Source organism: Macaca thibetana, chromosome 14, assembly GCF_024542745.1.
Source record: "Macaca thibetana thibetana isolate TM-01 chromosome 14, ASM2454274v1, whole genome shotgun sequence".
NCBI lineage: Eukaryota > Metazoa > Chordata > Mammalia > Primates > Cercopithecidae > Macaca > Macaca thibetana.
Genome location: NC_065591.1, coordinates 61062501 through 61163747, shown reverse-complemented (window position 1 = coordinate 61163747; position 101247 = coordinate 61062501). Strand labels below are relative to the sequence as shown.

The following is a 101247-nucleotide window of genomic DNA, read 5'->3' as shown; positions in this document are numbered from 1 at the left end:
TCCGTGTCCCATAGCCTCCCTTCTAAGCCTTCCTTTACTGGAACATCTCAGGAAGTCCACACTGGAACTAGGATCACTGGTAGAGAGGAGTATTTAGTTTGAAAATGAAAATGCCCCGGTGTGTGATGTTCCCCTTCCCGAGTCCAGGTGATCTCATTGTTCAGTTCCCACCTATGAGTGAGAACATGCGGTGTATCATGGGGAGGGGGAGGGGGGAGGGACTGCATTGAGAGTTATACCTGATGTAAATGACGAGTTGATGGGTGCTGACGAGTTGATGGGTGCAGCACAGCAACATGGCACAAGTATACATATGTAATAAACCTGCATGTTATGCACATGTACCCTAGAACTTAAAGTATAATAATAATAAAAAATAAAAAAATAAAAATAAATAAAAAAAGAAAAAAAGAAAATGAAAATGCCTGAGGAGAAGGTAATGGGGAGCACTGTAGTGGGCAGCCTGTTATCACTTAATCCCATCATCAGTAACCCCATAGCCCCTCCACACTGTACCCCCCGGCTCTAAGTTTCATGAAGTCAGGTAGGGGGTTTTTACATTTTGTTCTTTATTGCCTCAGATTTACCAGAATATGGTGTATATAAGGAGTAACATTTAAAGAGACAGATATGAAGATATATAGCTATTAATCTAATTTTAATTGAATTGAATATCTTGATGTCACATTTCTGTTCTATTCTTGCTGTAAAGATAACTGCTGTGTCACATAGTTTAATTCAAATATTCTTCTGGCATTAGTAATAATTATCTGGCCATAATAATTATAATTAGTTATTATTAATAATAATTACAATCAATTAATAATAATTACAGTTATTATTAATGAGAATTAATATTACTAATTATTAATTAATAATACTTAGGTGGCATTAGTAATTATTATGTAATAATTACTCTCACATTGGCTCACTCCTGTAATCCTAGCACTTCAGGAGGCCGAGGGGGGTGGATCACTTGAGGTCAGGGGTTTGAGACCAGCCTGATTGACATGGTGAAACTTCATCTCTACTAAAAACACAAAAATTAGCTGGGTGTAATGGCGGATGCCTGTAATCCCAGCTACTCAGGAGGCTGAGGAAGGAGAATTGCGTGAATCCGGAAAGTGGAGGTTGAAGTGAGCTGAGATCGTGCCAGTACACTCCAGCCTGGGCAATAGAGTGAGATTCTGTCTCAGAAAAAAAAAAAAAGTAATAATTATGTAAATTTTTAAACAAATTTTAAACGATTTTTAAAAATATCCTCTCTGTTTTCTTCCTATTATTCAGACTCTAACCATATTTACTCTTACTTTGCTCCTTTTCTTGAGGAGAAAAATGTTAAACATCCATGGACTCAAAGGTGGAGATATTTCATGATTCCTCGTCAAGCAGGAAAGCAGGATACATAAGGTTTACAGAGAAAACACAGAGACCCAACAATAATTTATATTTTCTACAATTTAGAGCATAAGTTAGAATATGGAGCCTGCCAACATGCTCAAATCTGGTGACAAATTATGTGTGGTGCATTCAGGTTTCCTATTGGCCCAGGTTTTCTGGTATCTTGTCAGGACCTAATATTCCTACTGCTTTCTCTCAGCTGCAATTAATACTTCATGAGATAAATCAGAACAGGATGAAAGGTCAGTTCAGATGTTCAAAGGCAGAGGAGAAGAAAAGGATGGCTATGAGATCTATGGAAGTGCTGAGAAGGGAAGAAATAATGGACAGAGAAAAGGTCTCTGGATAAATGAATTCATTCACTTTGTCCATTGTGGTTGACACCTGGACTCCACTCTGTGCACTCCAAAAAAACACATTCACTCACTGAGCCCTCACTGCCCTACAAATGTCAACAAGATATTCGATTCAAACATGGAATATACCTAAAATTACATCTCTTGCTTATTTCTCTGCATTCATGCCTGTCTTAGTCAAGGTTCATCACAGCAATGGAATCACTAAACTATGAATTTATTTGGAAAGAGACTTGAGAAATGTCTCATGTGATTTTGGAAACTGGCAAATTCAAAGTCTGCAAGGTGGACCAAGAGACTCTGGATCCAAGAAGGAGTCAATGTTATTGCTCAAGCCTGAAGTTTGCCTGCTGGTAATATTCCCTCTTCTGGGGGAGAAGTCAGTTTTTTCTTCTCTTGAGGCTTTCAACTGATTGAATAAGGTCCTCATAGATATAAGTGAGTAGGAAAGAATTTATAGCCAGGATTAGCTTATTATTTTGTGAGCAACAATTAATACCAAAGTACCTATTATTTAAATAATAAACATTGATTTCTCAGTCATCCTACATGTGTATCATTGATTAAAGTATGAAGATGGCTATGCTCCATAGTGTCAGTCAGGGATCCACGTTATGGAAGCTCCATGAGCTGCCTTTTTCTTTTTTGGGGGTGTGTGTGTGTGTGGTGTGGTGTGTTGTGTTTGTTTTTTGTAGAGACAAGGTCTTACTATGTCACCCAGGCTGGAGTGCTATGGTGCAATGGTGCAATCTTGGCTCAATGCAACCTCTACCTCCTGGGCTCAAACCATCCTCCCATCTCAGTTTCCCCAGTAGCTGGGGCTACAGGTGCACATGACCACACCTAGCTTTTTTTTTTTTTTAATTTTTCTTAGAGATGGGATTTCACCATGTTGCCCAGGCTGGCGTTGAAGTCCTGGGCTCATGTGATCCACCCACCTGGGCCTCCCAGGGTGCTGGGATTACAGGCATGAGACATTATGGGCCTCCATCAGTTTTTTATGGCATTATCTGGCACATGCAGTTAAGCAAACAAGAATATGATAGACAACAGGGCACAGAAGTATGTGCATGACACATAACATGTTTCAGTGCTACTTTTTAATTGATTGTGTAAAAGTGACCAAATTTTTCTTAGGGAAGCAGGGAAAAGTGGAAAAATTGTGAAGGCATGAAAGTAACTCAGTGAATGATTATAATTAAACAGCATCATCCATTAACTTCCATGTCCTCACCTGCCTCCGTGGCTAGGTAACATGACACTGACACAGTTTTACCTCTATTATTCTCTGGAATCCATCCTCATCTGGCCTGTCTGGATTAGGAGCAGGAAGTGATAATTAACTGATGGACTTTTAAGATTTAATGACATTTTGAGACCATTTTTTTCAATGGGCTCACACTAAAGGTCCTTTTATTTATAAAAATAATTTTATTTTTACCATTCACAATGTCAGCTGCTAATACTCATCTTGTCAGTCCAAATTTGTAGAGCTTTATAACTGAGTATCTTCCTCATCAGACTGCATTTCAAGAAGCTAGGTCCCAAGTCTCTGGATCTTTATTTTCCTTGCTTAGGTCTTAAATAGAAGATAAATTTGATAATAATTTTAGAACTGCATTGGAATTCTAAGTGTTCAGGCAAGCTGTAGAATGTATAACTGTAATTCACATTCTTTTTATTCAAATATTTTTGCTTGAGGAAACCACACTAAGAACAAGGAAGTAGTGACTGAGTGCCTTGCCGGTACAGCAGATGCTAGAACATACTGCAACATTACTATTCCCCAGGGCTTATTGTTATGTAAGTTCCTATTCAGCTTCCTTTGTTTTCTTTCACTTCTGAGAACTTAACTTTCGTTTCTCACTCAGCTCCTGTGAGTGAATCTGGTCCACGCCTGCTCCTGCCCTGCCCTCACTCTTCTCTCCTGATTCAAGACTCCTCTACTTTGGACTGAAGGTGAGTGGGGCAATTTGTGGGAGCATAGAATGGGAGGCTTTGAGAAGAATAGGTTGATTGTGTCTGGCTGAGTTTAATTTGTGGTTCTGAAGCTGCTCTGCATAAACAAAAAGAGGCAGCTTATGAACTGTCTGCTGAAATGGCGGAGGAAGAAAGCATTGAGTCTGGGAAAGGGGTAACCTTTAAAGAAGAGAGGTTTGCAAAAGCAAAAAGTCTTGTTTGTTTCCTAGAGAGACCATTCATTTCTTCAATCTAGGTACCTCTATCATCTTCCTTGTTGGAAATAAAGCTCAGAATCTTAAGGGAGATGAGCACTCAAACAAAGGATTTCTCAGCAAAGCAATTTTACTTCTGCGTAGACGGGTGCTTCTTCTTGGCCAGTCACCATGAGAGCACACTAGAACAAAGGAGGAAGAAATTTTTTATTCCTGATGCAAATCTTGCCCCTGTGTCATTTCCCCATTGGCTGGAGTCAGCCACACAATCTAAACTAGACCCAGTTGGCTAAACATTTTAACTTTCTTTAGATAAGATGAGCACGTGAGGGAGAGTGGGGAGATGGGGAAGGGGTGTCTGCGATGAGCTAGAGAACTAATCTTCCAAAATAAGGAAAAGAATGTGAGTTGGTACTGATAACGCCTGCTACTGTGGCATGTCTGGGCATGTAGCAAAAGCAGAAAGGAAAGAAAAGAGAAGAAACGGGAAATGGGGGGCGGGAGGGGGCACTGTGAATTAAAGAATAAAGGATTGATCAGGCTATTTGAAGAGAAACCTTATCATATCCCACATTCCTATTCTGTCATTTTGATTTTTCCAGTTTGCCAACGTGGATCAGAATATTCTCTTATTCAGAGGCAGCAAATTCCTTCCTCCTTTCTCCCGAAGAAGCTTGTGCAATTAAGCTGTTTTCATTTTTCATAAAGCAACCTCATGATGAGGTTCAGCAGGGATGAGAGCCCTTATCTGGATCTGGGTATGAGGGGAAGGAGTCTTAGGTACTCATTCTTCAGGAGGAAGGCCCTTTTGAAGCATATCCTTTTACTTGCCTTCTGGTAACTTTTCGGATGCTGTCCATAGCTTTCCTGATGAATTAGCAGCCCTCTGGTTAGTCTGATGAGAGAGGTTGCGGAATGGTCAGACTGCTGCTCATCTCTGCAGCTCCGCTTTGGTCACTTGTCTCTGAAGGTCCAGCCACAGGGAACTTGTTCTTCTGGGAGCCCGCAGCTTACTCTTAGTTCTGTAGCACTCCACGAACCTTGGGTATCTGCTCCTGCTTTAGAAGTTGCTATTATTCTAGGTACACCTTTTCGTCATGAGTTCCCTCAACTCCCTACTCACTTTTTCCTTGCACAGAGTTAAGGCAAGGAGTTGGTAATTTCTCCTGAGTCTTATCTTGATCTTATCTCTGAGCATTTTGTACCTTGATGCCTGTGTCACCCATATTCTGATGCGTCCTTTTCTTTGTTTCATTTTTCAGAGGTCCAGGTAACTGTCTCCTTATGTGTCTGTGCTGTACATCTTGTCAAGGTCCATATCTAGTATTTATTAATTGTCTACTCAAATCTAGTACAGGGCCCAATAAATAAAACTGTACTATTAATTTTTAAAAAATATTTTTGACTAAATTCACAAAACAAAAGCATACAGCTAGAGTAAAAAAAAAAAAGAAAAGAAACTATTTGATATACAATAAACATTAAATACTGGGAAGAGATTGTACTCTGGACTAGGGAAAAGGAAGTAAACACGCAGTCAAATAAAGGAAGTAGGCTGGGCACGGTGGCTCAGGCCTGTAATCCCAGTACTTTGGGAGGCCGAGGTGGGTGGATCATGAGGTCAGGAAATCAAGACCGTCCTGACTAACATGGTGAAACCCCGTCTCTACTAAAAATACAAAGAATTAGCCGGGCTTGGTGGCGGGCGCCTGTAATCCCAGCTATTCGGGAGGCTGAGGCAGGAGAATGGCTTGAACCTGGGAGGTGGAGCTTGCAGTGAGCTGAGATGGTGCCACCGCACTCCAGCCTAGGTTACGGAGCGAGACTCCGGCTCAAAAAAAAAAAAAAAAAAAAAAAAAAAAAAAGGAAGCAAACCAGCAGTTTTAATGTAGCAAAAAGGTAGCAGTTACTACAGGATAAATGTAAAATCAACAAAGCAAAAGCAACAAACTAAAAGGGCTGCAATAGGATCTGGTATCTGCAGTGCTCTTGTCAAGGGCTTTGCAACTTTAAATATAGATTTCAAATTAGGTCTCACTGTGAGAAAATGATTTTGAGCAGAGTCTTCAATAAAATGATGGATTTAAGAACTGATGAACTAACTGTGAGAGAAAGAGATGAAACTGGAGTAGCTTTATGAAATTTGTCCTCTGTTACAAAATGACTTATCTGAAACATATTGACCAGAGAGTTAGAACTCTTGGAAAAAGGGTCATTAATGTAGGGAAAACTAAACCCTGGACATTTTAATGGGTCATGGAAAAAGGAACTCTGAGTTTAGACAAATAGGAAGTGGTAACAATGTTTCTAAGTTCTACAGGTTTCTGCATGCCAAGAACAGGAACTATTTTCTCCATTGGTAGTTCCTGACCCAAGAAACAGGGGAAATTTAAAAGATGTTCGCTAGGCCAGGCATGGTGGCTCGTGCCAATGCCTAGCCAAAAATGCCAGCACTTTGGGAAGCCGAGGCAAGAGGATCGCTTGAGCTCAGGAGTTTGAGACCAGCCTGGGCAACGTAGTGAGACCTTGTTTCAAAAAAGAAAAAAAAAAGGTATTGGTGGCTAAACTCCTTATAGCAGTTTTTCTCCTTATTGTATAGCCACTCTAATTTAATTTAATATTTATTTATTTATTTATTTATTGAGTCTTGCTCTGTCGCCAGGCTGGAGTGCAGTGGCGTGATCTCAGCTCACTGCAACCTCTGCCTCCCGGGTTCAAGCGATTCTCCTGCCTCAGCCTCCCAATTAGCTGGGACTACAGGCAACTGCCATCACACCTGACTAATTTTTGTATTTTTTTTTTTTTAGTAGATACAGGGTCTCACCATATTAGCCAGGCTGATCTCAAACTCCTGACCTCAGGTAATCTGCCTGCCTCAGCCTCCCAAAGTGCTGGGATTATAGGTTTGAGCTCCAGCGCCTGACCATTTTTTTTTTTTTTTTAATCTAAATTGTACACATACGGAAAGCTTCTGTGCAGGTAATCAGAGTATTCTGAAATAAGGAAGTTATGGACCTAGTTAGCCTTCACCGTGTCATAAAAACTCCTACATTTGTACCACCTTCAAAGGGGAGCATGCATTTTGTTTATGTGTCTATCTGTTTACCTGTCTTAGGTTGGAAGGGTTTCAATGGGGCTACATTTCTTCAATGTTAGAATAAAGAATGAATAAATCAAGAAAAATAAGCACTTGTATTAGTTTTCTAGAGCTGTCGTAGAAAAAGTACCAAAAGTGGTTGGCTTAAATAGCAGAAATATATTGCCTTACAATTCTGGAGACTAGTTATCCAAGATAAAATGTGTTGGCAGGGCTGGCTCCTTCTGAAGGCTATGAAGGAGGCATCTGCTCCATGCCTCTCTTCCAGCTTCTAATAGTTTCCTGGAAACCTTTAGCATTCCTTGGCTTATAGGTGCATCACCTTGATCTCTGCTTTCTTCTTCACCCTAGCATATTCCTTGTGTGTAAATGTCCCTTTTTAATAAGGATACAGTCATGTTGGATAAGGGTCTGTCCTAATGAGCACATGGTAACTAAATAGTATTTAAATATACTATCTGCAAATAAAAGGACATTCACACATTAGGATTCCAGCATCATTTGGGGAGAAACAGGACAGACCTTATCCCTCCGCTACATATTCTCAATATACTTGGCCTCCTTTATGGATAGAGACTTTTCTCCCATGACCAACAGATGTTTCTTTAAAAAGTATATTCATTGAATCTATGTCACGTGTGTGATCCTATAACTATTTTAGCCTCTTTTCGTCTTCCCTAAAGATATACACCTTTAGGTTCCTATCACCATCCTCGCCTTATGCCCAGGCCACGGTGAAATTTCAACATTTAAAACCACAGCATGCCCTAGAACTACATAGCTGGTCTGAATCTCTCCATTTCTATACCCCCATAGCACTGGGTATCAGTATAGCTGTTGTAACCTTTACCTTTGTTGTCTGTTTAAATCTGTGCAGTAGTGGAGAGAACTCTGAAGGAGGACCTTGGAGACAATACATTCACTCTTACTCTACCGATTAGATTAGAATGAGTGATCTTTGTAAGTTACTTAATTCTATTGACACACCTGAAGAAAGGGAGTATTCTTCTTTCTCAAGGGTTTTGTATGAAGAATAAAGAAGTCAAAATTATTTCCAAATTGTAACTGGTTATAAAATTCTTCATGATAAAGTTATTTTCTTATTGTGATGGTGGCGGTGGTGGTGGTTGCAGTGGTGTGTGGGTGTGTGTGTATGTCTTTGGGGAGTGAGTGTGAGGTCATGGGAGGACTTGCTATGGGTAGATGTGTTAGGATGTGAACTCTTCTTCACTGGAAACCATAATCATGGTCCCAAAGCTCAGCTATTGGGAAACTGCTAATTGATGGAAAGAAAAGATGAAAATCTGATTCAAAGGTCTAATCATCTATGGAGGGATAAGAAAGTTGTAGCTTTAAATATTCGTTCAACATTTTATTCCTGTATGTGATTCACTCTTCTATGTATAGAGGACATATCAGTGAACAAAAACAGTCCCATGTCTATGAATGGATTACTTTTCAGGAGGAAGAAGTAGACATTTAAAGAACAATCTTATATATTACATAGTAAAAATAAGAAGATAAATGTGCAGTGAGTGATATTACTGGTGGTTTTGCTATAAGTAAGTTATAGTATGTCCTTCTAAGAAGAGGACATCTAAGAGATTGAATTAAATTTAAGAATGACTCTTGCTAACATCAGGGGAAGGATCATTTTATGGAGAGAGAGGAGCAAGTGCAAAAGCCTTGAGGAGTCATAGATTTGATAGTTTAATTGAGGAGGTGTTTTTTACATGTGGAAAAAGCAGAGGAGATAAACCTTAACAGTATAAATAAAATAATTCAGATACCAAAGACCATATATTATGATTCTATTTTTATCAATTGATTAAAAACCCAAAGGATATTAGTGATTGTCTGGAGCTTGGGATCAGAATAGGAGTAACGGCATTAGGGTTTTTTGTTTTTTTTTTTCAGGTGGTAAAAATAATTTTAAATTGTGTTACAGTAACAGTCATATAGTTCCACAAATTTAGTAGAAATTATCACATTATACACTTAAAAATGAGAGTGTATGATGCTATGTAAATACAACTCAGTAGCTTAAAAATACACAAATATTAGTGAATCATGCAAATATTAGAGATACAATCACGTCATCCAGAGAGAAAAGCATGTGCGAAAGCCCAGGGGCAGCGGTGTGCTTAGTGCATTTAACATGGAAAATGTGTTTTGGGTTGGGGAACAAAAGGCAGGATAAATGATGGGTTACACGAACCTCTTGGTAGAAAAGCTTCAGTTTGTCCTCTCCAGTAGAAGAGAAAATAACAATAATTGCCTTGATGGGGTGAAATTTGTCCTGAGACAAAAATTAAGAATAAAGTGTTTCAAATTACTACAAAGTCCATTTTATTCTGTCATTGGTTTATTCTTCTTGCCTTTCTTTTCTCCTTTCTCTGTTAAATATTAATTTTTGGTCCTGTTCTAAATCTCTGTAAAAGCAGTATTCTTTCTATTCCCGCTTTTCTTACCCTGTCCCCTTCAACATTTCCAGCACTGCAGGATTTTCTGACCAAGAAGTTCAAGAGTCAAGACAGAAAGAAGCCAAGGGAGCAGTGCAATGGATTTCTCAGTAAAGGTAGACATAGAGAAGGAGGTGACCTGCCCCATCTGCCTGGAGCTCCTAACAGAACCTCTGAGCCTAGATTGTGGCCACAGCTTCTGCCAAGCCTGCATCACTGCAAAGATCAAGGAGTCAGTGACCATCTCAAGAGGAGAAAGCAACTGTCCTGTGTGTCAGAGCAGATTCCAGCCTGGGAAGCTCCGACCTAATCGGCATCTGGCCAACATAGTTGAGAGAGTCAAGGAGGTCAAGATGAGCCCACAGGAGGGGCAGAAGAGAGACATCTGTGAGCACCATGGAAAAAAACTCCAGATCTTCTGTAAGGAAGATGGAAAAGTCATTTGCTGGGTTTGTGAACTGTCTCAGGAACACCAAGGTCACCAAACATTCCGCATAAACGAGGTGGTCAAGGAATGTCAGGTAGGCTCCAAGGTAGAGGAAGAGAAAGCAGAGAGCAGAAATGGTACCTGATGTGAAATCTCCACGTTTTTTGTCCTGCTTTATTCCCCTTTTCACCATAGAACTGAGAGCCCTGTGATCTCTTTCCAAACTCTTTACTTAGTTTCTGAAGCCTGAAGGACAGTGCTGCACATTGCTTTTATTTAAAAGAGTACATTTTTTAGCAAGGAAAAGTTGAATGAATGGAGAATTGCTTTGTAAGATAAGCTTTAATTGCCACTCCGAGAAGAAAGGTGTTTTTGAGAACATGTCTTGTTAGATGTGGCAAAAGTGGCAATGAAAGGAAGTCTTTCCTTAATGCAGGGTCTGCTTTTTCTCTAGGAAAAGAATCAGGCTACTCTTGATAAGGGGATGGTAACTTCCATCATCCAGTAATAAAGAATACGTTCATCTCCTCAGATTTTCCCCCATGCCATAGGTTCTAATCACCAGCCTCACTGTTTCTGTAAACTAGTCCCTTCTGAGAGCCATCCGATTTCTTCCTTGCTATCCTCTATCCAGGTGCTGAGAAAACTCATAACTTTACTCTGGTATAATTTCTTTCTCACAGGAAAAGCTGCAGGCAGCCCTGCAGAAGCTGACAAAGGAGGATCAAGAAGCTGAGAAGCTGGAAGATGACGTCAGACAAGAGAGAACCGTCTGGAAGGCAGGAGGAGACACCTCCTAAGGGATAATTAGACAGGAATCTGGGCAGGACCTTGGGCTCTATCACAAGGAGACCACTTCCCCTTTGCTGTGCTAGAATTAACAATTATAGAAGTCATATGATTAGGTCTCATTTAATTCCTTCCCTGTTGGAGTTTGGGGGCTGGAGAGCAGACATATCATAAATCAACACAATATTTGGAAGTGAAGGCATGGAGGGAAATACCTGTGAAAATGCTTCCTGTGAATCCTGTGTTCCATTTGTGTCATCAAGTTTGAGGCTCCAATCCTTCCAGTAAACAACCTGAGGAAAGACCCAGGATTCCCTGTTTAGGTGGTTTGGGTAGGGGAATTTTTTTTTTTTTTTTAGACAAGAGTCTTGATTTGTCATCTAGGCTGGAGTGCAGTGGAGTGATCTCGGCTCACTGCAACCTCTGCCTTCCCAGTTCAAGCGATTCTCCTGCCTCAGCCTCCCAAGTAGCTGGGACTACAGGCACGTGCCACCATACCCGGCTAATTTTTTGTATTTTCAGTAGAGATGGGGTTTCACCATGCTAGCCAGGATGGTCTTGATCTCCTGACCTCGTGATCCGCCCACCTCTGCATCCCAAAGTGCTGGGATTACAGGCGTGAACCACTGTGCCCGACCAGGTAGAGGGATTTAAGAGAGAGAAAGGCAAGGTTGTTCAGGACAGGTGTCTATAATCCAAGCCTCACCCAAGCATCACATTTTGTCTCAGATTAGGCCTCAATAAAAGACTTGAGTGTATTGCTTTGGAAGGAGTTCCGGTTAAAAAATAGAAAAGCCTGGCTTCACCAGAAATTGTGTATTGGCTTTTGCCTCGTATTCTTTTTGAGAACTCCCTGAGGAAAACAGTTCTTATCCTGGCTCCCAGGCTCATACAAAGCAGACCTTCAACCAGCCAGACTGACTGCCTCTTTCTCTTCTCTTCTCATTCAAGAATTATATCCAGCTCGAGAGACAGAAGATTCTGAAAGGGTTCAATGAAATGAGAGTCATCTTGGACAGTGAGGAGCAGAGAGAGCTGCAAAAGCTGGAGGAAGGTGAGGTGAATGTGCTGGATAACCTGGCAGCAGCTAGAGACCAGCTGGTCCAGCAGAGGCAGGATGCCAGCAAGCTCATCTCAGATCTCCAGCGGAGGTTGAGGGGGTCATCAATAGAGATGCTGCAGGTAAGACTTGGGATGGAGCACCTACATATGAGATTAGGGGAAAAACACAGAGGCTGATTTTCCTTCCCTTCCCAGTCTCTAGGCTTTCTTCTGTGTGGTGACATTAAATGGTTCCTTTGGCCTGGCAGTGCCCCTTTTATGCCCATCATTTCAGGAGTCACAGAGATAATTAAGTGTATGAGTGGCAAGGGAAATTCCCTTTATTATTTACTTATGAGAGGCAGTGTAAAAATTTGAGCTTGGAGAGAAGATTCTTTGTACCATGAGCAAATTCGTTTTAGAACTTCCCCATCACATCAAAAACATTTCTCATGCCTGTTTACAGTCAATATCTGCTTCTACCTCCACCTCCTGGCAACCAATCTGTTTTCTGTCTGTATAGAATTGGCTTCTCTGGACATTTCAATATGAATTGAATTATACAACATGTAGTCTTTTGCATCTGGCATCTTTAATTTAGCTTAATATTTTGAGGTTTATTTATATTGCAGTATGTATCAGCATTTTGCTCTTTCTTACTGCTAATACTATTCCATTATCTGAATAAATCATGTTATGTTTGTGTATTCACCAGTTGGTGGCTATATGAATATTTTCCAGTTAGGGACTATTATGAATAATGCTACAGTAAACATTCACTTACATGTCCTCATACAAACATGTTTTCATTTATCTTGAGTAGATTTTAAGAGTGTTATATGTTAAGTTTATGTATAATTTTTAAGTTGTTGTACTATTTTCCAAAGTCGTTACTCATTCTATATGAGTAACAATATAAAAGCTTATAAAAAGTAATATAAAAAGTTTCTAGGTTCTTCACATCCTTTTTAATACTTGATATTTCCTTCTTTTTTTTTTTTTTTTTTTTTTTTTTTTTTTTTGTTTAGTTACAGCCTTTCTAGTGGGAATGTAATGGTATCTCAATGTAGTTTTAATTTGCTTTTTCCTAAAAACTAACACTGCTGAAAAGCTTATTATTTCCACATGTAGATTCTGTACATCTCTTTTTAGAGTTTATCCTATTTTTTATTTTTGGTGCTATTGTGATTTTTTCTATTTCAAATTTCAATTCTTCATTGCTGGCACATAGAAAAGAAATTGACTTTAGTGTTTTAATCATGTATATTGCAACCTTGCTATAATTACTTATTAGTCATAGAAGAGTTTTTTTTTAATGTCAATTCTTTGGCATTTTCTACATAGAGAATCATGTCATCTGAGAATAAAGTTAATTATTTCATACTTTGCAGTTTGTATAGTTTTCTTTTCTGTTTTTTTTGTTTGTTTGTTTTGTTTTGTTTTGTTTTTTGGGAGAAGGAGTCTTGCTCTGTTACCCAGGCTGGAGTGTAGTGGCATGATCTCAGCTCACTGCAACCTTCACCTCCTGGGTTCAAATAATTCCCCCTCCTTAACCTTCCAAGTAGCTGGGACTAGCGCACACTGCCACACCTGGCTAAATTTTTTTTTATATTTTAGTAAAGACAGGGATTCACTGTGTTGCCCAGGCTGGTCTCGAACTCTTGAGCTCAGGCAATCTACCTGCCTTGGCCTCCCAAAGTGCTAGGATTACAGGCATGAGCCACCACGCCCAGCCAGCAGTTTGTATAGTTTTCATGTGTCTTCACTTATTTTATTGCACTAACCAGGACTTCTAGTACAACGTTCAGTAGGCATGGAGAGAGGGGATATCCTTTCCTTTTTCCTGACCTCAGGAGGAAAGTACTCAGTCTCTCATTTCCTGATGTTAGCTATAGGAGTCGTTTTGTTTTTAAATTTGTAATGAAGTTGAGAAACTTCCTCTTTTTTTCTTTTTTTTTTGAGATGCAGTCTCATTCTCTCACCCGGGCTGGAGTGCAGTGGCACCATCTCAGCTCACTGCAAACTCCACCTCCCTGGCTCAAGCGATTCTCCTGCCTCAGCTGGGATTACAGGCCGCCCACCACCACGCCCGGTTAATTTTTGTATTTTTAGTAGATACTGGGTTTCGCCATATTGGGCAGGCTGGTTTCGAACTCCTGACCTCAGTCAGGTGCGACCGGCGGAGAAACTTCCTTTTTATTCCTAGTTTGCTGAGAGTTTTTATCATGAAGTGTGTGAATTTTGTCAAATAGCTTTTCTGCCTCAGTTGACATAATCATATGATTTTTCTTCTTTATTGATGTGGTAGATTACATAATCAATTTTCAAAGATTGAACCAGCTTGCATACATTGAATAAATCCCACTTACTTGTGGTGCACAATTTTTGTATATATTTTGTTGGATTTGTTTAACTAATGTACTGTTGATAATTTTTGCATCTGTGTTCATGAGAGATACTGGTTTCTGGTTTTCCTTTCTCATAATGTCTTTACTTGGCTTTGGATTAGGGTAATGTTGACCTCATAGAATGGGTTACAAAGTAGTCCATCTCCTTTTGTTTTCTGAACAAATTTGGGGAGAATTTTGATAATTTCCTTCTCCAACTTTTGGTAGAATTCATCAATTTACCAATAAAGCCAGCTAAGCCTATTTTTAAAGTGTTACTTAATATTTTGGAGTATTGCAGCTATCGGTTATTGATTACTAGTTAAATTCTATTGTCTAAGAAAACATTTTGTATGAGTTCAGTTGTTTACATTTGTTAAAGTGTATTTTGTGGTATAGAATGTGTTATAGCTTGGTTAATTTTCCGTGTGAGCTTGAGAAGAATAGATATTTGCCTATTAGATGGAATATTCTATGAATGCCATTTAGATCAGTTGATATATAGTGTGCTTTTCGGGTACAACTATAGCGGTAATCGTTTCCTGTGACTGCTGTAAGAAATTGTCACAAACTTTGTGACTTAAAACCACATACCAAAAAATTGTCTCATAGTTCTGAAAGCCCAGAGTCCGAAATCAGTGTACCAGCAACCACCAGAAGCTAGCTAATAGGGAAGCATGGAACGGATTACAGTAGGGACAAACGTTACCAATATCGTGAGTTTCGACCTAGATTCAAGAACTGTGACAGAATAAATCTCAGTTGTTTAAAAACCATACAGTTTGTGCTACTTTGTTACAGCAATCCCAGAAAATTAAAACACCTACCACTTTTGACTGTTTTCTATTTACTCTACTTGTTCTTTGCTTTTTTTCCCTTCCTCTCTTTTTCTGCCCTCTTTTACTTTTGACTACTTTGTATTATTCAATTGAGTATTTCATATTATTCAATTTTCTTTCCTCTCTTAGCTTATTAGTTATGTATTAGTAATATACATAACTAATATAGCTATATTAGTTATATATCATATACATTACTAATATACACAACATAATATTAGTTACATATAACTAATATGCATAAAGGTATATATAAATATAAAACATACATATATATTGAAGTATAAAAATATTAAAAAATAAACATTTTATAAATATATAAAAATATATTTTAAAAATATAAATAACACTATACATATATATATAAAGGCTTAGTGCTTGCCCTGGAGTTTGTAATACACATTTACAGCTAATCTAAGTCTACTTACAAATAACACTATACCCCTTCACATGTAGTGCAGGTACCTTAGAGCAGAGTATCCTCAATCTTGAGTAACATTGCTGTCATCCATTTCACTTATCCATAAGCTATAATCACCTGCTACATTGTTGATATTATTACTTTAAACCATTATCTTATATATTAGTTGAGAATAAGAAAAATGAAATATTTTATTTTACTTTTATTTCTTTTTCAGTGCTCTTTCTCTCTTTGTGAAGATCTGAATTTCAGACATACAATCTTTTCTTCCCCCAAACGTCTTTTAACATTTATGGCAAAGTATTTCTTCATTATTGCAGGACAAAATTTCTGAATATAAAATTCTTGAATCATGAGTTTTATTCTTTCAAAACTTTAATATTTATTCCACATGCTAAACTTTTACTAGTTTTAGTAGTTGTGTGTTTCTGTGTATATTCTTTGAGATCATTTACATACCTAATCATGCTATCTGTAAATAAATATAGTTAATTTTTAAATTTTCACTTTTATTTAAGATACAGGGAGTATATGTACAGGTTTGTTACATGCAAAATATTGTGTGATGCTGAGGGTTTGGGATACAGATCCCATCACCCAGGTAATGAGCATAGCACCCAATCAGTAGTTTTTCAGCTCACACACCCTTCCTCCCTCCCCTAGTGTAGCCTGCAGTGTCTATTATTTCCATATGTATGTCCATGTATGTTCAATATTTAGCTTCCACTTATAAGTGAGAACATGCAGTGCTTGATTTTCAGTTCCTGTGTTAATTTGCTTAGGATTATGGCCTCCTGCTGCATTGATGTTGCAAAGAACATGATTTTATTCTTTTTTACGGCTGTGTAGTATTCCATGGTGTATATGTACCACATTTTGTTTATCCAGTCTACCATTGATGGATACCTGGGTTGATTCCATGTCTTTGCAAGCAAAAACACAAAGCGTCCCATTAAAAACGGGCAAAATAATGAACAGACATTTATGAAAAGAAGACATACAGGCTGCCAACAAACATATGAAAAAATACTCATCATTGCTGATAACCAGAGGAATGCAAATCAAAATCACAGCAAAATACCATCTCACAACAGTCAGAATGGCTATTATAATAAAGTCAAAAATTAACAGAAGCTAGTGAGGCTACCGAGTAATGGGAGCATGTACTCTGTTGGTAGAAATGTAAATTATTTCAGCCATTGTAGAAAGCAGTCTGGAGATTTCTGAAAGAACTTAAAACAAAGCTACTGTTAGACCCAGCAATCCCACTACTGGTTATATACGCAAAGGAAAATAAATCATTTTACCCAACAAATATAGTTTTACTTCTCTTTCATGCTAGATGTCTTATTTCCTTTTATTTTTCCTTTTTTCTTTTTTATCTTTCTTTTTTGTTGTTATGTGTGTTTGTGTGTGTGTTTTTTTATTGCACTTGATAGAACTTCCACTACAATGTTGACCGTAGTGGTGAAACCACACACGCTAGTCTTTTTCTTGATTTTAGGAGGAAGTAATTCAGACTTTCACTATTAATTATGATATTAGCTGTATATTACTTATACATGTTTCTTATCAGTTTTGAGGATGTTCTCTTTTATTACCAGTTTGTTGAGAGGTTTTATCTGAATAGATGTTGATTTTCTTGTTGAATTGTAGGAGTCATTTACAGATTCTGGATATTAATACCTTATCAGACATATGATTTGTAACTATGCTTTCCCATTCTGTGGATTGGCTTTTCACTCTCTTCATAGTGTTTTTCATAACTTAAGAGTGATTTTTTTAAAGTTTAATTTTGGTAAAGGTCTGTTTGTTTATTTTTTTCTCACATTGGCTTTTCTTTTTATATCATAGCCAACAAATAGCTACCAAATCCAATGTCATGCAATTTTCCCTTTTTCTTCTAGGAGTTTTATAGGTTTAGGTCTTTGATTTATTTTTAGTTATAGTGGTTATATGGTATAAGTTACCTATTTTTAATGTTATTGTAGCCATTGTATTATACTGTGCCATTTTTTGGAAACAGTTTGGTAATAAGGGTGAAGAGGTGGCAGACAGCTGAGGAATGGACCATAGAGGACAACATTTGTTTGTCCAACCTCTATTCCTTTTGATTGTTTCTTTACAATAACTTTTGAGGAACCATCACTACCCTATCTCATTCCCTGTAGTTGGTTAAAGTAGACAAAATTAGTAGCATTAGGCATGTATGTTACTCAGTTCTGGTAAATCATTATAGCCAATTCTTATATTTTTACCAAGCTTACAGTTATTATTTTACGATATATACTTGACTCAATTGGGGTCAATAGTTTGCATGCCTTAGAATTTTACTGTCATGAGTAAAAAGAGAATTTGTCTTTTCTGATGGGTATCATATCAGGAATAATAATTTAAACCAAGAGAATCAAGCTGATGCCATAATTAATCTGAAAATAAGTCAATATAATAGGTATAAAATATAATTTTTAGAAGAAAAACCAGATTCTGATGGCAAGATTTTAGTTTAAAAACCCAGCTATGAGTAAAATTATACTTGACCCCTTGAATTTGTTTTTTAAAAATTTAAACCAGTTTTAGTTGGGTTTTGTCAGACATTATAACAACAAAAAAGCTAATACAGGCAGTGAAACTATTTCTGAGGGTGTGAAGTCAACTGGAGGTCAATTCTTTGTTGGTATAAAAGAGGTCAGATCAGACAGCAGAGAGACCAAATACATTGGCACATACTTGTTCAAAAAAATAAAGGAAATAAAGGTCATGGTGAGAAAGAAAAGACAGCTAAAAACAGTTAAAAATGGAAACTAGTCTAGGTTAATAAAATGTTGGAATCCAGGATAAAATTTTATAGTTTCTAAGATGATGACTAAGTGGATATTGATACTATTCTGGACAGTGGGGTGTAAATAGTTGGGAAATAGTAAGTTACATTTAAGACCTACGCAGTTACTTGCTCCTGTGGCTTGTTTCATACTGAAAAATGGATGAGATCACCTACAGTAGAGTTTAGTTGCATGTAGAGTGAGTACATGGAGGCCAGACAAACTTTTACTTGAGATGCTTGCTTGCTTTTACTCTCATGGCAACAGCACACTTCTTAAGGACTTTGATTATTAATTTTCATCATTGAACCCCTAAAGCCTGAAAAAATTTCTGGCAAACATATTTTGCCATTTTGTGTCTGTTGATGTATAAAATAAAAACACAATGAATTAATGAGGTTATCTCATTAAAATGTATAAAAATATTAGAATTTCTCCCTCTTTTTAAAATATATTCCTTCTTGAGATACTTGAAGCATCTTCCTAACTCCCTCATCTGAGTCCTCTGCAGTGGTCAGTCTGAATCTTATCTCCACACTTCGGCCCGTCTGTGACCATCTATTTATTCCCACCATATCCAGGGGTAGTAAGAGTGTGGGGAGGAAGGTGGATAAAACTTTGTAAGACAGGAGGGCTTATCACTCTTAAGCATTGCTAGACAAAATACAGGATGCTCAGTTTAAGTTTAATTTCAGATAAAAGAAACGTAATAGTTTTAGTACAAGAGTATCTTAAATATTGCAAGGGTCATATATATAAAACAAAAAAAGTATTGTTTATCCCAAATTCAAATTGAACTAGCCACTTTTATGTTCTAAATCTGGCAACCCTATCTTGACTTATGTTTTCTATCTTTTCCCCAGGATGTGATTGACGTCATGAAAAGGTATATGTGGAAGAGAGATATGGCCTCATTTGTCTGAAAAGAGAATTATAGTCCTGAAAGATATCTTCCTTCAATCAGAACAACATAAAAAATCACAAGGCTGGGAAACTGTATTAAATTGTCCCAAATTGCTAATCACAGATTAAAGTTTTCAACTGTAAGAAATTTAGGTGTTAGGAGGTCACAGAGTTAGGGCCAATGGAGGCCTTAGGAATAAGAGTTTGCAATATCAGAACCCCATGATTTCACTCACTTTATTCAAACCTTTGTCTCTGTTGTTTCCATATTGCATAGATGCCTGTCTTATTGCAGTGAGGGTCTGCCCTCTTTATATGCCAGACTCCAAATTTTCCAGAGACAGCGCCTTTATATTTATTTTCCTCACTGAGAATAAAATAAACAATAACTTTCTAGGTGGTGCTTTTTAGATTTCTAAAAAAAATATATTCGAGTCTTGAGGAATAGTGGCTTTGGTCCTGGTGCTAATATAACCTTTTCTTGTTCACATACTTTACTATCTTGTAGGAAAAAATAATATTCTTGTGTCTAAAATTGCCCACCTACTTGGCAGCATCAAAGTTTTTTTAAACACATGAAAATCAGACCACTATTAATTAATTTGGTCATCGTAATTTCTTCTCTCCCCAAAGAACTTGAAACCTCAGAGATTATTCTCTAGGTCTCATATTGGGATAACAGATTTTGGAAATCCTTTAGCTCTTCAATATAGGATTCCATTTTGATATCTCTCAAACACTCAGTAGACAGATTCTATGGCCTCTTTAATGACCACCTGTCTAGGAACCCACACCTCTGGCTTCTTCCTGGTGGACCCACTGAGATGGCAATGACTTTTCTAAATATTAAATAAGTTTCTTAGAGGCACAGAATATCTTTTAAAAGCATTATTGGCTGGGTGTGGTGGCTCACGCCTATAATCCTAGCACTTTGGGAGACCGAGGTGGGCCGATCACTTGAAGTCAGGAGTTCAAAACTAGCCTGGCCAACATGGTGAAACCCCGTCTCTACCAAAAGTACAAAAAAATTAGCTGGATATGGTGGCAGGCAACTGTAATCCCAGCTACTCAGGAGGGTGAGGCAGGAGAATCCCTTGAACCTGGGAGGCAGAGGTTGCAGTGAACCGAGGTTGCTCCACTATACTTCAGCCTAGATGACAGAGTAAGACTGTCTCCAAACAGAAGCAAACAAACAAACAAAAAGCATTATTATTTTATCCAATTTCATATTCATTTTTAAGAGGTCCAGCCTGGGTGACAGAGCGAGACTCCGTCTCAAAAAAAAAAAAAAAAAAAAGCATTATTATTTTATCTAATTTTATATTCATTTTTAAGAGGTAGAAAGCGTGGGGTTAATTATTACATTTTAAAAGTAAGAAAGTGAACATCTTTGAGTGAAGACCTTCCCAAGGTTACACAGAGGGGAAGTGGGCAGACAGGTAGACCTGAGCACAGTTCTCTGAGCTCCAGTGTCAGGTGTCTCCCCTCTACTGTCCTCAGGGAAGAGGGTCCAAGTGCATCAGTAAGTATGGTGAAAGGTGAGAGACAGTGATCTTGGATGGAGAGAAATAGGGCAAAGCTGTAAAGGTTATCAATTTTTGTTATCACTAGGAGTGAAAACTGGACACTGAAGAAGCCAAAACCTGTTTCCAAGAAACTGAAGAGTGTATTCAGAGCACCAGATCTCAGTAGGATGTTGCAAGTTCACAAAGGTAAGGGGATTCAGAGGAAGGCTGTGAGTGTGGATTTCTTAGTATCAGGGCTCAATAGGGAAGCAGGTGTTTTTTTTTAGGTAGGACATAGGAGAGGAGGTGGGCCAGAGAAGGAGGAAAATCCTATGCGGTAGATGTGGTCCTATCTTAGGGGGAATGGCCAGGTGTCTGATTCATCCTCTCATTCACCAGTACATAGAATGCCAGTATTCCCCTTTCCTTTCCCTACTCTGGGGAAGAGACAAGTGTCAGTACTTACTCATTTGCTTCTAACAACATCACTGAAACTTTTGTCATTTCAGAGCTGACAGATGTCCAGTGCTACTGGGGTAAGATATGGGGTTTTCAAATCACCTCCTTTCAGAATTGTGGTTACTATTAGAACCCATAATCTGAGTCTCATGTGTTCCTCCCCAAACATGCTTATACCCTGTAGTTCTTAAACGTCCTACTAACCTCTATCAGCACAAGTTCCATTTGATATCGACACAAGTTCCACTTTCAATATGTCTCTTCTCAATGCCATAAGACACACCTATCCCATATTCTTCACTTGACTCTGTAATTTTTTCTACAGTGGACGTGATGCTGAATCCAGACAGTGCCATTTCGAATGTTGCTGTTTCTGTGGATCAGAGACAAGTGGCAACTGTATGCACCTTCACATTTAATAATTCAAATCCACGTGATTTTTCTGCTTTTGGTGTCTTGGGCTGCCAATATTTCTCTTCGGGGAAATATTACTGGGAAGTAGATGTGTCTGGAAAGATTGCCTGGATCCTGGGCGTATACAGTAAAATAAGTAGTCCTAATAAAAGGAAGAGCTCTGGGTTTGTTTTTGATCCGAGTGTAAATTATGCAAATGTTTATTCCAAATACAGACCTCAATATGGCTACTGGGTTATAGGATTACAGAATACATGTGAATATAATGCTTTTGAGGACTCCTCCTCGGCTGATCCCAAGGTTTTGAGTCTCTTTATGGCTGTGCCTCCCTGCCGTGTTGGGGTTTTCCTAAACTATGAGGCAGGCATTGTCTCATTTTTCAATGTCACAAACCATGGAGCACTCATCTACAAGTTCTCTGGATGTCGCTTTTCTCAACCTGCTTATCCGTATTTCAATCCTTGGAACTGCCAAGTCCCCATGACCCTGTGCCAACCGAGCTCCTGAGTGTTCTCATTCCTTTACCTATTTCTGCATAGTAGCCCTTGTGCTGAGATTCAGATTCTGCACCTGAGTTCATCTCCACTGAGACCATCTCTTCCTTTCTTTCCCCTTCTTTTACTTAGAATGTCTTTGTATTCATTTGCTAGGGCTTCCAAAACAAAGCATCATAGACTGCTGATTTAAACTGTAATTGTATTGTTGTACTGTGGGCTGGAAATCCAAAATCTAGATTCCAGCAGAGTTGGTTCTTTCTGAAGTCTGCAAGGAAGGGCTTTGTTCCATGCCTCTCTCCTTGACTTGTAGACAACATCTTCTCCCTATGACTCTTCACATTGTCTGTATGTACATCTCTGTGCCCAAGTTTTCCCTTTTCATTAAGACACCAGTCATACTGGCTCAGGGCCCACCGCTAATGCCTTAATGAAATCATTTTAACATTATATTCTCCACAAAGACCTTATTTCCAAATAAGGTAATATTTGGAGGTATTGGGAATAAAAACTCCAACATATAAATTTGAGGAAGTCACAATTTAACTTGTAACAATCTTACCCTTTCTTGCAAGAGATGCTTGTACATTATTATTCCTAGTATCTTGGTTTCACTAGTAGTAAATAATATATATATTTTTTGTATTTGCAAGGGAAATACATCTAATCCCTCCTATAGAAAGAACAGTATTACTGTAATTCCTTTGCAATCTCTTTTCTTCCTCATTTACTCTGCCCCTTAAAAGATTGAGGAAAGAGAAACTTGTCAACTCATATCTAGCAAAGTACATAAGAATCCGTCACTAAATAATGTATCCTTGAGAATGTGTTGGTTTACCAGTGACACCCCATATTCATCACAAAATTAAAGCAAGAAGTCCGTAGTAATTTATTTACTAATAGTGGATTTTTAATGCTTAGAGTTTCTGAGGTCATTTTTATCTTTCCACTTACAAGCTCTATGATCTTAAATAGTTTACTTAATGCTTTTGGTGTATTTTCCTCAAATTAATATTGGTGTTCAAGACTGTATCTAATTCCTCTGATAACTTTGAGAAGCAAACTTTTATTAAATGTAAGGCACTTTTCTATGAATTTTAAATATAAAAATAAATATTGTTCTGATTATTACTGAAAAAATGTCAGCTATTTCAATGTCTTGGGAAACAATTTTTTGTTTTTGTTCTGTTTTCTTTTTGCTTCAATAAAACAATACTTGGCTCTACTGAAGTCTCATTCTTCAGTTTCCAAAATCTGGCTGCAGGGAATATGAGTTTCCATATGTCCAGTAAAGAAGGTCATGTCTAGGCTCAGCTGTCCTTGATAAGAGATGACCTTATGCTGTTCAGATGTTTTTCTCATAATGAAGCACTTGAGTGCACCATTGCATTTACCATCCTATGTACTTTTCTTCTTTTTTTTTCTTTTTTTTAAAGTCTTTTTTCAAACACAGGATGAGTAGTAGAACTACCTAGGATAGCAAAGACACAAAACATTCTTAAAGAAATATATTGTATTAGTCGGGGTTCTCCAGAGAAACAGAACAATAAGAGATACATATTTATGAGGAATTGGCTCACTTGATTATGGAGGCTAAGACTTCACATTATCTGACATTTGGAAGCCAGAGACCCACAAAGCTGGTGATATAAGTCAGTGTGGCTCTGAAGTCTTAAGAACCAGGGAGCTGATGGTATAAATGCCAGTAGAAAGGCAGAAAAAGATGAGGTGACATGTCTCAGTTCAAGCACTGAGGCAGGAAAAGAAGCAAATATCTTATTCCTCGACTCTTTCTCCTACTCAGGTCCTTCATGGATTAGATGATGTCCAGCAACTTGGGGGAAGGCAAGCTTTGGAGAGGCAGACATTACTGAGTCCAGCAATTCAGGTGCTAATCTTTTTCAGAAACACCCTTACAAATAAAACCAGACATACTCTTAAAAATAGAACCAGAAATAATGTTTAATCTGGACACTCCATGGCCAGTCAAATTAGCATGTAAAATTAACCATCAGGTATTCATTATAAATTAGGGCAGGTTATGCCAGTGTAGAGAATTCACCAGATTTGCAGGACTTTGAAGAAAGAGGAATAGTGTGAAAGTGCCTGGCTTGAGATTGATATGAACATGTATACACATTCATATATCTATACATACAGGTATAGATACATATAATATGTATAAATATATATACACATAAGAACTATCCAAGATAGTCTGTACAAATATCATAAAAAAGAGATTTTTCTTTTTTTTCTTTTTTCTTTTTTTTTCTGAGATGGAGTTTTGCTGTTGTTGCCCAGGCTGGAATGCAATGGGATGATCTCGGCTCACTAAAATGGCGCAATATCGACTCACTGCAACCTCTGCCTCCTGGGTTCAAGTGATTCTCCTCCCTCAGCCTCCCGAATAGCTGGGATTATAGGCACGTGCCACCATACCGGGCTAGTTTTTTTTTTGTATTTTTAGTAGAGATAGGGCTTCGCCATGTTGGCTAGGCTGGTCTCGAACTGCTGACCTCAGGTAATTCACATGCCTTGGCCTCCCAAAGTGCTGGGATTACAGGCGTGAGCTACCATGCCTGGCCAAGGATAAATTTATATAAAGGGGTTGAAGGAGTTGATAAACTGCTAGAGTTTTCCTGATGGTCTCAAAGATATTGAGTAGAAGAGGCAGGATTAATACCAGGCCTGTGTTACTAAGTACCTGTGCTCACTCCTCTGCACCACACCACCATGGAGAAGGCAGCAGCCGATTTCCCAGGAGATGAGGACAGAAGGGAGAGCCCAGGAAATACTGATCTGCAGGAGTTTTAAGAAAAATTTTAGGTGCCATCAAATGTAAATTGATATTCTGAATATATATAGTCATAAATGAGGAAGAAGGACATGGAAACACTTTATGACAAGTATGCTATTGCAGATGACATAAAGAAAACGTTCCCTCCCCTTGCTGTAGAGGATGAATATTATAATTGAATGGCTACAAACTTGCATTCTGAAAACAGTTGGAATTTTACATAATGATGACACAGCCACCTAGTGGCCCTTATAAGACCTACCTGGCAGTGATATTATGAGAATTAAATGGTAGTATATTTGTAATAACTTCTGCTATTTTATGGAACATATGCACTGACACAGAGTGGTATATATTATTTTTTTCTTGGATTCTTTTCTCTGACGTGAGATAAATAATTTTAAGAATGCATATTAATTTACTTTTGAAACAATTAACTCTGTTTTAAGAAATAGAATAATCTGAGTAAAGGATCACAGTCCTTAACATTTTCAATTCAATTATAAATAAATATTATATTATTGTACAGTATTTTACTCATGCACATAAAAGTTGCATTAGCTTTCTTTGCTGCATAAAAATAGGCTATTGCAAATTCAGTAGCAAGATAAATGTAAGATAACACTTGTTATCTTACAGTATCTGCAGATCAGAAGTCTAGACCCAGCTTAAATGGGGTCTCTCCTTCACAATCTCTCCATAATGAACTCACAGTGCCAGCTGGGATGAGTCTTCATGTGAAGGTCGGAGTAGGGAAGGGTCCATTTTCAAGCTAACTTAGGTTATTAGTAGAATTCAGTTCCTCGCTTGTGTAGGACCTAGGCCCTCTGATCCTGAAGACTGCCTGAAGTTTCTTGCTACATGAACCTCTTAATAGGTGGTTCACACTATGGTTGTTGCCTCTTCAAGGCCACAGGAGAAGGAGACTATTCCAGTGAGAAGGCCTCACATAATATAAGACAACCATGGTAGTAACATCCGATAACTTTTGCCACATACCATTGATTATAAGGAATTCAGAAATTTTGCCTACTCTAAAAGGGAAGAAATTGCATAAAGGCATAAGTATAAAGAGGTGGAAATTAGTGGGTGTCTGTTGGTTACAGAGGGGTTTGGAGAAAGCTAGTGAAACAGTTCTCTAGCCACTGCTTAGGGCCCTAAGGGAACAGGCAGTGGGCTTCTGCAAGCCATGTTAACTCTACTCAGGTCTCTGGCCCTGATAAATACCCTGTAGTGCAGCAAGTTGTTGCAACTTCAAAGGAAAGAAAAGGAAAGAAAAGGTGAGATCACTTTGCCCAGCAGCCCTAAAGAGACCTTAGAGACTTACTTAAATGCCCTCCAGAGGTAATCTTGCTATAGTTAGTAAGCAAGACTAGCACAGTATAGGGTGACTTATTACAGACCTCATTCTTCAGAGTGCCCTGACAGTGGCTGCTGCCTTGATAACAGCACACAAGCAGTACAGCAGCAGCCACATCCTTCTGGGGGGCAGCGCCAGAAAGCTTGTGGGAAGCCTGAGCTGAGCTCAAATCAGCTGTCTCTGTACGGTTCCCAGAAGTTCTGGCCATAAAACAGCCATCTGCCTGGACCATGCTCCACTCAGCTCTCTAATCCCTCCCTCTATCCCAGAAAACGTGTCTAAATCTTTATAGACAGCCTCTGTGACTCATCTAAGGTGCTTTCCCCCGCCTCTCTCGGTGGGTCTGGGGGTGAGTTAGAGGGCCCTGTTTTGCCCAGATTTCTCAGCTTTCAGAAATAAACAAAACTGGGACTTAAGGTGATGTTCCTCTTTTCCTAGGAGGTACCAGAGGCTCTATGCCAAGGTTAACGTTCAATAAACAGATAAAAGAAAATTGTACTTCTTGGACATTTTAGATACTGGTGCACAGTTGACTATGACCTGTGTGATCCCGAACACTAAGATGAGGGAAAAATAGATAATGTTTGCTGGTTTGGAGTCTGAGGCAACCACCACTGTTAAGAAAAAAATTTATGATACTTACTAAAGATGTACAGTAAGAAAGACTTTATTTAAAGAGTAGAAGAGATTGAACTCAACTGTAAATACAGCAAGTTCTCACTTAACATCACTGAGAGGTTTTTGGAAATGGTGACTTTAAGTGAAACAACATACAACAGATCCTCAATGTCATTTTGTTCAACTACGTTTTGTTCTAACATTGATGAAAAAAAGAAAATTGTTTTTTTTAGATGTCATTTCACTTAGACCTGCAGTTTCCAAGAACCTATAAACAACCTTAAGTGAGGGCTTACTGCACAATAAACCAAGGTGCAGAGTAGGGGATCAGTGGATAAAAAACTACTAAGAGGTAGGGTAATTTTTTGCTAAACTGACCTAATAGAATTTTTGCTGAAGGCAGGCCAGAGTGTTAAGATATCAAGGATGGTCAGACCAAGGGTGAGGAATTTTTGATAAACTGACTCAATAAGATTTTTTGTAAAACTGGATGATGCAGAGAAGAACACAAAAGATCAAAAGTCAGGGCCCAGTTGAGAAAAGATTTCAGAGGAGCCTGACAGGAGTATGGTTAAGAAGAGAATATTTGTCACCACCCAGATTTGCCCAAGCTTGATTATGGGTGGATATCTTCACGCCCCTGTAGCCTTTACTGCTCTGGCTCCTGCTGTTGAACGTATTATTGGTACTGGCTAATTGTCTATTTGCACCTCTGCTAGTCTTAACCCCTAAACCATAATGGGAATTGCCTCTGTTAGGTACATCATTTTAGCAGGGCATGTTGCAAGACTGTAAACCTACCCGACTATAGCCAGGTATAGCCTGAGCTATAGCTAACGATGTGATCGTTTTAGTAGGTCTTGGACTGGAATATAAAACGAGCTCCTTCAGTGGATATTTGGATAAAGCAAATTTGGATAAAATCAGTTCTCTTCCTAATAAATTTTATTACCCATGTAGATGCTCACTAGAGAGATCTCTACACTTGACAAAAAAAAAAAAAAAAAAAAGACAAAAACAAACAAACAAAAAAAAAAATCATCAACCAGCAGACCAGGCTTGTCAACCAAACATGGAGAATAAACTAAGTTTTTCTCCACTCCAGAATTAAAAAGCAAAAACTACATGATCATTTAAATAAATGCAAAAAAAGCTGTCAATAAAGTCTAACATTCCTTCATGATAAAAACCCTGAACAGATTTGGCATCAAAGAAACATATCTCAAAATAATAAGGGCCATCTATAGAAACCCCACAGCCAACATTATACTGAATGGGCAGAAGTCGGAAGCATTTCCTTTGAAAACTGGAACAAGATAAAGATGGCTATTTCAGGACTCCTATTTGACGTTAATACTGGAAGTCCTAGCCAGAGAAGTCAGACAAGACAAAGAAATAAAATGAATTCAAATAGGAAAAGAAGTCAAATTATCTTTCTTCACTGATGATGTGATTGCGTACTATGAAACCCTTAAGACTTGGCCAAAAGGCTACTGGAACTGACAAATAATTTTAGCAAGATTTCAGGATACAAAACCAATGTACAAAAATCAGTGACATTTCTATACGACAACAATATCCAGGTTGAGAGTCACATTAATAACACAATCCCATGTACAATAGCCACAAAGAAAATAAAATATCTTGGAATACAGCTAAGCAAAGAGGTGAAAGATGTCCACAAGGAGAGCTACAAAACATTGCTGATAGAAATCAGCAGATTTCAAGAGATGACACAAATAAATGGAAAAACATTCTATGCTCATGGATTGGAAGAATAATGTCATTGAAATTGCCACACTCCCTGAATAAATTTACAGATTTAACACTATTCCCATCAAACTACCAACATCTTTCTTCACAGAATAGCCAAAGAAATTCTAAGCAAAAAAAATAAAGTTGGAGGCATCACGTAATCTGACTTCTAACTATATAATAAGGCTGCAGTAACCAAAACAGCATGGTACTGGCACAAAAATGGATACATAGATCAATGGAACCAAATAGAAAACTCAGAAATAAAGCCACACACCAACAACCATCTGATCTTCAACAAAGGCTGACAGAAAAAACAAGTAATGAGAAAGAACTCCTTATTCAATAATGTGTTGGGATAACTGGCTAGCCATGTGCAGGAGAATGAAACTAGACACTTAACTTTTACCATATAAAAAATTAATTCAAGATGGATTAAAGGCTGGGTGCCATGGCTCTTGCTTATAATCCCAGCACTTTGGGAGGCTTAGGCAGGAGGATTGCTTGAGCCCAGGAGTTTCAGACCAGCCTGGGCAACATAACAAGACCCCATCTCTACAAAAAATTTAAAAATTAGTCAGAGTTGGTATCATGCACCTGTAGTCCAAGCTACTCGGGAAACTGAGGTAGGAGGATCACTCAAACCTGGGAGGTTGAGGCCGCAGGGAGCTGTAATTGTACCATTGAACTCTAGCCTGAGTGACAGAGAAAGACCCTGTCTCAAAAAAAGAGGAAATAAAGATTTAAATGTAAGATCTCAAACTATTAATATCCTAGAAGAAAACTAAAGAAATACCCTTGTTGACATCAGCGTTGGCAAAAAATTTTTGGCTAAGTCCCACAAAACAATTGTAACAAAACAAAAATTGACAAGTGGGACCTACAGAGCTTCTGCACAGCAAAAGAAACTGTCAATGGAGTAAGCAGGCAACCTGCAGAATGGGAGAAAATATTTGCAAACTATGCATCTGAGAAAGGTCTAGTACCCAAAATCCATAATGAATTTAAACAAATCAACAAGCAAAAAGCAAATAACCAAAATAAAAAGGGGCAAAAGACGTGCACAGATACTTCTCAAAATAATACATACAAGCAGCCAACAAGCATATGAAAAAATGCTCAATATCACTAATTATCGGAGAAATACATATCAAAACCACAATGAGATACCACCTCACAGTCATCTGAATGGCTATTCTTAAAAAGTCCAAAAGCAAAAAACAAAAACAAAAACAAAACAAAACAAAACAAAAACAAAAAAAGCCCCAGCAGATCTGACAAGGCTGCAGAGAAAGGAGAACATTTGTATGCTGTTGGTGGGAATGTAAATTAGTTCAGCCACTGTGGAAAGCAGCTTGGAGATTTCTCAAAGAATTTAAAACAGAGCTACCATTGGACCCAGCAATCCCATTACTGTGTATACACTCAAAAGGAAAATATATCATTATACCAAAAAGACACATGCATTCAAATGTTCATTGCTGTGCTATTTATAATAGCAGACATGTAATCAACCTAGGTACCTATCAATGGTAGATTAGATAAAGAAAATGTGGAATACTATGCAGCCATAAGAAATGATGATATCATGTCCTTTGCAGCAACATGAGCTGGATGCTATACTCCGAAGCAAATTAATGCAAGAACAGAAAACTAAATGCTGCATGTTCTTCCTTATAAGTGGGAGGCCAGCACTGAGCACACATTTACATAAATAAGGAAACAATAGACACTGTGGACTACTAGAGGGGGCAGGGAGCGGGGGAGATAGGAGCTGAAAAACTACCTGTTGGGTACTACACTCCCACCTGGGTGCAATATGCCAAGTAGCAAACCTGCATATGTGTCCCCTTTATCTAAAATAAATGTTTAATTAAAAAAAATTAGAGCAATAAGTGTGGAAAATATATTTTACAAATGATGAAACTATGCAGAATAATGTCCTCCAGTAGAAATTCTCATCTAAAACCCCAGAACCTGTGATTATGTTGGGTTACATGGCAAAAGAGAAACATCAGATGAAATTTAGATGAAAGTAATTGATAAACCTTACACTAATGTATAAACCAGAGATTATTCTGGTTGATTGGATGGCTCAGATACAATCATAAGAGTTTTTAAAAGCAGAAGAGGCCTGTAGTCCCAGCTACTCAGGAGGCTGAGGCAGGAGAATCACTTAAACCCTGGAGGTAGAGGTTGCAGCGAGCCGAGATCACACCACTGCACTCCAGCCTGGGCGACACAGCGAGACTCCATCACAAAAAAAAAAAAAAAAAAAAAAAAAAGCAGAAGAGGAAGTGGGAATGAGGAAGTCAGTGGAAAATATGACTTAAAATGTGGCAGAAATGTAGAAGTAACATTGCTGACTTTGAAGAAGAAAGAAAGGAGCTTCTAGAGGTTGGAAAAGCAAGGAATCAAATTTTCTTCTAGTGTTTTCCAAAAGACATACAGTTTTCCATACACCTTGCTTTTAGTCCAATGAGACTCATGCCAGACTCCTGAACTACAAAACTATAGTTCATGATACATTTGTGTCATTTTAAGCTGTGAAGTTTGTGGTAATTTTTTATAGTGAGTATAGGACGCTAATATATTCTGCTTCTAAAAACGGGAGGTATTTGTATGTTTTAAGAACATATGAACATTTTAATCCATTATTGAGGAAACCAAAAGAGGCTATATTAATGAGAAGATATATGATATTTAAAATATTTATACTATGAATATACAGTATTATAAACATATCGAATATTTCTATATTGACAAAAAGATTCAATGCAATCTAAAAGCTTGTGTGTGTGTGTGTGTGTGTGTGTGTGTGTGTGTGTGTGTGTTGCCAATTAAGAACTGCTTATGAAACTTTCTTGGCAATGCTAAGTACCAAGAATGGCTAAAAAATAAATAAAAATAAATAATTGGAGGGTTTACCTTCCAAAATCAAGTATATAGAAAATCTCAGTTGTATTTGTATAGTATTGGTGCAAGTTTACACAAATACACTAATTAAAGAATACTGAACATACAGAAAACTTCTTATGCTTTTGAAAATTCTATCTGAACTGACTGAGTTTGATTTGTCTTAGGCTGAATCCCCTAGGAATCTGATATCCACAGGTTACTACTGAAACCCCAAGATACATTCCATCTCAAGGGAAAATAGTTAATACGGTTAGTCCTATGCCTTTTGTGGGAATAGAAAATAGAGGGGCTCTGATAACCTATCATCTTCTGGGAACATGAGAAAATGCATAAATATTTTCATTTTACCCCTTAATAGAATTTTCATCAGCCTAAAGCTTTTACTTGCATCCTTCTAAATAGACACTTCCTACTAACCCTGTGAACCAGAAGAGAAGAGAGCCCAGTAAGTAGAAAACTGCCGGCAATTAACAAGAAGAAAAACCCTACACTGGCTCTTTGATTTTATAAAATAACAGAGACTTTACTTTAATCAATGTTCAAATAGAGGTTGTGTCCTAGAGGACATGGCCCTGGGAGAAATAGGTTTTTATGACACCAATGATTCTATAATAAGGAGATAAATAATGGTAAGAGAATATTGATTTCACGTGTAGACCAGCTAATGTGACCAGTGGTGCAAAAGGGAACTCAGAAGAAAAGAGGGACTGGGTGTTGTGGTGCATCCCTTTAATCCCAGCATTTTGGGAGGTTGAGGTGGGTGGATTGCACCAGCTCCGGAGTTTGAGACTAGCCTGGGCCACATGGTGAGACCTCGTCTCTAAAAAAATACAACAATTTTCTAGGCATAGTGATACATATCTGTAGCGCCAGCTACTCGGGAGGCTGAGATGGGAGGATCGCTTGAGCCTGGGAGACAGAGGCTGCAGTGAGCTAAAAGAGCTCTTTGGGTAGAAGAAATGAGATCAGAGTAGGATTTGACTGAACCAACAAACCTTAGTTTGGATGTTTTCTTTTGGCTTTCCTTCATAGTTTTAATAACTAGTTATTAATTTTTGTCACCTTTAAATGTATTCCCTGTAACCCCAGTGAAAGGTGCTTCCTGTCTGGAGGCAGTGAATCAGTGCTCCAAGAATCTGAGCTGCAAATTAGCATAAATTATAGAGACATTTTGGTTTTTTTCACAGTTTGTTTTAGTCTACTACTTTTTAGACCACAAGAGATCATGTGACCACCAATTTAGGGAGGACTTCATGAAGACTCCACTGCTATGTGTTATCCCCATAAGCTGCATGCCAGTAGGAGTTCAGTCTGAATCAGACCAGGAGATGTAACTTGGAACAGACTTTCATTCAGAGGATTGACTTTTGGCAGTGAGAGCTAGTCACATGTCTCCTAGGAAAATATAATACGCCCACTTCCGCTAATTAATGACTGTCAGGGACAAAATTAAGGGAGGGAAGCTCACCTATGTAAAGCTTTGACTAGGGACTTGGCAGATGTCACTAAATCCTACTTGGGTTGATCTACTCTTCCTTATGAAGAAGGCTACAGATCGTCACCAAACAATAATACAGAGCTGGCGTGATATTGCACAAAATCCACTCTTTCCTTAAAAGCTTTTTGAAGGACTTTGTAAATTTGTTGGGGAAGGTAAGACCCAAACCATGGCTTATGTTCTGGGGTGCCTCTCTAATGTTGCGGTTCCCGGTATCATGACCCTGATTCTCTTTCCTTTTCAAAAGTACTCTATAAAATAGGTCACACTAGCAAAGTTAAAACTCAAAGGGTGTTTTCAATGCAAAAGCTGCCTTCAAGAGTGGGCTCTGTTTAGTACAAAGCTGGAGATTCTCACAGATGAGGTCCAAGCACTGGCAAGCCAGAACTGAAAACACTGGGGTAAAACTTCTTTTATTATTCTTTATTTCATCTTTAGAAGGTATGAATCTGCTCTAATAGACTTTGCCTAGGACTAATTCCCTTGGTGTTTTCTGTTATGAAGGCATTGTCAGACTCATGGAGAGGTAAAGTGGTCTCCTTTACTAACATCAGAGATCCTCCAGAGTTTAGGACATTGACTTTGAAGTCATAAATTATGCTTTGAACTCACCGCTCTCTGCTTGAGTCAGAGTAATGTTGTTCACTTGTCCCTTGTGTTTTCTGATACATACATTTTCTCATATTAACGTTCCAGTAAACATGTGCTCTGAACCATATTTCAATCCCTCTGAAATGAAACTCTACCAAAACACACAGCATTGGAATCTGCCTTTTCTTTTTTCTTCCCTTTTTATTGATTTTTCTTTTGTTTTATGCACATTCTTCAGTTTATCAGACCCATTGTCTGAAACATGTTTGCTCTATAAAAGTCAATTGCTCCCCTTTTCTCAAAACTCATCGTCATCGTCATCCAGCTTGATATTTTAAATATTTTTATTATTCTCTCTCTCCCTTCCGTGTCTCCCTACTCCTTTTCCTTATACTTGTTTTTTTCCTGTCTTTAAAACCTGAATCTATCCTTAATAATCTGCATTGAAAAAGAAAACCGGTTAATTATGTTTAATCATATGAAATTGCTGACCTACAAAAATAAAACTATTTCATAGATTTATTAGTAAATATCTAAAGAAATGAGGTGGGTCATATGCCAAAGAGAAGGGCAAATGAAGGGTCTGAGGCCAAGAGAAGGGTTAGTTTTAGAGGTGCCAGCTCTTCCTGGGACAGGAGGTGCTTCAGTGTGGTTACACTGGATGTGACAGTTGCAGCCCCCAACAATGTTCCACACTGGCGGGGAACTGTAGGTTTCGTAGCCCATTCTGACAGTTGGTTTGTCCTGAGGGCTCAAGAACCAGTGGATCCCAGACTGAAGAGACCATGTATAACTTGAGTTGTTATAACCCCAGTTCCTTTATCTTTGTTGGAATACCTGGCCTGGAGAAGTTCCACATATGGATTGGGATTCCCTTTTGTGTCATCTATGTTGTGGCTGTTGTGGGCAATTGCATCCTTCTCTACCTCATTGCAGTTGAACACAGCCTTCATGAGCCCATGTTTTTCTTCCTCTCTATGCTGGCCACCACAGACCTCATCTTGTCCACTGCCACAGTGCCCAAACTGCTCAGTAACTTCTGGATTGGCTCCCAAGAAATAACCTTTTCTGGTTGTCTAACTCAGATGTTCTTCCTCCACTTCAGCTTTGTGGTGGACTCAGCCATCCTGCTGGCCATGGCATTTGATCGCTATGTGGCCATCTGCTTCCCCTTGAGATATACCACCATCCTGACTCCGCAAGTGATTATCAAGCTTATGGTGAGCATTGTTGTGAGAAGCTTCTCCATCATCCTACCAGATGTTTTTCTGCTAAAACGGTTACCCTTTTGCAGGACACATATCATCCCTCACACCTACTGTGAGCACATAGGTGTTGCTCAGCTTTCATCTGCAGACATCTCCATCAACATCTGGTATGGGTTTGCTGTACCTCTCATGACTGTCATCTCAGATGTGATCTTCATTGCTGTTTCCTATGCCTTCATCCTTTGTGCTGTATTCCAACTCTCATCCCAGGGTGCCCGCCAAAAAGCCCTCAGCACCTGTGGTTCCCATGTCTGTGTCATCCTCATGTTTTACACCCCTGCCTTCTTCTCCATCCTTGCTCATCGCTTTAGGCACAGTGTTCCTCAAAATGTGCTTATCCTGTTTGCCAACCTCTATGTGGCCATCCCTCCTGCTCTAAATCCTATTGTTTATGGAGTGAAGACAAAGCAGACACAGGACAAATTTATTCTCCTCTTCTCTTTGAAGAAGTCACAATGAGTGGACACTGAAGGAGAAATGTATGTAAAATTGATTTGGTGAAATTTTGTGTAACATAGGGCAGCATAAAGATAAAGCTGTAACTCTTATTAATTTGAAATTTCAACATTCTACCTATGTGCAAAGTATAGGCAAGAGGGAGAGGGGAGAGAGAAAAATCTTATAAACTTCTAGAAAATAAAGGACTTCTTTGGTTTAGTTTTTTTCACCACTTGTGTGAAGAAGCTGACGACGAATACAGTAGAGCACTAAAACTAAAGCTTATATCTTTCCTAATGCTAATCTTAGTATATTTGAAGGATGCATATTTTCTAACATGGAAATGCACCCCCGTGTTTCTCAGCTTATGAATTAAAGGTAAAGCCTCTTGCCTTCCCTTGTTAAGTAGTTATCAATCCTCTCTACTATAATTCTCAAACATATGGCTTCACACTTCTTTAGTCCAGATTCTATACATTATTAATGCTTCCTTCTGTGCCCTTTACTTTCTCCCCTTATCCATCTCTTATTACATAGAGTTGCTTATATTTTGTGTATTTAATTGTATGTTCCAAGAAAATTCCAACCTTGGTTTTTCATAACCCTAGACCTGTATTTTATAAGTATTTATATATTTAATTAAGAAAATAATTATGAGAGGGTAATATTAGTTAATTTGGTTTACAGATGAGGAAGCCAAAACATAAAGATTGCAGAAAGGTAATTAATAGATCTACAGGATCTAAATCCAGGTCTGAATGATTCCAGACTCTAAACTCCTTAGCCAATAACTTCCTGGGTATCTACTCACAAAAATGGTTTTCAAGCTTCTTAAACTTAATTTCTCCAAAATTTGCATAGAAATGTACTATCTTCCTCTCTCTAAAAAAAAATAAAAATAAAAATAAAAATAAAAATTAAAAAACTCTTTCTTTTCTGTCTTCCTAAATGACACTATCAAAAACAGAAATTTCCAAGCAAGAAATCTATCATTTATTCTTTATTTCTCCTAAATTACTCTCAAAGAAAATTAAGTCAACATTAGGTTTATGATTTGAGTCTGAGGTGGTTATAAGTTATTCCAGTGGATACATTCATAACATTCTTACCTTTATTATGGCTGTTGAGCTTGACTGGGCTCTAATCTATTATCTGTCTCTCCGAAAGTATTCCAAAATCCTTTTGAAGGGGTTCCAGTCTTGCTCCATCCAATCCACTTTCTCTATAAAAGCCAGAGTGATCATTTTACAATTCACATATGATTATGACACTTTGTACCTTGAAACTCTTCAATGGTTCCATTGTCCTCAGGGTCATGCATAAGTACTGTCCTTCCTTAGGGTCATTGTAGGGAATGCAAGACTTGAATGAAAAGAGCGACCTTCTGTAAAACTAACAGCTTTGCACTTTTTTACATTTATTTATATTTTATTTATGTTTATTTACACTTTATTTGCACTCCCCTGACTCTTAGAGAGAATAATTCCAGAAGTGATATTTTTCTTTTATGTTATCATATTCAGTGTCCTGTTTTTGTTTTTGTTTTGTTTTACATAAAATAAAACTTGGTGTGGGTGGAGAATGTGTTGGGTGGAGTTGGGTAGGATTTATTCAAGCTCCTGTTAGGAAACTATCCCAAGATAACAACACCTATTTCTTAAGATCTCCACTGCAAAAGAAGACATACATTGAATCAAGATGAACATATTAAATTACTTGAGAGGAAGAAGTAAAGAGTAAAATGGGTATTCTGAGATAAGATCCTGTGTGTATGTGAGTGTATGATATGTGTGTGTGTGTGGTATATGTTGATATTTTCTTTGCTTCTGTAATGCCCTGTAGCCAGAAAAGACACATGTAGAGGCTGCTTCATTTATACCACTATTAAAAATTGGCATATTTATTTGCTTATATATTTTTCTGCCCACAGCTATGTTATTGATGCAGAATTTTTCTCAGCCACTTTTGCCAGCTGGAGACCTCTGGATGGTGATGCCCCTGCCCAGGCCTCGCTCAGGCCAAGGTTTGCCGCAGAAGATGCCCCATATATTCAGTCTGCTGGGCCATTCCCGGCCTACACTCTGGTGCAAATCCCACAGTGGTTGTGACTGTGCACTCAGTCCCTGGCAGGAGAGGGTGGGTGAGCGAGAAAGTGTGGGGTCTGGCCAGCTGTTCTGAGTGCCAGCACAGTAGCAGGGTCTGTGCAGGGCTTGCAGCCAGACCAGGGACCAGGAGTGTCACAAGCCACTCTTGCGGTGGACTTTAGCATCCAGACAAAGGGAATGTGGTGGCAACTAGGCAAGGGTGTCCATGACCCTGAAGCCTCAGAGGGGATGTTATAGTGTGCTAATTAGCTCTTTTAGTACTGTTGTCTGCAGCCTGATGAATGGCAGCACTTTAACAGCTCTGTCAGCCCCTTACCTTGCTCCAGCCCATGACTCTGTGTCTAATTTGGCCCTGCTACTGCTTCCTGTTGCATGGGGTGGCTGCCCTCTGCCAGCAGAGGGCAGAGGGCCACAGTTCTTACAGCCTCCAATATACCTACATTCAGTGGGTTCCAAGTTTTTGTACCATGTCCAAGAAGAATGAGATCACACTGACAATAAATGGGTGAAGAGGTCAGGGAAGAATTTTACTGAGCAACAAAATAGCTCTCAGCAGAGCAGGGACATAAGGGTGGTCTCCCACCAGAAGTCACATGGTTTCTCTCTCTGTGTGGCTGGATCTGAGGCTTTTATGGGATCAGAATGGGCAGTGCATGCTGATTGGTTTGTGAGTATGCAGAAAAGGCTAAAACAAAAGCACCACTCAAAGGTGGGCACAACAGTGTAAAAAACTAATTAGGGAAGGGAAGGTATATGTAAAATAGGTGAAGGGTGAGAAAGTGTGCCATATGGAAAGAGAGGTTCTCAATCCAGTTGTGGACTTACCCAGGATTTTTAGCTTGGCTTTCAGGCTTTAAGCTGTCTTTGGTTTGAAGGTAGGGTTTCACCAGGGACCTGCCCCTGTCTGTCTAGGATTTGTCTGCCTCCTGCTGCCATCATTATGAGCTCCTCGAAGGCAGAAACTTAGTCTTAGGCACCTTCTTACACCCTGTCCAATGAAAATACCTGCCAAACCATGTGATTTCAGTATGTTTCATACATATTCAAACTACATCAGAAATGTATTCCTTCAAGCTGTCATCCTAACTTTTTCTTTCTTCCTTTTCTAGCCAGCTTAGATTCCAGAATGCATTGAGTCATTGTCTTATGTCCTAAACTTCCCTGTCTCTTCTACACACTCAGTTGAAAAAGTATTCCTAAAATCTTGATAAAGTTAGTTCTGTGTTTTGGAGAAGATGGCAAAAGTGACCACAAACTGTTACTACTGCAAGTGAATTACAATAGTACAGCTGTCATACTTGCCTGGTTTCAGCTTCTCAAATAAACCAAATGTTTCCTTGCTTATTCTCTTTACTATTCTTTGCTTGACAACTCATGTTTAGGCTTCAGTTAAAATTCCTTCCTCAGATATTCCTTCTTTAATCCTGCACACTAGATTAGTATCACTTGCATATGTTTTCATGACACAATGTAGTTTTTATTTTAGGACTATTCACAACTTGAATAAGGTGATAACTTATACTCTTAGTTTTTAGTGTTTATCCCTTTCATTAGGTCATTGAAGACCAGTTTAGTGTCCACCTTGTTTATCACTGTTTTCTCATCACCTGTAAAGTTTTAGCACATGTAAGTGCTCAATAAGTACTTGCTGAATAGATGGGTTGAAACAAATGAGTTTTAATTAATTCATGAAATCCCTATTTTCCATGGTAAGAATCTGCCTGAATTTGTAACTCAGCCTAATCAGAAAGATAATTCTGAAGAGTCAACGAGAAAGGTTTATTTTCTTCATAGAAAGTTGATAATTGTTATTTCACTTATTCCTTGATCCTTGTCTATAATCATTTCCAAGTAATTTTCTTTTTCACAGTTGTGGAAACTAGTTTTCAAAACAGTTAAGTATTTTGCTATAGCACAAGTGAAGGGATAAGGAAAACAAGGAAAAAATTCTAGATTTTTTGCCACTTGACTTGGAAATTAGATTCCTCGTTGGACTTATGGGAGGCTGTGTTTAGAGTTTTCCTAAGTACTCATGTTGGATCTATAATTTTTAGTCCTGTATGTAATTTACCCCATACCAATAGACTACTAATCTGTACTCTAAATAATGGATTAAAAACAAAGTTGATGTTGATTCAGCACTGAAGAAAGAGAATTACCAAGCAAGTCTGGCCATTGAGGGAAGTATCAGAAAAGGGAGGCCTCTGAATACCTGGGGGGATGGCAGCCTCAATGAGAAATATTTTCAGGATTTTGTCGTCTAAGGTTAGAGGGGGATTCCTTTTAATTCAACAGGCATTTGTTCATTACCCACTATGAAGTAATCTCTTCCAAGGATTGAGAAAATAAAACATTCCCTGCACAAGAAGTTTTAGGAGCGTTAGCCTAAGTCCAGGGACATGACAAACCCAATTCTTGCAAAGTTTCTTTATCAAGTTGCTGATCGAGCTAGATAAAAACCTTGCTGAGATTCAGTACGCTACTGTTGTGGCTCAGAACATGATAACCCAAAGTATGGTATCTTGGCACCTTGAGTGCTTTGAACTGAAGGAGATCGAGATTGGAAGGGCCTCCCAAGCAAGACGTCTTGTCTTACTTTCTTCCACCCTCTTTTCTCCTTCTCTCTTTCTCCCTCAAAGCAGGTCATGGAAACTAGACTTACTTACTTATTCCCCAAGGCATGTCATAGAAACTAGAACTCATCTCCCTCAAAGCAAGCCATAAAACCTAGAGAAGTCACTCTCTGATCTACCTCCACTGAAAATAGTCTATAGACCCATATTCCAGAGGGTCTTGCCCCATAACTGGAGTGAAGGAGGGAAAGGGCTTCTCTACACAGAGAAGCCAAGAAGAATCTGAACAAATAGATCTTGCTAAGTTCTCCTTAGTTTGTTACCATTAGATCATACCCTTTTAGTCCAATCACATTTCTACACAGCCCTCCATCTTTCTTTGAACCTAAGCATTAAAAAAAACCCTGGGTTTTGGGGTTTTTATATTTGATGTCTCCTGTGTCATGTAAAACTTTGATTAAATAAATTTATTATACTTTTGTTAATCAGTCTTTTGTCATAGGGGTGTTGGCCATGGACCTTGAATAGACGAGGAAAGGGTATAACAACTTTTTACCCTTACACTACTTTCTTAGATTCAAAAATTCCCAACTCACCACTAATAAGAGCAGAAGTATAGATTTTTAAGATGAGAAAGTGTTAATTTGGTTGAATCCTTGCTCATATCCTAGACTAACTTGGGGCCTTGGGACCTATAGATCCCCTGGCTCAGAGGCCCTCTGATCTAACCTGTCTCTAATCCCTGGAGAACATGAGGGGTGTACTTTTGTATGTCACTCCTGTAGGCTCTGTGTTAGTTCTTCCCTACTACAAGCATGATCCTATGTCTATCCCATTTGTTCTGTGTCTGTCCTTCCTGAGCCTGGGACTACTTCTCCTGTCCTTTGGTCTGTATATTGCCAGCTGTGCTTCCACACACCCTACTTTTTATCCTGCTTTTTGCAAAATACAGTTCCAGCACCAAGGCCTCCAAGGTATCAGTTGGTGGAGAATAGTGAGGAACTATTTGGTAGTGAAGCTGGTGGGGAGTAGAGCAGATGAGAAATAGATCTGGTGAAGAGGACAGAAGGAGTTGGGAAAAGGGTGGGCTCCAAAAAAAGGAAAGGCCAAGATTAAAACTTTGAATGTAGTTTTTAGATCCAACAGTTATTGTAAGAGACTACAGAAAAAGAGAAGTATCTACTTGGAGCTTCCTTCTGAGCCTCCCCCTCTGCTCTCTTCAAAATGGTTTCAAGTTGGCAGGGTGAGGTTGCTCACGCCTGTAATCCCAGCACTTTGGAAGGCTGAGGTGGGCGGATCATGAGGTCAGGAGTTCAAGACCAGCCTGGCTAAGATGGTGAAACCCCCCGTCTCTACTAAAAATACAAAAAAATTAGCCAGGCATGGTGGCGGGCACCTGTAATCCCAGCTACTCGGGAGGCTGAGGCAGAGAATTGCTTGAACCCAGGAGGCAGACATTGCAGTGAGCCAAGATCACGCCACTGCACTCTAGCCTGGGCGACAGAGTGAAACTCCGTCTCAAAAAAAAACAAAAACAAACAAACAATAAAAAAGCTATAATTGTTTAATAATAGATATACTTGTCCCATATAAGCAACCATTTAGAGGGAGGTAGTCTCTGACAAGTTTTTCTTTTTGTTTCATATATAGGTCTATTTAGGTTTTCTTATTATTCATAAATTATATTTGTTATTTTTAAGTTTCCTTAATATAACTAATTTTAATTCAATTGTTAAAACATTAAAATTGCTTTGTAAAATACCATCATTGTTAGAAAATATATTTTTCATTATTAGAAATTTTATTTTTGTCTTTTTATCTGAATTTTAATCATTGTATTTATGTAATTTACTTGTGACATTAGAGATTCAATTCCACTAATTACAATTGACACTTTTTTCTTTTTAAAACAATTGATTTCCATTTTTGGATATTTAGTATATTTATATTATTTATTATTAAATCAGTAATGTGATTAAGATTACAATTTTGCATCTTATGCAGCTTCTATTAATTTTTGAAGTAATGCCATTTAGTGTGATAATTCAGGCTTTTTTTCAGTCTATATTTACAGTTCTGCCTTTCTACCTAACTTAGCATTTGTTACTTATTTATTTACCTCAACATATTTTTTAAAAACCTTATCCTCATATAGCTCTCAGATAGATACTCTTTTTTAATACAATGTGAAAGTTTTCTTGTGATTTGATTTACATGTTTTTTTGATTCATGAGGAATTTTATGGTATTTAGCATAAACTATGGATCTAGCTACATTTTTTCTATAAACAATACTGAATTATTTCTATGCTATTTGTAGAATAATCCAGTACTTTTAAATTTTTATAATTTAATTTTGATTCTTTCAATTACTACAATATGATAAAAATTACAGCCAATTTTGGAGCTATATATTTTGCTCTTTGAGTATATTTATTCTTTTTTTCACACTTCACCTTCTTTAATGAACTTGTGGCTTTCATTTCTTTCTCTGATAATGTTAGGGTGCTATAACCTTTAATCATCTTCCAGCATTTCTTACTAAATGTTTACATGGACTCATTTTTTTTTTTGATTCTCTGTATTGAATCTGCTATTATAATCTAATGCTTCTTATTCACATTTTTAGAGTAATGACACTTTTATTATATATTTAAGATGTACAACATATTGTTTTCTCATATTTTTAGTTGGCACAATAATTGTATAATACTATTTATGAGTACAGAATAATAATATTCTGATACAATGTATAATGATGTAATCCGGGTGATTAGAGTATCTAGAACCTTAAATATTTAAAATTCACTTGTGTAGGAAACATTCAAAATCCTCTCTTCTAGCTTTTTGAACTGTACAATAAATTATTGTTAATATATTCACCCTACAGTGATGTAGGACTCTAGAATTTATTCCTTTTATCTAGCTGTAATTTTGTAACCGTTAACCAGTCTCTCCTTATCTTCCCCTTCCTTTATCTACCCTTCCCAGTTTCTGATAACCATAATTCTACTCTCTGCTTCTGTGAGCTCTTTGTGCTTAGCTGCCACATGTGGATGAGAACATGCAGGATTTACCTTTTTATGCCTGACTTATTTTACTTAACATAGTAATGTTCAGGTTCACCCATGTTGCCATAAATGACAAGATTTCATTTTTTTTATAATTGAATAGTATTTCATTGTACATACATACACAATTTTAAAAATCTTTGTTGTTAGGCACTTAGGTTGATTACCTATCTTGGCTATTATGAACAGTGCTGCAATAAACATGAGGGTGCAAATGTCTCTTCGATATACTGATTTCCTTTCCTTTGGATAAATACCCAGTAGTGAGATTACTCAATCATATGATAGTTCTATTTTTAGTTTTTTGAGGACCCTCCACAGTTTTCTATAATGGCTATATTAATTTACAGTCTTACCAACATCTTCACCAGCATTTGTTATTTTTGATTTTTTGATAATAGCCATTCGAACTAGGGTAAGATTATACCTCATTGTAGTTTTGATTTGCATGTCCCTTATGATTAATCATGTTGAGGATTTTTTTCATATACTTGTTGGCTTTTTTTTCTTTTTAATCTTTTTTTTTTTCTTTAGGTGGAGTCTCACTTTGTCACTCAGGCTGGAGTGCAATGAGGCGTTCTTGGTTCACTGCAACTGCCACCTCCTGGGTTCAAGTGATTCTTCTGCTTCAGTCTCCAGAGTAGCTGGAACTACAGGTGACTGCCACCACACTCAGCTAATTTTTTTTCATATTTAGTAGAGACAGGTTTCTACATGTTGGCCAGGCTTGTCTCAAACTCTCAAGTTCACTTGTCTTGACCTCAAGTGATCTGCCCACCTTGGCCTCTCAAAGTGCTGGCATTACAGGCATGAGCCACCGTATCAGGCCATATTGTTTTTTTTTGAAAGAAAAAAAGTACAATTATTTTATTTGCACTTGATATGATCTTAGGTTCAGAAGATTATAAGAAATTTACTAAAAGTTATTAGGAATAATAAATAAGTTCCGTACAGTAACAGGACACAAGGATACAAAGTCAATGTAAAAATCAATTGTATTGCTGAACACAAAAAATAAATAATAAAAATAGCCTTAAAAATTCTAGTTACAACAGCATCAAAAGCAAAATACTTAAGAATAACCTCAACAAAAGTGTCAACTTGAACACTGAAAATTCCAACATGAACTTGTGGCTTTCGTTTCTTTCTCTGATAGTGTTAGGGTGCTATAACCTGGCTAGTGTTAGAAACACCGGATATCATCCCTGAGACTCCCTTCTTTGACTTTGGTAACTTGGCATTCCTAGGGGAAAAAAGGAATTGCATTCTAGGCCTTTATATTATTAGAGGTGGGTTTTTTTTAAAAAAAATCTTAACCTGTTCTTTGTTCTTCAGACGTAATAAAGACCATGCAGTTTGTGTGTATGCCTCAGATTGCAATTCTTTCTTCTCAAATAAAATGTTACATTTAGAGATTCATTTCTACATTTCAATTTTGACTTTGGTGTATGTGGTGTCAGAAGTAGGATGCAGCTGGGTGTGGTGGCTCACACCTGTAATCCCAGCCATTTGGGAGGCTGAGGAGGAAGGATTGCTTGAGGATAGGAGTTCAAGACTAACCTGGGCAACATAGAGAGACACTTTCTCTGTAAATTTTTTTAAAAAGTTAGCTGGGTGTAATGGGACACACTTGCTGTTCTAGCTACTCACTGAGGTGGAAGGATCATTTGAGGCTAGGAGTTTGAGGGTACAGTGAGCAATGAGTGTTCCACTATACTCTAGCCTAAATTACAGAGTGAGACCCTGTCTCAAAACAAAAACAAAAACAAAAAACAAAAAAGTGGAAATTCAAAGCGAATTCAACTTCGGGAGAAACACTAGTCCCTGCAACTGTGGCATGAGATACACATGTTGGGCTCCACAATCTGCCTGTTCTACCCACAGAGAGTCTTGGACAGAACTTCCAAATTTGGTTTAAGTTATGTTTTATTTGGCATTTGTTTGGGGAGGGGTCTTGCCCTCTTTTGTTTGAAGAGAGATTGTTCCCCCACCTGTTTAGAAAATCACTTACTGGGGACTTGTTGATTATTTGTATATCTTCTTTTGAGAAATGTTTATTCAGATCTTTTGCCCATTTATACATGTTATTTATTATTTTACCATTAAGCTATTATTTTACCATTAAGTTGTTACCATTAAGCAGTTTTATTATTTTACCATTAAGTTGTTTTATTATTTTACCATTAAGTTGTTTGTGTATATTTTCCCTTGTCAGATGAATAATTTGCAAATAAATTTTCCCTTTTTACAAGTTGTTTCTTCCCTCTATTTTTGCTGTGCAGAAGCTTTTTAGTTTAATCAAGTCCCAGCTGTCTATGTTTCTTTCTGATACCTGTGCCTACAAAGGTACAGACTACAAAGTTTTACCCTTAAATTCTTTGCCTAAACCGGTATCCCAGAGCACTTCCCTTATATTTTCACCTAGTAGTTTTATAGCTTTGGGTCTTAATACATTTAAGTCTTTAATCCATTTTGAGTAGATTTATATACATGGTGAAAAATAGGGGTCAAGTTTTATTCTTCTGCATGTAGATATCCAGTTTTCCCAGTATCATTTATTGAAGAGGTGTTCTTTCTCCAGTGTATGTTCTTGGTACCTTTGTCACAAGTCAGTTGGCTGTAAATATGCATTTACCTCTGAGTTTTCTGTTTTGTTCAGTTTATGTGTGTCTTTACATGTGAGTTAAGATTCTTGTAGGCAGCACAGAGTTGAGTCTTTTTGTTGTTGTTATTGTTCATTCACCCAGTCACATCTGGGGAGATCCAGTGTAACTTCCCTCTCTGGGACGATGCAGTCACATGGAGTCTAGACAGCCGTCTATTCTAGGCTCTCCTGTAGCTAGGATTGCAGACATCTGTATTGTGATTTGCTGGGAATCTTTCACTTACCTTTTCGCTGCAATGGTTAGTCCCTCTTGTCTCTAAGCCTATCCTGGTTGACTGCTTTGCTTTCCCTTTTAAGGTGCCATCTTGAGTTCTGTGTCTCAGGGGTCTTTGTCCCTTTCTTGCTGATTATGGTACAGATTTTCCCTTTGATGCTCTCTTCAATGTGTGGTTATCTATTTTCTATTTTTTGGTCTTTCTTTGTGGATGGAGCCAGTGCTGGGCATAGTCAGCCATCTTGATACGTATTTATTCTTGAGTCAGCAATAAGCTATGTTATATATATTTTTAATTAATTTTATGTATTTATGCATTTAATAAATATATTTAAATTAATTATGCCATTTATCTTCAACACATAAAAGGGATGATCTTCTTCAATATCATTAAAAATACTTTCTTACATATTTTAACTTTTATTTAAATATATATGTATATGAAAATATATTCTAAAATTGTGTTACCAGTTAAATTTAAATTCTAGGTGGATTTTGATTAATGTTGCATTACATATATAATGTAATAAAATGACATATCAGTAATTATTAATATTTTAACAAATGCTCATTTTTTATTTCTGGGAATTTGTAATGTTTTTACTAATTTAATTTTTCCATTTCAACTTTTTTGTTTTGCTTTGTTTTTAAATTAAATTAAATTTAATTTAATTTCAAATTCAGAGATACATGTGGAGAATGTGCAGGTTTGTTACATATGTAAATGTGTGCCATGGTGGTTTGCTGCACTTATCAACCTATCACATAAGTGTTAAGTACCACATGGCTTAGCTATTTTCCTAATGCTACCACTCCTCTTACCCAACTCCCCAACAGGCTCCAGCGTGTGTTGTTCCTCTCCCTGTGTCCATATGTTCTCATTGTTCAGCTTCCACTTATAAGTGAGAACATGGGGTGTTTACTTTTCTGTTCCTGTGTTAGTTTGTTGAGGATAATGGTTTCCAACTCCATCCATGTCCCTGCAAAGGACATGATCTCACTCCTTTTTATGGCTACATAACATTCCATGGTGTATATGTACCACATTTTCTTTATGCAGTCTATCATCAATGGGCATTTGGGCTAATTCCTTGTCTTTGCTATTGTGAATAGTGCCGCAATGAACATATGAGTGCGTATATCTTTATAATAGAAGGATTAATCCCAGTAACAGGATTGCTGGGTCAAACGATATTTCTGGTTCTAGGTCTTTGAGGAATTCCACACAGTCTCTTACAATGGTTGAACTAATTTACATTCCCAACAACAATGTAAAAGCATTCCTATTTCTCCACAGCCTTGCCAGCATCTGTTGCTCCTTGACGTTTTAATAATCACTATTCTGACTGGCGTGAGATGGTATCTCATTGAGGTTTTGATTCGCATTTCTCCAGTGATCAGTGATGTTGAACTTTTTTTCATTTGTTTGTTGGTTGTATAAATGTCTTCTTTTGAGAAGTGTCTGTTCATGTCCTTTGTACACTTTTTAATGGAGTTGTTTTATTTATTTGTGGAAATTTGTTTAAGTTCCTTGTAGATTGTGACTATTAGACCTTTGTCCAATTGCAAAATTTTTCTCCCATTCTGTAGGTTATCTGTTCACTCTGATGATAGGTTCTTTTGTTGTGCAGAAGCTCTTTGGTTTAATTAGATCTCATTTATCAATTTTTGCTTTTGTTACAATTGCTTTTGATGTTTTTGTCATGAAATCTTTGCCTGTGCCTATGTCCTGCATGGTATTGGCTATATTTTCTTCTAGGGTTTTTATAGTTTTGGGTTTTACGTTTAAAGCTTTAATCCATCTTGGGTTAATTTCTGTGTTAGGTGTAAGGAAGTGGTCCAGTTTCAATTTTCTGCATATGGCCAGCCAGCTTTTCCAGCACCGTTATTAAATACAGAATTCTTTCCCCATTGCTTGTTCTTGTCAGGTTTCTTGAAGATCAGATGGTTGTAGATGTGTGGTCATATTTCTGAGATCTCTATTCTGTTCCATTGGTCTATGTGTCTGTTTTTGTACAAGTATCATGCTGTTTTTATTACTGTAGTCTTGTAGTATAGTTTGAAGTTGGATAGCCTGGTGCCTCTAGCTTTGTTCTTTTTGCTTAGGATTGTCTTAACTATATGGGCTCTTTTTTGGTTTTCTGTAAATTTTAAAGTAATGTTTTTCTAATTCTGTGAAGAATGTCAATGTAAATCTGTGAAGAATCTCCAAGTTTTTTAAACAAAAGCTTATTTTTTAAACAAATAAATTACCTATATATGAAGTTAAATGTTAAATTATATACTGTATATATTAAAGTTACAAAAAATTTAAACTCTCTCTAAAAATATCCTTAGAATAGTTGATGCATATTGTTCTAGGCCTTTAAATGCAAATAAAAACATAAACAACAAATCAACACTAATAACAAATACTAGCACTGTGCTAATTTGTCTCTTTTTATTTAACAAATATATTTTGGCATCTTTTGATTTCTATACACATAGGTTTACCTCATTCTTTTAAAAGGGTAAGTATTTTATTATAGAAATATACTGTAAATTTTAAAATCATTCCCCTATTAAAATTTAAATGGATGCCAACTTTTCAATTTTTATTATCCACATTATAATTTTACTCAAATTTTCTATTTCAAAGATTGCAGCAATGGCTATTTACATACCTTTCTATTTGCATAACTATCTTTGGAAGCATTTCTACGTTTGGAACTTCTGTGACAATGGATATATTCATTTTATATTTTGATATATATTGTCAAATTAAACTCTAAGAATATTTTATAGTAAACCCTTCTAAAATAGCTATAACAGTTCTTAATTCCTCAGACCTTTCACAGAATTAGAGAGTTGACAGTACGTAGGATAGAATTGGATATCATCAATGAGATCATTGATCTTTAAAAATATTTGCTAATCTGGTAAATAATATCCTTTATTCATGTTTTATATAGAATTTATTTAAGATATTTAGAATATTCTATATATGTACTAAATATTAGAATTTATTTTTATATAAATTGCAAAATTTATTTTTATATAAATTTATTTTATATAAATTTTTATATGGTTGTTTGTATTCATTGCCAATTTTTCTACTTGACTCAAGGGCTTCACCTAAGTGATTTGTAAGAATACTTTAAATATTAATGGAATCATACATTTTTTATTTGAATTAGTTTTTAATTATGATACTTTAAAAATGGGATTTATTGTCTCCTATTTAATTATTATCTCTGTGTAACAGTTATCCTTCCAATTTCCATTTCGACTTTTTTTTTTTTCCCCAGATATGTCTATATGTATATGTGATAGGGGACATGGGATGTGGGATAGCTTATGTACAATTTTGTGATACTGAATAGAATATCTTAGATCTGGTATGCTAAACCTTAATTGAGGTTTCTCTATGCATTGACCCCTTCTGTAATTGAATCCATTGGTAATGAAATGAACCTTATCTAGACTTTAGCACAGACAAAATCCACTGCTGCTGACTACCAGCTTTGCCATTTTGTTCTATCTGGAACTGACAGGCTTTCCACTTTCTGTTTCTCTTAATTTGGGATACACCCTATATCACATCTTTCCTTCTCCAGGAGAAATAATCTTGTACTTCTGAGGTCAGCTTTAATAGCAGGAAAATCACAAAAAGTACATCAGAAAATATTTTTAAAATATTCTTTTCATTATATGTATATAATTTTGTTTCCTTTATCAACTTTTAATTGCTCAAGCAAAATGAATGCATTTAAGTTAGAAAAAATATGCAGAGGTCTTGATGAGAATTGGTGGCATGTAGGATAGAGCAGTCATTGTAGGAGTAGCAATAAGTGGATGTAACATGAATATTTACTAATTGAATACTTACTTATAATACAATAATTATTTAGAAGATGAGGATGATGATTATGTGTGAGAAAGATTTAATTTAGGTAGCTTCAAGGTTTCTAGATTGAGAAATTGATTGTGTTGTACTGCCATTTGTTGAGTTGAAAACCATTGTAGGAGAAACGGTCTGGGGCAATAGAAAGACAAATGGGATAGTTTGGAACATACTGACTTGGATGCACCTGTAGCATTTCTAAGTAAAGATTACAAGCATAAGATAACTAATTTTTAAACTGAGAAGAGAGGAATTTTTTGTTTGTTTGTTTTGAGATGGAGTCTCGCTCTGTCACCCAGACTGGAGTGCAGTGGCGCGACCTCGGCTCACTGCAAGCTCCATCTCCGGGGTTCACGCCATTCTCTTGCCTCGGCCTTCCGAGTAGCTGGGACTACAGGCGCCTGCCACCATGCCCGGCTAATTTTTTGTATTTTTAGTAGAGACGGGGTTTCACCGTGTTCGCCAGGATGGTCTCGATCTCCTGACCTCGTGATCCGCCCGCCTCGGCCTCCCAAAGTGCTGGGATTACAGGCGTGAGCCACCGCGCCCGGCCAAGAGGAATTTTTTAAAAATTATACACTTCATAATCTTCAACATAGGGGCCACAGTTCAAACCATGACATTTGTGGAAATCTTCCAGGTACAGTTTTTCCGCCAAGAAAGCAGCAGGCATGGATGCGTGGATAGAGCACTGTGGAATTCCAACCCTCGAAGGACAGATAGAAAAAAAAAAAGAGTGAATCCTGAGGTTGGAGGAAAAGAGTCATCTATCATGCCATGAAATAGAAGAGTTTTGGAAGAAAGATTCAACTGTTTCTATGAAGTCTCAAAAAATGAATCATTAAACGGATTAAGCAGGGATAAGAATGCTATTGCACAACACTGCCAGGGGAGTGGGCTTCCCCTGCTGATATATGCCTTCTTTGTTGGATAAGAGGAGGTTTCTACCTTCTTTTCATGAGACAAATCTGACATAGTAAATTATTGGGGTCTGTCTTTTCTTGAAAATTTCTCCAACCTAGGGACGTCTGAAGGGGCAGATTAAACCACCTAAACCTTTTTATGGAGGAATGTTCTCCATTTCCTCTTTATGTTGGTGAGCTTTTCTGTAAGAGTAATGGCAACCCAGGCAGATGTTTTAGTGGTTGGGGGAGAAGCAAGGAAGTAAGGGACAGCGTTGTCTACTTAGGTTTTAGAAACTGAACCTGCTTTTGTTAAACCCCTTGTGATCCTCTAGAGTTGTTATTTCAGTTTCCCAGGAACAGGAGATTTCACAATGAATTTTGCTTCAAATCTCTTGACTAGTAACAATGTGTCTCTGCCTAATGTTATTTTATGCATATGTTTTCTTAGAAAACTTGCTGGGTTGCTGAGAGGTAGGCAAGACTGGTTTAAATTATAGGACATATTTCTGCGAAATATTGCAATAACATTTTTATTATGGCTTAAAATTATAACTGAAAATTTGACAGATCTTTATTGTAAAGAGAAGAGAAGAGGGATAAGTTGTCATTTCCTAGAACTGAAAGTGAGGGGATAATATTGGAGAAGGGTCTTTCCGATCAGAGGCAGATTTTTGTAGATCACAGTAACAATCAGCCATACAACTTTTGTTTTCAGTTCACGAGACACATCTAATTGATGACCATAATGACAACATTCAACTTGAGCAGCTTCAATCCAGGCCCATTCATCCTACTGGGGATTCCAGGGCTGGAGCAGTTTCACATCTGGATAGGGATTCCCTTCTTTATTACCTACCTTGTGGCACTTGCAGTCAATAGCGTCCTTCTCTACCTCATTTCTATGGAGCAGAGCCTCCATGAACCCATGTTCTTTTTCCTTTCCATGCTGGCTGCTACAGATCTCATGCTGTCTAATACATGTTTACCAAAAACATTCAGCATTTTCTGGCTGGGTCCTCAGGAAATCACCTTTCCTGGATGTCTTACTTAGATGTTTTTTCTCCACTACAGCTTTGCCATGGATTCTGCCATCCTTCTGGCCATGGCGTTTGATCATTATGTTGCTACTTGCTTCCCTCTAAGATACACCACTATTGTCATTCATGAAATTATTACTAAGATTGTGGTGGGTATTATCAGCAGGAGCTTTTTCTTCCCATGTGTGTTCCTGTTAAAGCGACTACCTTTCTGTAAAACACTCATCATTCCCAACACATACTGTGAGCACATAGGCATTGCCCAGCTTGCCTGTGCGGACATCTCCATCAACATCTGGTATGGCTTTGCTGTGCCTATAATGACTGTCATATCAGACCTGATTCTCACTGGCATCTCCTACACTCTTATTCTTCATGCTATCTTTAACCTTCTATCCTTAGATACCCGCCAGAAAGCCCTCAGCACATCTGGTTCCCACATTTGTGTCATTCTTACATTCTACATACCAGCCATATTCTCCGTCCTTGCCCACCGTTTTGGTCACAATATTCCTCATTCCTTCCAAATACTATTTGCCAACCTCTACGTAGCTATCCCCCCTGCACTCAATCCAATCATCTATGGAGTGAAGACCAAGCAGATTTGAGACAAAGTCATCCTCCTCTTTTTCTCTAAAGGGAATCAGTGACATGAAGCTGACAGCTTGGGAAAGAAATCAGGTAATTATATTGATTTTCTAGTATTTCTTATTTTTTAAAAGCTGGAATCCTTACAACATTGACTTAAATGTATATGAAATCCTGTAAATCCACTATGTGTTATAGGAAACAGTGAGACAAGATGAATAGGTAGAGAAGCCAAATAAAAGTTGAAGAAAAATTTCATATATAAAAGGATCAGAGGGAAATTTATATCTCATTTTCAGATAAGATTTCTTAGCTACCAGAATCACCAGAACTGTTGAAGAATGTATAGCAAGCCCATTAAAGTAGGATAGAGCTTACTTGCATTTTTGCATTTGCATTTTTACCAAATTCCCCAGGGGACTGTGATGACCACTAAAGTTTGAGAACCACTGTCTCTTAGAAGATTTATTTTCCTGAAGGATTCTTAAAAGAGGGTAATTATTTGCTCTATCTTTACTGAATCTCATCTGGAAAGTGTCCTACAAAGGTATCTCAAATTGTGAGGATTTTACTTATGTCTTTTAACCTGTTTATAAGACTAATCTGTCTAGTTATATATGATCAACATACTATCTTCTAAGTGTTGGAATTCTTAAACGTTCATAAACAATTTGGAAATCATATTTAAATATTCTAGTGGGTAGCCCCAGTGGAGATCCCAGCCAACAGCTAACAACAGCTAGCTATGTCAGTAAGCCATCTTGGATATTCAGTCCAATTGAGACTTCAGACATCTGTAGCAATAATATGAAAAACTGTACAGTATACTTAATAAACATATGTGTTTGGCTAAGGAGATTTTAAAGCAAAGTACTGGAAGTACCAACACTATTTTTATGCTACATATGGTAATGTACGTATAAAGAAATATGAAGTATATATAAATGAAATTGTTTAAGGTTCAAACAACATTTAGAGTAAATACAAAGGTGACATATCTGGCTAGGTTCAAATAAAAAATTAACTCTCTCCACCCCTGGCTTCTCCAAATGACAAAAAATTCTCACAGAGAAAAATGGTCCCAGGGTGTAGTATCATCTCCAGAAAAAGGCTGTAAGATCCTTTGCTAACAATAGAGAAATATTTAAGTTTGCATCTTATAGAGGTTTTCAATTAAAGAAGCTTCTAAGAATCTTTAGAATTTTTTTTCAGAGTACTGTAACTCTCAGACAAAATCAGAAAGGTAAAAATCTAAAAGGTATATGTGGATATGACTTTTGTCTAATAGAGTAAACTCAAATTTTTATAGAGAACTCAGATTTTAAGAAAAATGTGCAGTTATAAGTACCATGAGCTTTGGTGGAAAATGACATAGTCATTGCAAAATAAAAAGAAGTCCTTAGATTTTTAACTTTATTAAGCAGGAAGCAGGCTGAGAAAGCTACTCACATATATATACAAGTCATTTTTTACAAAAAAAAAAAAAAAAAAAAAAAGATGACATAGAATATAGAGTTAATTTCCCCGCGGTTGTAGTCAAGCCATGGAGAATTACTCCCAGGGAGCAGGAGTGAGATTGGGTCCTTATTAGGAAAGTGGTGGTGTTTTTCTGGCTGTACTTTAGAATTAAAATAGACAAGTGGCTGTTATATGCCTTTGCCACTATTTCACGTGTGAGTATCTATTGCAGTTATTCTATCTCTGTATCACAATTGTATGTTGGCTGTATAGGAGACAGATAATTCATTTGATTTACTTCACAAATCTTCAGATTGAGAGAAGCTGCACTCATGGAGCTGTACAAAAGGAACTGAACCCAAGGGGTCTTATTCATACTTTGTCCTGATTTTCAGGCTGAGATTCTGGGCTTCGAACTAATCCCATAATGAGAATGAGACTTTGGGGTCTTCAAGAAGACGTGAATGCATTTTGTATGTATGAGGCTATGTGTATTATGGCCAGAGGACAGAATGTTGTAGGTTTTATTTTTCAAAGATGGCAAGACAACATCTTGCATCACATACACTTTTCTGCAATGTTACCTCACCATTCTTCTAATAAGTAAAATCAATTTTCTTTCCCTATTTTTCTGGTCTGTCCTTAGCAATGTTTTTGAAAAATAGATGTGACATTTGGGGATATTTGAGGCAAGGTTATAAGAAATCTTACAGCTTTGTCATTGGTGTCTTTGAATATGTACTTTTTGGGTACTCTAGAAAACAGACATCATGCTGTGATAATCTAAAGCCATATGGAGAGGTCATGTGGTTGACAGCTTTGGCTGAGCTCCTGGTTAACAGCATCAATACTAGTCAAGCTGAGTGATGACTACACATGCATAAAATGTCTGATTATAGCCACATGAGAGAGATATCCCAAGTGAGAAATGCCCAAATGATCTCAGTAAACCTATAGCATTGTAAGAGATAATAATAAATTGTTTTAAAGCTATTGTTTGGGAGTGGTTTGTTATGCAACAATAGTTAACTGGAATAATTAGAGTCTTAGGTACTCTGATCTTTCTTCCAGAGATCTTGACTACCCTACTTCATCTACTTAATTCCTTGGAAATACTTTTGAATTTGTATTTAAAAAAATATATGGAAATTATTAATAATCTAAAACTCAGGCAATTTGCTCCTCACCAATCACCTGCTATTTTTCAGCTCATTTTCTCTTGAATCCCGATTCAACAATCTTTCAACTTAAGGACTTTGATAACAAATTAATCTTTATATTTTTTCACATTTCATCATTTTCTTTATTTCTTAATTTCCCCCTTCCCATTATTAATTTTATGGTCCATTCCTTTAATTACTTTTTTGATACAAATATTCTCTCTCTTTCCCTCTTTTCTCTTTCCTTTCCTCCCTAACACACACATACACTTTGTTGTGCTTGTTCAGCCACACAGTAAGTAACTCTACCTAAATGTAACTCTCCACCGATTTGTACCTGCAGCCATTGGCTCAGCAATTTTTTTCTCTCATCTTGAATTATCAATTTTCACTCTCTTTTGCATCTTTCTCTATTATTACAAGCACTTGATAATATTTATCTCATCTTAAAATTGTTTCTTGACTCCAGTTCCCTTCCAGCTATTACTCCCAATTCTCTACTTTATTTTGCAGTATAACTCCTTGAAACAGTTGTCTATATTTACTGTTTCTAGTTCTTCTCTCCCATTTTCTCTTTAACTCAGTCCTACCCAAATTTCATATTAATATTGCATAATTCTCTTCTTGTCAAAATCTATCATAGCTACAATTTCTAAAAGCAGTGGTCTCAGTCTTTATTCCTTGACATATCTGCAGTATTTCATATACCTTTAAAATATTATATATATATCTCTTTAAAAAATTACTTTATTCACTAGCATACAGTGGTTTTTCTTCTACCCTAAAAGTGCTACTTATTTGTGTCCTTAACTTGTTCTTCTTAATCATTTGACCTCTAATGTTAGCGTTTTGTCCCAGTGCTCTTGTAGGCATTCATTTTCTTTTAATCTCATTTAGATATTGTCATTATAATGATGATTAGCAAATGTATATCTCCACTGTGGATCTTTTCTTTAATCTCCTGACTTGTATATCAACAACTGCCAATATATCATTTCCTCAGTGGATTATGGGAAAAGCATGTATCCTCACACTAAACAGTAACTAGCAGTACCTTTGATTAAGTAGCTTATCATCTGGTATAATTAGATGAAGAAAAAAAGACAATGACTTACCCTAATAAACACATAAGAATGTTAAAGTGAAATAAAGAATCAGGCTCAAGATCAACCTGGAGGAATTCAGATTAGACACAGTGATGCTTTTTTTCGATAATAGGCAACATGTGATACTGGATTAGGCAACAACAATAACAACAACAACAACAACAACAACAAAAGCTGTAGAAATTCTAATCCAAGATATATGTCTTCCGACACTATTCTTCTTCCGTGTTTCCTTCCTTCTCCCTGAATTGCTCTCCCCAAGAATCTGGCACAATTTGGTTACAAATTTTGTCTAAAAGTTAGGCAGCTATTAACCCCTTGGTGCAAGACCATGGTGACCGCATTTCCTGCCTTAAAAAAAGTCTAGCCTTTAAAAGAAGACCCTGACATGACTGATATGTCTCCCCAGAGATCTTATTTGCAAATTAACCACTGTTTTTAGCAGGTTGGACCATCGGTGCTCTGAGCCATGCCACAGCCTCTCTTGACCAAAAAAACCTTCCCAGGGTGGGAGTAAATGCAACAAGAAGACCTCAGATTCAGGAACTATGCTCTTGTGTTCTGTCCAGTCTTCTCCATGACTGCTGACTAATGAGTCTGGGGTGAGCATTATATGGATGAGGTAGGCGGAAAATAAGGCTGAAGACTGTTCTGTGAAGCCAGGAGCAGAGGTAGGTAAAGAGAGAATTGACAATCCAGATGTTCTGATGTATTTGGCTACTCTGGAGATCATCCAGACTTTTCCCTGGCTCCATTATAGAAACTAGTTCCTTGAATTTCTCATGTTATTTATTTATTTATTTATTTATTTGAGATGGAGTCTTGCTCTGTCACCCAGGCTAGAGTGCAATGGCACGATCTTGGCTCACTGCAACCTCTACCTCCCGGGTTTGTGCGATTCTCCTGCCTCAGCCTCCTGAGTTGCTGGGAATTACAAGAGTGGGCTGCAACGCCTGGTTAATTTTTTTGTATTTTTAGTAGAGATGGGGTTTCACCATGTTGGTCAGGCTGGTCTCAATCTCCTGACCTCAGGTGATCCGCCTGCCTCAGCCTCCCAAAGTGGTGGGATTATAGGCATGAGCCACCATTCCTGGCCACTCAGGTGTTTGAGTAGACTTAATGTGTACCAAATTATCATTAATAAATCCTTTGCTTTGCGCTTGAATCCCTCTTCTTGCAGTTAGAGATTTTAGTCTCTTGCTGTTTCATTATGGGCTCAAGGCAAGCCAGTCAGATCTCTGGAGCAGACTTTCTTAAAACAATGATGGAGTCTGAATTTTTTTTTAAAAATAATTTTTATGCATATGTTTAAGGTATAAAACATGATGTTATACAATACATATAAATAATAAAATGGTTACTGTAGTGAAGCACAATAGTTGCATCTTAATCTCACTTGTATCTGTCAGGCTAGCCAGGCAGAAGTGAAGTTATATGTATTTGTTAGTAACTTTATACCTGAACAGATAGGACCCTAGTAGTGTTTTCCAAAAATGTATCTGTCTGATTTCTTGTCTTCTCAGTTTCTGAGCATACCTGGTATCCCCCAAATCTCATTTCCTCCACGTAAGTAATCCTGGAATTTTGTGTGCAGAAACTTTTGATGACTGCTAAGCTAGAAATCCTTGCTGCAGCATTCCTAGGTTTGTTTCTATCCAGGGCAAAGTCAGGTGACTGCCTCATTAAACACACTAACAGAACTTCTTCCTTTAATTAGATAAGCATTCCTTCATCCTTACTCTGCTCTTAATGGCAGCATAGAACACACTGGCTCCTTTTGTGTTGAAGAACCTCACAATGTCACAATAGTTCCTTGACCTCACAGGAAATTAATGAGTGGACATCAATGTAGTACTATATTGGTGTGATTGGGATTACTGGGGAGCCATCTCATTTCATATCCTGCGAGAATGCACCTCATTCAGCTGAGGACCAGTCTTGGATCTTTGAAGAGAGTATTTGACTTAGAAGAGACTGAAACCATACTGTCTTCACCCTTGTATTATGGACTCAAGCCTATGTGTTTTTCAAGTTGAGGAACTAAATGCAGTTTCCTCTTTTGAGAGGTGAGTACATAGTTAGAGAAAGGGACTCAGAGATTTCAAAATCATGAGAAATCACAGCGAATATTTTAGTTAGTGCTTATGAAGTTACAGAGACTGTATTATACACTTCACATGCTTTTTCTCAATTAAATCTCCATTAAACTCTATCAAGTATTGTCTGAATTTTATAATAGGAAATTGAGGACTATGGGGAATAAGGAAATTGCTCAAAGTAATACAGTTAGCAAGTTAATGTAATAGAGCAATATTTTGAACCTAGGAGGTCTGAACATAGGCCCTGATCTCGTATTTTTCAGACTAGACTACAGAAGGAGAGCTTCAGGAGTCAAGTCATACAAGAGTTGCTTGAAGCATTTGGGGAAGACTCAGATTTAGAGATGAATTTCATTTTCTCAGGGAAGCCTGCCCTAAGTAGAAACTGTCTCATGCAACTCTTCATCATAGCATATATCAATTTGGCATTTTATGCATGTATTGGGAATTATTTGATTAATTTTGTCTTCTTATTAGACTATAAACTTAGTAGATCATTGAATATGTATGTTCTTACTCTTCAATGTGTATTTCAAACATCTAGAAGAATAACTGGTACATAATAATATTTCTTTGTCAAAAATATTTTGACAAGTAAATGAAAGGAAAAAGCAGCCTTTGAAAGAACATAAAATTGGAAGCTTAAGACAATGAAGAGAAATCATAGTGTTTAATGTGGGTTGTGGTTATAGACATTGACTCAATAAAAAGAAAAGCATTCTTAAGCTCAGAAAGTCTAAAGTTGAGAATGGCTGCCTCAAAAAAGGCAGACTTATACATCACTAAATGATTCCCTGTCATTGGAGATGTATAAGCAACTTCCATGTAATCACTTTTCACAAGATACTACATTTGGGAGTCAACACCATATAATTAGTGAACTACATATGCTTTGTAATTTACTTCCCAACTAGGTGACAATATTATGTTCCATTGGTTTATCAATAAAGTAAAATAAATAAAAAGAAAATATAAAAAACTTAGATATTGCCAGAAACCAAAAGCATTCATATTTTTAAAAAATTTTTGAGGATGTATCAAGTTAAAGTAAACAAAATAACTTTATAAGTAATTAAAACTTGTAATAATGTTATTATGTGTACAATTTATAGTGACCATTAATATAAAGTTAGTATAAACTTGCAGTAGTATACGAGAAATGCTTACTACAGTTACTAAAACAAAATTTATAATGCTATATGAATTTATTCATATGAATAAATACTATATGAGTTCAAATGCTATATGAGTTTATTTTCACTATATTCAATTGAGCAGGCGATTAAAAGAAAAATATTCTTTTCTTAAAATTTTTAAATTTTAGCTTCAGGGGTACATGCACAGTTTTGTTATATAGGTAAGTTTGTGTCTCAGGGGTTTGCTGTACAGATTATTTCCTTACTCAGGTACTAAGCCTGGTGCCCAATACTTATTTTTTCTACTTCTCTCCCTCCTCCCACTCTTCACCCTCAAGCAAGTCCCAGTGTCTGTTGTTTCCTAAAACAAGGATATTCTTTATAATTATTATAGAACTCTTTAACCCTATCTTAGGTTCTTCCACATTCTAAAATTCTTTTTAGGTGAGAATGACTGGATGAAGTTAACATTAATATCCCTTCTAGAATCAAGAATCTTTGAACCTCTAAGACTGGCCTTCAACAAGGTAAGAGTGATGGTTCTGACTTCACCTACAGGAGTCCAGATTTTTTTTCTTATTTTTCTTTCCTATTTTCTTATTTTTCTTTCTATTGGCATAACCTCAAACCACAGAGCAGGCACTCTGAGAAACTCCCTGATTTAAGTCACTTGTAAATCCCCAGTCTCTCCTTTTCTTCTTTCCTTCCCATGGCATGCTTTATCTGCTTAAGTATTTCCTGCAGCACACACTGTGTGGCTATTGGACTTACTGGTCCCAAAGTATCATTACCCTAAAGTATTATATTCTAAAGCTGGGAAAACAGACTAGGATTAATTAAAAAACAGATAGAAATGTATTATACAGATTAGGTTATAAATCTGTATAAATGTATTATACAGATTAGGTTAAGTACTGAATCAGAGGTGATAAGGAGCACCTATTAGAACATACAGGATGAACAGAACATGGGAGGAATCACAGATCCAGCAAGGGAAGATCTGGTCTGATTCATAAGGAAGGCCCCCAAGAGGGAACACTATTTTGCAAACATGATCACTTACCCAAGTTTGTTAAGAAATTCAATTATTACCAGCCTGGCCAATATGGTGAAACCCCTCCTCTACTAAAAATACAAAAATTAGTGGAGCATGGTGGTGCATGCTTGTAGTTCCAGCTATTCCAGAGACTGAGGCACGAGACTTGCTTCAGCCCGGGAGGCAGAGGTTGCAGTAAGCCAAGATCACACCATTGAACTCTAGACGACAGAGCAAGACTCTGTCTCCGGAAAAAAAAGAAAAGAAATTTAATTACTGCATTTAATCTTTTATTAATTGTTTATTAAATGTTATTTGTTGGCCTAATGTATATAAGGCATAGATGTTGAATACAGAGAACAAAAAATGAGACTCAGAAATTTCACAGTGTAATGGGAAGAGAGATATATACATACTTATTAAACAATTTTATATTTCCAAAGTGAGACACTCTGAAGACGCACAGTTCACTCTTCATAGGAGAAGGGATTATAGAAGGACTTCAAAGAGAAAAATGTATTCAGCTGGTTTTTGAAAGACTGTTAGGAACTATCCAGGTGACCAAATGAAAACAGCCCTTCTATGCAGAAAAAACACCAAATAAAAATGAATACTGGTGTAAGAAAGCATGTTTTTAGACACTTCATGATGCATATATAATTGGAACATGAAATATATGGTGAAATGTGGTGCTAAAAAATGCTAGTTAGCAAGAGCAATTGTATCAGACCCCCAGAAAGAGACAGATTACACACTGAAATAATTTGAGGCGAATGTAATACAGAAACCATTTACAAAGGTGTGGTTATGTGTAAGAAAACCACAAGTGCTTGTGATATTGGTTAAGTAGCAGTAGGCACTATTACAACCATTGGATTAAAGACACAAGAGGAAGATATGATTGCCAGAGAGAACCAGAGCCAGAGAAGACTTAGATAGGGATGACATTAGCTTGCAACAGCTTTCTTGGGAGAATACTGAAGGAATAAACATCTGACTGTTTTCTTCCTCCCTCCTATCTCTTGTTGGTGTTTTCTATTGCCAAATTCAGCCAGAAGTGAGAAGGCAAGGGAACCTGTTCATGTAGTCCATAGAGGTCAATGTTTCAGAGCTCAGAACATGATAGAAAGTGGTGGAGGGTAGAACAGAGGAGGTTAATGTAAGGTAGTCTGCACAACATAAATGTAGAGAGATCATATTTATATTACAGTTGGTTATATTCACATGATAGAATATTTAGGCAGCAATGCAGAGGCTCCACTCGAAGATGGAAATCCTGGAAGTGAACATATTAGTGACAAAGCTATTTTAATAACAGAGACAATAAGTGAGGAGGGCATGAATTTGAGTAAAATTGGTGGGAATGAAGAAAGGCAAGAAATTGAATGAATAATTAAGAGGAAGAAATGGCTTCTAGGATGACGTTATTTTATTTTTAACCACTTTTAGGAAAATAAGGCCTCTGTTCTCTGCATTATTATGTTCTCTGCATCTATCCCCAATGACACTGCCCTCAACCCTTCAACATTTATTCTGTTTGAAATCCCAGGGATGCAAGACCAACATGTTTGTATGTCCTTGCTCTGATGGGAAATGGTACCATCCTGTACATCATTATGACAGACAGAACTTTGCACGAGCTAGTGTACCTTTTCCTGTGCCTGCTTTCCATCACTGACCTGGTACTTTGTTTGTCTACATTGCCCAAAATGCTAACAATCTTCTGACTTAGGTCTCACATGATTTCCTACTATGGCTGCCTCACCCAGATGTTTTTTGTTCATGGAGTCTTTGCCACAGAGTCAGCTGTTCTGTTGGCCATGGCTTTTGATCGCTATGTGGCCATCTGCTGTCCACTTCATTATGCATCCATCCTCAATGCCACCATGATTGGGAAGGTTGGTGTAGCATGTGTGATTCATGGTCTTCTCTTTGTTTTCCCCTTTGTCATCTTCACTGAACGCTTACCCTTCTGTGGACGTCACATCATTCCTCACACCTACTGTGAGCACACGGGCATAGCCAAGCTTGCCTGTGCCAGCATCAAGCCCAACACCATTTATGGTCTCACTGTGGCACTTTCAATCACTGGCATGGATGTGGTCCTCATTGCCTCCTCTTGCCTCCTGATCCTGCTGACTGTGCTGCGCTTGCACTCTAAGGATGCTCAGCTCTGAGCATTTAGTACTTGCAGAGCCCACATTTGTGTGATTCTTATTTTCTATATTCCTGCCCTTTTTTTCCCTTTTTCACTCACCGTTTTGGCCACCAAGTACCCCCTCACGTCCACATTGCACTTGCAAATCTCTATCTCCTTGGGCCTCCTGTTCTCAACCCCCTGGTCTAAGGCATCAACACTAGACAGATTCGCCTGAGACTATTTGGCTTTTTTTTAATGAGGAGGAGGTAACTATACTCTCTACATGCACAGAGGATTAATGGAAAAAGTTATAATTAATCTTTTACTTTCTTTAGCACCTCTTATCCTTGGACTAGAGGTTTCTACTTCTGCTAATTCTAGCACACCAGTATCATGTATTATTGGAGAGTTTTTGAAGTATTTGTGAGAAACCATCTATACCTGCTAAATATGCAGAATATCATTTTTCTATAAAATTATCCTGTGACCTGTTAATGGGCCTATAGGTATTGAATATTTCCAGGGAAAGGCAATGTAGTTCACTTGAAAGTAAAAGGCAAGGAGAGTTATTCTCTCCATGTAGTGAAATCTCATATGCTAGAGTTGAGGAATCGAGAACACACACACACACACACACACACACACACACACACACACACACACACACAATTAATTAATTATTGCCAGCATTTTCTTAGACCAGGAGAGTCTTCAGTGAGAGTTTCAGCCTAGACCAGAGATTGCTGTGAGAACTCAACACCAAGGATTAGGTTGACAATACATGAGGAGGACTACAGGGGGAGAAGTCTGAAAGCACATAATTCCATAGGAACCCCATCATATTAGTTTCTCAAGGAAGTAGTCCAAAATATGTCACTTTTGGCCAGATGTGGTGGCTTCTATCTGTAATCCTAGCATTTTGAGAGGCCAAGGTGGGAGGATTGCTTGAGCTTAGGAATTCAAGACTAGCCTGGGCATCATGGCTAGACCCTGTCTCCGCAAAAAATTAAAAATTTAGCCAGGCGTGGTATCATGTGTCTGTAGTCCTAGCTACTTGGGAGGCTGAGGCGGGGGATCACTTGAGCCTAGGAGGTTGAGGCTGCAGTGAGCCATGTTTGTGCTACTACATTCCAGCACAGGGAACAGAGTGAGACCCTATCTTAAAATAAAATAATAATAAAAATGTCACTTTGTAGCTAATATAGTCACCTCCTGACTGATGACCTTTGCATTTTTCCTGGCATTTTAAGTGTGATGGACTTATCATGTAAATTATTCTGAGAGGCACTGTGAACTTGATCTAACCTTTTGTTTCCTCCATTAGTCTATAGCACTTTGGGTATACAAGGGTGCCTAGGACATTGAGTTTCCTGTTAATGCTATCCAGACTAATTGGATGACAGTAAACCTTCCCCAAACAGCTGGCTGGCATGTTTTTAGCACAGGCTTAACTTCCACAAGAATTGATGTTCCCCCACTTGGAAAAAATAAATGCGAGTAACCAGTCTATTCTCCTATGTAACGCAATAATATTCTCCAGCATCAATTTTCATCATATAGTGCTTATTACCAGAAACTCTTGATCTTTTAAGGCATTCTTTCTACTTTTCAACTTCAGTATCTAAGTTTCTTTTTTTTCTAAGAGTCTGAGATTGATCCCACCCACAGTTAACTTAGTTTGTAATGTGGTGTTTGATAAATAGGATCCTATAAACAGAGACCACAGTTTCTTTTATTATGTTATAGTAAAATATATATAACATAAACTTTGTTATTTTAACCATTTTTAAGTGTATGGTTTGTGACATTAATTACATTTACAATATTGTGTGACTATTACCATTATGTCCAAGACTTTTTATCACCTCAAACAGAAACTCTGTAACCACTAAGCAATAACTCCCCACTTCTCCTTCTACTCATGCCTGGAAATTTCTAATCTTCTTCTTGAAGAGAAAAACCTTATGCAGAAACTTTAGAAATACTCTTCATTTATTTTTTCTTATAGTTGAACATCTGTTCAGAAATATTTCTTGAGGATCAACTATATTCTAGACAATAATATAATTTCACAGGTGACTAAGGCACAGTGTCAGACTTTAGAAAACCCACAATTTAGAAAGAGAGGAAATAATGTAATAACAACAAAATATGGCATTTTCAGTGATATAGTATAAAAGATACCATGGGAGTGAAGAGGAAAGTATGCATATGTTAAATAATGATATTTTGGACACTGAAGTAATTATCATTTTATGGATTCATCTTAATTCTAGACCCTTTTTTCCACTGGGCTGAAGCAAAAAGGTGCCATGTGTCCATAACGTGAGATTTTTTTTTTTTTTTTTGAGACTGAGTCTCCCTCTGTTGCCCAGGAGTGCCCTCTATTGCTGGAGTGCAGTGGCGCTATCTCTGCTCACTGCAAACTCCACCTCCTGGGTTCAAACCATCCTTGTGCCTCAGCCTCCTGCGTAGCTGGGATTACAGGTGCCCGCCACCACGCCTAGCTAATTTTTGTATTTTTAGTAGAGACAGGTTTCACCATGTTGGCCAGGCTCATCTTGAACTCCTGACCTCAAGTGATCCACCTGCCTTGGCCTCCCAAAGTACTGGGATTATAGATGTGAGCCACCACTCCCGGTGAGAGAATATTTTTTCATCTTCTCATGGTTCTCATGTTGACTAAGTAAGCCATTTCTATGGAAAATTTTGTATCAAAAATTAATTATAAAAAGCTGCTGCTTACATATTAAGGAAAGAAAAATTAAACAACTATGAAGACTATCTCCTCTGTTGGAAGTTATTAAAACTCACTTACTTAAGACAACAGGAAATATATCTATACTCAAAACTTAGGTTTATTAATCCTGCTACAGCAAGCAAGAAAGCATTCCAAAAGAGCCCCTGGGTAACTCAAAAGAGTTGGGAGGGGATTCTTATATGATGTGAACTTGTTGCGCTTGATAACTTTAAGGAGAGATCTTGGAAGTTTGGGAGGATTCCAGTTTGGATGTGGTCAAGCAATATGGGTAATTTGGAATTGTATATCAATATTTTCTAAATCTAGGAAATGTGAGAACAAAAGTGGGCTAGAATTAACATTGGTAAAGCAAAAGCAGTTACCCATGTTAGCAAGAAGAGTAATTCTGATTGGCTTTCTCTCAGTCTTCTTCCAGACTTTGTCACAGAATGGCCTGTCTGTATTGTTCACATTCTTCAGGCTTTGTTTATGTTCAACAGCGAACAACATGTACTAAATTCTGGTGGATTTATTTTTTTAATCTTTCATTGTCCCCTTTTGGCCAAAAACAGATGAAAACAGCCTTCAACACATTAATTTGTGCATTCCAGTTAACCATTGTCAGAATTGTACTGATAGAAGGTTGCTCAGAAAACAGCCTGTAGTCCTGCATGTTTCTTTTGTTAAATGATAATCGTTGAATAACGTAATATGACAATGACTATGCAGCAGTATTTAAGACTTCAGACTGGTCTTGTATTGTACTGAACAAATGCCATACAGACTATGACCAGCAAATCAATGATTCATAGTTTATGTAGTAGGCTACGGAACCAGAGACCTAGATCACCAAACTCAGGCCACATAAAAACATAATCAAATTCCATTTCAGTTTATTTTTGAGATCCAGGAGGCTTTCCTTTAGCTTAACCACACTGTTTCACCTAAAAGGTGGTATTCGCATGGGTACTACAGAAGGTCTTAAATGTGCCAAATGTCTCCTTGGCTAGCTAAGAAGAAAATGGTTAGTGTTTTTCTGACTATGGGAGGAGCAGTCTGAGACAGTGGACAGGAAGAGGGAGTTAGCTCCCTTTCCAGGAACTTCCTGACTAACCCATACCTACTCATGTTGGAAGTCCATCTAGATGTTCTTCTCGGGAAAATACAGTTCACTAGAAGGTTATAGGTTTTAAATATTTGAAAATCTGTAGGCATTACTCCTTTGTTACAAGAGAGATTTATGTGTGTCAGGTACGCAGAAGTCCACCTTTAGAACACAAACATCATTGTCATTGTATCATTTATTACCACAAGATTGGAACAATTTTTTATTTTTTTCAAAAGGAGGAAATTATCTTTGGAATGACATCGAACCTATAAAACAGACTAGAGAGTACATGAAAATGCTCACTACTGTAATAAAAATTGTCCCAATATTTGTCACTACCCCTACTGACCTTGAATATACTGCAAATGATGAAATAAATTTAGCTTATGTATTGTGTTGACTCTAGGTCCGGCCTAATATTTAAAATATTAACGATTGAGGTCAGTGACGTGAGGAAAGTATGATACCAAAAGGAACTTGAGGAAAAAAAGTTGTCTTCTTGAATATTTGAAGGAAGAGTTAATAATTGTTTGGGGGATGACAAATCCAGCATTCAGAGGAGTAGCTGTGGTCACACAGCTGTGGTCACACATGCCCCCCAACCCCAGCCCTATCCAGGTATTATTTTGCTTTAAATAGCAGCGAAACACATTATGAGATTAGGCTGTGATTACAGTTAAAACATGTTTAAATGCATTTAGAAACCCTTAGGCAACCACTAAGATATATCAAATTAAGATGATAAAAAATTTTAGCAATAAGACCAAAAAAAAGAACAGAGATACAAAAAGTTAATCTTGTTCTGTTGTCTTGGCATGAGAAAGTACACTTCACACCATCATCTGCTAATTAGAAAATTTCGGGTTAACCTTTGCCGTGTAAGGGTCATCTGCTTCTGGAAGATCCTGAAAAATCTTCAGTTTAAGGTTCCAATAAGTATGTACTTACTAACAGTTTTCATTGAAAAGGGCCAATTACATTGTGAGCTGGAAACATGTATGTAATAATCAATCCTTTGAGGCTTTACTGCTTTGCTGGTTGTTAACAGTACTTGAGAAATTTTCTCCAGTGTGAACCAATGTTAATATTTTTCTGGTGTTTCTAAAATATCTAGTTTCCTCTTTTACCATTATTTGTAGAAAATAAATAAGTAGCAGGTGAGGAAAAGTGGTTCTTATATGTCAATGATAAGCTTAAACAACTCCAGTCAGTGTATCATGTTAACCCGCATTATCAAAATCAAGAAGTAAATTCCCAATTGATACAAAACACGTAATTAACTTTTAAGAATTTTTAATCTGTAATCATTCTGGCAATAAGAATATATTATTGAAAATGAAGCCACTAATATTTAGGCCTCTTATTGATTCCATGATGTATATCATAAATACAGTTTCTGTGTCTATATTTGAACATAAACATAAATATGTTTTATTTAATGTGAAAAGTAAACAGTCATCAAAATATGTAAATCCTAATTTGGAAAGAGAAAAACACTTTCACAATAGAATTAATTGAAATTTCGGGAAGTCTTCAGGATTTTCTAGGTATAGAATCACATTGTCAACAAAGAGAGAATTTGACTTCTTCTTTCCCTATTTGGATGCCTTTTATTTCTTTCTCTTGCCTAATTCCTCTGGCTAGAACTTTCAGTACTAAGGGAATGATGAGAGTGAATAGGAATGATGAGTGTGGGCATCCTTGTCTTGTTTCAGTTTCAAGGGGAGTGGTTTCAGCTTTAGCCTGCTTAGTATGATGCTGGCTGTGGATTTGTCATTGATGACTCTTAATATTTTGAGGTGTGTTCTCCCATGCCTATTTGATTGAGGGGTTTTAGCATGGAGGAATGTGGGATTTTATTAAAATCTTTTTCTGCACCTATTGAGATAATTATGTCATTTTCTTTTTTAATTCTGTTTATGTGGCAAATCACATTTATTTATATGTATATGTTGAACCAACCTAGCATCCTAGGAATGAAGTCTACTTGATCATGATGAACTAATTTTTTGATGTGCTGCTGGATTTGGTTTGCTAGTATTTTCTAGAGGATTTTGGCATCAGTGTTCATCAGGAGTATTAGCCTATAGTTTTCCTTTTTCATTGTGTCTTTGCCAGGTTTTGTTGTCACGGTGATCGAGGCTTCATAGAATCAGTTAGGAAGGAGTCCCTCCTTGATTTTTTTAGAATATTTTCAGTAGAATTGATACCAGCTCTTCTTTGTATGTCTGGTAAAATTCAGCTGTAAATCTCTCTGGTCTGGAGGTATTTTTGGTTTGTAGGTTTTTTGTTTGTTTGTTTGTTTTGTTTTTTTATTAGTGGTTCCATTTGGAACTCAATTTTGGTGTGTTTCAATTTCTTCCTGATTCAATCTTGGTATGTTATCTGTTTCCAGGAATTTATTCATTTTTTCTATGTTTTCCAGTTTTTGTACATAGAGGTGTTCATAATACTCTCCGAGGATCTTTTGCATTTCTATGATATCAATTGTAATGTTGCTTTTGTCATTTCTGATTGCATTTGTTTGTATCTACATATGGTTTGGCTGTATCACCACCCAAATCTCATCTTGAATTGTAGCTCTCATAATCCCCACATGTCGTGAGAGGGACCCAGTGGGAGGTAATTGAATCATAGGGGTGGTTACCTCCATGCTGTTCACTTGATAATGAGTGAGTTCTCACGAGATCTGGTGGTTTTTATAAGGGGCTTTTTCCCCCTCGTTGCTCTCATTCTTCTCTTTGCTGCTGCCATGAGAAGAAGGACATGTTTGCTTCCCCTTCCACCATGATTGTAAGTTTCCTGAGGCCTCCCCAGCCATGCTGAACTGTGAGCCAATTAAACCTTTTTCCTTTATAAATTACCCAATCTGGGGTATGTCTCTATTAGCAGCATGAGAATGAACTAATACAGATCTTTATTTTTTCTTTGCTAATCTAGCTAGTGGTCCATCAATCTTATTCAGCCTTTCAGAGAATCAACTTTTGGTTTTGTTTATTCCTTTTATGAATTTTTCTGTCTCGCTTTCACTCAGTTTTGCTTTGAAAATGTATTTCTTTACTTTTGGTAACTTTAGGGGGATTAATTTGTTTTTATTTTTATAGTTCCTCTTGGTTTTGGCTTGTTAATTTGAAATCTAAATATGTGAGGTAGGCATTTAGCACCATAAACTCTTAACACTGCTTTTGCTGTATCACAGATTTTTGTATGTTTTGTCTCTGTTTTCACTTACTTCACAGATTTTTAAAATTTCTACCTTAATTTTACTCTTTACTCAGAAGCCATTCAGGAACAAGTTGTTTAATTTCAACTTAATTATGTGGTTTTGAAAAATCTTCCTGGTATTTATTTCCATTTTTATCCACTGTGATCCAAGTGTATGGTTAATATAATTTTGATTTTTTTGAATTTATTCAGACTTGATTTATGGCCCAGCATGTGGCTGATCTTGTGGTATATTCCTTGTGCAGATCAGAAGAATGCATATTCTGTGGTTATTGGGCGGACCAATCTGTAGATGTGTATTAGATCCAATTGGTTAAGTGTCAAATTTAAGTCCAGAATTCTTTTGTTAGTTTTCTGTCCTGATGATCTAACACTGCCAATGAGGTATTGAAGTCCCCCACTATATTATTATGTGGCTGAGAAGTAGACCCTAAACCAATAGTAGGGAGCTTCAACACCCCACTTTCAGCATTGGACAGATTAGGCACAATATCAATAACAAAACATAGAACTTAAACTGCAATATCAACCAAGTGTAACTAACAAACATTTGAAGAATATTTTGTCCAATAACTTCAACTGTTCATTCTTTTTATCAGGACATGGAACACATGTTTTAGGATATACCATATTGTAGGGCACAAAACATGTTAAAATTTTTAAAAATTCAAAATCATATCAAGCATCTTTTCATACTACAATGGAATAAAGGTAGACGTAAATAACAAGAGGAAAATCAGAAACTGTACATACACATAGAAATAAACAATGTACTCTTGAATGACCAGTTAATTTCTTTATTGAAAATGAAACTTTATTGAAAATGAAACAAAACTAGAAGAAAAATATACTAAAACCTATGGGATATAACAACAGCTGTACTGAGAAGAAAGTTTATAGCAATAAATACTTACCATTAGAAAAGTAGAAAGATTTTAAATAAACAACTAATAATGCACCTCAAGAAAGGAGGAAAGCAAGAACAAACAAAATCCAAAATTAGTAGAAATAAGAAGTAATGAAGAGCAGAGCAAAAATAAACAAAATAGAGAATAAAAATACAGTACTAAAGATCAACCAAATGAAATGTTGGTGTTTTGAAAAAATAAAATTGACAAACCATTAGCTAGACACAGAAAAAGAGAGAAGATGCAATTAATAAAATTAGAAACAAAAAAGTAGACATTGCAACGGATATCACAGACATACAAAAGATTATTAGAGACTACTATAAACAACTGTAAACCAACAAATTGGAAAACCTAGGGAAAACTGATAAATTCTTTGGCATATATAACTTACCAAAAGTGAACTGGGAAGAAATAGAAAACCTGAATAGATCAGTAACAGGAAATGAGATTAAAAAAATTTTTTTCTTGTTATTATACTTTAAGTTTTAGGGTACACGTGCACAATGTGCAGGTTTGTTACATATGTATACATGTGCCATGTTGGTGTGCTGCACCCATCAACTCATCATTTACATTAGATATATCTCCTAATGCTATCCTTCTCCCCTCCCCCGACCTCATGACAGGCCCCAATAACAGGGAATAAGATTTACTCAGTAATACAAGTCTCCCAACGAAGGAAAGCCCAAGACAAGATGACATCATTATTAAATTCTACAAAACGTTCAAAGAAGAACTGACACCAATTCTTCTCATACAATTTCAAAAATTTGAAAAGGAGAGACTTCTTCCTAACTCATTCTACCAAGCCAGCATTACCATGATAGCAAAATCAGATTAGCACACAACTAAATAAACAAGCAAAAACCAACAGGCCAGAATCCTGATGAACATAGATAGAAAAACTCCCAAGAAAGTACTAGAAAATTGAGTACAGCAGTACATCAAATAGATTGAACAACATGATAAAGTGGTATTTACTTCAGAGATGCAAAGATAGTTCAACATATCAATAAATACAAGAAATCAATAAACATAATCTATCACATCAATAGAATAAAAAACATAGAATTATCTCAATAGAGAAAGAAAAGCATTTCATAAAATTTAATATCTTCCCATGATAAGAACTCTCAACATATGTATACCAGAAATGTACCTCTATGCAATAAGGGCCATATATGACAGTCCTACAGATAACACCATACTTGATGTGGAAAAGCTGAAAGTTCTTCCTCTATGAAATGTAACAAGACAAATATGCTCACTTCCACCTCTCCTATTCAACATAGTGCTGAAAGTTCTAACCGGAGAAATCAGGCAAGAAAAAAAAACAAAGGGCATCCATAATGGAAAAGAGAAAATCAAATTTTCCCTCTTTGCAGATGGCATGATCTCATATAGAAAAACTTAAAAACTCCACTGAAAAACTCCTAGAACTGACAAATTCAGTAAAGTTGCAGGGTATAAAATCAACATAAAACAATCAGTAATGTTTTTATAAATCAATAGTGCACAAACTAAAAAAAAAATCAAGACAGCAATCTCATATAGAGTAGCTACAAAAAAAAACAACTTTTTTGATCTTTTAATAATACCCATTCTGGCTGCTGTTAGAGAATATCTCATTGTGATTTTGATTTGCATTTCTCTAATGATTAATAATATTGAACATTTTTATATGCTTGCTGGCCACATGTATGTCTTCTTTTGAAAAATGACTGTTCATGGTTCTTGCCCTACTTTTTAATGGGGTTGTTTGGTTTTTACTTGTTAATTTAAGTTTCTTAGAGATTCTAGATATTAGACCTTTGTCAGATGCAGATGCTGGAGAGGTTGTAGAGAAAAAGAAATGCTCATATGCTGCCGGTGGGAATGTAAATTAGTTCAGCCATTGTGGAAAGCACTGTGGCAATTTCTCAAAAAACTTGAAAAAGAAGTACCATTCGACCTAGCAATCACATTACTAGGTACATACCCAAAGGAATATAAATTGTTCTACCTTAAAGACACACACACACGTACGTTCTTCACAGCACTTCTTACAATAGCAAAGTCCTGGAGTTAACCTACATGGCCATCAATGGTAGACTGGATAAATGTGCTAAACATACACCATGGAATACTATACACTCATAAAAAAATGAAATCATATCCTTTGCAGCAACATGGATGCAGCTGGAGGCCATAATCCTAAGCAAACTAACACAGAAACAGAAAAATAAATACTGCATATTCTCATTTATAAGTGGGTGCTGAACATTGAGTACATGTGGACACAAATAAGGGAACAACAGATACTGCCGGGCGCGGTGGCTCAAGCCTGTAATCCCAGCACTTTGGGAGGCCGAGGCGGGTGGATCACGAGGTCAGGAAATCGAGACCATCCTGGCTAACATGGTGAAACCCCGTCTCTACTAAAAATACAAAAAACTAGCCGGGCGTGGTGGCGGGCGCCTGTAGTCCCAGCTACTCGGAGGCTGAGGCAGGAGAATGGTGTGAACCTGGGAGGGGGAGCTTGCAGTGAGCCGAGATCGCGCCACTGCACTCCAGCCTAGGTGACACAGCGCGAGACTCCGTCTCAAAAAAAAAAAAAAAAAAAAAAAAAAAAACAGATACTGGGGCCTACTTGAGGGTGGAGGATGGGAGGAGGGAGAGGATACAAAAGCTACCCATCAGGTACTATGCTTATTACCTGGGTGGCAAAATAGTCAGCACACCAAATCCCTGTGACATGCCATTTACCTGTATAAGAAACCAGCATGTGTATCCCTGCACGTAAAATAAAAGTTAAAAAGTTTTTTTTTTTCTTAAAGAAAGAGGAAGAGAGAAAGAGCAGAGAAAATGCTTTGAAATATTTGGAATTTGGCTAACTACACTTGTGAGTTCTAAAAGGGCAAACTGAAGAGGTTTGATTTGAGAGATGAAAGAGATTGGGAAAGGAAGCAAGATAGACATTGTATTACAGAATATGTGGAAAGTTCTCTTGAGTTTTAGTTTCATTAAAAAAAGTGGAGAATTGAAACCATTAGCTAAATGATTCTGCTCAAAATTTCAGATTATTATATTAATTTTACTGTTTAGCTTGTATTGTGCAGTTATAATTTCATATGTTATCAAAGATGAAACATACAATAATAAAGAGAAGAGATAAAAACTGAAAAAATAATAAAATAACTAGGATTAAATTTAACCAAGCAGGTGAAAACTTCTACAATGAAAACTGCAACACATGGATAAAATAAATTAAAATGGGAAAAATGGGAAAGGTATCTCATGTTCATGGATTGAAAAAATTACTATAGTAAGTAGTATAGCATAGTTATACTATCCAATGTAATTGACAGACTCAGTGCAATCACTGTCAAATATCAAAGGCATTCTTCCCATAAATAGAAAAAACAATCCTAAAATTTGTATGGAACAAAAGGCCGTGAATAATCAAAGCAATCCTAAGAGGGTGAAAGAAGCTAGAAGTATCATACTACCTGACTTCAAAATACAAGTCTAGATTAACCAAAATATCATGGCAGTGGTATTAAAACAGACACATGGACCAATGGAACTGCATAGAGAACTCAATAATAAATTCCCAAACTTACAGCCAAGTGATTTTCAACTAAGGCACCAAGAATACACATTGGGAAAAGGAAATTCTCTTCAATTAATGGTGCTGAATAAACTGGATATTCATATGCTGAAGAAAGAAACTAGACCCTATCTGTCATCTTATATTAAAATCAACTCAAAGTGAATTAAAGACTCAAATGTAACACTAAAATCTATAAAAATACTAGAACAATATGTAAGGAAAAAGCTTCATGACATCGGAATGGGTGAAGATTTTATGGGAAAGACTTTAAAGCGCAGGTAATGAAAACAAAAATAGGCAAATGAGATTATATCAAGTGAAAGAGCTTCTGCACAACAAAGGAACAGAATGAAGAGACAACTTGTAGAATGGGAGGAGGTATTTGCAAACTATCGATCCCACGAGAGATTAATATTAAGAAAGTACAGGGAACTCAACAGCAAAAAACAAATAATTTGATTAAAAATAAGCAAAGGATCTGAGCAGACTTTTTTTTTTTTTTAAAGAAGACATACAAATAGCCAAGTATGGGAAAAAAAATGTTCAACATCGCTAATCATCAGGGAAATGCAAGTCAAAACCACAAAGAGAGATAATCTCATTCCAGTTAGAATGACTACTATTAAAAAGGCAAAAAGCAACAAGTGCAGGCAAGGATTTGGAGGAAAGAGAACTCTTTAATTTTTTTTTTTTTTAAATTTTACTTTAAGTTCTGGAATACATGTGCAGAATGTGCAGGTTTGTTACGTAGGTATAAATGTGCCATGGTAGTTTGCTGCACCTATCAACCCATCGTCTAGGTTTTAAGGCCCACATGGATTATGTTATTTGTCCTAATGCTCTCCCTCCCCTTGACTCCCATCCCCCGGCAGGCCCTGGTGTGTGATGTTCCCCTCCCTGTGTCCGTGTCCATCTCATTGTTCAGCTCCCACTTATGAGTGAGAACATGTGGTGTTTGGTTTTCTGTTCCTGTGTTAGTTTGCTAAGAATTATGGTTTCCAGTTTCATCCATGTCCCTGCAAAGGACATGAACTCATCCTTTTTAATGGCTGCATAGTATTCCATGGTGTATATGTGCCACATTTTTCTTTATCCAGTCTATCATTCATGGGCATTTGGGTTGGTTCCAAGTCTTTGCTATTGTAAATAGTGCTACAATAAACATACATATGCATGTGTCTTTACAGTAGAATGATTTATAATCCTTTGGGTATATACCCAGTAATGGGATTGCTGGGTCAAATGGTTATTTCTGGTTCTAGATCCTTGAAGAATTGCCACACTGTCTTCCACAATGGTTGAACTAATTTACACTCCCACCAACAGTATAAAAGCATTTCTATTTCGGAGGAAAGAGAACTCTTACATGCCATTGGTGGGAATGTAAATACGTAGAGGCATTATGGAAAACAGTAAGGCATTTTCTCAAAAAACTAAAAACTAGAAGTACCAGATATGACCTAGCAATTATAGTGCTGAGTATCGAAAAGAAAAAAATCAGTATGTCAAAAACATTAATACATCTGAACTCCCATGTTTTTTGCAGAATTATTCACAATAGCTAAAATATGGAATCAACCTAAGTGTCTATCAACAGATGAATGGATAAAGAAAAGATGGTATATAGACAAAATGAAATACTGTTTAGCCGTAAAAGTAAATGAAATTCTGTCATTCATGGCAACATAGATGAGGTTGGAGGACATTATCTTAAGTGAGATAAACCAGGCACAGAAAGATAAAAATCACGTTTTCATTCGTATTTTGCAGCTAGAAAGGTTGCTCTCAAGCAGAGTAGAAAGATGACTATAAGGGGCTACGAATAATCAGTGGAGCATGAGATAGGAATATGTTGGTTAACAGATACAAACTTACAATTTGGTAGAAGAAATACATTCTATTGTTCTATAGCACTGTAGGGTGACTATAGTTAACTCTAATTTATTGTATATTTTCAAATAGCTAGAAGAGATTTTTGAATGTTCTCAATGCAAAGACATAATAAATGATTGAGGTGATGGATATAATAATTACCTTAATTTGATTAATATACATTGTATACATGCATTGAAATGTTACTTTCTACTGCATAAATATGTACAGTCATTGTACATCAATTAAATATAAAATAAAAATTAAAAATATGGAGGTATTTAAATATCATTTTTAACTCAATTTGGTATTTATGTAAGGTTTTAATGATAACTAAAATATGTAAATTATTATTTAATTTGTTACATGAAGACCCTATCATTTGAAATAGTGTAAGACTTTGGCAAGTAAGATCCTTTAAAAAGATATCAGTTATTAGAATTTTATGGAATTAAACATCACTTTATATTTTTATAATATTTAAAATAAAATATTGATATATTAAAAAATGTAGGACATTTAGAAAGTTTAAATTATGAGAACTTAACTCAGTTTTGTATAAACTAGTATATTGTGTTATTATCATGGCTTGGTAAAATCAAAGAGAAAATGTAGAGTTGAGGTTTTTAAACAATTAATAATTTAATGTATCCCCAATTTATCTAGTCAACAGAAATATTGACCAACCTTTTAAAAACAAAATTCATAAACCACTATGTTTATGAAACAATGTTAAGACCTCTTTAACTCATGTAGAAAATCTGCATCTTGCTGCAGAAAAGGCCTTTGACAAAATTCAACAGCCCTTCATGCTAAAAACTCTCAATAAATTCGGTATTGATGGAACATATCTCAAAATAATAAGAGCTATTTATGACAAACCTACAGTCAATATTATACTGAATGGGCAAAAACTGGAAGCATTCCTTTTGAAAACTGGCACAAGACAGGGATGCCCTCTCTCACCACTCCTATTCACATAGTGTTGGAAGTTCTGGTCAGGGCAATCGGGCAGGAGAAAGAAAGAAAAGGTATTCAGTCAGGAAAAGGGGAAGTCAAATTGTCTGTGTTTGCAGATGACATGATTGTACATTTAGAAAACCCCATTGTCTCAGCCCAAAATCTCCTTAAGTTGATAAACAATTTCAGCAAATTCTCATGATACAAAATCAATGTGCAAAAATCACAAGCATTTCTATATACCAATAACAGACAAACAGAGAGCCAAATCATGAGTGAACTTCCATTCACAATTGCTACTAAGAGAATAATATACCTAGGAATACAACATACAAGGGATGTGAAGGACCTCGTCAAGGAGAACTACAAACGACTGCTCAATGAAATAAAAGAGGATACAAACAAAGGGAAGAACATTCCACGCTCATGGATAGGAAGAATCAATATCATGAAAATGGCCATACTGCCCAAGGTAATTTATAGATTCAATGCTTTCCCCATCAAGCTACCAATGACTTTCTTCACAGAATTGGAAAAAACTATTTTAAAGTTCATATGGAAACATAAAAGAGTCTGTATAGCCAAGACAATTTTAACTAAAAAGAGCAAAGCTGGAGGCATCACACTACCTGACTTCAAACTATACTATAAAGCTACAGTAACCAAAACAGCATGGTACTGGTACCAAAACAGAGATATAAACCAATGGAACAGAACAGAGGCCTCAGAAATAACACCACACCACCTCAGAATAACGTCTACAAGCATCTGATCTTTGACAATCCTGACAGAAACAGGCAATGGGGAAAGGATTCCCTATTTCATAAATGGTGCTGAACACTAGTTAGCCATATGTAGAAAACTGAAACTAGATCCCTTCCTTACACCTTATACAAAAATTAACTCAAGATGGATTAAAGACTTAAATGTAAGACCTACAACCATAAAAACCCTAGAAGAAAACCTAGGCAATACCATTCAGGACATAGGCATGGGCAAAGACTTCATGACTAAAACACCAAAAGCAATGGCAACAAAAGCCAAAATAGACAAATGGGATCTAATTAAACTGAAAAGCTTCTGCACATTAAAAGAAACTATCATCAGAGTGAACAGGCAACCTACAGAATGGGAGAAAATTTTTGCAATCTATCCATCTGACAAAGGGCTAATATCCAGAATCTACAAAGAACTTAAACGAATTTACAAGAAAGAGACAACCCCATCAAAAAGTGGGCAAAAGATGTGAACAGACACTTCTCAAAAGAAGACATTCATGCAGTCCACACACATATGAAAAAATGCTCATCATCACTGGTCATTAGAGAAATGCAAATCAAAACCACAATGAGATACCATCTCACAGCAGTTAGAATGGTGATCATTAAAAAGTCAGGAAACAATAGATGCTGGAGAGGATTTGGAGAAATAGGAACGCTTTTGCACTGTTGGCAGGAGCGTAAATTAGTTCAACAGTTGTGGAAGACAGTGTGGTGATTCCTGAAGGATCTAGAACTAGAAATACCATTTGACCCAGCCATCCTATTACTGGGTATACACTCAAAGGATTATAAATCATGCTGCTATAAAGACACATGCACACGTATGTTTATTGCGGCACTATTCACAATAGCAAAGATTTGAAACCAACCCAAATGTCCATCAATAGTAGACTGAATTAAGAAAATATGGCACACATACCCCAGGGAATACTATGCAGCCATAAAAAAGGATGAGTTCATGTCCTTTGCAGGGACATGGATGAAGCTGGAAACCGTCATTCTCAGAAAACTATCACAAGGTCAGAAAAACAAACACCACATGTTCTCACTCATAAGTGGGAGTTGAACAATGATAACACATGGACACAGGGCAGGGAATATCACACACTGGGGCCTGTCAGGGGGTGGGTGGCTGAGGGAGGGATAGCATTAGGAGAAATAACTAATGCGAATGAGTTGATGGGTGCAACAAACCAACATGGCACATGTATACATACGTTATAAACTTGCACGTTTTGCACATGTACCATAGAACTTAAAGTATAATAATAAAATTACCTACTGTGTACTATGCTTACTACCTGGATGATGGTATCCATATTCCAAACTTCAACAACATGAAATATACCCATGTAATAAACCTGCTCATAAACTCCCTGTATCTAAACTAAGAGTTGAAATTATTTTAAAAAATAAAATATAAATAAGAAGTGGGCAAATAACCTGAATAGACATCTGTCAAAAGCAGAAATACAAATGGCCAATAGGTACATAAAAAAGTTCAATATCACCAGTCATTCAGAAAATGTAACTGAAAACCACAATGAGATATCATCTTACCTCAGTTAGAAGGCTGTTATCAGAAAGACAAAACAATAACAGTTGCTGCTAAAGATGTGGAGAAAAGGGAGCTCTTATATACTGTTGATGAGAATGTAAATTTAGCCATTATGAAAAACAGTATGAACATTTCTTTAAAAACTTATAATAGAAATACTGTACAATCCAGAAATCCCACTACTGGGTATTAATCCGAAGGAAAAAATAATTAGTGTATCAAAGGGATACCTGCACCACATGTTTATTGCAACATTATTTATAATAGCAAAGACATGGCATCAATCTAAGTGTATCAACAGATGAATGAACAAAGCAAGTGTGGTATGGTGGTATGTGCACAAAATGGAAAACTATTCAGCCATAAAAATGAGTGAAATCATGTCATTTGCAGTGACAAGAATGGAACACTGTGTTAAGTGAAATAAAGCCAGTCAGAAAAACAAATATTGCATCTTCTCACTCACATGTGGGAGCTAAAAGTATATGTGGGAGTTAATAGAGGTCGGGAGTAGAAGAATAGTTACCAGAGGCTGGGAACGGTGTGTGTGGGGTCAGGGGAATGACAGAGGTTGGTTAATGTTACAAACATACATTTAGATAGAAAGAATAAAATCTCACATTTGATAGCAGAATAAACTGATTATATTTAAGAACAATGTATTGTATATTTCAAAACAGCTAGAAGAGGTAACTTAAAATGTTCTCAACATGCAGAAATGATAAATATACAAGGTGTTTGATATCTTAACCACTGAGAATTGATCATTACACATTGTATACATTTAAAAAAGTATCACATGTACCCCATAAATATGTGCAAAAATTATGTAAAATGAAAAAACAGTAACAACAAAACAAAAGCTGAGAAAGAATTTTTACAGAATTCTTATTTGAATTTTGGCCGGGCGCGGTGGCTCAAGCCTGTAATCCCAGCACTTTGGGAGGCCGAGACGGGCGGATCACGAGGTCAGGAGATCGAGACCATCCTGGCTAACAAGGTGAAACCCCATCTCTACTAAAAAATACAAAAAATAACTAGCCGGGCGAGGTGGCGGGCGCCTGTAGTCCCAGCTACTCGGGAGGCTGAGGCAGGAGAATGGCGTAAACCCGGGAGGCGGAGCTTGCAGTGAGCTGAGATCCGGCCACTGCATCCCAGCCTGGGCGACAGAGCGAGACTCCCTCTCAAAAAAAAAAAAAAAAAAAAAAAAAAAAAGAATTCTTATTTGAATTTTAATTGTGCTTATGTTGAATTACTTTTGGAAAGGTCAGGGAAACAGGTGATTCTAGTTTAGGAGTATTGGAATGACTATCTATATATCTTTATCTAGATATTCAGTACTATGTATCCAATTTGCTTTAGAAGATTTTAAAAACTAAATGATATCTGTGGGAGATAATAAAAAGATGATTACATAAATATATCTTGTCCCTCATGATCCTCTTACAACTTTATCTTTTCACTCTACTGAGAGGTTCAGGCTATGTCCTCCTGCCTTAAATATGGGCTGGCCTTAGTGATTAAATTCTAGTAAATAAAATGTGGTGGAAGTGACACTAAGTGATTCTGAAGCCAGGTAACAGAAGAAAATACTGTCTGGTTTTTCTCCTCTCCTTCCCTCTCCCTTTTTTCCCCCTTCCTTTCTTTCCCCTCACTCCTCCTCCTCTGCCTCTTTCACCTCTCTCTTCCTTCTTTGCCTCTTCTTCCTTCTTCTCTTCCTTCTCCCTCCTCCTGCTCTCCCTCCCTCCTCCTCCGCTGCTGCTGCTTCTTTTCTCCTCCTCTTCCCCCCTCCTCCTCCTCCTCCCTCCTCTTCTCCCTCGTCTCTCCTCCCTCCTCTTCCTTCCTTCCTTCCTTCCTCCTCCTCCTTTCTTCCTCTTCTTCTCCTCCTCCTCTTCCTCCTTTTTCCTCCTTCTTCTCCTTTTCCTTATTCTTCTTTCTCAGTAGCCTTTAATTCACATGTAAAACATCTAGCTTCCCTGAAGCTGCCATAATGTTATACTCAGAGGGAGAGAGATGAATGAGGATTCCCAGGTACACCAGGCTTTAGCTATTTGAATCTTTCCAGCCCAGGCACTAGACTCTGTAATGAGTCAACCTTCAGATAACTCAAGCCCTCAGCCTTTGAACTGCCCTGGCTGACACCAAATAGATCCAACCTTGAAGCTGTCCTAGTCAGCAACTTAGGAAAAAAAAATCTCAGCAATTTTAGACTGCTGGGTTCGGACTAAATTTCAATTTATGAACAAAATAAACATTGTTTTATGCTGCTAAGCTTTGGAATGGTTTATTATGCAACAATAAATAATTAAACCAATGGTTAGCACAGTTTTCCTTATGACCAATAATTATGTAGTGAAACGAAGAAAATATTTTTCAATTCAGTGATTATAGTTACCTGGAGTTAACCAAATGGCAAGTTCTGAGGAAACAACATCCCTCACAAGAGTACCTTTACTTCACATACCACCTGCAAATTTGGGGGCTTCCTACACCACCATTACTTCAGATCAACTGACTACAAATTTTGGGGCCATCATGGCCATCTTCAGATTCAATAACTTGCTAGAACAATTTCACAAATCTCAGGAAAGTGATGTAATTGCAGTATTACAGTAAAAAGTTTCAAATTAAATTTGTCAAAGAAAAGAGAAGCATAGAGTAGAATCCAGAAGGAGTTCAAATGTGGAGCTTTCAGTCATCCTTTCCCTGTGGAGTCATAGATGAGCGCTGTATTAGTTTGTTTGCACACTGTTGATAAAGACATACCCAAGACTGGGTAATTTATAAAGAAAAAGAAGTTTAATGCACTCACAGTTCCACGTGGTTGGGGAGGCCTCACAATCATGGTGGAAGGTAAAAGGCATGTCTCACATGGCAGCAGACAAGAGAAGTTGTGCAGGGAAACTCCCCTTCATAAAACCATCAGATCTCATGAGACTTAGTCACCATCACAAGAATAGCACGGGAAAAGCCCACCCCCATGATCTGATTACCCCCTACCAGGTTCCTCTCACAACACATGGGAATTGTGGGAGCTACAATTCAAGATAAGATTTGGGTGAGGACATGGCCAAACCATATCAAGTGCCATCTGTTCCTCTTGGTCATGATGTGTTGCTATACGCACACAATATTGGTAACCAGAAATTCTCACTTGAGCCTTTGGTGTCCAGAGACTTTACAGAGGCTCGATCCCATACAGCTAACATGACTGACTTTTAATCTCTGGTCCCTCCAGAAGGTTGGGCTAACATTTATAGTCTACAGTTCCTTTTCAGGTTGGAACTAATATGACAGGGCCCAAAAGACCACATCACATTGCTAGACTGTCTGGTGGTCAAAGCCCCAGGCAAAAGCAAAGTCGTTTTTGTCAGGCAGAACGACAGGCCAGGGGGCTTGGAGATCACCTCCCAGTAGCAGAAGGCAAGGGTCAAATGTTTCTTTGGGGAAACTTAATTTTTCAGTACATAATAACAATTCTAAAATGATTTGTTTGGTCATTTACATTGTTTCAACTTTTTTTTTGTAGTAAAGAGGGAAAGAAATAATTTTCTTTAAGACATGGACAGACATTGTATACCTTCTCCTACCACTGCTATTCAATAAGGTTTTGAAAGTTTAAAGTGACATAATAACACATTAAAAAGGACTGGGATTTTAAGAGTCACAAAGGAAAAAGAAAGTTTCATTGCTAATGAATGACATGAATTTTCTACAGGGAAAACCCATGACACTCTAAAGATAGATTTTTGTAACTAATTATCTTTTAAGAAATTTGCTGAGTTTGAGGTAAATCATTAATAAACACAATTAATTATACTGTTATATAAAGTAGCCATTGGAAATATATATTTTAAAAGTTATAACTGATTATAGTGACAAAATATATAAGGTACTTACAATGAACAGAAACAAAATGTACATGGAACCGATGCCAAAACAGGAAAGCAATTGAAATATATTTGCTAAAGATCTATTAAATAAATGAAAATATATATTAAATATGTATTTAATATGTATTGCAAATTCAAATCAACTACTTTTGAGATTGAATTATTAATATTTAGGAAAGTTAGACATATGCATGATCTTCAACCCAGGAATTTCACCCCTAAATGTATGCTCTAGAGACATGCCTCAGAAGTAAGGAAGAATTTAATAACATTACAATAATTGTAAATAACCTAAAAATTCTTCAAAAGGAATGAATAAACTAAATATAATATCTTCATTTAAATAAATGAATGAATTAAACATAGTGCCTTAACTCAATAAAATATGGTATCTCGCATATAGTAGTAATAAATACACTGTATAGAAGCAATAAGTACTTACCCAGAACTACATCAACATGCATCAACATGAATGTATCTCACATAATGTTGAACAAAACTTAACATGCAGAAAAATGACATGACATAACATCATTTAAATACAGAAATTATTCTCTAAATCACTATGCATTATTTTAGGATTTATATATGTAGTAAAAGTAAAAATAAGTACAAAATGTTATGGGAATGATGATGCAATTCATTTCTAAAGGATTAAGAAACCACATATGCCACCTGGATGAGCTGTACAGAAGGTTTTCCTGCTTTTTTTTTTGTAATATCATGTATCTTAATATATATTATGTATACCTGGATGTATGGTATATTATTAGTTATAACTTTTGTGTGTTCAAAATATGTTAGAATAGAGGTAAACTACATTTGGCATTGGTAGACAGGAAAATATCATAAGTGATGTAAGAAGGCTCCAAACAAAATGAATTATTGACATTCATTTGGACTTTCTCTGAATTTATACACTCATTTAAGGAGCAGATATAGCTTTTGCCACTTAGTTATGTTTTTGATTTTTATATATAAAAGAAAAGAAAAATGAGTAAGAGCTCATGAAGTAGGATATACTTTTTGATTATTTTTACATGAATTTATATATCTGCTTATTTATTACATAGTCACTCATTTAACACTCTATGTGTACTATGCACCCAACATATTAGTGATAAGAATACAGGATTTGGGGATATGGTCTATTATCCCAGGTTGGTGTAATTATACAAATGGTGAGGTTAAAAATTTCTGATGGAGAAGTAAGAGCCCACTGGACAATAGCAAAGGGCCTCTGATAGAGCACTGGGGGGATATTTTGCAAGAAAAGTTTCTTTAACAAGTCGTATTCAGGGATTTGATAGGACCATTGATACGGAAGTGAGAGAACAATGCATTTGACTCTTTGGTTGCCACCTATTACTGTCTTTCATTAGGACCACTACAGGGCAGCAAGGAAAGAAATAACAGAGGACAGAATTTCTCAATGTGATTAGAGCCAAAGCTTTCTGCAGGAGACAGCTGCAGACTGTGGATATGTACCTCTAAGCAAGGGTACCTGTGTTTGTGTTTAGTAGATTTTTCTATTGTTGTATTAATTGTCCCAGGCCATTTAATTTGCCACTCACTTTTCACTGCCATTGCTTCCCTCTTACTGACATCTGGCTCTGAACGAAGTCTCTTCACAGAACTTATCTGTAGGAAGAACTTACACTACATCAGGATTTAGAATCTGGCTCTCTGACTTCCACTTTTATGTAGGCTTTGCAAGATTTTGTGACTGTTTATTTTGTGCATTTTGCAGTGGTCTTGGCAAAGTACTTTTTGACAGAAATTAATAACTTCCTCTGAAGCAAAGAAATCTAGCTGTCTCTGAATTCAGAAATTGGAGAGATGCTGAGGCTCAGAGGCCATGAGGATGGATTGCAATGGATTGCCAAAGATGCCCTGAGGAATGCCTAGGGCAAAATCTTAGGCCTGGGACAAAGGTTAGAGACCAAAAAACCAGAAAAATGCCAGAGATAGATAGAATTTGAGGCTGCTAACACTATTTTGCCAGGATATCCATCAACAGAAGTTTTACCTCTGATGCCTTAATTGGCGTAATTACCCCAGCCACAGAATAAGCATCTCCTTGGCTCCCACACCTACACATGCTTGGGAATGAGGGCTGTTAGAATGCCCAAACTGCTAGTCCCCAGTCTAGTGCCAGATTCAATTTTGTTTTAAAAATAATTTTTATTGTGTATATTTAAGGTATACAACACAATATTATAACATATCTGTATCAGTAGTATATATATGTTCCACTATAGTGGAACAAATTAACATATTTATCATCTCTCATAGCTACCCATTTTTCCCCATGTAGCAAAAGCAGCTACAATCTACTCATTCAACAAAAATCCTGAATACAATATACTGTTATTAACTATAGTGCCCATGTTGTACATTAGGTGTTTTGATTTGTTCATTCTGCATGGTTGCTATTTTGTATCTTTTGACCAATATCTTTAGTTCCTCTCTGTGTCCCCAACCCTGGTAATCATTTTATTTGCTGCATGTTTGACCCCCCTTTTTTCCAAATTTCACATGTAAGTGAGATCATGTGGTATTTGTCCCTCTGTGACGAGCTTATTTAATTTATTTTCATCTCCTCCGGGTACATTTATGTTACATCAAATGCAGGATATCCTCTTTTTTTAAGCTTGAATAATATTCACATTGTACATATACTCCACAGTTTACTTATTTATCCATCCATCCATTGATTCAGTTTTAACTTCACCCTCTCTCTCTTCAAACTCCTCCAAGATTGGCAAAGACTGGAACATTTCCTGAATTCCTAAGATTAATTACCCTCATCTCTTGGGAGCTCAGGCAACCTCCAGGGTCAGTTTTACACATAATAATAGTTGTGCCTTGTGTGTTGGGACGTGGAAGATTGGGCTTGGCAGAAGTAAGCAAAGAGCTAATGCTGGACACCCTGAGGGCCTTTACTTAGGTTATTTAAAGGATCACACCATGGATTCTGGGTGCCCAGAAGTGAAGTGTGGAGAGATGCAGGGCCACAAGTGTGCTCTCCAAGAGTCATATGGGTGTTTAAGATATACCTTCATACACATGTACACACTCATACATACACATTCTCAGAAGGCGTCTGGAACCAGCTGCCTATCCTCTCACTACCTTCCTTTCAGGTAAGTGTTCTAGGTGAAGGTGGGCTTTATGTTCACATTCTGCTGAGCTTTAGCTGTCCAGCACCCGTTGCCTACTTCATTCCTCCTCATCATTGCACCATTCTCATCAATAAGGTTCCCACTTCCTCATATCCTGTATCTGCTGAAAATGTGTATTCCTTAATGTGTATTCCTTAATTTTTGGATGCAGAATTCTATTATAAGCTTTTAAATTATCTTAATTTTTAAAAATCTGTTTTGTTGAATACATTTCATCTTTTGGTTTCTGAGAGGGGTATATTGCATTTTGTCAGCTTCTCTTTGTATTCCTTGCATTTTTGCTGTACATACTTCAAGTTCTGTTCTTGAAGTTGATACATGTTTATTTCTTAATATATTAAAATTTATTTAATACAATATTTTATTAATGAATAATGAATCATTTTGTCCTTAATAAAAACATTTAGCATAAAATATATCCTGTTGGATATTATTACAGTTATACTTCATTATTGCTACTGTACTATTACAACTATACCCTATGATACATAACATCATGATTTCAGAATCATTTTTGTGTATAACATTTCAATCTTTGTTTTCCATGTTGAGACTCTTTTTTTAAATTGAAGCTCATATAGCCTCTTTATTGTTCTCCACAGGTACTTCAGCAGGGTGCCACCATGACTGCTTGCAATGCCTCACAGGGCCACCCTTCTTTCTTCATTCTCCAAGGCATTCCTGGCATGGAGGACAAACATAGATGGATATCTATCCCCTTCTCCTCCATGTATTTCATTACGGTGCTCGGGAACTGCACCATCCTCCTCACTGTCTCCACAGAGCGCTCCCTGCACAAACCCATGTTCTTGCTCCTTTGCCTATTGGCCCTCACAGACCTGGGCATGTCCACTACCACCATTCCCAAGGTGCTGTGCATTTTCTGGTTTCGCCAAAGTGAGATCAGCTATGAAGGATGCCTGGTTCAGCTGTTCTTCATCTACTCCATCTCTGCCATGCAGTCAGCTATCCTGATGACCATGGCCTTTGACTGCTATGTGGCCATCTGCAAGCCCTTGCACTATGCCACCATCCTTTCCAATAGTCGCATTGGACTCATTAGCTTAGTGAGTTTGGTGAGAGCTATTCTCTTTATTCTCCCCATGCCCATCCTCCTTCAGCAAATGCCCTATCATGCCAATCATGTCATCCCCACCACCTACTGTGAGCACATGGCTGTGGTGAAGATGGTTTGTGTAGATACTACAGTCAACAGGATATATGGCCTGGTGGTGGCCTTGTTGGTTGCGGGGCTAGATCTCTCAGCTATTGCTTCATCATATGTGCTAATCATCCAGGCTATAATGTGTCTCTCTTCTAAGGAAGCCAACCACAAAGCAGTCAACACCTGCACCACACACATCTGTGTCATGCTTATTTCTTATACTCCCTCACTTTTCTCTTTTCTCACTCACCGCTTTGGCCGAGGCATTCCAGCCCATGTCCACATCATTCTTGGCAGCCTCTACTTCCTTATACCTCCAATGCTCAATCCTATAATTTATGGAGTGAAAACTAAGGAGTTCCGGGACAAAGTGACCAAATATGGTTGCTGGAAAAGAGAACCCACAACCACTGCCCGTGGTCAGAAACTTGTCTGGTAATCCAGCAGCTGTGAGGATGAGGAAGGAACGTTAAGTAGATGCAATTCCTCGGGGAATCAGCTAGTGGTAGAAATATGTCATGTTGGCACATTTAGCTGCCAAGATGTTTATCCTTGGTCAGAGAAGCTAAGGGACAGGAGACCTTCTTGATCTCAGTAATTCCGAAGCAAGGAAATTATCCTCACTGTGAAATGAAAATAATGACATTTGCTTTCTGTACCTGATAGAGGGGTTGGACAAATTACACGTTATAATGTCTGTAAAAGCACTTTGAAGAACACATGCTGAACACATGTAAGATGAGGTAGAATGTTTCCATGTGGAGAGAACATATGAGCACCCAATAACTTGCCCAATATCCAATCAATGAGTTGTAGAATGCTACTTACTTTGCCAAGATAAGGCTAAGTTGTGTGTGTGTGTGTGTGTGTGTGTGTATTTTTTGTGTTCAAGTGGAAGGTAAAATGGAGAAGATTGCTTAGGGGAGTCAAAAAGGACAATGGATGTTCAAAACTGAGTTTCGTCACTACGTTATACTTACTGCAGAAGCCTTACACTTGAGCAACGGAACTTACTGCTTCCTTTTAAGCCTAGGGAATATGTACAGAAAACATAATCTGAAATTCCCAGAGAAATTTCAAAGGAAAAGGAGAAAATGAGAAACTCTTACTCTTAAAAGGTGGATATGCATTCTAACAAATTGTATATTTATAACAATTCTTAGAGTCAACTGTTCTGCTTGTCTCAACTAATTCCAGCATATGACAAAAATCTTTTAGCAAAGAGAAAATTCTGAGAATGTTCTGTGAAGGGTCACAGTTATAAAAGTCAATTTTATATTGGAAATCTTGGTTACAGAATTCTGCCAGGCCATTTCTCTGGAAATCCAGGAAGAAATCATGAACAAGCACTTGGGGTGGTGTGCAGAGTTCAGATCGTGTGCCAAGATATGTGAAGACATTAAGTTCAGGAGATATTGTTTATCACTTCTAGACATTGATTTGGAAATATAGTGGCAAATATTTTAAGACACGTGAAGTTTGTAGCCTGAAATAGTTTAGGGTTTTTCATCATATCGTATAGCTAACATGTAAAGGCAGAATTCAGTGAAAATGACACCTACTTTAAAAGCCACATGACCACTATTTAAATGAGTCTCTTAAAATGGCAGGAAAATAAACGAAATTTCTCCAAAGTGTTGTTCTAGTTATACTAATAGTTAAGGCTTGAAGTAAACAAAAAAATTAATAACATGGGCTGAGAAAGGTGGGATATCTCAGAGCTTGAAGCAAACAATTCAACCTTCAGGAGGAAAAAAAAAAGAGAGAACTAATAAGAAGTGCCTTTTCTATAAATGAAAGACCAGAGATCAAGGAATATTTGCACGAGCATTAATGGCTGAAGAACAGAGTACTGCTTGTCTGAAATAAGTACTAAGTACATATGTAAGCCACCACAAACCTACAAAGAAAAAAACGTCATCAGCAAAATGTTGTGGTTAACAATTGAAAACAGTCTGAGGGAATCATTAGCCTGACGATGTGGCAGCATACAACTTCCTGTTTGCTAAAATATCGAGTGAATTTGTTTGTTTGTTTCATCTTGTTGAAATAGGATTGAGGGACAAAAGCAGAGCATTCAAGTGCTATATGATATTATGATCTCTCATATATTTCCTTTTTCTTTCATTTTTTGATATTTTAAATAAAAATTTGAAGCCTTTTTTTTCCCTGAAATTATGAGCAAAAGATTTATTTACACCTGAGCACAGTATATATTGAGAGAATTATGCCACAAAAGCTGGTAGCAACAGCTAGTTCTGGGGAAACTGAGGAACTGAAGAAAATCAGAGAAAACACAGGAAGAACAGCCTGTTTGGTCTGCTCTTTCTTGCTTGAGTTCTTTTCTTTCCGCAAAAGTTTCGTTAATCTATCTTGTTAATAGTCAATGTATCTTGACTTTTTACTGCAGGATGAGTTTGATTCTTCTCTTTTTGACTTGTTGGAAATGTGACAGATGACACTAATATTAACCTACTATTTTTCTTTTTGTGTCTGACATGGTTGGAATCTGTGTCCCTGCCCAAATCTTACTTTGAAATGGAATCCCCAGTGTTGGAGGTGGAGACTGGTGGGAGGTGATTGCATCATGGGGGTGGATTTCCCCCATGGTACTGTACTTGCAGTGGTGACTGAGCGCTCAGGAGACCTAGTTGTTTAAAAGTGTGTGGCACCTCGCCTCTCCCTCTCTTCCTCCTGCTCTGGCCATGTGAAGTGCCTGCTTCTCCTTCACCTTTCGCCAGGATTTTAAGCTTCCCCAGGCCTCCCCAGAATCTGAGTAGATGCTGCCATGCTTCCTGCACAGCCTGGATAATCATGAGCTAATTGTATCTCTTTTCTTTATAAATTACCCAGTCTTAGCTATTTCTTTATAACAATGTCTGAGTAGACTAATACAGTGTCTATAGAATTGTTCCTAGCTATGGAAAAGCTGGAAAAATGTTCATGTGTCTGATCTCTTGGTCAAGGTTAAATCACTTTCTAAGTGTCTGTTAGGTATTTGGAAGTTGAATTAATGCTCAGTCCACTTCTCTATCACTGTCTCCATCATATTTGGACAACTTGGGCCTTGAAATGGTCACAAGGCTCCAGATAAAAATATTATAAATAATTATATGAGTAATTATATATAATTACATATCAGTGAGAGGAGGGGCCAGCTGGGCTTCCTGGGTCGAGTAGGGGCTCAGAAAGCTGTAAAACTCATTCATTTCCTGCACCAGGACTTACTTCGGTCTTGGATGAATAATATTGAAGATACATGCTTACAATATTCCTAACACCAGGATTTGTGCATATGTTTTCTTCCCTAAGAAAGCTATAAACAGCGAAAATGTTGCTGTAAGCTTCCGTGTGTCCTCTCTCCCTTTCTCCCTCTCTCCCTTCCCCCTCCCCCAAAACTAAAAGGCATGTTAACTGCCCATTTTTCTGTGACCAGCAGAATTTACCTATACTCCCAATTCCAATTCCTTGTGAACATACTTTGTAAAGTCCTGTGAGATCCTGCCTCCTTTGCTATGCTGCTGCAAGGTCATAAAGTAGATAAAACCTAAGTTGCAATTCCGGTTTTTCTCAAAATCTAAGACACGTCACAAAATAATTCACTGCCTTTGTTTCTCACTCTGGAAACATCTTCCCGCCACACGTATTTCCTGCCTTAAAGAGTTTAAAAGGCAATTGTATAATTTAATTCTGGCTACCCGTTCAGGACCCCTTCCATGCTGTGGAAACTTTGTACTTTCACTTTACTCAATAAAGCCTACAACTTTTTCTCTCTCTTGGTCCGTGTCTCTATCACTCGCCATGGTCAGTCGCCACACCAATTCTTTGTCATGGTTAGGCAAGAACCTTAAACATTACATTAGTAATTATATAAATAAATAACTTCTAGTAAATTATTAGGGAGGTATCACCTTTAACTAGAAATGAAGGGATAAGGGCAGATTTTTCAGCATGGGAGAATCTAAGCCTGGTTCCCCAGAAAGCAGAACCTAAGGCAAAAGTTTGTATATTGGCTGCTTATTTGGAAATATGATCACGTAGGGTGAGTGCAAAACAAGCAGAGTGAATTAGGGAAGGAGGAAAAGCCAGTGCAAGGATTTCTTATCTAGCCGATCAGTGCTAGTGAAGACAGGTTTCCAATGTTGGGATGACCATCTGAAGAGCCGTATAAAACATATTTCAGAGGCTTAGTGTGGTGGCTCATGCCTGTAATTTCAGACTTTGGGAGGTCGAGACAGGCAGATTGCTTGAGGTCAGGAGGCCGAGACCAGCCTGGCCAACATGACGAAACCCTATCTCTACTAAAAATACAAAAATTAGTCAGGTGTGATGGTGCACACCTGTATTCCCAGCTACTCAGGAGGCTGAGGCACGAGTCACTTAACCCAGGAGGCGGAGGTTGCAGTGAGCCAAGATCGTGCCACTGCACTCCAGCCTGGATGGTAGAGCGAGACTCTGTCTCAACAACAACAACAACAACAACAACAACATATTTCAGAAATGTTTTCCCAGGTACTGAAATAATTTTATCTACTAGCTTATGTGGGACTCAGGAGCTGCTTGACAGGTGTTAACTCCTTCATACTTCCAGGTTGTGTATGCATCAGTGCAGAGCTCGTTGCTGGAAGTGCTCCATCCAACAGAGTTAGGAAAGCCCCATGGCAAGCAGCTGTAGGTACTAGGCATGACCTCAGGTGGATTCTCAGATTATATCTGCATGGAAATCGTCACAGCAGCAGTGGCTGAATAAGAAATATTGTCAAAGGGACTATGAAATGGTGTGTAATAATTGTCTAATGTAACAGTCTATGTGATGGAATTCTTACAGTACACCGTGGGCTTTCTTTGTGATTAATAGGGGCCTCACACCTGGAGCCCACTTCATTGAATTATTTATTTAATTTTTCAGCTATGAATACCAAAATCATCAGTCTTTTTTATTTATTAAGAGAATTTAATTCCACAAACAATAACGGCCAATTCGCGTAACCTTAGAAAATAGTCTTTTAAAAATACTTAAAGGGGGGAGCGGAGCAAGATGGCCGAATAGGAGCAGCTCCAGTCTCCAACTCCCAGCGCGAGCGACACAGAAGACCGGTGATTTCTGCATTTTCAACTGAGGTACTGGGTTCATCTCACTGGGGAGTGCCGGACGATCGGAGCTGGTCAGCTGCTGCAGCCCGACCAGCGAGAGCTGAAGCAGGGCGAGGCATTGCCTCACCTGGGAAGCGCAAGGGGGAAGGGAGTCCCTTTTCCTAGCCAGGGGAACTGAGACACACAACACCTGGAAAATCGGGTAACTCCCACCCCAATACTGCGCTTTAGGACACAGGCACACCAGGAGATCGTATCCCACACCTGGCCGGGAGGGTCCCACACCCACGGAGCCTCCCTCGTTGCTAGCGCAGCAGTCTGTGATCTACCGGCAAGGCAGCAGCGAGGCTGGGGGAGGGGCGCCCGCCATTGCTGAGGCTTAAGTAGGTAAACAAAGCTGCTGGGAAGCTCGAACTGGGTGGAGCTCACAGCAGCTCAAGGAAACCTGCCTGTCTCTGTAGACTCCACCTCTGGGGACAGGGCACAGTAAACTAAGACACACAGACACCTCTGCACAGACGCAAACGACTCTGTCTGACAGCTTTGAAGAGAGCAGTGGATCTCCCAACACGGAGGTTGAGATCTGAGAAGGGACAGACTCCCTGCTCAAGCGGGTCCCTGACCCCTGAGTAGCCTAACTGGGAGACATCCCCGACTAGGGGCAGTCTGACACCCCACACCTCACAGGGAGGAGTACACCCCTGAGAGGAAGCTTCCAAAGCAAGAATCAGACAGGTACACTCGCTGTTCAGAAATATTCTATCTTCTGCAGCCTCTGCTGCTGATACCCAGGCAAACAGGGTCTGGAGTGGACCTCAAGCAATCTCCAACAGACCTACAGCTGAGGGTCCTGACTGTTAGAAGGAAAACTATCAAACAGGAAGGACACCTACACCAAAACCCCATCAGTACATCACCATCATCAAAGACCAGAGGCAGATAAAACCACAAAGATGGGGAAAAAGCAGGGCAGAAAAGCTGGAAATTCAAAAAATAAGAGCGCATCTCCCCCGGCAAAGGAGCGCAGCTCATCGCCAGCAACGGATCAAAGCTGGACGGAGAATGACTTTGACGAGATGAGAGAAGAAGGCTTCAGTCCATCAAATTTCTCAGAGCTAAAGGAGGAATTACGTACCCAGCGCAAAGAAACTAAAAATCTTGAAAAAAAAGTGGAAGAATTGATGGCTAGAGTAATTAATGCAGAGAAGGTCCTAAACGAAATGAAAGAGATGAAAACCATGACACGAGAAATACGTGACAAATGCACAAGCTTCAGTAACCGACTCGATCAACTGGAAGAAAGAGTATCAGCGATTGAGGATCAAATGAATGAAATGAAGCGAGAAGAGAAACCAAAAGAAAAAAGAAGAAAAAGAAATGAACAAAGCCTGCAAGAAGTATGGGATTATGTAAAAAGACCAAATCTACGTCTGATTGGGGTGCCTGAAAGTGAGGGGGAAAATGGAACCAAGTTGGAAAACACTCTTCAGGATATCATCCAGGAGAACTTCCCCAACCTAGTAGGGCAGGCCAACATTCAAATCCAGGAAATACAGAGAACGCCACAAAGATACTCCTCGAGAAGAGCAACTCCAAGACACATAATTGCCAGATTCACCAAAGTTGAAATGAAGGAAAAAATCTTAAGGGCAGCCAGAGAGAAAGGTCGGGTTACCCACAAAGGGAAGCCCATCAGACTAACAGCAGATCTTTCAGCAGAAACTCTCCAAGCCAGAAGAGAGTGGGGGCCAATATTCAACATTCTTAAAGAAAAGAATTTTAAACCCAGAATTTCATATCCAGCCAAACTAAGTTTCATAAGTGAAGGAGAAATAAAATCCTTTACAGATAAGCCAATGCTTAGAGATTTTGTCACCACTAGGCCTGCCTTACAAGAGATCCTGAAGGAAGCACTAAACATGGAAAGAAACAACCGGTACCAGCCATTGCAAAATCATGCCAAAATGTAAAGACCATTGAGGCTAGGAAGAAACTGCATCAACTAATGAGCAAAATAACCAGTTAATATCATAATGGCAGGATCAAGTTCACACATAACAATATTAACCTTAAATGTAAATGGACTAAATGCTCCAATTAAAAGACACAGACTGGCAAACTGGATAAAGAGTCAAGACCCATCAGTCTGCTGTATTCAGGAGACCCATCTCACACGCAGAGACATACATAGGCTCAAAATAAAGGGATGGAGGAAGATTTACCAAGCAAATGGAGAACAAAAAAAAGCAGGGGTTGCAATACTAGTCTCTGATAAAACAGACTTTAAACCATCAAAGATCAAAAGCGACAAAGAAGGCTATTACATAATGGTAAAGGGATCAATTCAACAGGAAGAGCTAACTATCCTAAATATATATGCACCCAATACAGGAGCACCCAGATTCATAAAGCAAGTCCTTAGAGACTTACAAAGAGACTTAGACTCCCATACAATAATAATGGGAGACTTCAACACTCCACTGTCAACATTAGACAGATCAACAAGACAGAAAGTTAACAAGGATATCCAGGAATTGAACTCATCTCTGCAGCAAGCAGACCTAATAGACATCTATAGAACTTTCCACCCCAAATCAACAGAATATACATTCTTCTCAGCACCACATCATACTTACTCCAAAATTGACCACGTAATTGGAAGTAAAGCACTCCTCAGCAAATGTACAAGAACAGAAATTATAACAAACTGTCTCTCAGACCACAGTGCAATCAAACTAGAACTCAGGACTAAGAAACTCACTCAAAACTGCTCAACTACATGGAAACTGAACAACCTGCTCCTGAATGACTACTGGGTACATAACGAAATGAAGGCAGAAATAAAGATGTTCTTTGAAACCAATGAGAACAAAGATACAACATACCAGAATCTCTGGGACACATTTAAAGCAGTGTGTAGAGGGAAATTTATAGCACTAAATGCCCACAAGAGAAAGCAGGAAAGATGTAAAATTGACACTCTAACATCGCAATTAAAAGAACTAGAGAAGCAAGAGCAAACACATTCGAAAGCTAGCAGAAGGCAAGAAATAACTAAGATCAGAGCAGAACTGAAGGAGATAGAGACACAAAAAACCCTCCAAAAAATCAATGAATCCAGGAGTTGGTTTTTTGAAAAGATCAACAAAATTGACAGACCACTAGCCAGACTAATAAAGAAGAAAAGAGAGAAGAATCAAATCGACGCAATTAAAAATGATAAAGGGGATATCACCACTGACCCCACAGAAATACAAACTACCATCAGAGAATACTATAAACACCTCTACGCAAATAAACTGGAAAATCTAGAAGAAATGGATAATTTCCTGGACACTTACACTCTTCCAAGACTAAACCAGGAAGAAGTTGAATCCCTGAATAGACCAATAGTAGGCTCTGAAATTGAGGCAACAATTAATAGCCTACCAACCAAAAAAAGTCCAGGACCAGATGGATTCACAGCTGAATTCTACCAGAGGTACAAAGAGGAGTTGGTACCATTCCTTCTGAAACTATTCCAATCAATAGAAAAAGAGGGAATCCTCCCTAACTCATTTTATGAGGCCAACATCATCCTGATACCAAAGCCTGGCAGAGACACAACAAAAAAAGAGAATTTTAGACCAATATCCCTGATGAACATCGATGCAAAAATCCTCAATAAAATACTGGCAAACCGGATTCAGCAACACATCAAAAAGCTTATCCACCATGATCAAGTGGGCTTCATCCCTGGGATGCAAGGCTGGTTCAACATTCGCAAATCAATAAACATAATCCAGCATATAAACAGAACCAAAGACAAGAACCACATGATTATCTCAATTGATGCAGAAAAGGCTTTTGACAAAATTCAACAGCCCTTCATGCTAAAAACGCTCAATAAATTCGGTATTGATGGAAAGTACCTCAAAATAATAAGAGGTATTTATGACAAACCCACAGCCAATATCATACTGACTGGGCAAAAACTGGAAAAATTCCCTTTGAAAACTGGCACAAGACAGGGATGCCCTCTCTCACCACTCCTATTCAACATAGTGTTGGAAGTTCTGGCTAGGGCAATCAGGCAAGAGAAAGAAATCAAGGGTATTCAGTTAGGAAAAGAAGAAGTCAAATTGTCCCTGTTTGCAGATGACATGATTGTATATTTAGAAAACCCCATTGTCTCAGCCCAAAATCTCCTTAAGCTGATAAGCAACTTCAGCAAAGTCTCAGGATACAAAATTAATGTGCAAAAATCACAAGCATTCTTATACACCAGTAACAGACAAACAGAGAGCCAAATCAGGAATGAACTTCCATTCACAATTGCTTCAAAGAGAATAAAATACCTAGGAATCCAACTTACAAGGGATGTAAAGGACCTCTTCAAGGAGAACTACAAACCACTGCTCAGTGAAATCAAAGAGGACACAAACAAATGGAAGAACATACCATGCTCATGGATAGGAAGAATCAATATTGTGAAAATGGCCATACTGCCCAAGGTAATTTATAGATTCAATGCCATCCCCATCAAGCTACCAATGAGTTTCTTCACAGAATTGGAAAAAACTGCTTTAAAGTTCATATGGAACCAAAAAAGAGCCCGCATCTCCAAGACAATCCTAAGTCAAAAGAACAAAGCTGGAGGCATCACGCTACCTGACTTCAAACTATACTACAAGGCTACAGTAACCAAAACAGCATGGTACTGGTACCAAAACAGAGATCTAGACCAATGGAACAGAACAGAGTCCTCAGAAATAATACCACACATCTACAGCCATTTGATCTTTGACAAACCTGAGAGAAAGAAGAAATGGGGAAAGGATTCCCTATTTAATAAATGGTGCTGGGAAAATTGGCTAGCCATAAGTAGAAAGCTGAAACTGGATCCTTTCCTTACTCCTTATACGAAAATTAATTCAAGATGGATTAGAGACTTAAATGTTAGACCTAATACCATAAAAATCCTAGAGGAAAACCTAGGTAGTACCATTCAGGACATAGGCATGGGCAAAGATTTCATGTCTAAAACACCAAAAGCAACGGCAGCAAAAGCCAAAATTGACAAATGGGATCTCATTAAACTAAAGAGCTTCTGCACAGCAAAAGACACTACCATCAGAGTGAACAGGCAACCTACAGAATGGGAGAAAATTTTTGCAATCTACTCATCAGACAAAGGGCTAATATCCAGAACCTACAAAGAACTCAAACAAATTTACAAGAAAAAAACAAACAACCCCATCAAAAAGTGGGCAAAGGACATGAACAGACATTTCTCAAAAGAAGACATTCATACAGCCAACAGACACATGAAAAAATGCTCATCATCACTGGCCATCAGAGAAATGCAAATCAAAACCACAATGAGATACCATCTCACACCAGTTAGAATGGCAATCATTAAAAAGTCAGGAAACAACAGGTGCTGGAGAGGATGTGGAGAAATAGGAACACTTTTACACTGTTGGTGGGATTGTAAACTAGTTCAACCATTATGGAAAACAGTATGGCGATTCCTCAAGGATCTAGAACTAGATGTACCATATGACCCAGCCATCCCATTACTGGGTATATACCCAAAGGATTATAAATTATGCTGCTATAAAGACACATGCACACGTATGTTTATTGCAGCACTATTCACAATAGCAAAGACTTGGAATCAACCCAAATGTCCATCAGTGACAGATTGGATTAAGAAAATGTGGCACATATACACCATGGAATACTATGCAGCCATAAAAAAGGATGAGTTTGAGTCCTTTGTAGGGACTTGGGTGCAGCTGGAATCCATCATTCTTAGCAAACTATCACAAGAACAGAAAACCAAACACCGCATGTTCTCACTCATAGGTGGGAACTGAACAATGAGATCACTCGGACTCAGGAAGGGGAACATCACACACCGGGGCCTATCATGGGGAGGGGGGAGGGGGGAGGGATTGCATTGGGAGTTATACCTGATGTAAATGACGAGTTGATGGGTGCAGCACAGCAACATGGCACAAGTATACATATGTAACAAACCTGCACGTTATGCACATGTACCCTACAACTTAAAGTATAATAATAATAAATAAATTAAAAAAAAAAAATACTTAAAGGACACTCCGAGAAAGAAAAGAGCTTCTATAGGTATGCATAGTCCTCCTCAATCCTTATTTCATTCTCAGTCTTATTTTTCACCTAGAACTAAATAAGAATGATATCATTATTATTCTGCTGTTTATTTTTTGTCATTATTATTAAAGTATTTCTGTGTCCTTGGTAAAGCAATCAAATGCGATAGGAGACACAATGGAATGTAAAAGTCTTCCTTTGTTTCTATGTGGTTATTTTTATGGGTTTATGAAAAAGCTACAAATTTGATTATTTGTAAAATATGATCAGGACAAAGGACTGACTTCGAATACTTAAATATTAATTCAAATGGTTAATATCAGAAGAACGGGGAGTGCAGTCAAGATCATGCAAAACACTACTGATTGTAATGGAAGAAAACTTCATTGGAGCTTAGGGGATTTTTATATGAACTGTGGACTGTTGATATCAGTTGTCATATGGGAGAGCTATACTTAAAAAACGGTTTGGTTTCAGGGAACTTCAATCTTGGACTGGTGAAATACACTTAGAATTTAATCAGAGAAAGTTTAAGCAATTTTTGGCAAATGATAAATGAAAAATATTTTAATTTGTATCAGATATCCTCCCATCTGATTTTATTTGAATTGTCTGTCATTTGCTTAAACACAATACTAATGATAAAATCAATCAATGTTGTTTATTAGAGATTTTTAAAAGGTTATTTCTGTTGTTCTATTGTTTAAAAACCCAAAGAGTCCTGACACTCTTGTCTACTATTATGCAACCGAACCTTGTGGTTTAGTTAACCAGAAATGCTAAAAACTAGGCCTAGGCTATTGACATCTGGATGGATGTTCCAGCTTGGGACCACTTTAAATTTGGTAGTAGAGTATTCTAATTTTTAGCAAATTACTAAGTGTAAATTTAGGAAAAATGCATCCTTAACATAATATAAACGTCATTACCTGTCTTCTATGGAACAAGATATATAGTGAAGGTTAAACAACAAATAACTTCTGTAGGCAAAATAGAATTATAGTTTTAATTCACACAATAGAAATAAATTATTCTAATTTTTGTTTATTTATTTATTTAATAATATCTCTTAGTGACTGTTCTTTATCACCCAAACAGACCTATTTATTTATTATTTATTATTTTTCCATGGTTTATAGCATTTCTTTGTATGTTGGTCAACATTCATTCAAGCAGTCACCTATCAATAGACAGATGTTTGTTTTTAGGCTTTAGTTGTTTGAAAAAGTTCTAAGATTATCTTTTTACATTGACTTTTTTTGCTTTTTCACAAAGTATTATTGCACAATAAGCATAAAAAATGAAATTATTAGAGCAAAGGGTATGTACACTTTTTACTTTCTTATTGTAGCATATTTTACCTGATCACCAAAATGCACACCATAAAATTTAAACACTAAAATATAAAATGTAGAATGTAAACATCTTCCCCAATGATAACTGATAATATTTGGACATATGTATTAGTTTATTTATTTTTTTTCTTTTTTTAATTTTTTAAATTATTATTATACTTTAAGTTCTAGGGTACATGTGCATAACGTGCAGGTTTGTTACATATGTATACTTGTGCCATGTTGCTGTGCTGCACCCATCAACTCGTCAGCACCCATCAACTCGTCATTTACATCAGGTATAACTCCCAATGCAATCCCTCCCCTTTCCCCCCTCCCCGTGATAGGCCCCGGTGTGTGATGTCCCCCTTCCCAAGTCTGAGTCCAAGTGATCTCATTGTTCAGTTCCCACCTATGAGTGAGAACATGTAGTGTTTGGTTTTCTGTTCTTGTGATAGTTTGCTAAAAATGATGGTTTCCAGCTGCATCCATGTCCCTACAAAGGACATAAACTCATCCTTTTTGATGGCTGCATAGTATTCCATGGTGTATATGTGCCACATTTTCTTAATCCAGTCTGTCACTGATGGACATTTGGGTTGATTCCAAGTCTTTGCTATTGTGAATAGTGCCGCAATAAACATACGTGTGCATGTGTCTTTATAGCAGCATGATTTATAATCCTTTGGGTATATACCCAGTAATGGGATGGCTGGGTCAAATGGTACTTCTAGTTCTAGATCCTTGAGGAATCGCCATACTGTTTTCCATAATGGTTGAACTAGTTTACAATCCCACCAACAGTGTAAAAGTGTTCCTATTTCTCCACATTCTCTCCAGCACCTGTTGTTTCCTGACTTTTTAATGATTGCCATTCTAACTGGTGTGAGATGGTATCTCATTGTGGTTTTGATTTGCATTTCTCTGATGGCCAGTGATGATGAGCATTTTTTCATGTGTCTGTTGGCTGTATGAATGTCCTCTTTTGAGAAGTGTCTGTTCATATCCTTTGCCCACTTTTCGATGGGATTGTTTGCTTTTTCTTGTCAATTTGTTTGAGTTCTTTGTAGGTTCTGGATATTAGCCCTTTGTCAGATGAGTAGATTGCAAAAATTTTCTCCCATTCTGTAGGTTGCCTGTTCACTCTGATGGTAGTTTCTTTTGCTGTGCAGAAGCTCTTTAGTTTAATGAGATCCCATTTGTCAATTTTGGCTTTGGTTGCCGTTGCTTTTGGTGTTTTAGACATGAAGTCTTTGCCCATGCCTATGTCCTGAATGGTACTACCTAGGTTTTCCTCT

At 37.4% G+C, this 101247-nt stretch overlaps 4 protein-coding genes and 1 pseudogene across 4 annotated transcripts; all 5 read left to right on the top strand.

The window, feature by feature from the left end:
- Positions 1–3469: 3469 nt before the first annotated feature.
- On the top strand, positions 3470–23131 carry TRIM22 (tripartite motif containing 22). Its single transcript, XM_050756208.1, has 8 exons — positions 3470–3716; positions 9523–10011; positions 10601–10696; positions 11658–11888; positions 19080–19102; positions 20731–20831; positions 21134–21160; positions 21409–23131. The coding sequence occupies exons 2-8, from the start codon at positions 9589–9591 to the stop codon at positions 22002–22004; spliced, it is 1497 nt and encodes a 498-aa protein (XP_050612165.1). The 5' UTR covers positions 3470–3716; positions 9523–9588; the 3' UTR covers positions 22005–23131.
- A 97-nt stretch (positions 23132–23228) lies between these two features.
- Positions 23229–41625, top strand: LOC126935165 (olfactory receptor 52H1-like). Its single transcript, XM_050756364.1, has one exon. The coding sequence runs from the start codon at positions 34318–34320 to the stop codon at positions 35257–35259; it is 942 nt and encodes a 313-aa protein (XP_050612321.1). The 5' UTR covers positions 23229–34317; the 3' UTR covers positions 35260–41625.
- Positions 41626–49112: 7487 nt separating this feature from the next.
- On the top strand, positions 49113–54833 carry LOC126935147 (olfactory receptor 52H1-like; annotated as a pseudogene).
- A 4551-nt stretch (positions 54834–59384) lies between these two features.
- Positions 59385–62936, top strand: LOC126935263 (olfactory receptor 52D1-like). The gene has a single exon (XM_050756513.1). It carries the CDS (start codon positions 62013–62015, stop codon positions 62448–62450), a length of 438 nt encoding a protein of 145 aa, XP_050612470.1. The 5' UTR covers positions 59385–62012; the 3' UTR covers positions 62451–62936.
- A 23926-nt stretch (positions 62937–86862) lies between these two features.
- LOC126936472 (olfactory receptor 52P1-like) lies at positions 86863–87843 on the top strand. The gene has a single exon (XM_050759251.1). It carries the CDS (start codon positions 86863–86865, stop codon positions 87841–87843), a length of 981 nt encoding a protein of 326 aa, XP_050615208.1.
- The last annotated feature ends 13404 nt before the right edge of the window (positions 87844–101247 follow it).

Coding starts and splice junctions, on each gene's coding strand:
- LOC126936472 (XM_050759251.1), top strand. CDS start 86,863: ATGACTGCTTGCAATGCCTCACAGGGCCACCCTTCTTTCTTCATTCTC.
- LOC126935165 (XM_050756364.1), top strand. CDS start 34,318: ATGTATAACTTGAGTTGTTATAACCCCAGTTCCTTTATCTTTGTTGGA.
- TRIM22 (XM_050756208.1), top strand. CDS start 9,589: ATGGATTTCTCAGTAAAGGTAGACATAGAGAAGGAGGTGACCTGCCCC. Junction 19,103..20,730: donor GTGATTGACGTCATGAAAAG/GTATATGTGGAA, acceptor TGTTATCACTAG/GAGTGAAAACTGGACACTGA. Junction 20,832..21,133: donor GATGTTGCAAGTTCACAAAG/GTAAGGGGATTC, acceptor TTGTCATTTCAG/AGCTGACAGATGTCCAGTGC.
- LOC126935263 (XM_050756513.1), top strand. CDS start 62,013: ATGATTTCCTACTATGGCTGCCTCACCCAGATGTTTTTTGTTCATGGA.